This window comes from Neopsephotus bourkii, unplaced genomic scaffold, assembly GCF_033783945.1.
Source record: "Neopsephotus bourkii isolate Nb327-2 ecotype Australia unplaced genomic scaffold, CSIRO-AGI_Nbou_v1 NB_1707, whole genome shotgun sequence".
In the NCBI taxonomy this organism is placed as follows: Eukaryota; Metazoa; Chordata; class Aves; order Psittaciformes; family Psittacidae; genus Neopsephotus; species Neopsephotus bourkii.
In genome coordinates this window covers 1154523-1298701 of record NW_026902181.1, presented here as the reverse complement: position 1 = coordinate 1298701, position 144179 = coordinate 1154523, and the positions used below count along the sequence as shown (strand labels likewise).

Genomic DNA, 144179 nt, shown 5'->3' with positions numbered 1-144179 from the left:
GCCTTAATGCCCTTCTTCATGTCCTTATACTTCACAGGCACGGCATGGAGTGGAAAGAACTTCTCTCCTGAAGAAGCCTTGAAGCTTTTCCAGGTGCTAGATAATAGACCTGGCCTTCAGAGGCATACCAGCCATTTTTTTCATGATCTTCCTGCCCTATACAATGCATTTGTCCTGCAAGGCCAACAGGTACAGCAGTAGGGTCATAGGTTTTATCATAGTTGTTATGTGTAACACGAGCAACAGCCCCATGTGAAGTAGACCTTGTGTCCAGAAACTGGACAATGTTGGACAAGAGACCAAGGCATTTGCTTAGAGCTACCTCTGTCTGTCATCTTCTCCTGGTGTCCATGCTATCTCCTTCTCTCCAACCAGCTACTTTCTCTTCTCCTGTTCGTGCCTGGGGATCAGTGTCTGCAAAGGACTCATTCAGCTTTGCAGTGGCAGATTCTGGCAACAGCTGCATCTGCAACAAGGAGTATATTAAAAACTGAAAAAGCTAAGAGGGAGCTTGGATGCCAAGGACGTGGGGGAGGAAAGGTGTCAGATGGGAATGGAGGTGGTCTGTCCTACCCTTTCTTGCTGGAGAGCCTGTTTTCCTGCAGTAATGCTCTTCTGCAGGAGGTGTTGAAGGCAAACATCAGTGGGTTGTGTGATGCTGCAGTGGCTTTCCCTGGGGCTAGAGCTTGCACTCAGGAAAATTACAGCCTTTTAGTTACTTAGTAGGAAGATCCCACTATCATCTACTTTGCCATAACACTTGCGTGTCCGTCACCCTTGTGAGTTAAGGAGGGAAAGACAAGAACTTGCTTCTGTGCCTAGAGCACGAGCCCAAGGCTGGGGCACTGTCATGAACTTGACCCTGTCACTAACAGCATATAATTTAATGATCAGGTTTTCAATTTCAGTTGATGATTATGAAGATTACAATTCAAACTAACTACTGCAACCATTACTGAATTCCTAGCCAAGTTGTAGCATGAAACCAACTCACTTTCTCCAGATGCCTTCATTATTTACCTGAGTAAGGGAAGCAGGACTGGATCCTCAACATCACACAGAAGGATCAGTGTTTGCTCTACTTGGCCAAAATTCACTGCAAAATGCATCAGCACAAATGTGTGTGGACGTACGACTGTGAAGAAATGAGGACATGCCAAACATCACTGTAACAAAATCATGTTACCACAATGTGCTGTGTATGACAGCCTGTCCTTCAGACCATGCAGCCCACCCCAGCCTGCCCCAGATTTGTATGCCTGTCCCGGCACACTTGAACCTTGTACAAAGACTGAAGAGCAAACTCGGCTTTCAGAGCAGTCAGAACAGCATAAGGCAAAACTGCTTCATTCAACACTGGTGCTGACTTCCTTGTGCAGAAAAAAGGATGAAATTACTGCAGTTCAGTTGCAGACTTCTGCCTTGAGTGATAAGGTGTTTATCTCCTTTTTCCATCTCCTAGGAAGATGGTAAGAATGCAACTGGATTTGTACCTTGTTTGGGTTGGAAAACAACAGAATAGGTTAATCATTTATGGGTGCTTGGTGCTTCTTGATCAGCCCTTGTGGTTCTCCCATACCCTGTATTCAAGACTTGGTGGACACAGTTCCATGCTGGTGTCTTTTCACTGCTCACAGTCTCCTGGCCCTCCCTATGACTGCGTGTGCTGCTCCTCTATACACTGAATTTTTCCTCTCCTCTGTAGTGAAGTTGGATTTCCCAAAGCATGATTTTGCCCTTGGCTAATGGAAGGGAGAAACACCATCACAGTTAGGGGTGAAAGTCCCTTTACTCACATCCCCCAGCTACAAACTTCAAGTCGAAGATCATGGACATCAATAAGATAGTGCTCATTATGATCCCTGCTCTCCATTGACCGAATCTGCCCTCAGTGGACCTGTTTCACAGAAGCTGATAGAGAGTGATACAATTTACAGCTGCTGGTATCAGTAAAGCCTTTTGCACTGGTGAGGAAAGAGTTTCTGTTTAGAAACAGCTACTTCACAGCCTTTGGGATTTTTTTTTTACTTTAAATTACCCAAGTTGCTCTACTGAGCAAAGAGGGGACAGTTCCCCAGAAGCAGTGACTGCCACCTATTTTCACCAGCAGCACTTCTCACATCTAGTTGGTTATTCTTCTTAAATTGCTCTCTAATTTTCAGGATAAAGAGTGTCTAAGGTACATGCTTTCCATGATTGCAGCTTTATTACAAACCTGCAAGAAAAAGAAGAGCTTTCATTGTTGTTTTAATTCCTTTGAACTTCTGACTGCAGCTGCCCCAGAACACATGCACTTACAATGCAGGAAAAAAGGCACTATTTTAAAGAGCACTGAGAAAAAAGGTTGACATATATTTTCTTGTCATTTTCTGGCAAAAACTAAGCAACTAATCACATTCCTGCAATGAGGATATTCACTAAATACCATATATTTTGGATCATCTGTTGGAATAAAAACAAAAATGAGAATGAATACATTTCCAGAGCGACTGATGGGTGTAAGCCAGGGATGTAGTTCTTGAATGCACCCTCCGAACAACAGAGAGCTTCACAAATGTGCCTAATGGTTGATCCGCACATGAAAAATAAGAGTAAAAATAAGCATGGTAAACACTGTTGTTTAGCTGACTTCTGCCACTACAAATCCAGGCCAGATGCAGCCCTGGATTTCCATCCATTGAAGAAAGAGCCTCATATAAAGAAAATCTATTTTGCAAAATACACAAGTGAAAGAGCTTGGAAGGTCACCAAACCTAAACAGTTAAAAGCAGTCGTGTTTCAATTAAGTTGAATTGAAACAAACAGGCTTTAGAAAGAACAGTAAACACAGAAATGTTTCAGTGAGCATTAAGATGAACAAAGAACATATATCTTCTGAAATGCCTTTTAAGAGCCATCTCATCCCGGTGCAGACACGAGACATTGCGCTGCACAAACCTCCCAACTTCTCCCCGCCAAGTGAAGCACAAAAATTAAATAGTTTTTTCCTCTCTGTTCAAAATGAAATAATGGCCATCTGAAGCAAAAGGGAAAGAAATGGCTGCACGGTATTAGGAGAGTTAATTATAGATGCAGATTAAAAGGCAAGACTGAGTGGTGGAAGAAAAGGGAAGAGTAACCTCCGGCACAGAGATACTGACATGCAGCAGTTGTCAGTCACCTAGCAACAAGTTTCCTATCCCTGCTGTGCTCTTTAATTCAGCAAATCTGCTCAGGATGTTGGGCTGTTCTCCTGACAAAACGCATTATGTAGTAGACTAAAGGATACAAAAATCCACTGTACACAACACTCTGCTCCCTATTGACCACTGATCCTTTCTCTCAACCCACAAAAGAGGCTTGCATAATGCTCTGAAAAGAGAAAAGTCTCAACAGAGAAAACATTTGCTTGTAATTGAGATTGACTACATAATGAAAATGATGTTCTTTTTTAAATTCAGCTTGTTGAGGCCATGCTTTTTGTCTCCTGGCTCTCAAAACCCATCCCTGCTGGGAAAAGGGGCAAACATTGTACAAACTCAAACCTGTGGGTTTTTTCCCTTCTTTTCACTGGAAGCACACACACGCACGCATGCATTTTGTGGCTAAATGGGCAAGACCAGTTCCTAAAGTCTTAAACAAGTTTGAAAAAGGAGAAGACAAATAAGAAAATTATGGTGTGTTTATGTGCTGGAGGAGCTGCCTTCCTTCTGGAGGGAAGCTGGGGTATGGAAGGCAGAATATATTTTATGATTGTTTTGGCTGACTAAGAAGTACCACTGTCTGGCAGGAAGAGTCATTTTATTCCTAAATCCATGCAATAAGTTATAAGCATACCCACGTATGACCTGTGCACCCAGACACACACATCCCTATTTCTGCACTGAAGTCAGAACTCTACTTTGAGATAATTATCATCTAATCATGAATAATAAAGAGGGGAGTAAGTCTAAAAGCCCCACGTGTTGACACAGTGAACTCCAATGTAGTCCATGGCAGAAATTTGAGTACTCTTCACAGAGCACTGTTACTGCTGCCACCACCAGGGCAGCAGAGGGTGCTGGACCAGGAGTGGAGGGTGTTTCCTGAGACTTATTTGTAGGTCTTGTCTTGGGTCCAGAAGCTAGTGGAAAACGAGAAGAAGGTGATGGGAGAGAAACTATAATCCGTCCAGCTCACATGGATGCCGACAGCAAACTCTGAAGAGGGGTTCAAGCCTAATTGACACACTCAGCTCTTTGGAATTGAAGAGGTTAATTTTTCCTGTTTGTACGGCAGTTCAGTGGAGCATCAGAATCCTGATGGCTCCACAAGTGCAGATAATGGCAATAACACATGACAAGGTTTTCTCTTGACATCAACCCTGTGGCTCTGCAACTGTGCAACTCCAGATAAAGCAGTGGTAAAGTCCAAAATTGTCTGGAGTTCTTTGTGGAGTAAAACTAATCTGGCATATCAGCATGGAGCACATTGTTACATCCAAAACTGAGACTGTAAAGGAGAGGGACTGGTCCCAGTGAGTCTCACAGCACAGCGCAGGTACGGAACATCATGAAAATCCAGCTTCTGCCTGCACTGGCAGAAGATCCATCACTTCTCTGTCTAAAGCCGTGGTGGTGCAGGTGGATCAGCACTTTTCTCCCTGGACGTCAGAACTGCCTTTTCTTCATCCTCTACAGTATATTACAGAAAAAAAACCCTGTAATGTGCCTGTTCACAAAGAAGTGCAGCAGTGAGTTTTATCCCCCAAAAAGCTGTTCAGAAAACTGAAAAAACACCTTGGGTCCCCAACTAAGAGAAGGTTGAAAAGGTGACACTACAGTTTATAATCTGATGCTCACAGAATGCCGTCACTTGGAGGCTGTAACAGGCCAGGATAAGGCTGATGGGTATGACACTTCATGTCGTCAAACCAGACACACTTGGATTTCACTCAAGCTCAGTTGTTGCCAACCATTTGCTCTCCTAGAGGGAAGGGATGAAAGGCAAAGGCCATTGTTTACCCAGTATTTCCAGAGGTGATAAAACACATTCCCTGCTTGTACCTGTAACTCCCAGCTGCCAATTTCTGCCCAAATACCCACTTCCCTTTGTGGGGCTGAGAACCACCAGGCACTCAGTGGGTGTATTGCCACCACTCTTGCCCACAAGAAGGGAGAGATTTGGCCACAGCTTGCCTGCTCCTCAACTTTGCTCTGCTTACCCAACCATCCATTCCCCTGCTGACTTCATCTCTAGAGCCCAGCTTGTCCTATAGGGCTGCTCTGAGCCACAGAAAAATGAGGTGGAAGGGAAAAGCCAATGGATGTACCTCAGTTGGTAACTTACACCCAGATCTTGTTTATTCGGGGCTCAGCATGGCAGAGCCAGGGGCAGTTGGTGAGATCTTTCCTTTGGGACCATCTCACAGGATAAGGATAATAGTGGAATAATGCTTTGCTAGTAAGTGTTGGGTAATGCTGAGTTAATTCTCTATTGAAATGTTTAACAATTTCTCTCCCATATCAGTGATTTTGCCAGTCTTTTGCATTGCTTTGTGTATTAAATAACAAGTTGCCTTCTTTGTTTCCTTTATTTAAAAAACCGTGGCTCCGAAGATAAGGAGAGTTAATGCAATCAGTGTTCACTCCAATGTGATCTAATACAGCCTGTTAAAAAATACAGGATTGGGAAAATGCAAACTTTTAAAGGTTTCTGTCTTTAAAAAAAGGAATTGTCCTTTTGGAAACAGCCAATTAATTTTAAAAATCTTTCTTCTCCTTCTTAAACAAAGCCAAAAATTATTTTCAATCATAAAATAAATATTGTAAAAAATTTGTGAAGATCATTTCAGCTGAAAAATGTGAACCTAAGGGAGAGCTTCGTGAAGCTGGGGACTGTTGGAAGGTAATGTGCAACAGTAAAAAGTGGGTTATGTGAACTCCCCAAAGAGAAGCTAAAAACCTGAAATTCTAGAAGGTTTAGGTGAATGCAATGGAAAAAAGAAGAAAAAAAGAAAAGGGAGAAGATGTGAATAACTGTGGTGCTGGTGAAACACCTCTTGCTATATCCAGAAACAGCATCGTGGTGTTTACTGTAGAATTTAAGACCCTCTGTCACCCAGAGAGTGCCGACGGTTTTCATAGGAGTTACTAAGAAAATTCCCCGTGAAGGAGTTGGATCAATCATAAAATATGCAAGAGTCCAAATTGCCAAAAAAATGAAAAAAGGAAAAAAGAAAGTGAAGCAGTGACTTCCAGTGCTATAGAATGAAAAGAAAACATCAAAGTATTTACACCCATTTCTGGAGCATTGTAAATATTGTCAAAAGGGATATTTGTTTAAATCTACCTACTATAACAACCTGTGTAAATCCTGCCTAGCTGAATTCTGTGTAGCTCCTCTCCTGCTGAGCCAGCTGTGAAGGGACCTTGTCTTCTAAAAGCAGAATTTCTGCTAACCCAAATTTGCTAAGGATTTTAATTTTCAGGTATCAATTTTAGAAAAGTTGTTTCTCAGTAAAGATAAAATTAAATTGGACACTGGGGTCAATGTGGAATATTTGGATCACGTCCCACCAAAAAAAGGAATCGTGGGGGATGCTCCTGTTGATATTTTCAACTTTTGTTCATGCAAGTTTTAATCAATTAAAATACATTATCTACCTCTTAACTTTCTCAGAGAGGATTATCTGACATTTGCTATTCACCAGTTTTGCTGAAAAGGTTAATAGTTCACAGGCTGAAGTTAGAAGTAAACAGAATTGATCATTCCTAATGCTTTGGCTGAAATGGAAGGGCTTTGTGTTGACAGGCTAGGAGATGTAATGAGCCTCTAGTACATTCTTAAAGCTTGTTTCATTTGCTCTATGAATGGGGAAAGTAAAATTATAGTCTATAGGTGTTTTCCATGGTTCTTTCATAAGCAGGCCTCCTGACACCAATTAAAGAGATTATGTCATCAACTGAAAAGAAAGCTATAACCTTGTATGTTAATGCCGTGATTACTTAAGACAGGGTCACTGGACCCAATAGAACAGTGAATGACCTTGGTGAAATTAACTTCGGAGCTCAATTCCTAATTAACTGTTTTCAATGAAAGAATGTGTGATTTCAGACTATTGGTCAAAATATTCACTTTTTTCTGTACAAGTACTTTGCCACCAGAAGTTAGTCTCCAGCAGCATAAAAAACAGGAATAAGATTAGGAAATGGCAAACAACATGTCCAGAGTTTTATGAAAGCAGATATTGTCCTCTGGCTATTTTGCCTGAAGAACCTTATTCTTTTGAGGCTTCTTTCCCCAGAGTGTGAAAATTACAATCCTCAGGAGGAAAAAGCATATTTGAACACACATCCAGGACAGATGAAATTAAAAAAGAAAGCACTAAAATACTAAAAAGTAGCTATGTATAAAATATAAGCGTATTTTTATAAATACTATAAAGTTTCAATTTTTTAAATGTTACTGCAGCACATACAAAAGTCTTGTCAGGGAAGTTGTATTTTGTAACATTGGAAGAATGTGAAAAGAAGACAGGAAAACATTTTTAAGCAGCTCTCTCCATTCTTTCTCAGGTAAGGGCGGTGATGCTCCAAAAGGAGGGCAGATTGCCAGAGTGCCCCTTGGCTTTGCCTGCCATGTGTCACAGGCTGGTCGCTATCAGAGATGTCCTAGTGATATAGTATCGGTATGGGCTTTGTAGTCCCCTTGAAGCCATTGCTTGGCACTAAACCAATCTTGGGTCTTTGATCAATTATGCTAAAGTCACACTTGTACGTGTTTCACTTTACCAGGAAGAAATACGTATCTGAAAACATTTTCAATACTAATAACGTCTGTTCTGACTGTAGAAGTCAGTTTCACCTGCCAATCTTTTTCTGCTTTCTTATGAGGTGTTGTCCAAGTCATATTCACACTGGGAGTGCAGGTCCTATGTATGTTCCTAATTCAATACTATGGCAAACAGGACATTACCCTTCAAAATCCTTACAAAATTAATGGTAATTTGCTTTAAGCGTAGAAAGACTTCAGCCCTGAGTGAACACATTCTAATTTCATGGAGCTGAATTTATAGGGTCAAATATTATGCCTGGCCAGCTCTGAGTATGGCAGAGGTTTCTTCTCATGAAGGCTATGAGCAGGGTAAGCATGATGGCAATCCAGAATGTTATACTTCCCCAATCCAGGACAAGCGTGGGCTTAGGACCTGCTTGTGCTACTGTATAGTGAGATGGAGCCAGTTCCGTTCTGTGGCTGCTGTGATGGGATGAACACTGAAGTAGGTCAACAAACGGAAGCAGGAACCTTTTCCATCTGCCAGCATCTAATTCTGTAAGACTTGATCAGACAAAATGTCCCAGAGAAAGCCCAGAGTACCTGATGCTCAGAGACAGTGGAGGTATCTGTGTGCCACGGGCAAAACCCCAAAGGGAGCCTGTAGCAAAGCCAAAGAGAGAGCCAGCTTCCTGGAATTCCATCTCTGTTCACAAACCACATCTCTGCCAACCATAGAGCCTTGCTGGTTGACCTCTGGGCCAGCTGCTCCGCTCCTCACGTAGAACAAAAATCTGCCTGGGCTTGGGCACAGACTTTCACTGTTCATGGGAACATTGTGACACATCAGAGCGCTAAAGAAGTCTTTTCCCACGGTCACCAGGTTATAAAGCAGTGTGATTGAATGGGATCCAGCTCTAGGGGACAGCTAAAGAAACTGCACTGGAAAGTAAACTGGTGTGACCTGGATAATGTTGCTGATACCTGCCTGGAGATACGGCATGCACATGGGCAGGCATTAAGGAAACAGAAAGATCTGTGAAACGTGTTATCATGTCATACAGGCAATACAAAACGTGCAGTTCTCTTCAAATCCAACCAAATGTGGGCAGCGGCTTTCTCTCAGAAACAAGAAAATTAAATCTCATTTAACTTCCTGGCTTTAATTTTATTGCAGAGCAAAAATACGCCTCTTCGACTGGGCACAAGTGTAGTCAAACAAGCCTCAGGTTTGGATATCGCCAACCTCACAGTAAGTTCAGCCTCCCAAAGCACACTCCAGATAACCACCTTTCACACTCTGGCCCCTGGCTAATAAATGGCAAAGGAGCAGCTAGTAAATTCACTGACAGGTGCAATTAAAAGTGATAGGGACATTCTGCCTACTGAAAGTAATGTATTCTTTACTGCTTGTTTGTGGAAGAGGGAAAAGAAAAGGGAAGGAAAAGATTTCTCTCTTCACTGGGGACCACCCATGAAATTTTTTGTCTCCTAATTCTAATGCCAGAAAGAAAAAAGATACTTGTTGCTTACAACAATGCCTTGAGCTCTCATGTGCATTTCTTCCCATACAGTAAAGCTTTGGGAAGCCAATTGCATTAACATGCTGTCCAAGTAAAAGCAGGTGTTGCAACACCTGCATTTCCTAAAGCTGAATTTCCTTAAGAATCTGGATTTTCTGAGGGCCAGAGCATGTAGTTTAGACAGGGGTGATATTTAAGGGACCAGACTGCACAGAACCCCATTAGAAAGGTTAATAACTAGTGCCATGAAACACTGCAAATTGTTGACTACCAGAGCTAAACCCTGGATAGTGCCAAGCTGTGTGCAGGAATTCAGCATGGGAGCGGTTTTCAGAGAGTGGCAGTGCAGTCAGTGTGTGTGATTAACCTTTTGGTCCATGGTTTATCCTTTGCCTGGACCCGATGACAGTGCTCAGCGCTTTGCAGGATGCAGGTCCTTGACAATGCAGAACAAAAGCCAGCAGGTTGTTTGCCACCATCTTCATTCAAGAGACAGGTCAGAGAGAAAGAGGTAGTTTTCGGTGAATAAGTATTACAGTTGCAAAGAACATGACAGCAACAATAATGATGGCACTGGCACTGAGGATTTTCTAGAAATGGGGAGCATCTAAGGGGCTACAAGGGCTGAAGTGGCGGTCCTGCTTACTTGCATGAGTAAGGGCTACTAGTAGTAGGAAGGATTGCAAGATGAAGCTCTTAGGGAATGAAGTGCTACCGGGTCTGACAGTGAAATGGCTCTGCAGTTGCTTACACAGTTGAGGATATGGCCTGTGACATAACACACTCAGCCATGCAAGCTTCGTGTGCACATGTTCATGTCATAATACCAGCAACTTGTTAAGTGCCCATAATCCCTCCATTCAGAGATGCAAGAGTTGCCTCCTTGTAAAAAGCATATTAAAATCCTGAGCACATACACTGCCTTGTGCCAACACTCATTCGTTCATACATCGAATCATATAAGGAGGGGATACATCTTGGGTGAGATACCTGTACTTCAGCAAGAGCCCTCTCCACCACTTGTTTGTTAGTGTACTAAAGGGTCAGAGCAGCAGGAAGAAGTTTAAGAGGTCTGAAAAGCTCCTTTACATGCAGAAAGGTGATTTCTGCAGTGGAGACAGTAGAAGGTGGCAGAGCATTCACCTTTCAGGGACTGGTGCTGGGGGTGTGCACAACACAGACCTTAATGAGGCAAACCACTGACCAGAGCTGCATGACAATGAAGGTAATTTAGAAAGCTCCTTCAAGTACAATTGGAAATGGGCTTTCCTCCTCATGCTACTGGTCCACTGTTGCAAACACTCAGAAAGTATTTAAAACTGGTGTTGCTATGAATGCACTGTGAGCTTTGGCAAGGTCCAGCTATGAGTCCTTTTGAATACATGGCCATACTTGAATGCAGTGCTTCAAATTAATAATCAATACATAGCTCTATTGGATGTTATTGTTATTATTATCCTAATTATTCACATCATGCCTGGTCATGCTCTCATGGTCAATACAAAGAGTGCCGTATGGTTTCATTCTGGCTCACTGAAGCTTTCAGCCCAACCAACCCTTTTGCTGAAACTTGCCAGCTGCCAGTGACCAGAGAGAGAAGTGCCTCCCCTCACCTCCCCACCCCCTCTGGGTGCATTGAGTTGCCTGTCTGGAAGGCAGTACTTCCTTGGGATGCCTCTTGCCCTGGACATACGGTCTAGAAACCCACCACAAGGGAAATAATTTAATTATTAGTATCAATTAAAAAATGTTGTTCAAATGCTTTATAGCTCAGAAAAGCAGTGGCAGCTCTAAACATGTTCCCCAGAAAGCGGATTTGCCTTGTAATGATTTTGGAATAAACTTTTCCAGGAGGAAATGTGAGATGAGTGGCAGAAATGACCGATATCCATTTCCTTCCTTCCCCTGTGGGCTATTTTCGGAGCTGACTGACAATGTCTTTCATGCTTGCTTCCTTGAAGTCTACTTATTTTCTCATAAATATGCAGTTCCATCCTCCTTTATCACTACTGGCAAGCGCACAGATCCTGGAGAGCCGCTACTTTCTGTATGTACAAAGATGGCAGTGATTTTGAACAACTGTTTTACACCAAAAATCCTTCCCAAAAAAAGCCTGAGAAAAAGGACCAGGCACGCACAGCCCCAGAGAGTCTGCTGGGGCAAAGCAGGCTCCAGCATGGTCAGGTCTTCCCAGAAGATGCTCTATCAGCAATTTCCACATGTGCTAACAATAGTAAAACACTGCTCAATTATAGCATTCTCCTCACCAGCAGATCTCAAAGCACCTTAAAATGGCAGCACTGCTACCTTCTTTTCATAGGCAGAAATTATCAGTCCTCTGGTAATTTGGGAGGTCATTGTACAACCCAGAACAGAAGAAAAGACACAAGAGTTCCCAGCCATGTTTCTAGCCCTTAGATCACATTACTCCTCCCCAGTAAGAATCAGGGAGGATGCTAAAGGAAGTTTTATATTGTTTGCTAATAGAAACTCAAGCCTGTATCATAGCAACCTTGGTGTTCAGATTTGGAATGCCCCTGATTTAATTTTTTCTGACTGGTCTCCTTCGCCTTGTGAAGCACATCCAGGGCAGGAGCTAGCTTGTGAAACACAGGAGGCAGTAGGTACACAGCTGCAGCATTGCTTAAGGAAAACACTGGTGGCACAACTTGTTGAGACAGCCTTCTTCAGATCAGGTGGCATGCTGTGCCTTCTTGGAGCTTAGAGCTTGGTGCTGGGGACCCTCAAAGCCACAGGCAAGGGCCGATGGCAACGCATGCTGATGGCCTGCCTGGTTCAAAGGTGTCTGAAGGGGAGGTAAAGGCTGAGTCAGGCTGCAGGTTGCAAGACCTGGAGCAATCAAGGTAAACTCATCTTGATCTTTTCCTAAGTTGTCAGTGTTTGAGCACAAAACATTTTCATTCACACACGTTATCATTCATTTTCACAGATATATCATGATTTGATTATTCCAGGTTTTTCTTTTTCCATCCTCTGGTGAACGGCGAGCCATGCACAGACAAGACATCTTCTGCCAGCTCTTTGTCACCGAGCCCCAACACCATATCGTGAGGGAGCTGCACTTCTCAGCCTTGCTGTGCTCTTTTCATCAGCTGGCATGTTTCCCCTGACAAAAGGAACTGGAGCCCTCTTGTGTTGAGTTTTGAAGCTTGCAACAATCGCTTTAGAAATCCCTTTAGATTAAGCTACTCCAGCTTCACTGAGATGCTGCGGATGAGCTTCCCTGTCTGCACTGCTTGACTTTGCTTTAGTACCAACATTACATACAATGATACTCCAAAAACGATTTCAGCTTCAAAAGCCACAGACTTCATTACAAAAATATAAATAAAAAGAGTCTTATGATAGAAACCCAGCTGACTCTAATCTCAGCTACTGCAAAAGAAGGCTTTTTAATCGCTGGAGTTTAATGAACAGGCTACAATATATTCCAATTACATAGGAAGTGTATATTAGAAAGAGCAGTGGTGACTATAGGATTTGCAATTTCACTTGAATTTCGAAGCTGTGTGGAATAAATCAATCTCTCCACACCTACTACAGAGCTGTGCAAAATGACTGATTTCCACTGAAGGAAAACTCCAGGTGTTTCTCTAAACCCAAGTTCTTTCATTATGTGGCTATGGCAGAACAGTGCACATGCTTTGGAGAAGGCAGCATTTTAATTACTGAGAATTCCAGGGATTATTTAGAATTTATGTGAGTTTGGTGTTATTTTTCATTAATTTTATTCATAAATGATGCTTTTCTGCACATTTTCACTGCATCTCGGTGATATCAGTTTGATGATAAAAGCGGATGTTGAAACCACTTTAAATACAGGTATCAGTATTTCATTTTGAGAAACAATTACTTATGCAATCACAATCATGTCACTTTGTCAAAGTTGGGGAAAACCTAGGTTTGTATACGGGAGGTACTTTTATTTGTGATTATACCTTTCTGATGAAAGATGCTAAAAACCAATCTATTCAAAGATACTTTAAATTGTTTCTATTGCAGACTTCTTTAAGGCATCCTAAAAAAATTGCTCTTAAGTCTAGGTATAGGCTTCCAGTAGTCTCTAGACCAGGATCTCAGTTCTGTATTTGCCTTTTAGGGCCATTTCATTAAAAGTCATTAGTGCTATTATTAGTTTTCTTTGTTGTTGTTTCTGTTGCTGTTATTTGCTGTAAATTGCAATGGTATTTTGAAGAGCTGTGGGATGACAAGGTCCTTGCCCTGCAACACGCACACTTTAGCTCAGGGACATACAGTCTTTGGAATAACATCACCTAGTGTGTGGCCTTGTAGAGACACACTCGCTAGGAAAGTCTGCCTTAAAAGGTTCCATGAAGGAAGCAGATTCTAAAGAGGGTTTTGATGGCAGGGAAGAAGAGAGGTCATGTTATTAGCCTGAGTTGAGCCCCCTCTGCCACCAGTTCAACACTTGGAAGACCGAGACCCAAGACTTTCCTAGACAATGTACTCACTAGCAAAGAAGTGGGTGCAAATGTTATGCCTTTCACTGCTTTCATTGCACACTGTCATCTCTAAATGCAGGCAAAGACCATGTGTTTCCTGCATGAGGGACCCAAAGCCATGGACCAAAATTCTGTGCAGCAACTGGAGCTTTCCAAGGTCCTAGCTTGTAAGAGAACAGGATGACATGGCTTTTTATGGACTGCTGAGGCATCTGCTCAAAATTCAAGCCTTTTAAAGTGGCTTCCAGTTGTTTTTTTGGAAAAAGAAAAAAAAAAAAGTATTAATAAAAATGCTCCAAAGCATTAATCACTTGAAAAAGTCTGTCTACATTTGTTTGGTAGTGTAGATATATTCAATAGAGGTCAAGGTCATGTTTGATCTTTCTCCACTTTGCTTCCTGGTTCTCACCATATGTCAAAGATCATTATTATAATCTGACACAAAAGCGTCTTCAGCAAGTGATGCATTTCCTCTGCTTGTGGTTAAAAACAACACCTACAGTCAAAAAGATATTTTATGGTTCAAGATTGAGGTAACAACAACTGGAAGAGATAAGTTATAGTTATTTCAGTGTTTACTGTCTGGATTGCAGAGAGCAGCAGGGATTGAACAGCAGTGTGCAGCTGCTGACTTTCACCACGGCACAGCTGAAACGGAAATAATTGATGCCGATAGTACCTTTCACTGAGAGAGAGCTGCTAATACCTCGTGCAAACAGCAGCTGTGTGTCTGAGAGACACAGCGGTCTAACGAAGCAAAGAAGGATGGCTCTGACAGAAGACATTACAGTAATGTATTGTAATGGGACTTGCTGATTTGAATAAAGTAGCATGTTAAACACTCTACAGTCTCTTTACTGTGTGCCATGGCCCTATTTACAAATCTATAGTTAAGATATTTGCACTTGCCTCTATTTGAGACAAGCAAACAAGCCCAGATTACAGTACTTTTCCATTTATTTTATTTTTAAAAATTTAAAAGGGATACATAGAAACTCTGGCCCTCAGGAACCTGACAGCTATGAACAAGCTTTATGGCAGCATTCCCATCGTTTACCTCTTGGATGCATCTTTTGGAATGAAATGTTTGTCCCAAGCCCAAGGTCAGAACAAAGTCATCTGTCACTTGTAGAAATACTAGTGGTCTCAGAAAATAGCTAACACTTGTTTTTGTAGTCATTAGAGCAATAAATATGCTTTATTACACATTCATAATGAAAAAAAAAAAACAACAAACATGAATAAATTTACCTATTAATAGCTGCACAGCACCATAACCCATGTTGTATGCATGGCATTGTGCCGCAGCCCAGGCCCTGGTTGAACACGCGTGGTTTTCCCCACTAGGTCAAGCACACGCTAATAAAAATGTATGATGGATGTGATGATAAAGTATACCATTAAACAATTACCATCCCTTAACTCTCTTGACCTCTGCAGCACTTTGTACTTCAACCATCTTTTGCAATCCAGCCTTTCCTTCTGCATCCAGACTAGAGCATCCATTCTTCCTTCTGCTGCTGCACAACCCATGACCCCAAATACCTCCTTCTACCACCTTCATCTTCTCAAACACAGTTGGCTTTGTCATTCAAATGGGATTGCTCATGGGCAAGTGCTATCTGGATGGGCTGGACTCCTTAGATAGCTGCCCCATGGGAAGCTGAGGGAGCTATATCTGCTCAGCCCCCTGCGTCACTGGTCCTGGTTGAGGGGAGAAATTGACCCAAAGGGCCTGATCCTCGTCCCATCTCCTCTGTTCATTGGACAGCAGCTTGCATTTATAAAAAGAGTCATGGCTTCTTTAAGCTACAAATTTAATTTGTGTTTTAAATTAAATCTAATATTTAATTTGAAATGCAAATCTGTCTTTTCTTCAAAGTTCCTTGGCATAATTTTCCTCAAACTAAGGAAACTAAAAATAAAATTTTCATAGAAATGCAAATGTTTATTTTTATTAATCACAAAACAGCTTTCTATGAACAGCTTCATAAAATCTGCAAGATTAACAACATTCTGAAATAGCTGAACCAGTGACTGTTTATTTATTTGATATTTGTCTTGGCCAAGAGATTTTGCAGCTAAATCTTTCTCCCTGTTCTACCCAGGGACCCTGCTGAGCTCTGGGTCTCAAAGCTGTGTGTCCTGTGTGTTAGTCTTAAAGCATCTCTTGTACCATTTTCCTGTTCCTCAGGCACTGGTTTGCATATGAAGGTGTCACCTGTGCCTTCCTTGTTTGTCTTTGTTTTGCTTGGTACTTTCCTTTTAATACATCAGGAGCTCAAGAGTGCTGTTGCTGGTGGAGTGCTTCTGCATGCATATTTAACATCTTCCCTGTAAGTCCAGAGATTTCCTAAAATTCTCCAGTGGAGGTGTGGTTTTGGTTGGTTCACAGTGTGATGGAGGGTTATCTCTGCTCGCAAATCAGGAACTCTTGGCTTAAGACTGTGCTGAAGATCACGGTGCTGAAACCTGCTGATCATGGCAAACTAAGAGGAGCTCTGTGCAGTTTTCCTGCTCCTTTTGAGGGGTGAAGATAATCACAAGCCGATGCCATCCATCAGAGCATACCACATTGTGCGATATGAAGCTGAAGAGGAGGACCAACAGCTTGTTGTGCCCCGCACTGCCAGGAGTTGGGCAGAACCACACAAGAACCTGTGTTGTGGCAGTCCCCAGCTGCTCTAGCTTTTCTGCTGCGCAAGGAGACTTCTGCAGTTGCATCATGGAAAAGGATGGCCAGCAGCATCTGGCATGGGGGCAGAGGGCAGCATGAAGTCAGGGAGAGCTGTGACACTGCGCTGCAATGTCACAAGCTGCTACTGCTTGTAGGACTGTGGAGAATACATAAGAGTTGACAGTGAGGTCAGGGAGATAATATGAAGGAGCTAAGGCAGCTGGAAACCTGGAGAGAAAATGACAAGTTCTTTTGCACTTTTTGAAGCTAAACCTTCTTTACTTCTGGGGACAGATGATCTGAAGAACTGATATGAACTAGTGGGCAAGTTAGAAATTCCAAGGAACTAAGACAGCATCCCCTTAGGAACATGTGGTTAATGAGTAGCAAAGGAAAAAGAGGCAAGTATAATTTTGGATTTAAAATCAACCCTACTAGAATTTTTCATTTGATTTAAGTAAATATGCAGAAGATACCTCATTGGTAAAAAAAACAAGCCAATAAGAATACAGCCAAATGTATCCCTGTGTGACTAGACCTGTAGTGTAATTCTCTCAATGACACAATGGTCACCTTGGGGTTTTTTTAGTACAAATGGGAGAGGAGGGAGACAGCAGTCATCCAGTAGCTCCCCTAACAAGGCAAATATTTCATCTTGCGTCAACCTAACGTAATTCCTTTTTTTTGCCACAGGAACCATGCTGTGGACACTGAATTCCTGGTTTGTAGCACTCTGTGAGCAGGAAGTGCTTGGCATAAGTTAGGTTCAATGAAAAGACAATTTTCCAAGTGCCCCAAGTATAAATGCATCACATTTTAAGTGCTGCAAATGCAGGAATGCAAACTGGCCACAAACTTCTGTGAACTGGACCACGAGTCATGACTAATTTATCAAACTGTTCTAAATACATCAACTAAAATAACGGAAATGTAAACAAAAGTTATGTAATTCCTCCTTGCTGCTTGGGCCCTGTTTGTGATGGTGGGAATATAAACTGAACTAGAGCGTATAAAAAGATTTCCAAGAAAAAGCCTTTGTTTGCCTTTGTTTAATGCTTCCTATGCATCAGATACTCCACTTACTTCCCAGACGCATATATTCCAAATCACGCTTTTGCTGTCCACAGAAAATTCCTCTGTCTATTTATACTTTCAAATCTATGATCTTATACACTAATAAATAATAATGAAGTCCTGAAGTAAATACCAATGTTACGGTTTCACTGGAGATCTCGCTGACATTTATAAATATCTGCAGCTTTCATGGTTCAGGACACTGGCAGGGCTCACAGATCCTGTTAAACTTTATAATGTAATTGTACATATGCTCTCTCTTTTAAAATTATAATGCACGGGGTTTATGGAATATTTCTGTTAGGCAGCACTGCAAATTTTTGCTTCCTTTATCAAAAGCCGTGTTCCTGTGTGGGTGTATCTTAGCTGACCAATAAAACCCACCATTTTTCATCTCAGCTGACACCAAACAGCACATAGTCTGAACTTTCCCAAACTATGGAAACATTGCTATCTTGTGATTGCTCACTTCTCTGAATTAGTCATCCATTTATATGCCTTTCCATTTATACGTTAGGAGACAATCCAAGAGTAATAGCCATTTCCTTCCTTGTGTGTACCTTTGTCTATCAACAGGATTGCAGGACTTGATTCCCTGTGATGGAAAAATTAGCTCTGTGACTGTCATAGTTCAAGCTTAGCTGGCAACCCAGAACCACGCAGCCACTTGCTCACTCCCCCTTCCTTACTTCCACCGCTCCCGGAGGGATGGGGAGTAGAATCAAAAGAATCTAACTCCCATGGGTGGAAATAAGAACAGCCCAGTAACTAAGGTGTAACACAAACCACTGCTGCTACCACCAGTAATAATGATAAGGGAAATAACAAGGGAAGAGAATACAACACCTCACCACCACCTCACCTCACTGATACCCAGCCCGACCCCAGCAGTGCTCTAGCCCTTCCAGGTAACTGCCCCCAGTTTATATAGTGGGCACAATGTGCTGTGGTATGGAATACCTCTTTGGCTAGTTTGGGTCAGGTGTCCTGTCTCTCCTTCCTCCCGGCTTCCCCTCCTCCCTGGCAGAGCATGAGACTCAGAAAGTCCTTGGTCAGAGTAAAAATTACTGAGCAACAACTAAAAACATCGGTGTTATCAGCGCTGTTCCCAGGCTGAAAGTCAAAAACACAGCACTGCACTGGCTACCAAGAAGGAGAAAAATGACTGCTACTGCCGAACCCGGGACAGCAACCCAAGAAATACTTTCCAATTGAACACTGTCATTGCCCTGCTCCAGAAGTTGAGAGGAGTTTCACAATACAGCCTGGAGCTGAACCTGGCATGGGACAACCCTGGGCCAGGGATTTTGCTAGGATAAGTCAAAGTTGAAGTGCTGAAGAGTATCAGTACAATTAGAGTCCAGCTTCTCCCAGAGACATTTAAGTGACCAAGAACAAAGGACTTGGGATGGAAATTCATTTCAGCCTCAGATTCAGGGTGCTACTGTGATCTCTGAGCCAGTTTCTTGCAGAAAGCTCCTAATCATGCAATACTGCCTAACTGTGAAAAAGACAAATGCTGTAACAGTCATTCCTCCAGTAGAGAGAGTTCTAAGTATGCAGTATCACATTTATACCAAAAGATGGGGAGGTAGGAGGAAATTCTCCACTCCAGAGAACTCTGTCAAAGTACAACTTTGTTCCTTGTACAACAGGGAAGATCCCAGCTGTCTTTGGTCTTCCCATCTGAGCAGAAATCACACAGCTGCAGTCCCTGATCTCTGCTAGAACTGGTAGGAAACCAGAAACTTCCAGGTAAAATAGTGGTTAAAGCTCCCTTTTTACACGGCCAAACTTTCACAGCCCAAGAGAGTCCCGTGCTCAGTCATCGCCTTCAAACATTAGGTAGATGATCTTAAGGTCCTATCCAACCCTAACTATTCTATGATTCTATGATTTTATGATTCTATGATTCTGTGATTTCATGGAGGCCTCATGACAGTCAGAGAGGAACTGTTCGGACAAAACTTGTGTGCTGATGTCATGCAGATACAGATGCACCCAGTAACTGCATTGCCTACCTGTGATGATGAAGGGAACTTGTCACCTGCCATATGGATTCTGCCATCACTCCTGTACCCTACACTACTCACATCTAAAGGAAGTTAAAAGTATTATGTGTTATCTCTTTGGGAAACTTTGGCTGGAAACAGCCACCTTAATCCTCTGCCCAGTCACTAGAGACACGAGACCTGTGATTGCCACTGCTGCTGCTGCTGCTGAGGCATGGACGGGAATGGCTGAGGCAAGCAGGGTGGTCTGCTATTGAGGTAGGAACTAGGTATCAGAAGCATGTGGGATTTTGCTTGCAGGCTGCAGGATGACAGCCCTGAGCACATTGTGTAAACCCAGCTTTTTAAGAGATTGCACAAAGGACTTTTAGACTGTCTTCTCTGCAGGTTTCTGGAAATGCATTTATACTGGCCTAAAACAAATGTAACAGAGGAAAGGGAGAACGGCTTGCTGCATATGCCACAGTACAGATCAAGTCAAGCGAGAAAGCCAGTGTTGGTGGCACATGAAAAATTAGCTCCCTGAAGCAAAGTAGGCAACGACTTATTTATGCTGGCTGGAAAAAATGCTCATTCTATTCATTTGTTCTTCTCCCACCTATAGCTCTTCCCAAGTGAGGCTAACTAGCCTGGTGATTTTGCATATCAGGTCTTTTATTAGACACAAAAATGTCTGTAGATTTTGCCTAATGTAACATGTATGAGCTAAAGCACTTGGCAGTGAGTCATTGGTTAAGACATGTGACTCCATCCCCAATTATCCTCATTCTGACAAAGGGAAGAAAAGCAGTGGTGAAATAATTGTGTACCTAAAAAAAGGTTGCAAGCTCATATTCTGCTCCATATATAGCAGTGTTAAATTGCAATGAAGTCTGCTCACATCCAACAGAAAACTGGAGAAAAGTGTTTACCCTCATGTCCAACCTCATGGACCTGAGAAGTGCTGTGTAGAAGATAAAGAAGTCAGTTCTTGTGTCTGCACCATGGAACTGGCCTAGCCTGAGATTAATACCTGAACTGTCTTCATCATACACAGTGAGTCTGGTAGGACCCCAGCCACTGCCTCTGCTTTGCCTCCATATCTGAAGACTGTTCAACATACAGACACATGCGTGATCCCCACCAAATGCTTCATTGCTCCATGGGGAGCAAAGACCCCTCTCAGGACCCAAGAACTGTGTATGGGCAGCCATTGTCCTTGCTGTGCAGATAAACTGGATGGCTTTGGGACAAACTGGGAGTGTTGGGTTACACCAGCCCAGTTGGATGTGCTATCTGTGTGTCCCTCTAAGTAAAATCTAGCTGAATACTGCTAAAAATCACAGATGGCAAAATGATTTTTTAACACCATTAACTGAACTCAACAAATTAGTGCACTGTTTGCCTTATTGCTTGGAACACCTTGCTACTAACCAAATAATTTCATGACCTGTTTTCTTGCTAAACGCATATAATTACTCCCAGTTCATATAAGCCCAAAGGTAACAAAATAACATCATTCCACAGGTTTTTCTTACTTTGATTCTCCAGAGACGAGGTCTTTTAAAGGTCATATCTTGACAGAGTTCCTTTTTTACCCTCCCTGTTGTGCTAAAATAGATCAGTATTATTGACCTCGACAACAATGCCTGAAAGGTTTAGTGACAATTTATTCTGTATCAGTGAGCACAGAAAATGGCTTTTACGGGCTGGGGCGCTCTCTGTGCATTTGATAGCAGGCGGATCAGCTCTTCTTGACAAGACACTGAGTAAAAAGATTTCATGTATCCATCTCAATGTGAATTGGATCGTACCCTCCTGACATGAGATCCCCAGCCCCAGGGAGAGCCACGCTCAGCGCTGTGTTGCTGCATTAGTCACTCGTAATGGCTACATGAAGAAACAGAGCATGACAAGAGCTAAATAACCTTGTGAGTGTGGAAACATCTGGTTTCCCCAGCCCCTCTGCTTCCCCAGACTTTTTAAATGTAAAAAGCAATAAAAAGCGTTTAAAGGGGGCTTATTTTTCTTTCAAAACCACTCTTTCTTGAAGCATGCTTTGTAGAGGTAGATGTTGCACAATGAATGGGTGACATGGTTTAGTGTGAGGTGTCCCTGCCCATGGCAGGGGGGTGGAACCAGTTGATCTTAGGGTCCTTTCCAACCCTAACTATTCTATGATTCTATCCACTGCTTTACCACCTATGGCTGCCTTATTCATAGAATCATAGAATAGTTAGGGTTGGAAAGGACCCTAAGATCAACTGGTTCCACCCCCCTGCCATGGGCAGGGACACCTCACACTAAACCATGTCACCCAAGGCAGTGTCCAGCCTGGCCTTGAACACCAGCAGGGATGGAGCATTCACAGATTCCCTGAGCAACCCATTCCAGTGCCTCACCACCCTTACAGTAAAGAACTTCCTCCTTATATCCAATCTAAACTTCCCCTGTTTAGGCTTGAACCCGTTACCCCTTGTTCTATCACTACAGTCCCTAATGAAGAGTCCCTCCTCAGCATCCCTATAGCCCCCTTCAGATACTGGAACGCTGCTATGAGGTGTCCATGCAGCCTTCTCTTCTCCAGGCTGAACAGCTTCAAATTCCTCAGCCTGTCTTCATACAGGAGGTGCTCCAGTCCCCTGATCATCCTCATGGCCCTCCTCTGGACTTGTTCCAACAGTTCCATGTCCTTTTTATGTTGAGGACACCAGAACTGCACACAATACTCCAAGTGAGGTCTCACGAGAGCAGAGTAGAGGGGCAGGATCACCTCCTTCGACCTGCTGGTCACGCTCCTTTTGATGCAGCCCAGGATATGGTTGGCTTTCTGGGCTGCAAGCGCACACTGAAGCTGGCTCATGTTCATTTTCTCATCGACCAACACCCCCAAGTCCTTCTCCGCAGGGCTGCTCTGAATCTCTTCTCTGCCCAGCCTGTAGCTGTGCCTGGGATTGCTCCGACCCAGGTGTAGGACCTTGCACTTGGCATGGTTAAACTTCATGAGGTTGGCATCAGCCCATCTCACAAGCGTGTCAAGGTCCCTCTGGATGGCATTCCTTCCCTCCAGCGTATCAACCGAACCACACAGCTTGGTGTCATTGGCAAACTTGCTGAGGGCGCACTCAATCCCACTGTCCATGTCAGAGACAAAGATGTTGAACAAGACCGGTCCCAACACTGATCCCTGAGGGACACCACTCATTACTGGTCTCCAGCCGGACATTGAGCCATTGACCACAACTCTGTGTGCAGCCATCCAGCCAGTTCTTTATCCACCGAGTGGTCCACCTATCAAATTGATGTCTCTCCAATTTAGAGACAAGGATGTCGTGTGGGACAGTGTCAAATGCTTTACACAAGTCCAGGTAGATGACATCAACTGCTCTACCCCTGTCCATCAGTTCTGTAGCCCCATCATAGAAGGCCACCAAATTGGTCAGGCAGGATTTCCCCTCAGTGAAGCCATGCTGGCTGTCACCAAGCACCTTGTTGTTTTTCCTGTGCCTTAGCATGCCTTCCAGGAGAATCTGCTCCAAGATTTTGCCAGGCACAGAGGTGAGACTGACTGGTCTGTAATTCCCCAGGGTCATCCATTTTTCCCTTCTTGAAAATGGGGGTTATATTTCCCTTTTTCCAGTCATCAGAAACTTCACCTGACTGCCATGATTTTTCAAATATGATGGACAGTGGCTTAGCAACTTCATTCGCCAGCTCCTTCAGGACCCATGGATGGATTTCATCAGGTCCCCTGGACTTGTGTACATTCAGGTTCTTAAGATGGTCTCGAACCAGATCCTCTCCTACAATTGGCCTAAGGTCTTCATTCTCACAGTCCCTGCATCTGCCTTCCAAGACCTGGGTGGTGCAGTCAGAGCATTTGCCAGTGAAGACTGAGGCAAAGAAGTCATTCAGAACTTCAGCCTTCTCTGAATCCTGTGTAGCCAGTTCTCCTGATAGCTTCTGGAGAGGGCTTACATTGTCCCTAATCTGTATTTGCAATGTACCTATAGAATCCCTTCCTGTTACCTTTCACGTCCCTAGCCAAGTTTAATTCTAACTGGGCCTTAGCTTTCCTAACCTGGTCCCTAGCTTCCCGGACAACATCCCTGTACTCTTCCCAGGATGCCTGTCCTTGCTTCCACCTTTTATAAGCCTCTTTTTTCCCTCGAAGATTCCTCAGCAGCTCCTTATCCATCCAAGGAGGTCTCCTGGCCCTCCTGCTGCACTTCCTTCTAGTCGGGATGCAACACTCCTGAGCTTGCAGTAAGTGATCCTTGAATATCAACCAACGGTCTTGGGCCCCCCTGCCCTCTAGGGCTATATGGCATGGAACCTTACTAAGCAGGTTCCTGAAGAGGTCAAAGTCTGTTGTCTTGAAGTCCAGAGCAGTGAGCTTGCTGCACGCTCTTCTCACTGAGGACAGTGAGAGTGATCCCCTAACATTTACCTGCTCTCCTGTTTGCTGACTCTGGTTTCAGAGGGGCCAGCCCTCAGGCTCTCTATGCTCTTACACCTTCTCTGGAGCAATAGGTTCCTCCTAACTGCAATTTTTCTTTTCCTTCAAATTCTTTTCTTCAGTGATGCCCAGTCCAAACTAATCAACAAAAACTGGAGTTTAAACTCTGTATTTGGTGAAACTCTGTCCCAAACGGAGGAAATGCAGACATGCCAGTGGTGTCAGTGAGGGCAGCATGTCACTTGTTTAGTTAGAAACAGGTTTTGCCAGAATCCTGACTCTTTCCCCTTGAGTTATGGTGATTACTGGGGGAGAGGAGAAGGGAGAGGGAAGAACCGTAATAGATAAAGAGATGAATAAAAAAATCACACAGTGGGAAAATGTTCAATGACTGTTATTTTTCTGGTGTTTTATATTAAAATTTAAAAAACCAAGTCCACCAAGGAATGATGACAAGATGGAAATTAAGGGTTTTGTTTCAGAATTCCCATTTTTCTGGTTTAAAGGGTTATAAATAATTCTTCCTAATGGGCTGAGTTACCTCCCATTATTAGTTTTATCTCCACGATGCCTGTTCTATCATGTTCATCTCAGGGTCAAAAAATTCACCTGGAAAAGCAGCACCACACAGCAGATTTGCCTGAACATGAGCAGGGAGCTTTGTTAGCCAGCCTTTTTGCTACTCCACCACTGGGAAGTCAACCAAAGTTTTGTGTATTTGGCCTCAGGGTGTCCTCCCCTGTGTTACTGTGTCTAGAAGTGGCATGGAAGCATCATAACAACTCTTCATGATCTTTCCTGGAGATGCAGGATTGTTGTTCAAGGATCACCAGCTTCTGTATCAGTCCATATATAATTGAAATGGTATAATTGGACTGATGTAATCGAAACACCATTTGAAAAAAAGGTGTGGCTCACTGCAACTCAACCCCTGGGACTGGAGAACACTGAGTACAGGTACATCATTCTTCCCATGTGTGTGCGGATGAGGGATGGAACAGGGATGAATGCCTGTGTGCACACACATTACTGAGCACCAGGCCCAGAGACCCCTAAAAATCCCATATTCCTTTCTTTCTCAAAAGAAAGAGTTCAACATCACTCTCCCAAGACAGGATGCTTCTATACTTCTTGTTTCACCCATAGGAGTTTGATTCCTGCAGGGGCAGAAGGCACAGAAAATAGCAAGAAAAAGAGCCTTGCTATGGTAAGCTTGGCTGCATACACATCTCTGTGCAAGTTAGGGACCACCACCATGGCTTACAACATCAGCTTAGCACAGCGCGATTGCTGCAGGTCTAAGAAATCCAGCTCAGGTGGCTGGTAAAGTAAATCCACTGGCGTTCAGGTTCCTGCTTCAATCATTTTAAGGGCAGCTTGCAGATCAAAAGGGCCTTGAAAAAGTGAAGACACAGGTTATTTGAAATACAATGTTGGTTGGAATAAGCCACTGCGGGGTTCCTTTCCTAAGGCAGGGCCTGCGTCCAGGTGTTCCTCTGGAAAAGAGAACAAAAGAGGGAGGTAGCAGAGGATGAACAAAACCCCTCAAAGTCAAGGAAAGAATGAGGAGGAAAAGAGAAAAGGTTAATCGTTCTATCACCAGCCTGAGCAGGGCATTTGTTCTTCCTGTATGAAAAGTCCTTCCTTTGCCACCCGAAACAATTACCTGGCATTTAGCTTGCCTTCAGCCCTTTCTCCCCGTTTCAAGCATGTAATTATTTACACCAGGTGCATTGCTTCAACCCATCTCTTACGACGTCCCCATTCACAAGTAAAGGATTGTAATTTGCCAGCCTTCACTGAAGCTTCTTTGTACAAGTCTCCTACCCTGGGTGTAACGTTACATTGACAAGAGGCATGGCACAATAGAAAGGGAAATAGAATTTACCCGTTGAACAAAGGGTATTAGTGCTCCCTGCCTCTAACCCCAGGTGACCGTACAGAGCTGCCTGCAGGGTCTCTGGTGACAGAAGGCTTGGGTCATATAAAACCCGTGAGCATGGCAGCAGCGCTGGCAGCTACATCTGCAGCAGCCCACAGCTGCGTGCAGCCACGCTGCTTTGTGCTGTTACTTTGGGTAGATGCTGATGGTATTACTTGAAGTTGAAATTAATGAAAGATTTTAGCTGGCAGGGTCCTCAGCATCCTGCTGATGGGGGGTATAAGTGAAGCAGCACTTACCCCCTCCTTCCCCAGCCACTAACAGAAGATTGCCCCATCGCTGCCTGATTTACACTGCGTGGTCTGGCCTTTAGTGCATGGAGCTGCCCCAGACTCTGCTGATGGCTGTGTTCAGGATCAGGTGCAGTAATAGAAATGCTGTGAAAACTCAGGTCTCGTGGCACCATCTCATGATGCTGCCTCTTTGTTTCACTGAAGCTCCTGGAATTTGCCTGTTGCACCCACAACGGGCAGGACCTGTCCCTTTGTGTGCAGTCAGGAACCATCCCCGGCTAGGGCTGATCCATGACAGATGCCCTTGAGCTCTGTAAAACAAACAAACAGTGACAACAATAGTGAGAGGAAGGTGAGAAGAGGGATTATTTCAGTTTGCAGCTCTGTCCTTTGATTTGGTTTAATGTAGCAGGTCCAGGCAGAGATGAACCAGAAGATGAAGGGAACCTGTGTGCTCCCCCCTTAGCCCTGGCTATGCAGCATACGTGCCGCTGCATGCAAAGGTGCTTGCAAGTGCAATCCCTTTTCATGATCTAAATCAAAGGTGTCTCCTGTCTTTCCCTCACAGAAAAAATCCCAAGGTCATGGACCACACAGAGATGCAAATAAAAATACTGAGACGATGATGCCAGATAAACACTGACTCTCCTATCACTTCTCATTGCTTCTCTTCCCTGGAAAGCATGTGTGATAAGCTAAATAATAAAACGTGTGTGGTAAGAGTCCTGGATGCTACAGGGGAGAAATACCTGCCTGTTCAACTTCAGCCTACATTCCCCAGCCCCTGCTGTCTCATCTAGGCTTTGAGTGGAGGCAGGGGGAGCCCCACTCGCAATCTCAGTTCCCAATTCATATGCTGCATACTCTGGCCATACTTTGTGATCCTGCCCCAGATTTGCCCTTTTAAAAATGGCAGTCCACTGCTTTCAGTCTGACCACCAACCAGGAGGCCAGAGGAAGGTGCAGCAGGGAAGGGCCGCCACACAGGAACTCACATGCCACACCTGGAAAAGTGGTGTACCCCAAGAGTCAATGTAGGGGCCAATACTGTTTAACCTCTTCATTTCTGACCTCGGTGACAGGAAGGAGTGCCTCCTCATCAGGTTTGAAAATGGCATGAAGTTTGGAGGAATGGTTGACACCCCAGGGGGCTGTGCTGCCATTCGGATGCTTGAAGATTTCCCACCACAAAACCTCACCCCCACTGACACCTGCATGGCCATGAAACCAGAAGCTACAGGCAATGCTGTAGGAGAGATTCCCAGGGGTGGAGGGAAGGTTCGGATGTGCTCCTGCACATACACAATTTGATTTTTTGTATTTTCTCCATTTATTTGGGTTTCTAATCTATTGCAAAATGAAAATTCAGGGGAGGGCAGCAGTACTGAAGTTGCTTCCTCTGCACACCCCTAAAGCAGCAGCTTACAACAGACTTGGAGAACAGTATGCTGCTGGCTGCACCGGCAGGAGGAACGCCCTAAAGCCTTTTTTTCCTGGCTTCCTCTGACCCGCAGACTGGAGGACGAAGTGGGCAGATGTGTCAGATGGAGACATGACATCACTGGGTTTTTATACCCTCCATCTGTATGAACTGTAAGACGTAAGTGGCGCCAACCATAATTATTCCTGAAGAAATTAAGGCATGAGCAAGGCATGTGCACAGCGCCAAGGTTTAGCTTTCAGTATGGGAGAAGTTTAGCTTCCTTCTGAGGCATATAAGGATCTGTCCCTCCTTCCTATCACCTCCCCCTTCTCCCTATAAACCTGCAGTTACCTGGAGAGCTCCCAGTACACCTGGCTATGCCCAGGACCATCTGTGCACTCCCTGTTACCGAGTTAAAATGAGGAGCACTGGAAAATAACTTTCTTGAGGAACATTTCTAGGGCATTTGAAATAACAGCCTCCACCTGGCTGTTTGATGTAGCAGGTACTTCTCCCATGGACAAGTGATTTAAAACTAGAAAGGAATAGCATAAAAAAAGTAATAAAATCTGCTCATCTCCAAATTGGACTTGATCCCAAGCACTGCAGGGAATGGGCCCACCATTCAATACGCAAGCCTGTACCAGGCTTTTGCTTACGTGTTTCTCCATGGTTTCCCCAGGTCACCCCACAACTACTCTTAGAGGTTTTTCTCAGCTGCTGAAGAGCACAGAAATGGGTAAAAGGTTGCACGGCAGCATTCTTGGAGCCTTCGGGTTCACTTGGGTCCCAGGCATGACAACAACACATCTGTCTGTCCCACCCTATCACCTCTCACTGCCTGACTCTCCCAGAAGAAGTCTTGTTTTACAGCTGAAGAGCAAAATTAGTGTCATCGCCCCTTGCAAAGGCTTTGACATCTCTAGCTGAAAGCTTTTGCACAATAATAAGCATTGCAGACTGAAGGTGTAGGTTTACCATATTGCAACACCCTGGTTTTTGGAGGATACTTCAAATGCAAGTTTTTTATCAGAGACTACAGATTTAGCTTGCAGATAAATAGGAGATCCCCAGATTTTGATTTTCTATTAATTTTCTATTAGTTCTATTTGGTTTTCTACTAATTTTTTATTAATTTTTCCATTTTTTATTCCATTTCCTCTGCTATTTTTTCATCATTCTGCATTATAATCAGTTGAGATGAATAGCCAGTTCTGGCCTCTTCCCATTCATTACATGGGATTGTTTTGTTTTTCATTAACTTGTTTCTCTCTTTGGTGCTTTTTGTTCTGGAAACCATCCACTGTCTGCTAAGAGAAAGAGAACACAACTGCCGCATTTTTACCCTCAAATTTTTGTCCAGATTTCTACTGCTGAAATGTCTGGACCTTATCTTCATACCAGCTGCATTCTCTGTTGCTCAGTTCTGCAGCAGCCAGACTTAGTGGCAACAGCCCAGATCCAGCACTCACCACTAACCCGGAGAGGCTGTCCTATTCTAGGACATCTCCCCGAGAACAGGCAGACAATTATGTGAAGTACAGGAGGAAAGAGGGTGAAAAAACTTCAGTAGTGACAATCTCTTTTACCAGCATTTACCAGTTTCATTTATAAAAAGGAAATTACTGCAGGAAAATCCTGTGCTCACATCAGGCTGGAAAAATCCCTCAAATATAGTTTCCTTTGATTCTCCCTTCTGCAACAGTTGGGACTCGGTCTGAAATTCAAATTAACTTTCATACCCAGCCTACAATTCCATTTTGTGCCCTGAAGCAAAATTTCCTGCATAATTGTGCGTATTTAGGTCACTTCTCCATTGTTCGCTTCTGCAAAGAAAATAGCTGATTTGCTAGTGGAGAAAATTCCTAATATGGTTTTCAAAAGCACTTTTGCAATTAGAGATTGTGCTGCTAAATGAGACTGGAACGTAGGCATGCATTTGCTTGGGTAATGTCTTGAGACTTTTTATGTCTGTTTTTGACAGCAGGGTGACTCCATTTAAACACAGACCATATTAAATATTTATACAGTTTGCCAAACTATATTTAAAATAGTCTCACACTTCTACCAAGTATTAACCATAAGTATGCAGCACGTGCAAATGTTAATCTAATTAACATTTAATCAAGAGAAATAACAATTACCATCTTTTCCTGTTCAAAGGTTCTTTTCACTGCAATTTTCCCTACAGTTAAGTTGTGTGAACTGGTTTTGTTTCTAAATTGCTGCTGTGAGAAGTATTCCATTAGTACCTTCTGTTTATGCTTGACTGTAAAGCACCAGCCACATGCACGGACAGATCCATATAAACATTTTAACTCATGCAGGTATCAAATGAAAACAAAACATTTTGAGCTGAGTGTAATGTATAAGAAAGCTCTAGAATGCTCAGTTAATTGGCTTAGACCAGGGATCTATGCAAAGTGATGCCTTTATGTGTGCATCTTTCAATGAAGCAAGGAGCACGACTCAGAATGTGTATTTTCTTAGAGACGTTAGAGACCATCTTAGAGACCCATGGTATGGTCTTCTGGCTTCCTAAATATTTTTGCAAACATGCTGCCAGAACAGGTCCAGACAGTTTGAACACATCATGCAAAGGCCCCATCAGGGTTGCAGTTCAGGGCAATGGCACCAAGGTTGGGCGGTGGAAAGCCAAAAGCTGCATGTAGATTTCTATCTAGGCATTAATTAAAAAGTCAAATCAAATCTCTACCACCGCCGGGGGGCCCCCCCCCCCCGACACTTGCAAGGGACAACAAAGCGTGGCAGATCTACCTCGGGATGCTGGGAGAGAGGGGAAAAAAGAATCAGGTCAAAGCACACAATATACAAATCCTTGGGATGCCGTAGGGCACAGTATGCAACGACCTCAGACTGGTTTGAAAATCGATTAGAGGCAGCCTTCAGCTGTATGGAGTCAATGACCCTATCTATGCATGGCAAAAGGAAAACAGCTACATCTTCCCTGAGCCAATACGCACAAGGGTTCCTGGCCCAAGATCCTCACCATGGCTTGCAAAAGGGGCCCAGCTATTCTTCTTCAGACCAGGAGAGGAAAACATTGGCTTTCTTTTCATAAAGGATCGATTTCCATGAGATCAAAATAGATGAACCCCAGTTCTCCTCCTCCCCTTCGAAGAAAATATCACCATCTGTGCTAGGGGTCACAATGTAATAGACAAAGAACGTGCGTAATTCTGGAACTACAACTGCCTAATGGAATATATGTCAAAAGAGACAGCTGGCCTGAAGGCCTGGGCTGCCCACTGTCTTTGTCTTAAGGACTGGTGGCATGGGGTGAGTTTTATCTGGTCTATTCTATTGCCAATGCCTCCTTTTTTTGCTCTTTAACTTGCATCCTTCAGGATTTGTAACTGTTGTCCAGTTAAAGCTGTTCTGCTTTGACAGGGTAAGCCATGACCAGCGCATGAAGAAGAAGGGTTTTGCTCCTGGTGAGCAGAGGATTCAAACTCCATTGAATGTGATTTGGGTAGCAGAGAAGTGGCAACATTAAGACTCATGATGCTCCAACAGAAAAAATGAGTCTTCTTGTGTTACTACTTGGGAAAGAGTGCTTCCAGTAGCTGTGCTTGTTATCCTTGTCAGAGCAGAAGAATTAGTAAAGATCTCGGTTCAGTGACGTGCATTGAGTCTGCTCTCTCCACCATTGCTTATGCATATGCTAACCATATAAACACATTTTTAAGCTGATAACGACAAAGAAATAGCACCAGAGTGTGGTCAGCTGGACTAGAGAAGTGATAATCCCCCTGTACTAGGCACTGGCGAGAGTGCACCTTGAATCCTGGGCCCCTCACTACAAGAAACACATTGACGTGCTGGAGCGGGTCCAGAAAATGGCAACAAAGCTGGTGAAGGGTCTAGAGCACAAGTCTGATGAGGAATGGCTCAGGGAACTGGGGCTGTTTAGTCTGGAGAAGAGAAGGCTCGGGGGAACCTTACTGTTCTCTACAACTGCCTGACAGGAGGTTGTAGTGAGATGGGGTCTGGTCTCCCAAGTTAACAAATGATAGGACAAGAGGTAATGGCCTAAGCTGCTCCAGGGGAGGTTTAGATCGGATATTAGGAAAAACTTCTTCACCAACAGAGTTGCCAAGCACTGGAACAGGCTGCCCAGGGAAGTGGTGGAGTCACCATCCCTGGAGGTGTTTAAGAAAGACACGTAAATGTGGCACTTAAGGACGTTGTTTAGCTAGGAACTTGGCAGTGCTGGATTAATGGTTAGACTTGATGATCTTAAAGGTCTTTTCCAACCTAAACAATGATTTTATAATTCTATGAATTGGGAATAAGGTTGGATACCACTACTTCCATAAAACTGTAAATTGGAGCACAGGGATTACCTTGCTTAAAAGCACACACTCTTCAAATGTGAAAAACATGACGGACCAGCACCAGATCACCAGATTAAACACATTTTCCAGGCATTAGTGCAAAAAAAATAAATCTTTTGAAGTCAAGCAATACTGAAGTAATAAAGATAAAAAAGAGTCAAAAGCAGCTCTATTAATTTTCTTTGCCTTAACTAATGTAGACTGTGCAATTGTCTTCCTTTGTTTCTCTTTTTTTTTCTCAGAAAAGCCCATAGCAATGATAGAGGAAATGAATTGTGGGTTCAGTGCCATAAACATATGAATGGGCTTACTTTTAAGCATGCAAGAAGCTCACTGGCTTCAGCTGGGACGGAATGTTCAGCGTATGCTGCAGGGCTCTGCCAACGCAGAACCTACTTGAGTGGAAATGGACAAAATGGATATCCATAAATCCATGGGTCCAGATGGGATGCACCCGCGGGTGCTGAGGGAACTGGCTGAGGTCATTGCTAGACCGCTCTCCATCATCTTTACCAAGTCTTGGGAAACGGGAGAGGTGCCTGAGGACTGGAGGAAAGCAAATGTCACTCCTGTCTTCAAAAAGGGCAAGAAGGAGGACCCGGGTAACTATAGACCGGTTAGCCTCACCTCCGTTCCTGGGAAAGTGATGGAACACCTTATCCTTGGTGCCATCTTAAGGCATATCAAGGATAAGAGGGTTATGAGGGGCAGTCAACATGGCTTCACCAAGGGGAAGTCGTGCTTGACCAATCTCGTAGCCTTTTATGAGGAAATAACACGGTGGATGGATGATGGTAGAGCGGTGGATGTGGTCTACCTTGACTTCAGCAAAGCGTTTGACACGGTCTCCCACAGCATCCTTGCGGCTAAATTGAGGAAGTGTGGTCTGGATGATAGGGTAGTGAGGTGGACTGTGAACTGGCTGAAGGAGAGAAGCCAGAGAGTTGTAGTCTATGGGGCGGAGTCTAGTTGGAGGCCTGTATCTAGTGGAGTGCCTCAAGGGTCGGTACTGGGACCAGTATTATTTAATATATTCATCAACGATTTAGATGAGGGAATTGAGTGTACTATCAGCAAGTTTGCTGATGACACTAAGCTGGGAGGGGTGGCCGACACGCCAGAAGGCTGTGCTGCCATCCAGAGGGACCTGGACAGGCTGGAGAGCTGGGCGGGGAATAACTTGATGAAATATAACAAGGGAAAGTGTAGAGTCCTGCATCTGGGCAGGAACAACCCCAGGTTCCAGTATAGGCTGGGGAACGACCTGTTAGAGAGCAGTGTAGGGGAGAGGGACCTGGGGGTCCTGGTGGACGACAGGGTGACCATGAGCCGACACTGTGCCCTTGTGGCCAAGAAGGCCAATGGCATCCTGGGGTGTATTAGAAGGGGGGTGGTTAGTAGGTCGAGAGAGGTCCTCCTTCCCCTCTACTCTGCCCTGGTGAGACCTCATCTGGAATATTGTGTCCAGTTCTGGGCCCCTCAGTTTAAAAAGGACAGGGACCTGCTGGAGAGAGTCCAGCGCAGGGCAACTAAGATGATTAAGGGAGTGGAGCATCTCCCTTATGAGGAAAGACTGAGGGAGCTGGGTCTCTATAGTTTGGAGAAGAGGAGATTGAGGGGTGACCTTATTAGTGTATATAAATATATAAAGGGGGAGTGTCACGAGGATGGAGCCAGGCTCTTCTCAGTGGCAAACAATGAAAGGACAAGGGGTAATGGATACAAATTGGAGCACAAGAGGTTCCACTTAAACCTGAGAAGAAACTTCTTCTCAGTGAGGGTGACGGAACACTGGAACAGGCTGCCCAGGGAGGTTGTGGAATCTCCTTCTTTGGAGACATTCAAAACCCGCCTGGACACGTTCCTGTGTAACCTTATCTAGGTGTTCCTGCTCCGGCAGGGGGATTGGACTAGATGATCTTTTGAGGTCCCTTCCAATCTCTAACATACTGTGATACTGTGAAATGTCTATGCATGGTCAGATAAGCTGAGACAAGGTATTCACACTACAGCAAGAATTAGCTGCCTGTAGACACAGTAAAAAGCATTTACGTTTTTAGCAGTGCACCTAAGAGCCTCAAATCCTATTAGACCAGGTGGTATAGAAAGAAAGCTTTCACTATTCCTAATACAAGATGTAGAAAATGCACAGAAGATATGAGAGGGAATATTACAACACCCAGAGAAGTTGAAGACTTTTACAGAATAATCCAGCAGCTTCAGGCTGAAAGAGATGATTAAGGAAAAGAAATCAAAGGGATCAGGGGTATGTGAGAGGTGGCAGAAGGAATGTGCTTCTCTGCATGCAAAGCAAGAAGCAACCACAGAACAAGACCCAACTGATTTGTGCACACGGGGAATATAAAAATTAGGCTAAAAGTTCCAGTCTACCTGGGTGATAAAGTGAGTATAGCCCCTTATCAAATTTTAATATGAAACCTTTGATTAGCTATCAAAAGCCAGGCTGTGGCCTGGAGCAGCTTCTAGTATTGTACTCATGCCCATGCCAAGGTTTTCAAACACAGGCAAACTGAGACTCTCACCCTCAGCTTAGCATCTGAAATCAGGGTGAGGTTCAGCCTATTAGGCTGGCCACCTATTAATGTCTCCTAACAGAACACAATGAAGTTTTCATACTGAAACTCATGGAAGTTTTAAGTCTCAAGGCAATACACTAATATATTTCTGTAATTAAATATTTACATGATTTCAATTCATGCTGTCCATTTCACCATTACTATTTTCAGTAAAGGCCTTCTGAAGTCAGCCTTCTGTTTTGTTGGGTTTTGTTTGTTTCCCCGCCCTGAAACTGATTCCTTATACCCTGCCAGTCTCCAGCTCATTACTGGGAGTCAACAGTAACCAAGTAGAAGGTAACTTCACTTACTCCTATACCAGTTGTAGTCTTTTAGGAGAGCCGAATGTGAGCATTAAAACCTCCCAAATAAACAAAACAATGCAACAACAGCAAAAAAATCCAAGACAGTTCCAAAGCGCACACTCAGGGTACTTAGTATGAAACATATTGTGACTAAGACTGATTTAAGTAGGCCATGTAACTTCATATTCTTCAGGCGAGACTCCCACTATATCTGTGACAGAAGCGAGCACTACAAAACCAGGAGACGAATCCTGTAAAGCCACACTTTGAAAGGCTTCTGGCCTTTTGGAAAAACTAATTTGCCTAAGTAGGAAATGCAGGTAAAAAAAAATAAAGCAGTTACAAAAGACCTGGAGGACAGCCATGTCCAAGTGCCCTATTCCTACTGTCTAGATTTTAGTCTAGGGCCTCCACAGGTTATTTGAAAAACAGAGCAGAAAAGCTTTTGTTTCAGTAAATGTTTCTGGTTGTGGTTTTTTGCCTTTTTTTTTTTTTTTTAAATGTTTGTAACTTACAACTGTAACAATTATTTTGCTGAAGTACATTACACACAGCTGTTTTATCCTGTACCTTCTTATAATTTCTGGGACAGGATTCAGGAAGGTGACTGTTCTTACCGAGCTATACTTGGTATTCATGAGCCAGCCGCAAACTCTACAATTTTAAAGTAGAGGGGATGAGCCATGGTGCAGCTTTGGCAAGATGATACTTCCTAAAGAGGATCGTCAGGACTAGACAGTGTCATAGCCATGTCTACTACTAAGGAGCAGAGATGAAGACAAGAAAACACATATAGGTTATGTTTATAGTTACTTCACAACTGCTCTACTTTACAAATAGAATCATAGAATCATAGAATAGTTAGGTTTGGAAAGGACCTTAAGATCATCAAGTTCCAACCCCTCTGCCATGGGCAGGGACACCTCGCTCTAAACCATATCACCCAAGGCCTCGTCCAACCTGGCCTTGAACACTGACAGGGATGGAGCATTCACAACCTCCTTGGGCAACCTATTCCAGTGCCTCACCACCTAATAAACTGGTTTAAATGTCTATTCAGCAAACTTTCAATTCAAGACACATCTAAGCGTTAGGTCTCAGCAAAGCTTTCAGTCCTGTTTAATAGAAGGAAAAAGCTGGCTAGCAAATACTTTCTTGAAGTAGAAGGTAAAAACCAGAAAAAGTTGCTAATTGGGAAATTTCTTAGTTGTGGCTTGTAAATATAATATTTGAAGGGTTGCAGATAATCATAAGCTCTCCCACTTTCAGTAAAAACATTGGAAAATTAGCACTGAAATTGGTAAGTAGAAGTTAACTGTGTCAATATATGAATTCTCATTATATTGAACTTGCAGTCCTGCAAGCTCACAAATGACAGCCACAGACCAAGTTCACTCAACTCCCAGAGCCTCCCTCATGTACGCGTATTTGCAGAGGTAATTATCTTAGTTTTTTCTATCAGTAACTGTAAGCAATTTTTCTTGCTACTTTGCCAAATTTACCTTCATTCCTTCAGAAATTCGCATCATAGGAAAATCTCATATTCTTAAAAATTGCTGAAATTAAAATTGAAGTCAATTAAATGGTTTAAACTGTGCTTCAGGGTTCTACCTCTTTGAATTTAGCCCATGCAAAAGCAGTATGATTAAATTCAGCCACAATGAATTGTGTCTTAAATCAGCTAAATATTTTTACCTAAACAGCTCCAATGATATTAAAATTGTTACATGTCAAGAAAAAAAACGTTTAATTTCAAACCACTAACGGTATTCAGAGGTATGCTATTATTCGGCTTTGAGGAAAAACACCCTAAATTGTAGATTTTCCATTAGAAAGGATAAAACATTTATTTTAGAAACTTTGAGCTAGAAAACAAAGCAATACACTTTGTCTCTCATGTTTGTTCCATTAATGTGAACAAAGATAACAATCACTCATACCATAGCAAATTAAGTTTTCTGATCTACAGAAAATATTCCTTAAATTTGCAAGACAACTCAGCAGTTCTGATTTTTAATCCTTAAAGGGATGGGGCTGAATCCTTAGAAAAGACAAGTTTGCTCCAGGTCACAGGTGACAGCAGAACACCCTCCTGTCCCCTCCCCTGGTTTAATTTGTACAGTCCATGTCAGCATCTGTCTATAAAGATTTCCAGGGAAGACAAATGTGAACGGATAATACATAGGCTCATTTTCCCTCAAAATCCTCTAGAAGACTATCCTGTATTTCCTGGTCCTGAATAAGACCAAAAGATACAAACATATTTTGCCTCTCTGTGACATGGTTCTTCCAGAAGTTGGGCACCCTGAGCAATCCCTAGCTTTCCCAAAAGCCCCAGACCAGGCAGCCTCTGCGGAATGCCATGGCTGCAGCCAAGTGCATGCTGCATTATCTTGAAATTTCAACATTTAAGGGGAAAAACAGTGAAAAGGGGAATTTTGATCACTGTAATTAAAAATGATCAAAATAAGCTCTCAATATTTCATTTTAATATAACTAACTTGAATCAGAAAACTGAAGGAGGCCTGACTGAGCTTGGAAATCAGTGATGGTAAAACAGGTGTGATAACGGTTTATAGCATACCAGTCAAATACACACACATGATATAACTGCCTGTTTTATTTAGTGGAATCAATTTTGTAGATTAGAAATATTTCCAATTCCCATTTTCTCCAATGCAAGCCTCCACCACTGACAGGCATAATGCAGTTTGTTCAACTGATTCCAAACAAAAACAAAAAACAAAAAAAAAAGAAGAAAAAGGTACAATCTCAAAAGTTAAGTTAGAAACTAAGTTCACACATTTTCTTTGGGACCAGGAATCTGTACATAGTACAAAATATACATTTATTGAACTTTCTGTAAACACACAGTTTGAATTGTGTAAAACTGTAAATAGTGGGTGAACTATGTGGAGAATAATTTATTATATAATGTTATACATTCTACTTAAGGAAAATAGTTATGCTCTTGTATATTACTCTGTTAAATTTATAAATTCCACAACGAAGCCGTGTAATCTGCAAACATGCTTTTCAAGCTTAAACCTCTCAGTTTGTAACACATTTATACAGGTCATCAATGAAAAAAGTCACACTTTCCACAAAATAGATATAAAGGTCATGGATTTTCTAAAAAGACAGGCACAGCATGTCACTACAAACGAGACTCTAATGATATGATGTGGAGTCAATTCTGTGAGAAGACAGGTGAACACTCTCTAATTCAGCATGTTCGTACATGGTCTTTAGTAACAAGACAGATGCTAGAAACCAGAATCTCTGCTTTGAAAGATTTATAAAGCAGCCGCCCAGGAAATCAAACCTCGCACTTTTCAAATATCCAGTATTCCCTGCCTAGGAAAATTGAGGCTTTCATCTTGTATTAACCCTTCGCTGCTAGTAATTTAGTTTTCCGAGTAGTGACCTACCCAGCACAATTTGCCAAGGACATTTGCATAATTCAGCACCTACTCCAAAAACTAGATTCCTGGCACCAAAGAGATCCAGTTAATAAATACAACTTAACTCTTGTACTCAAAGTCATTGCAAATCACGCCATCAGCAACAGACACAGGATAGGAAATCCCATCTTCCAGCACCAAACTGTTACACAGTATTAACCTGCAGAACACATGCTAACAGGTACTGCAACATCTTGTGTACTGGGGACTCTGTTGAATAATGCCCAGTTTTCCAAGAGTCCGGAAATCATGAAATGCAGTAGACATGTCAGTCTAGCATCAGACATCCAGCAAGAATAAAAAGTCCCCCTAAAAATATCAACAAAGATCCCTTCAGTAGGTACATCACTGCACATGGAAATAATGCTATGTAAATTCAGCACCTTTATTCCTAGATTTTTAGGGTCTCATTGGTTTTCTACCTTGGATAACTCAATTTGTATTTCATCCTTTTATTTATTCTTTACAGCTAAAAGCACTACATCAAAGACCAAACCTCTTAAACTGTGTCCTTCTGACCTTTTAAAAGAAAAAAATGCAGACTTAATAATTTCATAATTCTTTAAAATGTATCTCCAACCAACCTAACATTCTGCTTTAACACTACCACCTTCTTTACTTTAGCTTTGAAAAGCTTTTCCAAAACCTAAACCGAATAAAGATTACATTTGTTTTCATTCTGAAGCGGGCCAGTTAAGGCTCCAACAATACATGTGCAAACTATATACTGTGAGCGAGGCTCTATCAGTGTCAGTGGGATGCAAAGTTAAGTACGTGCCCAATTTTTCCCAATTAAGATATTTTCTGTGGAAAATATCTTGATTTTTTCAATGTTTGGACAAAAATACTATGCTTCAGCTTGAAAATGAAATTGGCTACTTGGTACTTCCATTGCTCATACTGGGTTGAATTCAGTAATGCACGTGAAATTAAGCTGTGGGCCTTAGTCTTACAGTCATACATACACTGCACTGACAGAAGTATAGAATGTTTTGTGACCAGCCAGTTTGTTTTCTCTTTTTCTTCTCAACGATACTTCTCAGAAGAAACAACAATGGCACCTCCTTCAACTCTAGGACCTTACTCACAGTGTATATGGAAAGTCCTGTCTACTTTAGCTGTAAAAACACCACACTCCTCCCCAGCTCTTCAGAGCTATCCAGTTAATGGAAGCAAAAATGAATTTCAGCTTTGGCTCTATGTCACAGTGAGCTGTGAAGTGCCAACATAGTGCTCTTAGAGGAAAACGTTACTGACACATTCTGACACAGCACTCACCCTTGCAAATGGCTGGTTACACAGCAGTAAGGGCCATTAGTTTTGATTCTTTTTTTTGGGGGGGGGGATAGGGGGAAAGTAGATAGTGATATTTTAAAAAGGATTTGGGCAGGAATCAGTACAAGTTAAGCACGAAAATCTGGCCAGGCATAAGCCAATATATACTCTAGGAATCAGACCTGTCATTCCACCTCTGCTGAAGTTCTGACACTTTCAGAATAGAACTATTAATTTTCTAAAAGGCATTTTTAATGTTAAGCCCACCTCACCAAATTTTGGGGTTACAATGATTAGGGGTTTTGTCGCTGCTGCTTTTAAAGCAAGCCTCCCCAAAATCCTTTCCTAAGACACGATATAACTCCTGTTCTCTTAGCTTGAAAACAAAGATTATAGAAGGGTGTCTACATGAGGGGAAGAGGAAAAAAAAAAATCTGTTTTAATGCTGCTCAGAGGCAAGTCAAATAAACAGATAAAGCAAGGAATATGCATACAGCCTAGGTCACTGTAGGTCAACAGCTCTGGCACAATCAGGAGATTGAAGCTCCAGACAGTTTTCCACATATTAAGTAAACAGCAGATTATTTGCACATTTTTCTGGAAATAAACCGTCAGTGGAAAATAATGTAAACTCAACTTTTAGCATATTGTATATTCCTTCAAAGGATTTAGTGGTCCATGAGAATAAAGACAAGCTGTAAGTTTTCCTACAGCTTCCCGAACTTCTGTGAACAAATGCCACTGCCCATGTGACTGCTACGTCATTTATGAAGTAGCATTACTAAGCAAAATAAGGCTCAGAGTACTTCAGAAGGTGCATGCCTGTGTCCACGGATACCTGCAGACTGCAAGCACTCCACAGAGATAGCTCAGAAAGAGCTCACCAACAGATCGGATTCTCTGATCAGTATTTCAGACAGGTCAGTCAAAAGTACGTTGTGCCTCAGACTGTTACTTTTAACTTTTGCTCCATTTTTACAGCTTACAGCAGCAATCACTTTCATTTTATGCACTGCAGCATCCTAGAAATTCATGTGTGGAGCCTCTTTTTACTATTTAAAGAGCATCCAGCCAAGCAGACTCTACACCCTGTATTGGTATTATATACTGGCTCAGTATATTATTGTATAATTTGTATATATACATTATACAGTATATACTGGCTCAGTATATTACATATTGGCTCAGGATATGATGATCTCACACTGTAGTGGTAGGAACAACGAGCTACACTAGTTACCCAGGAGATGTTATTTCCACACCTCATGAAGCTTGGCACAGAGTAACAGTTCTTTTTTCTACAGGAAAAAATACCAGGTACAGCTCTGTAGCTCTAACAAAGTTTTGTCATTTCTGAACCTATACAAGGTACATCAGGTTTATATTAAAATACATATTTGCCAAACGATGAAGAAAAGGGTAACATCTTACTAACAGTTAGTCCATTTCAGACACGGCCAAGGTTAAATAGACCAAGTAATTTGTGTATAAAAGCAATTCAAGAAGGGGCAGGTAGAGCTGAAGGTGAACATCTTGGAATGATGAAATCCTGATGTACACTGAACCAAGGTAAACTGTAAGAACCATATCATTAACCTTGTGGCAGCCATGCTGTCTATCCCCCAGAACAGAAGTACTTATGTCTAGAGAAAGCAAACAGAAAATAAGTTTGTCAGCATGGAACTCATACACAAGATGACATTAAAACCAGTTTCATGATTTCAATTTTACAAAAAAAATGCTTATCAATGCAAAAATATTTGTCTTGAGTATAGGGAGAAAAAAGGTCTGCAAAGGCTTTTGACACCCCCTATGCAGGTCAATCACTTATCTGCTTTTAGGGTGTGGATTCCCAAACTGTGGCAGAAGGGCCGGTGCAACCTTTCCTTTGCTCTCAGTCCTGTCTCCCCAGCTCCGCATCTTGCCCTCAGACCACAATCCAGTGCCTGGATTATCAACTTACCCAGCTGAAGAGTACAGATTTTTGCCTTTCTCCCAGCTGCATGGCCACATAAGCAGGAGTAGTGGCACAAAAACGCCAGAAGGGGAAAACTTTGAGCAATAGTTTAGTCTTGATTATAAGCTGGTAACGAAACCATATCCTTAGTTCATGAATTACTAAAAAATGAAATGCAATAGGAAGTCTATCCTATCCCACTGTATCAAATTAAGATGGGATTCTTATCAGAGAATCAACTGAAATGAAAACTGTTACCCAATTTTGTTAAATCACCATTTCTAGTATCCAATTCTCGAACTGAGCAAAATGGCTCTGATTCGAACCTACAGTTAAAATAGTACCAGCTTTGCAATGAAAAACTTAATGGACATTAAAGTCAGTTTATCATAAGTACACATTGAAATTATTTGCTGTAGCATCTGCATGAACTATTAAGGTAAGTGCTAGCGTTACTCATCTGCTACTTAATACTCATTAGGCACCTTGCTAGTATGACACAACCTAGGACTACCACAGTTCAGTGTAGTTTAACAACAAGCACATGAAATCCCTTTCTCCAATTTTGACTTCTGCTGGAAGATTAAAAGGAGTGATGACCATGCATCGAGGTCTTTGTGGTGCCAGCTGAAAGGCCCTGGCTTCATAGCTTGCACTGGACCTGCACATTTATGCCCCACCCCATCACACGTGAAAGGGACTCTACTGACACAAGCAATTTACAAAGCCTTGCAAATCTAGGATTCTACTTAATGTAATTACGTTTAGTTAATCCAACATTGGTTTTAAAACACATTTTAGAAGCTTCTGTCTTGAACATATTTCAATGCTGAATTAGTGAGAATTATTTAAAACAGTTGTCTATAAAGCAGTACAGGTATTCTCCCAGAATGATCAGTGAAACATTTAATCTGACTATAACAAAACACACAGAAACTGAAGCCAGTGAAGCTGTCATATGTAGAACAAAAACAAAGTTGCATGGCATACGAAGCAGAGTAGCTTTACAAATGTAATTTCCTTTTAAAAACAAGCAAATTGGGACCATCCTATTTGAACATGTATTTAAAAATACATCTTTTAACATCACACAATTTTCATTTTTGTCACACGGGAATCTTTTTCCAAGAGGGAAATAAATAGCACACAATACTTCAAAAACATCGCTGCCTTGCCCCTGAGGTGCTAATGTTTTCAGTATTTAAAAAAAGTTTCTGGTGCAAGAACAAGATGCACAAAGGTGCAAAAGTGCCTTTTCCTTTTCCGAGCAGTGAAACGTACAGCTTGCCTCTTTTCTAGGATACTTGATATACTTAATCCGTACATTTTTAATCAAAATCTGTATCTAAAATGGCAGTGTTTATGCATACATAGTAGATTCAGTGCTCTGTCCTCATCAAAACGCTGAACATAGGCGGGAGAGAGAAAGGCCTGAAACGGGCTTTCTTCTGCTACCCTCAAACCTAGTTACATCGCCTGTAGCAATAGCAGAATTATTTTCTTTCTAACCCTTAGGAGACCTCCAAGAAGAGGCTTCAAATACAACATTTGTCACTGAGACAGTTTAAGTGATTATTGTTTGAAGTATGGCTTTTCACACCACAGTTTTCCTTCAGATTTCAGTTTAAAACTCAAAGGTTCCACAGTCCAGTTCAAAGTTTTGCAGTTTCCAAAACTAAACTTTAGTCTCTACGTAAAAAAGACAGAACTTTATCTGCCTAGTCCTAAATTAAGTGTAGCGTTTTGCACTAATATGCCATTTATTATTAAATATGCTTGTCAATTAGGTGCCTGTGAAGCTATAAGTTAACATTATTATAGTTTTGCACTCTACAACAAAATTAGACATTTTAAGCATTTATTCATAGGTAGGTAAGGAACTGGTTCTTTAAGCAAAAAATTGCTATAAATTTATAAATACAAATAGTGCTCATGTTTTCTTCATTCATGCTTGAACAGATTACAAACTGAATACAATGAAGTTACGTTTAAGCACCCCACATAGACAAGAGGGATAAAAGAAAAGTTTGCTGGTATATACTATACTTAGTTCCAAGACACTATAAGTTACTTTTCCACTGTTCAGTGTTCCCTAACTCTGCATTAGTTTTAAGGCTATATATACAAATATGTATATTTCAAAGTTAGGGAAAGACAAATATAGCAAAATGCATTGTACTACATTTTCCTATCAAAAAGTAATTATACACCAAGTTCTGATTCTGTTTAACTGCAGTAAATGTTACAATCTACTTGTTTTACTGATTTTCCTTTTTGGGAATCTGCCTACTAAATGAGTAAACTACATATTAAATACAATATTCTCAACCAAAAAGACAATACAAGGTGCACAAAACAGCAGTTTTGCAAACACGACTGACTCAAAAACTTAGTTTTTGTATGCTTCATGGGAAAAAGCTAAGCTTAAATCAAATTAGTTTATTATCTTATAAAATTTTAAATCAGAATTTTAAACAACGAACAGTTAAATATTGTCAACATGCTACATCTCAAATCACAAGTACTGTTTAACCACTAGTCTCTCATTCTAAGTGGGTCAATTAAAAACACACACCATAAAATGTTAAAGATTGTCAGGCTTTGACAAATGTATTTTTATCAAACAGTAGGCAAATTCAAACCAAATGCACACCTTCAGGTGGGGAGAAAAAACCAAAACAAACCACCAAAACGCCTGAAAACCCCCACACTTTTAAAAATAGGGCAATGGATTAATCCCACATCATCCTTTAGCATATGGCTATGTCTTGGGCAATAATCAAAATCCTTCCCATTTAAAAAATGGGCTACCAATTAATAAAAATATTCTTCCACAAGTAAAATATCATCTAAAATGGCACTGACATTTTAAAAGGCAGGAAAAAAGGAATTACACATTTATGGATAAATTTTTTGTTTGTTAAATCAAGCTTTATTGATAAAATGGAATTCAAAGTTATTTTACCTGGAACAGCAGCAGACCCAGCCAATCAGGATTGTAAAAATGCTGCAGACTCCTACTGTGTGTAGAAAGCTGCCTGTTCGTGCTCAGTGATTAGTAGTTTCAGGTAAGGGTTAATGAAAAAAGAGGTGCAAAGAATCAAGGCATTCTAATCCCAAGGTTTGTATGCGTATGAACATGATACTATTAATAGGGCATGATTTAACTCCCACTGAAGTAAAAAATCAGAACTCCCTTTAACTCAGTGTGAGAGCAGGAATCACCCAAGAAACCGATTCACGTTTGCTAAAGAACGTTCACTACTCTTAGTTACATTTCCATTGCCAATCAAATTCACACACTGCAGTTTCTCGTAAGTTGCCCACAAGACAGCTTTCATTTAAAACAAAAAGTTGTCTTTATAGTTTTGTGCACCTCTTGAACACCTAGCTGGCTAGGCTGCTGCTCCTTGCAATCCAAAGCCACAACATGAATTAAAGGGATATATACTGTTGCATCACACAAGCCAAACATTTCTTCTAACCTTTATAGTGATTTAAAGCAGTTCATAATTAAATATGAGCATTTTATACAAGACAATTGCACTTTACAAAAAACAAAATCATACAACATAAATTGCTGGAGTCTGATTTACAACATTAATTACGGTTTGAAATCACGTTTACAGAAGTCTGTTTTACAAAAATGATCAGTTCCTGGGCTAGATGTCGCACTGCTGTAGTCACTCTCGCCAACACATCATATTCCCTTCTTTAATTAAGGTTGAGGATGGATGTTAAGAAGGGTCACTGAGGCTGGGCTGCACTTTCATTTGAAGGATGAAACGTGATCTCCACAGCTAGATGAGCAGTTTTACCACATATCATCAGTTGAGGCAGAATCCTTAAAGAAAAAAGAAGGAACCCTTTAAAGTCTGGAGTGCCCATATTTACAGAAATTTCTGCATAATCCAGACTGAAAAGGGTAAAGACTTAAATCACTTTAGGAGTCTCTTTTCTCCCCTTCAGAAATAGCATTTAAGTATCTAAAGCCCACATATGCTTAATTTATGAAGCATTAGTACCAACACATTTTAAAATCTTACCAAGTGGTTCAGGATAGCCTTATTAAGCCTCAAAATAATACCCCAGAACATCATTCGAAAACATCCCCAGAGTATTCAGAAGTAATAAAAAAATAGACACCCTAACTACACAGGAGTATTAAGAGCACGATGTGCCTCATGCCGTTTGTTATTATCAATACCATCTTCTGTGTTTTCAGCACTCCCTCCCTGCACAGGAAGATACAGTCATCAACTGACACCCTGTTGTAACTCAGATCAATTTTAACACTTATAATTTCAAGTTAGAAAAGTGCATTTAAGGCAACTGCAGGAAAACCTAATTCTGGATGCTAACAGAACTGCAAAGATATGTATGTAACATAAGAATATTTGAAGTGAAGACATGACATGCTCTAAATCGTGACTGGATGAACGCACTACGTGGCATAACAGACATGCAACCAATACCTGATTACCTCTAAAATTTGGTCCATTTGAGCTCACTGGGCAATTGTAGATTTTGTGTTAACTACCACACCCCTGAAAAAATGTTTAACAGATTCTAGTGCAACTAGAAGCAAACTGCTTCTGTACAACAATCCTGGTTGTTTTAGCATTACCTGCTACCACCCCTAAGTAATTAAAGGCCAAAATAGGGTTTAACAACAGCATATGCTGGTGCTTCCACAGTTACACTTCCCTATCATTAGTAAGATTGAAGGTGGTAGAAATATTACTCCTCTTTAAAAGCACTGCCTGATTTCTCTGAGAGAAAAAAATTCTCTAGCAATGCCACATATGACAATTCCTTAGCACTAAAGTTATGCACCCTTCATTCAAACTTGCACACACAATTCACTACAAATCAGAAAGAACAGCTGGCACAGAGGTACAGTAAAAAACCCCAAATCACTAAAATTACCCTTTGCAAAACTATGACCTCCAGCTTTTTCTTCTGGACCAGAATCAGCAAAGGAGAGCAATTATATGAAAGACCAAAATGGTTATGTTTGCTTCAAGTGTAAGATGAAGAATAAAAGCAGTAGCAAGTAAAAACTCAGGAGCTGCATGCCAACTATTCAGTATGCAAATTTCTGTATTCAAGTTGCCAATATAATCACAAAACTAGTAGTTTGTGTACTGTACATTTACAGAACAGTAACACACTACAGAATGTATTTTGAAGGTAAAGCATCTTTCAGCCACTATTTAGGATTACTTATGCTAAAGAGATAATGAGAACTGACAAATAAACCAGCACCCTGTTGTAAAGCCAGCACACAATTCTTTATGTCTGGATGCATTTCACTTACTTCACATCTAAGCATGTAATAATTTTTGCTGGTAGGTAAGAGAACTATTTAATTGTTTTATGAAAAACAGCACTTTTTGTGACAGAACATTGTTTTCAGTGATCTAACAGCAACTGGGATCACTGTTCATATTCTAGTTTGTCGATATATGTCACTTCGGCCACTGACAGGAAAGAACCTAAACTGTATGCTTGTTGCAAGTTGTTCTATGCTTAAGAATAAAAGCACTTATGCAGTCCATTTGGAAAATTAGTATATCCTTAAAGCTGATAGTTACAAATCCGCTTAACCTACAAGTACAGCCATTTTATTACTGGTATTTGGGGGAAAATGTCTCCCTTAAGAAGGAATAAAACCCCATACATGACTGCACCATTTGACAGGAAAGCATTTGGAAACCCAAACAGAAGGCAGATAATGAAATTCCATAGAACAAATGAATCAACCATACTGGGGGTTTGAGACTATAATCAGCAGAAAAAAACTAAAAAATATAGCCCAAAAAGTACAACACTGCTACTGCTTCTTTGGGGGAATGAGGCTTTTAACAATAACTAGCAATATGTTTATTTACAAAACAGCTAAAATAATTGTGTGTGTGGTGAAGGTAATGTAAGAGAAAGGATACTTACAGTATCATCATTCCTGTAGGGGTTCAGTCTATTATAAACGGCTTCAATCACACTCCGTCTAGAGCAAAAAACAAACCCACAAGATTTTAAGGTAGTGCCATTGTTTTACATCAAATTCCCTAAGTACAATTTTTGCTTAAAATGTAAACTTTAAAATGTTTTAAATTCACATAACCAAGTTCACTGCAAGTTAGCACTTAGTGTCATTAAACACTGGAGACAGTTATGGCATCCTTTAAAAGCTTCAGGTTCAAGAAAAATAAGGCTGAATACCACTCAGAGCTCAGCAGGAGAAGAGTGCAATCTGACAATGCAGGTTGAGGCTGCAGTGCTGCCCGATGCTACACTTCCTGACTTTTGAGAAAGGGCATCACAAAACTTGATGGACATTGAATACCCTCATCATTTGTGTGTCTGATGAACGCTGCAGTAGTACTTAATACATTATGGCACTTTAATAAATAGTAGTTTATTTTCTGGACGCACAAAAATTGCATTTTGAACTACATTTTTGTTCATATTACATTCCAAAATGTACTTTCCATGAAGCAGTATGTCCACTAATCTGCCACATTTCTCAAAAAACGTAAAATGCAAACAGCAGTTCTATGTATTGTATCTTCAGAAGGAAGGGGGAGCCTTTGCCTTACCCAGGTAATAAGGAAACAACCTTGGTGGGGGAGCAGGAAATAAAAAGGGGAGTAGGAAGGAAAGAGGGGAGTAAAACACAGGAATTACAGATTGGAATGTAAAAGCAACTGTCTTCCAAATCCCTTTCTGCAGAACCAAGTATGAGGCAGTATCAGACTACAACTGCGATACAAAACCAACTTCGAAGAACAACCTTTTAACTGCTCATGAATGCATGCAGTGCAATCACAAAGGAGTGCAGCAGAAGAAAAAAAGCAGATGATAGGCTTTATAATAATCTCATAATACTGAAATGTCAGGAAGTACCATGCAGCAATAGAAACATCACAGTGCATCTAGTGAATGATTATATGGCATGGAAGAAGAGACTGAATTTAAAGCAATAAAACCAAGCAATTACACACACAGTATATTGCACATAAAACTTGAAAGTTTCCCTTATTTTTCAAGCAATATGTATCTTTGATTAAAAATAAAAGGTTTCTTGAAAAGCATTTTTTCTTCCAAATTGACAGTAGTGCTTTGAGCTACACTAACATCCAATTAAATCTGTATGTCTATCAATCCCTGTTGAAACTAGCATTGCTAAGACACAAAATCCAATGGAAGCCAGTCACTTCAGCATCACCTCACAACCATGATACTACTGCTAGCCAGAGGAGACTGAGAAAAAAAAAATCAATTTGTATGCCATACTTCATGAGTAAATGACTCACCAATAGCTCAAGACTATAGCAACACACCCTAAATAGATGCTATTATACACAAAATCGACATCTCTTCCTGGTCAGTCAATTCATACATGAACAATTTTATTTTGTAGAGTCATTTTACAGTTATTTATTCAATTACATACCTAGAGACTTCATGGTTTTTGTGTAACAATTCAAAAATCATATTCTGAAGGATTAAAAATAGTCTGTAACATATGTGCCCAATCCATTTTAACACAGCACAGGTTCACAAAAATCTTTTGAACCAAAAAGCACCTGGCCTGGGTGTGCAAATGAGCTAAGCACATTGTTTCCTTAAAGACTGAACATCTATTTGAGAAGCCACAAAGCATCAATGCTGAACTCCTTAAGGACAAAGCCAGCCCATATAAGGGTGTAAATTTAACATCCAACTTTTTCATAGACTTCTATCTAGTTTTCAGATTTGTCACAGCAGAGATACAAAAGCAAACTTTAAGCAAGTACAACACCGCTTTCGTTACAGACAAGAAAAGAAAGCTGCCAAGCAAAACATTATATGCATGTCACTTCTTGTCAAAGTGTGGAACTACATACCGAAGGAGCTATTATATGTCAGTGCATTATATCTGCATCCTCAAATGTAACCTCCCACCCAGAAAACCCGTTAATTACAGAAAACAGACACACTCAGGCCACCCTTAAAAAAACCCTCGGTCCTTCCCAAAGCGACAGTCTGACATTTACTTTTAGTAGTGATTCACAGTTAACTCTGTTCTTATGCTTGTCCTGTCCATTCAGAAAAACTGAGTAACACAAATTGAAGAACAGATTTTGTCCTCTACCCTTTTTGCCTCCCCCCACTTTTAAGAGTGGCCTTATAGTTAAGTTTTGATTTAAATGAAAAACCACATTTACACCGATGTGAACTCACTTGCTCGCCAATTCACCCCCTGGCGGGAGGTTTGGGATGCTCTCAGTGGCTAATGTACGCATCACGTGGACTAAGTCTGGGACTCCTTCACCCTGCTTCTTTATGATCTCTGGGAATCAGAAGTACTTTTTTTGTAAGTGCAGTCCAAATTTAACTTAAAAAGATTGAAACACTCAGTTTTATAAAAAGGCAGCTTCAGTAAACATACATACATATATTAAAAATATATGACAGACTATATTCAACATGGTAATTGTTAACTTTGGTTTGGTAAGAAAAAGAACCTATAACAGATTTGACATACATTCCTAACTGTTAACATGCACACTGGTTTTAGAAGTACATGGCTACCTAATAAAAGCAGGGAAAAAAATCTTTCATGGCTTTTCTGCTATACATTAGATACAACAGAAGATGCAGTATCTTCCCAGCAAAATGTGCTTTATCGCTGCAACAGAAGGTAAAAGACTATTGCCATCTTAACAAAGCATAGCATTTTCAAAAACCAAAAAGTTAAGACAAAAATAACTCCCATGGCCGTATGTGTGTTAGCCAATACTTGTACCTCACTGCATTACAGCAACAAGCTAATTTAAGAACTATTACATACAAATTAAAAGCTGGGACATCATATCTAAGAGACAATTCTGTCCTCCACTCACTTCAGGGATATGTGAACATTGGGCAGTTACTAAAACCTGATCCACTCCAACTTCTGGGTGAAGAAAATCTGTATTGTACCCACAGTCACATTTGCTAAGAAATTCAGTCCTTATTTTAGGCTTTTTTTTTGGTAAGCACACAATTTTATTTGAACTCAAGAGACCATACCACTTCTGAGGACTCACTCTTTAAACAGGGATTTTATGAAATTTAAAGAACACTGGTTTCTCTGCAAACATGAGCTCTTAGAAACTGCAAGACAGATGAATTTTTAAGATTTGGCACTGTTATCTTCAAGGGAATACTGCAGAACACACCATAATGTGCATATACATGCACACATACATACACATTTGTAGATGCACACTATTCTTCATGTAACAAAGTATTTATGCAGCTTGAAGAGTAGCTGGAATTCATCAGCACCACTTTTGAAAAACATTCTAGCATTTGGGTTTTTTCCCTAAATGATAATTCCAGAAAAGCATACAGAGTTTCTATTTTAATAACTTGATTTGTGAGATGAGGCACATTAAAAGCTTTAAAAACCAACATGTACCCAGTCCTTTTTTGTTAAAAAGAAAAAACAAAAAACAAAAGAAAACAAAGAAAGAAAAAAAAACCAAACTACAAAACAACCCACAACAATTGTGACTTACTTTCTGTACATGTAAGTTTTTCAGGGCTGTCTGTGTTTATAAAAAGCATCAGCTCTGTTTTGCAGTCAGGCTGTGTAAATTATTTGCCAGGTACAGTGGAAGCACTGTCTAGGCCTCAACCAGTGTCAAACTCTGCAAACAAAAAGCTTTAAGATATTTACTTCCAAACCTAGTTTTTAATGCAAATGACATCACACACAATAGACACCTCAAAAAATTGCCATTTCCTCAACATCTATAGCCAAAATTTGTTTTACCATCTAGTATTCAGCAAACAATCTAACACTCTTAAATCTCAATAAAAAGCAAAGATCTCAGATTTGGTTTGCCAAGTTCCTTTATTGTGCAATTTTGAACATCTAATATATTCTACATTGTACTAGTGCTAAAGTTCTGCTGTACAAAAATAAGGAATTTATAGTTCACCTATACTACACAGTTTCGCAACCTGTAACTGCAGTACATTTAACACACAGTCTCCACTAAATGAATACATTTATATTTTGATAAAACTACAGATACAGACTGAATGAACACTGAAGACACAACAAATGGAGCCGGTCTGCTAGCTGTGTTGAATTTATTAGAATTATCTTCTTTTAATACACCTTGTAACCCTCCCCCCAACCTTTAATTTACTTTTATATCTTCTACACATTTTCATGGCATCAAGTACTGGAGAAATGTACTTGCAACCCTAAAATAAAAGATTCAAAACATATCTGCTTTTTGATATTCTATATGGGAATCCTACACAAAGTTTAAGGAAAAGCCAGAGCTTTGATTCTGTGAAAAATATGAGAAGGAATATATAATGGCTTACTTAAAATTATTTCTCTCTCTACAGATATAAATACTGCAAGGATTATCTATTATGGAATGTTTTTATGTAAAAAAATAGAAAAAAAAAGCTTAGACAACTTTCTTTTTAGAGTCAACACATCAATAACACATATTAGTGCAAGTAATAGCAACACATTCTGGAATGACTGATTACTTCTACCATGAAATTCACACAATACTTTAGGAGTAACACTGATTTATTGCAAGTAATGGTACAAAGATGCTTCTCCACACTTGCTGCTTCTTCCATTATTATTTATTGCAGCTATGAATCTGGACCACAAACACATCAGAATTAGTAAAAGGAGAATCTTAGGTGTGATGGTACGTAGAAAACTTTCTGTATTTCTAAGCCTGAATCACCTTTCCTTACTCAAGATGACCACCAGTACTAATCCCATTCAGGCTTAAAATTTGCACTGCTTCTTAAAAGTATTAAGTTTTATTCTAGGTTGAGGGAATAGAAGTACAGCCAGAAAAAAAAAAAAAAAGCACATTAGTAAGCATCAAATCTCATCACTTGTTGGACTACATTGAGTAGTGAAATGCATAAAAATACATGATATGCATTTTCACCAAGTTTCTGTTTTAACTTTAAACTGAAGTTACAGATTAGTGAGATTTTTATAAAAGTACTTTATATTTTCTAGTTCCTTCAGCTGTAGATTACACTTTTAAAGTTAAGCACTGCCATTCTTAAAGTATCCTAGGATAACAGCAAGATTATTCATTGTAGTGTTGAAAGCTTCAGATGCTGTAGCAGCCCTACCTCACTAGCCATACTACACTACACCAGGAAACAATTAACTACTAAGAATTACTAAGTTCAATGTACCAAGGTTAATCAATTCCTGGTCTTGAAGTTCTACCTTATTTCAGCCTCTCAACTTCCCTCATAAGCAAAACCTAAAAGGCCAAATTCTCCACTCAGCTGATATAAATCACTGAAGGACTGAATAGTGTTTAATACATATTCATTAATTTAAATAATATCTTTGTGCAAGAATAGGTAAGAGGTTGAGGATAACTCTAAAAACCCTTTTGGGGAAGTACAGCATATTTCCTCAAACTCTTCAGACATCCCTATAAATTAGTATTAAAGTGCTTTATAACTACATACAGAATCCTTCTGCCTCTACACAGATATCAAACTTTGCTCATTCTTGAAATTTGGTTTTGTATAAATGCTAAGTACCGGCAGCCAAATTCATTGTACAGTTCCAGTGTTTAGGTTCTTCATTTACAAAATGAAGCGTGCGTACAAAAATGTCAGCTTTCCTCATCATATATTCCTGGGGTTCAATGAGGCCAGCTGAAGATGCAGCCTTGAATGTGTTTTCATATTGTAGGTCATGGGTTTATCTGAATTCAGGCAAAATATCTAAGATACAAAGGTAATACTTGCCCAAATGAGGAGAGTTAGCACGCTGTAAATTAATGTGTGACTTTACAGCACACCTGCTCTTCACTAATTCTGTGGGTGGGCATACATAGTAAGCTCTTCAAATGCCTGGTACAAAACTGCTCACTGCTTTGAAATGGAGAAAGCCATCTGACACTGAACTCAAGCAGTGTTACCATGCGCTTGGATATTCCTGCTACACTGTCAGAAAGATTCACACTATTGCTTACTGTGCACCAACTCTCCTATTAGGGAAGCGTTAGCTTAAAACACAAAAATGTCTTTCTGGACATTTGTTCAGAGGCAGAACAGATTTAGTTTGCCAAGACATGGCAAATGAGGCCTTTGAAAAAAAGGTGATACTTTCTGAAGGAACACCTACACAGGTAGAAAGTGCTTTAAAATTGCACACTGATTTATCTGAACCCAGAACTCCCATGCAGGCAAGTTCTCTGTGAAATTTCTGAAGCTGCACTGTCATCTTCATGCAAGTTAAGGAGGGGAAAAAAAGTGCACAATATATTCCTCTAACTTACTAATCACCAATAACATAGTTGTGAAGAACTCTCTGTATTGTGCCCTGTGTGTTGTTAAGGACTTGTGGAGTAAATACACATAACTAGACTTGTAACATATGGGTCTACAGGAGTCCACATCAAAAATAGACTTAACCTATGTAAATAATGCATAGAGCTTGTCTTATGTTTCAGAAACAAACTCCAAGCTGTGGTTGGTTTTAGATATCAAAAGGCACTATAAATACAGATATAATGAGAAATCTTTTAAATCAAATTGATTTCAAATATCATTTTCAGTTAGGTCACCCAAAATTTAAGACTTGCAGTTTCAGATTAAAGCTTAAGAACGCCTGCAATACAAATCTGAAGCAAAATTCTGCAGTTATTGGCAGCATAAGAAGAGCTCCCAGCTTTTGTTCCATCATGAATGCTTAAAGATTAGCTTTGACAAATTTCTGACGTACTTTCAAATAAATGAATATGTTAGCAGGAGCCTTAAAGATGACAGCAATCAAGATGTAACCCTACCATAACTGGATAATATTATGACTAACTGATTTGTTCATAACTACCCAGAAAAATAGCACTGAAATTACCATCTTCACACTTTGCAAGATATTCTGATTATTTAATTTAACTCATCTAAAAGGAACCAGGATTTACTGGTCAGAAGTTAGTGCTGTCAATTGCATTATTTCTCTGCTGTTCTGAGTAACTTTCAGGACCACAGGCTGCTGCACTTTCATAGCAGATTTTTTCAGGACATGCAGCAGGACTGAGTGCCTTTTTCAGGGATGCACACTAGATGGCCAATGGCACTTGAAGGCCTATTAAAAAGCCTGAACGTGTTAAAAGCCTAGTTGTTGGAAGGGGAAAGGGGCCAGGGGGTCTGTTTAGAAACAAAGTTACTTATTTTTTTTTTAATGATCCACCTTCTACTCTGCTTTCCAGGTACTTGTCCAACTCTGCCTCTCTTTTCACCGCCTCTGGCGATACCTTTGGTGCATTCGGAAAACAGATCAATATCACACTCATGTTGTCTCGACTTCCCTGGTGGAAAAGAAAAAATTATTTGAGAACGTATACACACCAGGCTAAATACATATCAAAGCATTTTACACACAAAAATTCATAAGTCATAAGGTATTAGGATACAATTTGTACTACTATGGATTAATATTATCATTCTCCTTAATTTCCTCCTACCGCCTCAAAAAATTCCAGAAGTCTGCCCACTTCTTCAGCACAATTTAAGTCACTTTGTGCTTCGCTCTTTTATGGTCTGAATACTACATGAGGCCAGTGACACACAGCCCCATTGTCTTTGAAAAACAGACATTACTAAGGAGTGCTGTGTAATTACAAAGTTGTGTTCCATCTTATTGTAAGTACTATCCAATCATTTTGGGAAAATAGCTGAATATCAGATGGGTAAACAAAAACATTATCACTTAAAAGCTCTAAATACAGAAGTGCTGAATTCAGACAGTGCTTCCACTTAAAACCACAGGTATTAGCTTGTTTGGGGGTTCTTCCCCTCTTTTTTCATCCCTTCTCATTTAAAACAAAAAAGTTACAAGGGAGAGAATCAGTTAAAAGACTAGCTGGAAGGGGCCCAAGCCTTTACAAAACCATTCTTTGAAACGAAAACATTTAAAACTCCAAGTAAACAGAACCCTAAGAGTTGAATATGTTAAAATACAAGCACATTTTGCTTATGAAAAGTAACAGTTTGTTTTCAATATCCCTGTGCTCTCGTCTACACGCATGCATCCATATGCTTAACTTTTAACACCAATTAAATCTGCTGAAGTAAGCAAGAACAAGCCAGTGTTCAAGTGTATATGAGCGCATGGAGAGGTACTGACAACTGGCTACTGCAAAGCTTACAGCATCCACAAGCCACTGCTCCTTCCCAGGTTATTTGTTTTGAGGATTACCAGATGAAAATTGTAAACAAAAATATATGTATTATCAACCTGCCAAAGTGCTGGAAAACAATAACGTTTTTCCAAAAGGGAAGCAATAACCCTCTTAGCCATGTGGCAAGAACGGAGATGCTGTCTTGTCTCTCTAGTATAAAAAATGTTGGCTTTTTTCATAGAGCACAGACTGGCTTGGGTTGGAAGGGACCTTAAAGATCAGGTAGTTCCAACGCCCTGCCATGGGCAGGGATACCTTCCACTAGATCAGATTGCTCCAAGCCCAGTCCAACCTGGCCTCAAACACTGCCAGGAATGTGGCAGCCACAGCTACCCTGGGCAACCTGTGCTGAGTGCCTCACCACCCTTACAGGGAAAAATTTCTTCCTAATATCTAAATCTATTCTCTTTCAGTTTAAAGCTATTATCCTTTTTCCTTTACTACTTGCTCTTATAGAAAGCTTTCCTTTGGAAAATCAGGTGTCAAGGTATGAAACTGTAACTGCACCATCCTGCAACTTACTAATACAAAATATAAGTTAGACAAAATTACACAGATGTGTTAAATAAAACCTTTCCAACATCTTCTACCTGAGCTAGTTTCAGAGTTGTACCAAATGAAGCTGAATAAAAAAATACAGTCATTAAACCAGAATAAAAACTAACTTAGGAAGTCAGATCTTCATATAGTCAAGAAAAAATTTTAAACTGCAAAATATGAAGTCAAGGTTCATTCATTCTGCATTTATATTGCTGTAGTTATGCCAGTAATGTTACTACTATATGCCCAAGAAAGGAAGGGAAGATTAGGAAGGGAAAGAATATTCTCTAGCCTGCTTAAGTCTTAAGAATTAAGCTTAAAGTATGCTGTGAAACAGAAAAGGGCACTTATTGTCCTTGGCTTGCCCATAAATTCTTATCAGCTTTTAGCTTCCCAGCAATCACAACATAACTGCATGTGAGTTTAAACTCATTATGCAAAACCACCCAGAAAGCTGTACTGTTTCTGTTCTTCTCTACCACCATTTTTGTGGGAATCATGGTAATTACTGTCAAAGCCATGTCAACATAAACCATAAAGAGTGGACTCAACACTTGTTCATAAACTTCTAATAGTGAAAACACAGTAAAATTCTTCTCTCAAGTCTGGCTACCTTGTACAAGCAGGTGTCAACTATCTCATTGCAAACTTTCTCAAGGTCATCAGTGACTTCAAGTCTGGATCTTACAAAGTCACACAGCTCTTCATTTCCCATAACATCCCAGATACCGTCACAAGCAAGTATGATGAACTGATCATCTTCTTCTGATCTCTCAATTTCATAAACTTCAGGCTCAGGTGAGACTAGCTGTTCTGTAGGACCTTTCCCATGGACACACTTGTAATCAAAGTCCCCAAGTGCTCTTGAAACTGCAAGAGAGCCGTTCACACGCTGAATCATTACAGAGCCACCTGCATTCTGTATACGCTCTTTCTCCAGTGGATTACTTGGTTTGTGATCCTGCGTGAAGAAGTGAACCTTCCTGTTTCTACAAAGTAAGCCTCTCGAGTCTCCACAGTTGATGAAGTATGTATGTTGGGGAGAAATCATGACACCCACAGCTGTTGACCCACTTCTGTCTGCACCATGTTTCTTCTCAGAGATGACTCTCATGTGTTCATCAATTTGCAGAAAACCTGTTCTGATGCCACTCTTTACACTTTCCACAGATGGAGGCCCATCTGGCCCTTTAAAATCCTGGTTGCTTGTGATGTGATCTAATAAATGCTCACAGCAGTATTTGGCAACCTGTGATCCAGCGTGCCCATCATATACAGCAAAAAATGACCATCCATCAAGTCCATTTGGCAAACCAATCACAGCTGTATGTGCATCCTCCATTTCAACTCGCCAGCCTTGCATACTACTTAGACCGTAACGAAGCCCATTCCCTTGCCCCTGGGCATTATGTTTCTCCATCTTTGGCTTGTCTAAAAATGCTCCCATGATGGCCTTCCTTCAGTTCTAAAAAGAAGAAAAAAATAAAATCTTGTTTAAACATTCTACTGGAAACTATTAAATAATAGCCCAAATAATGCTAAGATGCCAAAAATACACATATAGAAGGTGACCTGTCTGTGTCTCAAGTAAAATTTGCATTGTTTTCATCCAGTTTAAACAAGGACACTACTACTAGCCGAACTGCGCTTTTGATAGTTTAAAAGTATTTTCAGGTGTTTTACTTGAAAAACTCACATTCCACTGTCATTCATGGTTCTGACAAACGCCTCTTGTCTAAGTATATATGAAATCAATTTGAAAGAGGACTTCTTAACTGGAACACATCTGAACAGCTGTGATTACCGAACCAATGAAAAGTTCAATGAGTCCAGGACAGTGGCACTCCCTAGATCCCTACCTGCTGCCATAACGTCCTGGCTGACACTCCACTTCTTCAATGGAGATGTAGAAACAAAAGCAAATTGATTAGGTTTGGGGGTTTCTTGGTTGGTGGTTTGTTTTCTTTTTTTCTTTAGCACATAAAATAATCTAAATCATCAAAATGATGCCAGAGTCTACATAAAGAAAAAGGCAACACTGGATAACTAGAAGGACTCAGAACACAGCAGCTGTGCCTTTAGGCATCAGCAAGCCATTAGTTTGGCTCAGCCATCTTGTGAAAGCTCATCCTTAGATTTTCAGTTAAATTACACAGCAAGCTTCTCAGATGTCTGTGCTGCAGATTTACTTAAACCCTTAATGTATTCATACTTCACTGCCCCTGACAAGTCCATGGAAATCTGTCTGGAAATAAAATCACATGTGTTGTAAATTCATACTTCTTTATTCAAGTCAGACCAAAATGTTGCACACCCCATCCTCCTCCACCTCCCTTCACTGGGATATGATGCAGCAAATATTCATGCTTAAGAGAATAAGAATTATTATTTGCGGGCAGTGTAAACTGACTGGTTTATCTTCATGGCTTTCACACCCTAATCATCCAACCCACCCTTCTAATCCACATCAGTTTATTTGTGCATTCATTATTAAAAAATCATACTAACTAGGTCACACATTTTACATACTTGCAAATTCGGCCCTGGGAAGCATCAAAGAGTGTGCAAATCACTGTTATACAATACAAGGGAATAGAACAAGATTGTGAGCTTCTCTATTTGAAGACAGTGGACAAAAATGTGAGAAGAGTCTCTGAAAGAGATTTTACCTGAGGCCCCAAAACTAAGCAGCTGCTCTAGCACAAAAATTAATACTAGGAGTTTTAGAAGGTTTTAACTTCAATGTGAGACACATTTATCAGTTTTCTAAGTGATAACACTGCTTTTTGAGAACATGCTTTTACTGCAATACAGCTCCAGCTATGACACTGTATATCCAAAAAAGCATTTACATCTTCCAGCCACCATCAACCTTTCAAAAAAAATCTGTGTTAGAATAAACAGTCAAGAAATGTTTATATTTGATCTCACCACAACAATGATTCAAGTGTGAGGCATAGGGACTGGATATACACTCTTTGGCTCACATGCTTTGTTAGCAAAAACAAAGCCACACATACTTCAGCTGTACAGAGATATGTCAGCAGCAGTACACCTCTGCTACCTCTCACCCCCAACCCCTGCTCTTAAGTTCTGTCTTCTCAAGCAAACACATAACACTGATGCCCACACAAACTGTAACTAGCCAACAAAATATAGTGTTCACTGCTTGTGTATATCCTAAGCACATGCACAAGGTTCACATTACTGCAGTTGCTAGGAAAAAAATATGACTTAAGACTTTTTTATCTTCACATGCAACTCTAGTGAAGTCAGAGTGATCAAAATAATTACAGAATGCTGCCATAAATCAAATGGGAAATTATTCTGCAGAATAATAGACTTCTTATTCATTCCACGATAGCAGCAGAATTTAAACTAACACCTAACACTTTCTTATTGTCAAAGAGACCATAAAATAGAATGCAGATAGTCAATTTGTTCTCCTTAATTTAGAGCTCAAAAAGCAGGACCTGCCCTGGCCATCACCACATTTTTGTGAAGCATTTTACATTATGCTGTGTTTTAAAACAAAATAGAACAGCATTAATAATGAGATAGTTAAACTGGCCACAAGCACTGACAAATTTGAACTAAAAAAGGCAGTTTTCTTTCTAATTTATCGCATCACTAAATACGTAACATTCAGAGTTGTGCTTTTGAAGCTATTTGTCCCTCAGTAGTTTGTCATGTAAACCACAATTAAAAACACAGTCGGGTCATAAGCAGTTGCAGCAACTCATACAGAACTGCTAGCACAGTTCAAAAGTTAAGAAATCCACTCTCCATCTAAAATCAAGTTGCTTTATCCCTCCCCAGAAGGTAAACTGAAAGTGGCTGCTATTCTAAATTAAGCCTTGTTGCTGAGATGTTGACACCCTTCCAGGGTGCAAGTGACCCACCAGAGATGCACATACAACCAGACAGAAGGATAACCACAATGTTGTCATGTAACTTCTACTTAGGAAATTCACAGCTCATACCATAAAGTATTCAACTTCTGAAAAAAGCAATAACAGACTGCAGCTGCCTTCTCTGCAAACACTCTAGCTGACCACACTTCCACCAGAACACAGGTCTAAACCTATAGGAGAGTAAGGCCAGGTTTTCAAAACCCTCATACATACCTGAAGAGAAAGTATAGCTTACTCTGGGACATGATGAACATGTCAAGCCTTTAGTTTTACCAGAACTTCAATTCTTGTTCAGAAAAATGTGAGTTTAATATGACCAATCTGCTAATTCTTATTAATTGGAAGGCTACCTACTACTTCTCCCCCCACACCTTTATGTGTGGCTAAAGCCTGAGGAATTTAAAGAGTCTTGGTTAAAACAACCAACCAAAAAAGCACCACAACAAACAACCCAAACGCACCCCACCCCCACCGCCCCCCCCCAAAAAAAACCAAAAAACAACCCACACCCCAAAACCAAAACATGCCACCTTAAGACATTAGAAAGTGCTGCCTCCTTCCTGATAAAGATACCTTTTAGGCTGTTTCGGAGTACATAGCTACAGAAATATCATTCACCCATCAGTGTCTACCTAAATCGCTGGTGTGTTTCTTTCAGGAGGTGATTTGTGCACTGTACTGATTTAGTTGAAACACCACCTCTAGTTAAGCATATAACTGTATGCAAATCAGACTAACAGCAGTGCCAGCACCTAAGTTAAAGCATGACTTTATGTATTAACACTAAAGAGAGAAGTCAGACCCAGAACAGTCTGCCTGCACAATGTGCAGTAAAGCAACAGATTCCCCTCTCCTGTATTTCTTTAGTCATCTTCCTAAACAGGAGTCCTCATCTTATGACCCTGTTTCTCAAATAATTTTACTACCCCTCCCATTGCACTGCTTAACCCAGCCACACATTTGTGCAGTCATGTTAGAAAATTGCAGTCTCATAGAGGGAGACAGAACCAGTCCTCCACTCTGAAATGCTCAGCTTTCACGCTGTTCGAAAAACGCACATACATACTAAAGAAGACATTCTTCCTACACTTATTAAAGCCAAAGTAAGAGAAAATGCACTTAAACACAAAGTTTAGTGGCAAATGTACACCACACACTCCTAAAAGAGAAGAGCTTTCAGCAGTCAGTTCCTGTATTTTGGCTCTGAAGAAGAGAGGCTTCTGAACAAAACTTAAAAGTGAAAACAGACCCCTACATGTAAAACCTACAAGTAAACATATATGCAGAGGACCCATCTATTATGCATCTATGAGTGCATCTAAACCATGACCTCTGACATGGTGATTTTGTGGAGGTCAAACTGAAGACAGTCTCTACAGCAAGCGCACAAAAAAATTCAAGCAGCAATTTGCAGACAGAAAAGTAATACTGTACAGGGCCTAGAAAAATCAACACAAGTAACAAGATCTTGGATGAAACACAAGAGTGCCAAAATTCAAAGGACTGCAGCATTAGAAACAAAACTGAAATAATGAATGGACCATGCCAAAGAGTCAGCAGCTAAACTCCTTGAAAATAGATGCCACTGGAGAACAGAGTGGCAAAGAAAAGGAGGGTAATTAGTATACCGGACCATGGACAACCATGGACAACCACAGATACATCACTGGAATGCATGAAACCTCTTTGCCCCTTTCATTTGTTCCTCAAATCGTGCTATCCAGACAGCACAAGTATAAGGCCCCTGATACACACAAAAATAATTTTGGCTGCTTTGCTATTTGCTTATTCATTTACTTGAATGTTCAAATGAAGATAAATCTTAAATTGTTCACAAATGACAGTTATTGTAACTCCATATACCACTGTAAAAAGACAATTTATTTTTCCAAGGAATTCAGACAAGGAGCTGATCACACTGTAAAAGAAAACCAAGCACCCCATTTGAAACTTGTACTTCAACATTTAATAATCCTTTTAAAACGATGTTTGAGTTATACTCCTTCCACTAGCATAAGCTGTTTATATAAACCACGCTTAAGTCATGGGTGCTTGTTCAAACTAAGCTGAGAAATGTCCCCACACTCCTATGTCCTAGAACAATTCGCCAACTGCCATTATGCCCTGTGTGTTGTAATGAGCAACATAAAGATCACAACTTTTACTTGAACTACAGGATACAGATCAAGTCACCAATATACATAGTGCTATTGAAGGGGGGGGCAGGGAAGATAAAAAAAGAGCATTTGATCCCTTTAACTTCCATCTGATTGTGATACTTCCCCCCCCTTAAGCAAACTGGATGCACTAACCAGTCAGCACCTAACTGTGCAAATTACGTGGAACCACGTTCAGAAGTTAGTGCCTGTCGGATGAAAAACTGAGTACTTAGTGGATGCCCCTCATCAATTAATGTTAACAAACAACATGTCAGAGATCATCCAGGGATCACAAGAATGACCAAAATAAAACAGAACACACAGATGAGGAGACATAATTGCACCACAGTCATGGGCTGAATGAAGTCATGAAAAAGCTTCTTGCCAATGAAACTATTTAAAAACTATTGGAGGCTATATGACTGAGTTCTGGCATTTCTGGGTCAACAACATCAAAGTACTCAAAACTACAGTTGATGTTTCTGAATGCATACTTTCAGACACAGAAATACATGGCCAACTAGAAAATGTGAATTGTCTAGGAAAAGAAGTAGAAGAAAATACATCAATTAAGCTATTTTAGTAAACATGGACTAACACACAATTTCCCCATCAGAATTCTTGCTTCTTGGAGCTGCAAGTGTAGTCTGCAGTATAATTCAGTAACACAACTGTGAATAGAAGAACATAGGAAGAAACTACATATATCGGTAAGAAAGTTTGTAATAAAAATTCTTCTGCTTTAGGACAGATGTAGGAGCTATGGCATGTGGTAGATGAAGGGAACAGGAAAAGGTAGATAGCTAGAAACATTAAAGAAAGTAAAGAGAAATATCCAAGCTCTCAGAAACAGGCCTTCAGACAGGCAAGAACATCTGTACACGGACACAAGTGATACCAGCCAAAAAACCCCACAGGTTTTGAAAAGAAAGTTAATGACTCTGTGTGTACAAGGGAAAGTATGAATTGTTTCAAACTTTACCCGCTTACCCTCCCTCTCTCCCTGTAATTAATATGCAACAGTGATTATACATACAACTTCATACCAGAGCAGAAAACACTAAATCACTGTACCTCTGACACAAACAACTGAGCTCTGACCTCTTGATAGCTGCTCCACAGGCACTGCCATTTCACTGAGACAACTTGTTTTGTTTTGTTTTTTTTCAACATAACTTACACTTAAAATCCTTTCTCCTTGCTAAGAGCTGACAGATTCATTAATGCTTCCCAGTAGTAAGCAGCAAAATACTTTATCCCATATGTTTTCCTATAATTATAATTTATTTTTCATCTGACTGTGTGGTAGGGTAGATAGGACTTAGAAGAGCATTGCTGAAGTCTCCAAAAGTCTTCTGGAACACAGAAGGTAACCATTTCTAAGTTAACATCCTAACTCCAACAACATGTTTCAGCTTTCTTAAAACACCTTCTTCTGCTCCTATGTACCTTTCCTGCAGACACCTAAACCTGCTTCAAGGTCAAACTAGGAGCTGCTATTCTCAATACGAATGTACACTGGCTGAGTTTCAAACTCTCTCTGACGGAGATGTATGTAATCTGAGTTTTGAAAAAGAAAGTCCTGGACACTGAAACAGGTAATCCATCTAACAAGCTATTCCTGAGGAAATCTAAAACACTGTGATGTAGTTTCAAGATTTCTTTATGGAGTTGTTTTCACTTACATTAAGAAGGACATGGAGTTGTCGGAGCAAGTCCACAGGAGGGCCACAAGGGTGATCAGGGGGCTGGAGCACCTCCCATATGAAAACAGGCTGAGAAAGTTGGAGCTGTTCAGCCCGGAGTAAAGAAGGCTGCATGGAGACCTCATAGCAGCCTTCCAATACCTGAAGGGGGCCTACAAGGATGCTGGAGAGGGAAACTTCATTAGGGATTGTAGTGATAGGACAAGGGGTAATGGGATTAAACTTAAATAGAAGTTCAGGTAGAATATAAGGAAGAAGTTCTTTGTGAGGGTAGCGAGGCACTGGAACAGGCTGCCCAAGGAATTTGTGAATGCTCCACCCTGGTAGTGTTCAAGGCCAGTTTGGACGGACTTTTGGGTGACATGGTTTAGTGTGTGGTGTCCCTGCCTATGGCAGGGGGGCTGGAACTAGATGATCTTAAAGTCCTTTCCAACCCTAACTATTCTGTGATTCTCTGATTTTGAAATATAGTCAGTTACTGAAGAAAATAACTTCCTTCCAAAATCACCAGGAACTGCTGGGAACAAAAATCACTACATTGATTTTGAGGAGATACTTGTGGATGCAAGTTGTATCAATTACTCATCAGGATCAAGAAGACAAATTAGTATTTCTTAGCCCAGACAGAATTCTTGCTTCTTTCTAAATATTTGCACTACAAATTAGAGGTGGGAAAGCATAAGGAAAAAAAATTAAAACAAAAAAACCCAACTAGGCAGCAGCATCAAAGTACAAGAAGCCAAATCACTATGAAAAACTGTGGAGACAACCCAAATGGCATTAACAAGTACTATGAAAATCAATGAGGTAGCTCTGCATAAATTCATATGCTGCTGTCTGAACAGCATGAGAATGAAAAAGCCAAGGTCCTTGTCTGAAAGCATTAAAAAGCAGAAAACATGCCCATGCTGGTGTTCAGCTCAGCACCTTTCTGGTTATACTTAACTTTCAAAAAATTTCTTACTTAAAAGTGTTGACAGATAAATAAAAGATACACATTTTAGACAAAGAAATTAGAAAAACTTGTGCTAATAGCACACAAGCTCCTGCAGACTCCAGCCAAAATTCAAAGCCCCATTGAAGCAAGTACTGTTAAAAGGAACTAGACGATTCAAAGAAGCTGCAGTCTATGTAGACAGAAGACAGGAGAAAGGCCTTTCTTCTTTTTGTGTATCAATGAGATGCTGTAAGATCCAAATTTAAAAAAACAAAACACAATACAAACAAGTGAAAATAAGAATTCCAACCGAACTGCTCATGTCAGAAAGAATATACAGTGCTATGCAGCTATTCCAACAGAATATGCACAGCAACAGTTTCAGTAGAAAAACACATGGGTGAAAATGAAACAAGAAATGACAGCACAGAAGAATGGAGTTATAGTAAGTCATTAGAGTTTAATTACATTTTTTTCCAGTACTTGTAATACAGAGAGTACTCTGCCACTGTCATCTACCATTGTAACAGAATAGTAGCCCACTCCTAGACATCATGGGCCTAATGGACAATTCTTCAGTACAAGCTACTGTAAATCCAGGAACTGAACAGATCTGAATATATCAAATGCTTAAACAGCTAAGTCCCCCTTGTTTTATTTCTGTTCTTCTGATCTCCCATTTACAGCTCAAAGCCTCAGCATCTTTGTTCACTGCCACTATTATCAACCAAACAATACCATTAAAAATAAAGTTAAAGATTCATAGAGTAATGCTTTATTTTGTAGAAGAACCGCACAGAGAAAAGTTGAAAGTTATTGGGCAAAACACATTTAGACCAGAATGACTGATTACAATGACCACGACTGTTCAGGTTGTTCAAAAGCCACTGGAATGAAGTCAAGCTACTGCAAATCTTTGTCAGTTTTTTTTATCTGAAGTGCTACAACTAGGAAGAATATGCTATATGGAAAAAGGCTCCAATGGGACTATTCACTGAGACTCCAAAAAACAAATGGAGGCTTAAATAACAGTTATTTAAAAAACCAAGAGAACACCAAGTGCACTAATCAAACCATTTCTGAAATACAGCAAAAAAATTATTCACTCTCTCATCTGTGGTGATGAAGTTCAGCAAACTGCCACTTTTTTACAGCTGGCATAATTCGGTATTGCCACCTTTGGTAACGTGTAACAAACTCTTACAGAATCCCACCATCCTTCTGTCATACTGTTTTACTAATAACCTTCCCACAAACATTTTAAAATCTAAGTTAATATAATTCCATATACCTTAAAGAAAATTGAACGCATGGAATCATCATACCATCTCCTCTTCAGTTTTTAGTCTTTGCAGCTCCAGCTGTTCACCAAGGTCAGTGTTCATTAAAAATAATTATTTAAAGCTTTCAAACTTCAGATCTTCCTAGCTTCAACAGTAAGCATCAGCCACCTATTTCTGACATGTCTTACTAGTAATTTATTTGTCAGTATGGAGGAACAAAACCTAAATGAAAATGTTAATACAGAGAGTGCTTGGGAGTAAAACTATTCAGAGAAAACACAACCAGTATGCATGTGCCCAGTGACTAGATGTTTGCATGAAGGCTCCAAAATTTCCTGTTTAGCCAAGTACTCAGTACCAGAAAAATAATTCAAAGACAGAAACGTAAGCAATTTCCCATACCCTTCATTTTACACAAAAATATTTGTGGGGTTCTAGTTCTAATCTCAGCAACATTACCACTATTCTAGTGAGAATATTAGAAAAACAGCATACAGAACACAAAAGGCCTGATGACTACACAGGGGAATAAAACAGGAATAAAATAGGAAATGTTCTGAAGTGTACAGCTGTAACCTGGCTTTGCTTGCAAGGAAATGACATCAGAACTATGCCAGAATCATGTTAAGACCTGGAAGTCAAATCCTGAAAGCTTAGGAAAAGCCAGAGTTTGTTCATTCGTACACACACAGAGCTTTTATTTACAAATCTATTTTGCCCTCATGTACCCAGCATTCCTATCTCATTAAAAGAACAAGGAGAGAGGATGACTGCTGCAATAAATTTGATTTCCCCCTCCTCCCACAAGACTACATAAAAGTATGAAAACAGAAACCAAAGGAAAAATCCTATTGCTTTAACCTTTTACGCATACACTAACTTTCAGGACAGACATTCTTCTGAGGGTCACACCAATTTCCAAATTCACTTCTATCACTACCAGTGCAGAGTTGACTGATTTGCCCATGATGAACAAGGCAGTAAGGTGCCCTCCTGAGTGCAAGGTTAAGACCATTGCAGCTCGAAATATTCTGGTCACCAAATGAGGACATTGACAAATTTATCTGTTCTTCAAAATACAAGCAGTACTAATGAAAGCATTTCCTAAGCAAACAGGGCCTCATTCTGCAGCCTCAGAATGGTTTTTTACAGACAGAAGAAATACTGTATTTTTAAGAAGGGTCTGTCCAAACACTTACTATAATTAGACTAGGGGAACCAGGAAATTATTTACTCATAGAAACTGATTCTTTCTTTACAAAATGTTCCTACAGTACTAAACACATGCCCACATTTTTCTGCATTGTGGACCCCTTACTGAAGACTGGGATTTACTTAATTTAGCAGACAGCTGGACAATTCCTTAAAGTCATTTCCAAACAGAAAGAGCTTAAGCACAGTTTACAGTTCTCATGGCTACTGCATTTAATGGTATTTTATAAGTAAAAACATCAACATAATTTTATGCACAAATAGCTATGATATACGGTTAAGAATAATACAGACTACCATTCAAATTCCAGATGAAATGTACAGTTGGCAGTTAAAATGAACTGTATACACAAGTACAGAAAATCTATCAAGTTACATCTGAGACCCAAACACAAAAGCACATTTCATCCTCTAGGTCACAATCCAGCGAGGCATTTAAGCCTGAGAGCAACATCATACATCTGAGTAGTCCCACATAATTGAGTTGCATGTGGTGTATCAGTATAAGCACATTCAAGTGCTTTATTTAAACTGCAGCTATCAGAATACAAGTCATGTTACACTTGAATTCCTTGCGTTTGTAAACTATTATCTTAAAGTCTTTAGAGATCTTTTTATCTATTAAAATATTTTTACCTGAAATGAGAACTAAGATGTTAGCAATAAAGAAGCTAGCATACTTTTTCCTCTATGTGTAAACTGCTAGGATTACTCTACATTTCACTACTGAAACCTGATTAGCCAGGGGTTTTTTTGCTTTGTATCACTCTTAGATGTTCTTCTGCTAGCACGCTGTTGTAAAGTTTACATTCTAAACAGTGTTAAGTGTACTGCATCAGAACTATGTGTAGATGAAGGCAGTTTTTACTCTGTTATTTTAGTCATGTATAAACATCTTTTCAGAAGAGCTGTTTAAAAAAACTAAGCAATTGTTTCATGTATTTATAAGCACTGTGTTTTGTAGACTTCAGTTAGTAAGCTGAACTAGCCATTAATTTCACCAGCACATGAAAACAAAAAAAGAAAAAAATCATAAAATGAACATTCAGTAAAACAAAGGCTTACTCACTTCAAACACAAACAGAAAAAAATAACACTGACTTGACAGACATCTGTAACTTAGTATGCAGTTTACCATACAGGAGTTTAGCATACAGAAATACAGCAAAGCAGACCTTTCACAGCAGACAGAAATATAGAAAAGCAGGCGCTATAGCAGATAGAAATATAGAAACACAGATCTTACAGCACTGGTTTAACACCAGTAACAGTCAGATATTAGCTCTAGCCAGAAACAAAACTCAGGCTACTCACGCTCATGGTATCATGCTTGCTTTCTTCTCCTGTCCCAGTTACAACTTCCTTGGTTGAAACATTCCTCCTAGTCTTAAGATTTAAATGATTTACTCTAGCAGTGCTGCATCTTCATAAACCCTAATTTGTTCCAGCACAGATAGCAACAGAGGCAACCTAAAGAAGCTACAGGGAGATAATGCCATCTCCACTGTGATCCACACCACATCATGGCTCAAATACATGAATCCTTCTTATGCAAGGCCTAATGGCATGTGCACAAAATGCCATTAAAAAACAAAAACAAACAAACAAACAAAACCACAACACATTTTAGGTACATTCCCTGGATCTTCTAAATATCCCAAGAACACTGGTGTTTTTTCCAGGATTACATACTGTTAACACAGACATTATAGTTTGCAATTTTCCATTCTTTCAGCGAGGAGCACTGTAGTTAAACATGCTTAAATTTTATAGTTTCTTTCTTATCCTAGTATTTTTACTGAAATTTGGATCATGTGACTAAAACTAGAGAGATCACTAAGAATTCAGCAACAAAGCAGCACACAGAAAGAGCTTTCTTTTCCAAAGAACAAGTAAGACTACAGGTTGCATCATCTAAAAAAGTTATAGATGATACACAAAAGTGAGGCACAATTTATGAGAAAAGATGAGCAAAAATTACAAAAGGCCACATTGCAATAGCAAGAATGCTGCTTGGCTCAGGTGTAGCTATAAGTCACAACTGTCTTGACTTCAAACATTGTTACTATTCAAGACTTTGAAGTGAGCTGGTTTGCAGAGACAATGAATACAATTATTTTACAGTACATCTCACTCCAAAATTTGATTATTAATACCACAACCTGCATTATTCAATCACTTAATTGGAATGTAGTTCTGCTAAGCCAATTAAATTGGAAAAAGAAAAAAGTATTTTTACATCAAAATAGTCTTGAACATGTAAAAATTAAGTCAATAGTAATGACAATATTTCAGTAATAAATACGTTATTGTAAAATGACTTATATTTGGGTCATCTGGTAAAAGCAGCTGTTTTATATTCCCTAGTTCCACTAAAAAGGAAAAGTGCAATAAGATCCCCTATTGACAGCTGCATTCAAAAACATACCAGTTACATAAGTTTGCAAATTATTCTGTGCCAGAGTTAAATATCTAAGCATTTTAACGACAGTTCTTAAAATGCTACCTCAGCAAGAATGACTCAACTTCGCTGCATAAGCTGTGCTCCAGATAAGCAACCAGGTTGATTTTATAGAAAAAAACTTTTTTTTTATTCTGCTTTAACTCAAATTGCTCTAAGTGAGTTCTGCTTGTTTAGACCTGCAAGTTTTACCAGTCATTTGGCTTTTCCATCTCTCAGTTTCAAAAGTATCTCAAGTTCACCTATAGCCAGTTAAGTAAATACTTGGAAAACAGGTATAGTTTCCTATTGTACATCATGGGGAGATTTACCAGAAAACCACCAACCAAAGCACTAAACCCATAAACCAGAGCTAGGACTTGCCTGTATCTGAGGAAAAACACTTCTGTGCCAGACTGTGAGAGGACAGACCAACTCTCTCCAGACAAGCTACATTTATCTGAGGGTTTTATCAGGAATCTGTCCATGAGGAAAACATTAATAACTGGCATGATGGATCAACAAGCCTTAGCCCAGTCTCATATACAAAAGGTCCAGAAAGGCCTGAAGAGAAACTTTTAGGAGTTGTCCCTATCCCAAGGAAAAATGCTGGTATACCTATCAGAACTGTTTTCCTTTCCTTCAATTGCTACTTTGATTTAATAGGTAAAATGTAAAACATCCCTGACCCATGTTTCCCTCCCCCTACCCTGTGTCTCTGATGTTATTCATAGAGAAACTATGAATAGTAACAGGAGGAAAACTATCAGAGAAGAAATGCGGCTAGAACTTGCATGATTTTTTGTCATTTGTCAATTCACAGAGGGTCCTGAGTATCAGCAGCTGTCATTAATTTCACTAGTGCTTCACAAATCCTGTTTCAGCCACCTAACCACTGAAACAGTATATATATAGGCTCAGGAAAGGGCTACCTAGGCTCCTATTTGGAAAGTAATTTCGTAGAATCACAAGAGTTAGAACTTCTACGTTAGAATGTTTCTACTTGCTCTGATGTTAAACATCACAACCTAAGGAAAACATCAGCTACTGTTCTCATGATCTAGAATTGCCTTCTGCTTAAAAACAATTAAAAAATTCCTTCGTATGACACACAGGACCTTAAACCTTAAGGTTACCAAGCTGGCCAGCTGACTGACCAGCACCTTCTCATTGAGAAAAGGTACTACTAAAAAGAATAAATTAATTCCTCACAAGTACTATAGTAAACCCTAGTTTTGCAACAGCAAAATTTTGCCATACACAGTAGTGAAATATTGTAATGGTACTAAATAAATATAAGCACCTTACCGAACAGATGTCTACAAAATCAATTCTGAAAACATTAACCTGCAGCTCATCTTAAAGCTGTATCGTATCTACTATGACATAAGCTAATATAATAAAAAGGTTAGACATATGCTCAGAACCTCTGGCATTTAACATGCAAGCCCAATTATCCAGTACATCACTGGAGAACTTTTTATTCGAGGAAAGTGTTTTACTTCTATCTACTTTGAACATGAACTGTGGTAGACCATAGCTCATCAGTGTAACCTTTGCTCACGACATTGTTTTCAAAGACAGAGAAATCTCTCTCAAAACTTTAACCGCGTGAGAGGCGTTGGCAAGGGAAAACCGCCCGGTGCATAGTAATGTCACTGTCTGGGGAGTGCTTGATGCTCCGACCCTCGCTAGGGTGGGGTGCTTTATAAATAGATGCGTGTTGGTTGTTGGTTTTTTTTGTTTCCCCAGTGGCGTGCCCCAAGCGTTTGCGTGGTGATGGGAGAGAAGACTGTTTATAGCCATTATTAATTAAACTCTGAATCGGCCAAGGAAATGGGGGAGGGAGTAGCTGCTGCTACCTCAGCCAGGCCCAAAATCCTCTGTTCACCCTTCCCCCCTGCTCAGCCCCGAGGGGCTGCCTTGCCACCCCCCACCCTTCGGTCAAGCCGCCTGCAATGCAGGGGCTGCGCAGCGTGGCCAGACCACCTTCGGCCCTGGGGGAGGTGGGGGGGGTAACAGCTCCTAGCAGCAGCATCCCACATCAGGTTCGAACCCGCTCCGCCCCCCTTCCTATTTCCCTCCTTTTCTCAGCCCCGACCCGGTACCGGCTGCTGCCGCCGGGGATGGCGCCTGCCTCCTCACCAGGGCTACCGAGGAGCCCTCACCCCCTCTGGGACTGCCCCCTCCCGCCGCGTCCGCCCCCACATGTTTACAGGCCCCATGGCCCAGGCGGCGGTGGACGCGGCCCCCTCCAGCCCCGCCGCCACCCCCCACCCGCCTCATCCCGGCCCGCCGGAGACCCCGCACTGCGCAGTGGTACTTACCCCCCGGCCGCGGTGGACGGCGCAGGCTGTGGCGGGCAGGGCCGCGCTCCCGAAGGTGCGTGGGGGCAGGGAAGCCGGGGGCAGGCGGGGACGGCCGCGGTGGAGCGCCGGCGGGCGGGCAGGCCGGGGGAGAAGGGGAAGGAGGGGAAGAAGGGGAGGGGGGCACCCGGCGGGCGGCCTTGCCTCAGTTCATTCACAAGCGTCGGCTGTCGAGGGCGGCTCTGTGCCCAGGGGGAGCCTAGCGCTCATCTCGCCTTCGCTCCTCTCCCCCCCCTCACTCGCCGCCGCTCAGCCGCCGCCGCCCCCCCCCCCTCCGCCGCCCGAGTTCCGCGTCCACTCGCGCCCCACCGCGGAGCGTTCTCCGCCCCCCGCGGACGGACACACACATACGCTCGCGCACTGCGCCGCCGCCTCTGCCTCCTCCCTCCGCGCAGGCGCGCCAGGAGCCTCCGCGCGCGCGCGCGCCGCAGAGGGAGGGGAGGCGGGAGTGGGGGCTCGCGCACGCGCGCTTCTTCGCCCATTCCCTCCTCTTGGTGGGGGTTTGTACGCAGGCGCCGGCTTCCTCGCTCATTATCCCCCCCTCTCTCCTCCGTTAGCAAAACCTAAACCAATACCAAAGCGCGTCAAACACCGTTTTTCACGGCAAAAACCCGCTTCTGGCGCAGCGGGCGGGATACCCGGATGGGGCTGGGAGGGCTGCAAATGCACGAGGGATAGCGGTGGGGCCGTTACAGGTATTACATCACACTGCCCCATGGCCCCTCCGTGCTGCGCCGCACCGAGCATGCGCGGAGGAGAGGCCCGAGCTTGGGAGGGGTTAAAGGGTGGAAGACGTTAGCGGCACCGTTCTCTTCCCCAAGGTGGGCGGCTGAGGCGAGTTCTGGAGGCGTGTGTGGTCGGTCCCGGTTCCGTGGCGGCAGCGGAAGCAGTAGCATCAGCATTATTATTTCATTGCCGCTGCTCGCCTGAGGTTGAGGAAGCAGGCAGGCAGGCAGGCAGGCAGCGGTGCCCAGGTGGTATCGCCCGCAGTGGTGTGTCTCGTTTCCTTGAGGAAGCAGCGGGCGCGGGTAGCAGCGCTTCTTGCTTCTCGGTGGGAGTGGGATGTGGAGAAGCCGGCCTGCTCGTGTTCCGTTCCCGAAGCCGCGGTCGGGCGCAGCGCCGCAGGGATGCACTGGGATATCCTCTTAGCTGCCTAAACCAGATCCCTGGAGGCTGCCCCGCTGGAAGCAGAACCGCTGGCAAAATCAGCAGCGGATTACCACTAATGAAAGCATAATGGGTTTAATAATCTATTAATCCCGCGATTTTCAGTGACCCTTTGATGAAGGCTGGCATGTTGACAAAAGGGACGGGAGTGTATTTCAGGGAGCGGCTTCCCCCGCCAGCCTGCAGAGAACAAATTTAGAGAAGAAGCTGTTACACAAGCCTCTGTTTTGTCTGGGGGAGGACGACGAATGTTGGGCTGTGGGAGAGGATACTCAAGGAGGCTGCGAGAGGGGTGGCGGGGGGGGGGGGACGGAGGATGATGGACGACGATGTCCTCCGTGCGGCTAATTCCAGCATGCTAGGGTTAAATCATGGGTCTGGGTTTTTTTGAGGTGCAGTGAATGCGAGGAGGAGTACTTTTAAAGAGGATTAGGAATGCATGGTAGTTTTTGAGGGTGTGAAGAAAGAATTGCCCACACAGGAAGAGATAGTGAAGAGGACTCCGGAGGTGAAGTGGGTACTTAGTTAAAGAATCAGAAAGGTTGTCTGCCTTAGATAGTTTCCATCGTTAACGGCAGTCAGAGTAAACAGCCCTGTGATAAGGTTTCCCTAAACGGAATGTCTGGAAAGCCCCAAATTGCTGGTTATGTTCCCTTAGCCTTTGGAGAAAACAATCGGTGCAGCTTCATCCCGAGTGTGCCGCCGGCTGCAGGCAGTTAATCAAGGGCTCTTGTGCAGGTAGGGCTCCAAAAACTTCAAAGCCCTTCCCGGAGATAGATAAAAAAACCTAACAAATACAAGAAAACCTCATCCTTGTAGGGTCTTCCTGTAACAGATAAATCAACTGTGTTTTGGTGTGATTACAAAATCGCCAGTTTCCATTGCTGACTGTGACGGAACGGTATGTTGATATCCCAATGGCGTTTGTTAGCGTGGCACTGAACGCCACTCAGTAGTGCCCGATGTTGTGTCGTTTGTTCCAGACCTTTGAATTCTAGTTAAATGCAGCAAAGTTTGTTAGCGGAAACAAACCTTTAGGGAGGTTAAAATGTAAAATATTCTGAAATACATTGTAGGAGAGCAGAATGTATACAGTGTATTCCACAAGAAAAAAGAGACTTTGGAATGTCATGAGTAGGTAATTCTCATAATCTTAATCAATGCAATTTTGAACCTCTCTTGGTATCCAAAGATAATTGGTTACAATTTTAATGTAGTTCAGATTTAAAAAACTGCATTTCCCCTCCTACCCCCCACAAAAGAACCCCAACCTTCTACAACATACAGACAAGGCAGAGGTTATGCAGGATTGTTCCTGCAGGCACGTGCCATTCGTCTTTAACGTCTGCACTTACATTTAATTTTTCGCCCTCTTTTTCCACTTTAATAAATCTCTCCTAAAACTTTGAGTTATATTGTGGATTTCATTTAGATTCTGTTACCGTCAACTGTGTTTTTGTGTGGTTTGTTGGGTTTTTTAAAGTAAAAGTGAACGAAAACATGGCCCAAGTTTGGTTGTGGGTTTTTTTTTTGTTGTTGTTGGTTGGTTGGTTGGTTGGTTGGTTGGTTTGGTGTTTTGTTGTTTTTTTTGTTTTTTTTTTTTTTTTTTGTGATGCCTTAGTTTAATGCTGCTGGAATGTAATGACAGCAAAGAGTTTGCTGCTGTCATTTTCTATTTAATTTTTTTCTTGGGAAATTGGATGGAGTCAAATTACCACAGTATTTTCTTAAAGTGTAGCTTTTATTTTAGTTTGTTGGTTTTGCTTGGCCTGTTGTACTGACAATGAGAATAAATATTTGCAAGAAATTCAAACATCACCTTTGATTAGGATACAGCAGCTGTGCATAATGTATGTCTCTAGTATGCATCTTTGTAGCTAATAAGACTACATATCCCAGCATGCAGCTATACTTTCTCCTTAGCTGTAGATCAAAACTGGATACAGTTGACCGGGACCTGTGCTCACTAGGGTCATTACAGTCAAGGAGGCTGTTAACAAGAACCACTGTTTCAACCAGTGTTGAAACTTTCAACACTGCATCATCAACCATAACTGAATTATTGAGAAGATTCATACTTCACTGTTTGGAACAAGAAAATCCTATTAGCACAATAAGGCATATTTAAAATGACCTGCTCTTTTGTGATACATTTTTAGAGAATATTATTTTTAGAGATTATTTTTTTCCACTTCCTGTTACAGCTTTAAAAAAGTATTTAAATGAATGGTATTTGCCAAGAGTATTTCTAAATAAAATCTATCTATCTAAATAAATGGGTATTTACCACCTATGCACGCTTGGTTATTGCAGGGAGGAGGATGATTTTGTCCAATGCATTCATTAAAACAGTCAATTTAGAAAATTTCGCACTTTTCCTGATAAAGTTGTTCCCAATAGCATCACTTCCCATCAAAAAAGAATATGGGACTGCGGTTGCTACTGGGATCGAATGGCAATTTAATTCCAGTGTGGAATCAGTTTCCACTGCAAGGGCCATATTCTGTCTGAGTCTGCTGTAATCTCTTGTGTGTTGGTATTGCCCAAAGCTCCTTTTAACTCTTCAAGTTTTAATACCAGTTGGTTAAACTTCTTTTATTACAAGGCATATCACGAGGTAGGGGAATTTTGACTGTACGTTCTTTAAACAGGGGACATTTAGTACAAATATTAACTGTCATAGAATCATGGAATAGGTTGGGTTGGAAGGGACCTTTGAAGGTAATTTTTCAACTCCTCCTGCAATGAGCAGTGATATCCTCAACTACATCAAGTTGCCTAAAACTACATCCAGCCTGTGCTTGAATGTTTGCAGGGATGGTTGCATTCCACAACCTCTCTGCGTAGCCTGTTTCAATATTTTACCACCCTCATTGTAAAAAAATTTCTTCCTCACATCCACCCTGAATCTCCCTTCTTTCAGTTAAAAACCATCACCCCTAATCCTGTTGCAACAGGCCTTGCTAAAAAGTCTCTCCCCATCTTATAGGTCCCTTTTAAGAACTGAAAGGCTGCAGTAAGGTCTCCCCAGAGTGTTTTCTTTTTCATTTTCAACAACCCCAACTCTTTCAGCCTTTCATCATAGATGTGTTCCATTCCTCTTTCATTTTTGTGGCCCTCCCCTGGACCTTTTCCAACAGATCCATATCTTTCCTGTACTGAGAATTCCAAAGCTGGATGCAGTACTCCACGTGAAGTTGCAGGATTTAGATTTCTTGATTTCTAATTGAAAAAGCTGTACTTCGTTCAGTGTTTCACATGTAGTTCATTCAAAAGGTCAGAAAAAGCAGAACCTTTAGGTTTCAGCTTCCCTTTCTTATCATCCCAGTTTCCCCTCTCTATGTTGTCTGATGTAGGCAGGAAGTAATATATTTGAAGTTACTCTGCACTCTAAGAGCTAGTAGACTGTGGGATTTTGTTTTGCTTGGAATAGGAGTTGTATCACCTAACAATACTTACCTAAATACTAGATACATAATTAAGCTGTTGTACAGGCTGTCGTGGTCCAGTGGAAGGAGACAGGCAGCTTCATGTGGTTGTTACTGCAGTGCTTACACTGGTGTCTGAAGTATCACAGTATCACAGTATGTTAGAGATTGGAAGGGACCTCAAAAGATCATCTAGTCCAATCCCCCTGCTGGAGCAGGAATACCTAGATAAGGTTACACAGGAACGTGTCCAGGCGGGTTTTGAATGTCTCCAAAGAAGGAGATTCCACAATCCCCCTGGGCAGCCTATTCCAGTGTTCTGTCACCCTCACTGAGAAGAAGTTTCTTCTCAAGTAGGTTGGATGTGTTGCCTTCTGAAGGTGAATTTTCTCTCCTATAGTTTTTATGACTACAGAAGATTCTGAAATGACCACCTAGACTAGACCGTTAATTTTTAGGTGGCTAAAATTAATTATCTGTGGTGCTTAGAGGTTATTTAAGAAATCTCAATGATATGCATGGCTTGCCATAGTGTGATCGTGAACTTACCAGAACTTTATACTTGACTTGTGAAATACTGATGCCCTGCCCTGTCTTTTCTCCAGTGTGCTGTTCCTACTTTTGGACTCTAAATGCCAAATTGATAACTTGCTGCAGGCTTTACATCTTCTTGTTACTATTCCCACAACACATTTATGTGATGACGTGTAGGTACCTGGCAAGGCAGCATGCCGTTGGAAACTCCATAAAATGTGAATACTGTAGCTATGATTAATAATCATATGATGTTTAAATCATCAAAAGTACACACCTAGGGTGTATCCTGTAACCAAACTGAGTTTACCTGAGAGAGGCACAAAGACTTTGGTCTTTTGAAGAACATCATATGCAGACATCGCAAATTCTTGAAGTGCAGCAGTTCCGATACAATTCGCTTTCTGCTGAAGTCTTGTGAAGTGCTGTGCAAACAGCCACACTTTGGCCCTTCCGAGATGAAATTTATGCTCTCCTAGTAGCTTTTTAAAACAAGTTTCAAACCATTAGCACATTTGTCAAAAGACACATGCTAGTAATTTTCAATCTACAAAATTAGGTACAAAATTATTAGGGCATCGCAACATGGTATTCTTATTCTAGCAGTGAGAGAAAGCAAGCAATTCTTGGTCATGAGTTTTATTTTTCCAGTGAGAATTTGCTGAAGCAATGCAGGAAAATCACCAGGAGCAAAGTACAGTAAAGATCAAACTATCACTAGAGTGGAAATCCTTTTATGCTGAAAATTAATATAAAGCTTTATTCTAGATTGTGGCTATTACTTTTGTCCCACTATTTTTATCTTCCATTTTTATGTGAAATACAGGAAAAACATGGGACTCCCAATTTCTTCAAAATTTTCTGCAAAGATGTCCAAAGTAAGATAACAAAAATTCAGGCAGCTCAGGAAGATAACTGCAGTTTGTCTAGGTTCTCAGAGCTGATAAAATCACCTGCATTTCACATGCTTCTTTCTATGTGTAGCAAAATGTCACTGAAGACCTGGGAGCCAGGAAGCTTTGTTTTTCATGTGGAATGGCAAAATTAAAAAAGAATGTCAATATAGTCTACAAGCATTTTAAAGAAAATAAAAAATGAGGGGAATACACCTTATTACCTCTTCATCTATCAGTGGTCAATGCTTACTTCTTCGTGGTCAGTTGCTGAAAGTTTAATTTTCTTGACAAGATCTTTTGCTGTAAGACGAGCTGTGAAGTAGAAAACAATGAGAATATTTTATCAGCTAGGCTTTAGCCCATTCTGTTCACTAGATGGTTCTTGTGTTTTAAAAATGTGAGGGTAAATGTAAGTTGCTGTCTTCATGTGCTATTAGTAGTCTGTGCATGAAGGCCTGTATCCTCACTGAAACTGGAGACAAAGCTTCCATTGATCTCAGTTTGCAGGATCAAACCCTTAGTCATTAGCATGTTGTAAAAACAGCTGTTATCCCAGCCAATTTTAATGGACCTGCCTACAACTGTCAATTGTTTAATCTAAAAATTAGCTTAGAAATCACAGATAGAATTTCATATCAGACTGTTGATGCATAAGAATACTTCATACTGAGTCATCGAGAGTCTTGTGATGTTCTTAGAGTCTTATAATTATTAACATTCGAGCAAGAGATTCTGAAATTCATAACAGACTGTAATTTCCAGATGTGAAGGAGATTAGCTCTGATGAGAGGATAAAATTTATATTCTGTAAACTCAATTTTTTGGTATTACTAGTCTTTTTTGTTAAAATAGCTGGATCTAGTTGCCTTCTTTGTACAGCCAAACACAACTTACTTTTTGCTATGTTCATTGATACAAATCTGCTGAATCAGTTGTCTCTTAACAAACCTGTTAGTTGGGACACAACTGAGGAGACAATTCTCTGTGTGTGTTAATTAAACAGTTAAATTACACTAAAAGCAACATGTCAGAATTGAACAGCCAATGTGTGGAGGTATTTGAAATCTGAACCTTGCTTAGTATTTTTCAAAATAGGTTTTCCACAGTGCCAAGGATTCTGGAGAGTCCAGGATTTAGAGGTTAACCTTATTCTGGAGCTGGATTTTACCACTTACACCTTTTTTTTAGTTGACAACATAACTGAAGTTTAAATTCAGTTTCATTATGTAGGTGCTGATGTGGTATGACTGTCAAAAGTAAAGACATTGTTTCATGTTTGCTGGCGTAAGGGACACGATAAAAATGGATATGAGATCACAAGCTATATTTGATGGTTTTCTTAGAAAAGCAAAACAAGTATAATTTGCATTTTTAGCATTTTTGTGATAACCCATGATGGTGTGTTTCTTTATGGATGGCGCAGAACAAAATACTAGCAAAGCATTACCACTGTGAAAAGAATATGCTTGTTGTACAGGTCAAGGTCAGAGTTTCAGGAGGAGGAACCTATCAGGAAAAGATGAATTGCAGGTCGCTTTAGCATATGTTTCTTTGTAGAACATTTAAGTGCAAGTTATGTGATACAGATTTGTCTCAGAGTATTACTCAAACCATGGATGCTACTTAGAGATGATCCAAGTCTCCACCCTAAACAGAAAGATATCCTTCCATTTTGGGAAATTTCAGTTAATCCACTGGATTAGGAGGCCAGCTACTTTTTGAGAGGTTTGGGAATGTGTTTTCTTTTAAAGACTCAAAATATGTTTTTTTGATTGTTTCAGTTTATTGTATATCACTCATGTATTTATTAAGATAAATCTGTGTTTCCATTATATTTGTGTGCGTGAAGGCATACATTATATTTTTACAAACACATTTCTTTTTTTCATTTTTTAACCTTTATAGGAATAATCAAAATATTTGTCTAGTGCTTGACATTTATTGTGTTGCATTCTCATTACTCCCCTGTGATGTTTCTGTGGTGGGCATACAGAGCTGATGGACAGGGGTAGAGCAGATGATGTCATCTACCTGGACTTGTGCAAAGCGTTCGACACTGTCCCACACGACATCCTTGTCTCTAAATTGGAGAGACATCAATTTGATGGATGGACCACTCAGTGGATAAAGAACTGGCTGGATGGCAGCACACAAAGAGTTGTGGTCAATGGCTCAATGTCCGGCTGGAGACCAATAACAAGTGGTGTCCCTTAGGGATCGGTGTTGGGACCGGTCTTGTTCAACATCTTTGTCGCTGACATGGACAGTGGGATTGAGTGCGCCCTCAGCAAGTTTGCCGATGACACCAAGCTGTGTGGTTCGGTTTATACGCAGGAGGGAAGGAATGCCATCCAGAGGGACCTTGACACGCTTGTGAGGTGGGCTGATGCCAACCTCATGAAGTTTAACTGTGACAAGTGCAAGGTCCTACACCTGGGTCTGAGCAATCCCAGGCACATCTACAGGCTGGGCAGAGAAGAGATTCAGAGCAGTCCTGTGGAGAAGGACTTGGGAGTGTTGGTTGATGAGAAAATGAACATGAGCCAGCTTCAGTGTGCACTCGCAGACCAGAAAGCCAACCGTATCCTGGGCTGCGTCAAGAGGAGCGTGACCAGCCGGTCGAAGGAGGTGATCCTGCTCCTCTACTCTGACCTTGTGAGACCTAACCTGGAGTATTGTGTACAGTTCTGGTGTCCTCAACATAAAAAGGACATGGAACTGTTGGAACAAGTCCAGAGGAGGCCCACGAGGATGATCAGGGGACTGGAGCATGTCCTGTATGAAGATAGGCTGAGAAAGTTGGGGCTGTTCAGCCTGGAGAAGAGAAGGCTGCATGGACACCTCGTAGCAGCCTTCCAGTATCTGAAGGGGGCCTATAGGGATGCTGGGGAGGGACTCTTCATTAGGGACTGTAGTGATAGAACAAGGGTAACCGGTTCAAACTTAAACAGGGGAAGTTTAGATTGGATATAAGGAGGAAATTCTTTCCTGTTAGGGTGGTGAGGCACTGGAATGGGTTGCCCAGGGAAGTTGTGAATGCTGCATCCCTGGCAGTGTTCAAGGCCAGATTGAACAGAGCCTTGGGTGACATGGTTTAGTGTGAGGTGTCCCTGCCCATGGCATGGGGGTTCAACTAGATGATCTTAAGGTCCTTTCCAACCCTAACTATTCTATGATTCTATAATTTTAGGTTTTACTTTATTTTATACCCAAAATAAACAATATAATACCTTGTTAGAGCCAAGATGAGGAAGAGGAAAAAAGCTTGTCTTACAACCATGAGAAAAATGATGAGGTGAAAAGGGAAAATGGTGGCAATGTTAATTCACAGCAGTCTGCTGAAAACAGGATTGAATCATTAGCTCACTCTACAGTGGTCACAAAATTGCCATTCTATGACATAAATTTCAATTAATATAGACAGTGTCTCAACACAAAAGTAGCAGTCGACCTGAGCTGAACCCATGTTACATGAGAAGCTCATGACCAGGAACAGTTAGCAAACACGAATTTTCCTGCAAGTGCAAACTGAAAAGCAAAGTTACGTACCTGCAAAGCACTAAGCAAACATTTCATTCTGCTGCTCTCTAGGCAGAAATTGTGAATCCTCAAAAATAGCTGATGTGGAATGCTGCTTTTTCATCTTGCTGTGAAAGCAACCTGCTGAGAAACCTACAGTAAAAACCACCACCACCCTAATGCAATTTCTAGTGTTGCTGACAAAAATGAAGTTTAGGATCTTTTCTTAACATGAATCCTAGAAGCACTGAAGTTTTTCCAATGCCTTTCAAGTTAAATTCAAGATTCCCACTGACATCAGTGAGTCTGGATTGGGTTTATGTTTCTTATTTGCTCGGGGAAGCATTAGTACTGTCAAAATAACTTCCATCAGTTTAAGATGGATTAATGATACAGCAGTCACTTTTCATAAAATCATAGAATAATTTTGGTTGGAAGGGACTTCTGGGGGGTCATCTAGTTCAAGCCCTGGCACTAGACATGTGAGGTGAGATGGACTTAGCTCTTTGTCCAGCTGAGTTTTTAATATATTTGAGAATGGAAATTCCACCTCTCTGGGCACCTGTTTCTGTTTCCAGTCAGAACTTTCTGCATTGCCATTTTTGTTTGTTGTCTCTTTTCTTACCACTACACACCTTGAAGAGTCTGCAGTTGAAGACAGCAATTAAAATCCTCCCTTATCCTTCTTTTCTTACAGCTCAACAAAGATGGTTTTCCAAGTCTCTCTTCATCTTGGGGCTCCTCCAATGCACTGTCTCCAGTATGTTGAAGAATCTACTTACCCAGAAAAGGTACCAGGAGAATTGCTTAAATAACTTTGATTTACATACTTGTAGCTAGTATTTTGCCAGTTGCTGTGACATATAACATGATTTTTAACCTCATTAGAAAACTCAGCTATGCAAAATAAAACATTACTATGTTTTGCAACTCTCCTGAACCTCTTTGTGTTGACACCTGTGCTACCATACACAGAAAACCGTATGGATCCTCAACAAAGGCTGCTTTCACTGAGGCTTAATGTCAAGTAAAAGTTGGCTTCAGAAAGCGGAATAGGTGAAATGCTTCTCAAAACACATACACATCTTGGGTTTGTGTTCCTGTAGATTTTAAACAAAACTTCTTGCAGCATACCATCCTACACACCTTGAAGAAGAATAGGGCTTTCCTGACAGACCTATATCTCCTGTCCTGGGCAGTGCAGGAGACTTGCTTAGATGCTGGTAGTATTGAGAACGGTCTTAGAGCTGCCTTTTGTTGGTTTTAGTATCAGAAAGAGACTGTTAGGGTACCAGGTGCACCAAACTTTCCCTCTCCCAATATCAGCATGTCCTACCCTTCAGCCAATTAAGAAAGCACTAGGCTCTAATTTACCTTTCTGACACTTGGGATTTTCTGAGATGAATAATTAGATCAGCTTTCTGTTTTATTGTGTTGCTGGAATGGAAGCTAATATTAGCCACGGTATTTCCTTATCCCTGACTCCTTAAAATATGTATTATCTAAGCAGGACTACTGCTCATGACTTTTGCTAACTAAGATACTCAGGGAAAAAAACCATCCACAGTAGCATATGCCTCTAGAACTCCCTGCAGAACATCATCATTAAGCTGCCAATCACAGGGTTCTGCTAAGAGCCAGGTCAGGCTGTGATTAGATTTTTAGGCCATGTTCATTTTTGGACTTTTTGCCTGAGAAATTCCACAGGTTCACATGCTTGATTATACAATTACTTTCTTGAATTCATTAAAAATCTCTCCCCATGCTCAGTTTATAGGCCCAAAGTTGATCTTTTTCATCATTTATGTTCTGATAGTAAAAGGTTAAGAAACTGAAATCCAGATTTTCGTCTTTAAAATGTTAGCAATGATCATTCTCTGTTATTTTGTGTTCTACTTTGGTAGAACCAGCAGAGGGTGCCTGAACTAGAGAGCAAGTCCGAGATTTGTGCTGGAATTGATGATGTAAGTGTAAAAAAAAAGGAAACAAACTTTAATTTCCTTCTCTATTAAAACCAAAGAGGTGTATGTTAATGAAAATGAAGATTGAAACTAACTGTGTTAGGGAAACTGAACTGTTAAAAACCTGTCAAAAAAGTAGTGCTAATAATGAAGAGAAAAAATATTTGGGGACTAGGAAAGGATTTTTCATTATCCGATTCTGTCATTGGCTAGCAGCTACTAAAGGACTGGTTCCCTGTGTTTACTGAACACATAAGCTACTTCATGAGATACCTCTGTGTAAGAGGACGGAGCAAGAGAAAATCTTCCAGTGCAGGATTCAGAGCATGTTTCTAATTTATGTTCCCTGGCCACCCCACAATGGAGTTAGTTTCTGCTGAGTACAGTGGGTGCTCAGGGAGACAAAGTTCCGCAGAATCAGACTTTTGGACACCACCTTCTCCTCCTCCTGTCCCTCACTTAATATTAAATGTTGCAAGAGAGAAAGTTTCTGGTAGTTCCTTTCATGAATAGTCTTTTCAGTACCAGTACAGAGAGCCCATGCAAAAAGAAACATACATAGATTCATCACAATATATTTAAATTGAATAAATATTGTTTTACATATCTGAATAAGTAACTGGAAAGTTCCAGATGTGGAAAGGGGATTGACTTCGGTGACCTTGGAATCCTTAGCTCAGGAGGATAGATCTAAGAATCAGAATGTACATATCAGTGACAAAGTCTGCCTTTTCTTCACCATCAGAAGAGGTTTGTTCTATATGAAGAAAGCAATAAAGCTTTTTTTTTTCTTTTCAAAGAAAAACAAATATTTCCCTCAGTTATCCATTTATGATAAGATTCAACTAACATGGTTGGTTCAGCTATGTTCTATCCTTACCTATAGCTATTCCTCTGAGGAAAAGTCCTTATATATTTGTATCTTGATGACTTCTAATATTTCACTTGTTTGAATAATCATGAAGCATTATGTAGAAGTAATGTCACACAATGGCATTATCAGCAAATGGAATTTTGGTCAACCTGCCTGAACATGTTGTGTATTTCTGTTATTTATATAAACACAGGTGAGGTACTCACACCCCTTAATGTAAACTAGCAAAACTATGTTATGAAAAGGAAATGGGTAATACTAGTCAAGGAATCTGGGTTCCATCACTGTCCCATTGTGCTAAACAAATCTTATCTTCATATAAATGGCCCATCTCCTGCAGCAAAGACTGGAGTATTTCTCTGAGTAAAATTGCTTTTAATGTCAATAAATAGAAGGATAAGTCAAAGTACTGTGGTCTAGAGGAATGAGCAGAGCTCAAGCAGGCAGACCTGAATAAAATTCACCCTTCTGTGAAGGAGAAATCTAGAACACTTAAGTCACATTGAAATACCCGGTTAGGTCAGTGTGGGAGACCTGATGCCCAGGAGCTCTTTTTCTGCAGGTAAACATCCTTTAAAAAGTAACATGCCACTTCTAAGCAGATACAATTAATGCAGTGTCAGTAAAAGCTTGTGGAGCACTTTGCAAATGAAAAGGGAAGTTAAGCAGTTTGTAATCTAATTGAAAAGTCATGGATTTGCAATTTAGAAGAAGGGCAGGGCCAAGTGTCACTGCAGGTGACTGGGATCACTGTGGAGTTCTGCCGCTTTAAACACAAGTGTCACACTGTGTAGAGGGTAGGAAATTGCTCTTGCCTCTTATATTGAGGAAATCCTTTCCAGGGGATGCCACAAAGTCACTGACTAACAATTAGGAATCATCTACTTCTGTGTCTGATAATGTTTCCTGTATTTGTCCTGGCTGTCTGAATAAGAATTGTCTTGCCTCTGCGTGGTTTTATATTACTATTTTGGGGGGGTTTGTGATTCTCTGTTGTTAGAAGATGTTCTCCTATGGTTTTCTGAGGGAGGAAACAGTGAGGTGTAGGGTGAACAGGGGACAGGAGGGAAGAGGAGGAAAGAATCATTTAGTCACAGTTACACCACTTTAACTTGGTGTTTACGTAACAGTTGCAAAGACTTGTGTAACCATCTTTGCTATGTCTTTGCTAGTAAGTAAAATAATCTTCGGACTTTCTGTTCCTGAGACCAACTGGCCTACTCTGGCTTGTGTCTGCCGCTGATGCCACTCAGACATACACCACCCTTGCTGGGACAGTGTTTATGGGCAAAGCCATACCATGAACCACAATAACTGTTTAAAAGTATGGATGATCGGCTGCCACTGTGTGACTCCTTGCCTTAGCCCTGTTTCATTTACTGGTAGAGATGGAGCTTACTCTGGAAAAAAAGTGTTTTTTCTGGTTTACTGTCTATTGCTTGGGAAAAGGTTGTACTGCACTGTAATGCAATGGCCAGGATGGCAGCACCAACAGCTTTATTTACTGTTTTAAAAATGGATAGCAGACATGGTTGCTCAACTTGCCCTAATTAGAACTAGACTTCAGGTTTTAAATTTATGGGAGCTCACACACAAGACCTTAACTAAACAAGACTGAAATGAAAAGGATGCAATAAATAAGTAAGATTAAGGAGAGATTTGAATATTGGAAAGATGGAAGTTATTTCCTTTAAGTCTCTGTAAGCAGCCTGAGTAAGGAGGGGGGGGGGGATGGGGGACTGTGTGTGAAAAACGATGAAGATAGAGCAACATGCTAAAAGCTGAAATGAGAATGCAGAGACTTAAGCACACAAAAACTCAAGGACTTGAACTCAAGAAGGTAATACTGAAAGCAGACACCTTGAGCTCTGTCCTGGGTTCAGCAGTAGCAGTCATTTTTCTCCTTCTTAGTAGCTGGTGCAGTGCTCTGTTTTTGACTCTCAGCCTGAGAACAACGCTGATAACACCAGTGTTTTTAGTTGTTGCTCAGTAACGTTTACTCTGACCAAGGACTTTCTGAGTCTCATGCTCTGCCAGGGAGGAGGGGAAGCCAGGAGGAAGCAGAGACAGGACACCTGATGCAAACTGACCAAAGAGGTATTCCATACCACAGCACATCATGTGCAGTATATAAACTGGGGGCAGTTACCCAGAAGGGCTAGATCACTGCCAGGGTTGGTCTGGGTATAGGCTGGCGGGTGGTGAGCAGTTGTATTCTCTTCCCTTGTTATTTCCCTTATCATTATTATTATTGGTGGTAGCAGCAGTGGTTTGTGTCATACCTTAGTTACTGGGCTGTTCTTATCTCAACCCGTGGAAGTTACATTCTTTCGATTCTCCTCCCCATCTCTCCAGGAACAGGGGGGAGGAAGGGATGGGGGGGCAGAGTGAGCGAGCGGCTGTTTCTGTGTTGCCAGCTGGGCTCTAAACCATGACAGTTCTTTTTGGTGCTGAGCGTGGGGCATGAAGGGTCGAGATAACGACAGATCTGACTGGAGTGTGTCTAATCGTATTTGTGATAAGCATTTACTGTTTTGGATTAAGTCACTCATCAAAATGCTGATTTATTGGCTCTCAAAGCTGTTGCTCTTGATCTCACAGTTCCAGCATGTCGTACCTTACTTACAGCTGGTATTTGCTGTATTAGTGTTTATCGGCTGGGGGCCTTAGCTAAGGTTCTCATTTCATTGTACTTTATGGTAATGACTTGTAATACAGTAGACTCATTGATCATGAAACTGATCTGGCTTGCGTTCCCAGTATGGTCACCACCTCTATACTTTGGGAGGTATATAACAGAAGTGTTTAGCAATTACACATCTTTTTCCCCCTCCTAGGGTGGTCAACCTGTGAAGGAGACTTTCCCTTACCTTCCCAGCCTCCCCATCAGACCGTTTAGAGTATCATTTGAGAGTTCTGAAGATTTAGAATGGCCTTTGGGTACCCTTGAGACCTGCCTGCTTATTGTAATGGGGATCACCATGTTGGCACACATATATAGAATCATAGAATAGTTAGGGTTGGAAAGGACCTTCAGATCATCTAGTTCCAACCCCCCTGCCATGGGCAGGGACACCTCACACTAAACGTCAACCAGGGGAGCACATCATCACCTGGTTGCTCCAATGCTGGGACAATGGAGCCAACGGTCATGAACTAGAAGGTAGGGAAGCCAAGCAGCTGGAATCACTTGCTAGGGAAAGGGGAATTGAGAAAGCAATTGCAAGAGAGAAACAGTCCCTAAGCCTTTGGAAGCGGCCAGTCGTGACCACAACAGTGCACTGGCAGCAATATTGCACCAGTCGAGACTCCCTGATTCCCATCCATAAGCTGATCCGTAGACTGGAGAGCCAAGGAGTGAATCCATAGGACCCGCTCACCCTTTAACAGCCCCATATGGCCAGTGCGAAAGTCTAATGGAGAGTGGAGATTAACGGTAGACTATCATGGCTTGAGTGAAGTCGCGACCACTGGGTGCTGCCGTACCGGACATGGTAGAACTTCAATATGAACTGAAGTAAAAGGCAGCACAATTGATATTGCCAATGTCATGGTTTAAGTCCAGCTGGCAACCCAGAACCACACAGCCACTCACTCACTTTGCCCCCTCCCCTTCCTCCCCCCGCTCCTGGAGGGATGGGGAGGAGAGTCAAAAGAATGTAACTTCCACGGGTTGAGATAAGAACAGTCCAATAACTAAGGTATAACACAAACCACTGCTGCTACCACCAATAATAATAATGATAAAGGAAATAGCAAAGGAAGAGAATACAACACCTCACCACCTGCAGACCGATACCCAGCCCAACCCCAGCACTGATCTAGCCCTTCTGGGTAACTGTCCCCAGTTTATATACTGGCCATGACGTGCTGTGGTATGGAATACCTCTTTGGGTAGTTTGGATCAGGTGTCCTGTCTTTGCTTCTTCCCGTCTTCCTCTCCTCCCTGGCAGAGCATGAGACTCAGAAAGTCCTTGGTCAGAGTAAACATTACTGAGCAGCAACTAAAAACATCGGTGTTATCAGTGCTGTTCCCAGGCTGAAAGTCAAAAACAGCACTGCACCAGCTACCAAGGAGAAAAATGACTGCTACTGCTGAATCCAGGACATGCTCTTTGTAAGAAACATGGAAACATGTCACTGACCTAGTGGCAGAAGAAATGTACCTCAAACCAGCATTGATCAAAATTATTCTTGCATTTAAAGGCTCAAATGGCTGTCCCTTACCTCAGATTATTTTTTCAGTTTTCAATAAACATTACAACAAAAGAGACATTTTCTTAAGTAATCTGTGGCAGTTAAACGGATATGAAATAAAAACTATAGAAAGAAGGTACTTACCTGCTGTCTAATCAGATAGATGCATGTAGGAAGGATTTTTGGCACTCCATTACATTTATGTGGGACTGTCTTTGCCTGGATGTGTGTTTGTGTGTCTCCTCTTCTAGCAACACTAAACCATTTGGCATAGGTAGCATTCTGAAGCAGATAACCTTATTTCACTTGCACTCATTTTATGATGGGTTCTCCCTAAGGTTTTATTTTCCTAAATAAAGCAAAGAGCTTTTCTCCTTAGAAGCTGTTCTATTTTCCTCACAATGGACGAGGAAATACAGGAAAAGGGAATATAGTGCTGCTGTACTTACTGCTATTCATGTTAATGTTATTGTACCCACATAAATAATTTAGTGAAGAGATTTTTCAAGTCTATTTTACACAGACACTGAAATATCTCAGGTAATTGCTCTGGAGCTTTATTTACTCTATCATAGATCAAAGAAATCACATGGTGGTACTGTGAAAAATATTCATACTCATGCCCCTGCAGTATTATTACCACAGCTGGCATCAAGTCATCTGAGGCCCCCTTGTGAACAAAGAGGAAGCACTTCACACTTCCATCTCTGAAAATGTACTCATTTGGTAGAACTATAGAATGGTTTGGGTTGGAAGGGACCTTAAAGCTCATCCAGTTCCAACCCCCTGCCATGGGCAGGGACACCTTCCACTAGACCAGGTTGCTACAAGCCTCGTCCAACCTGGCCCTGAACACTGCCAGGGATGGGGCAGCCACAGCTTCTCTGGGCAACCTGTGCCAGTGTCTCATCACCCTTACAGGGAAGAACTTTTTCTAGTATCTAATATAAGTGTATTCTACATAAGGTCTGCATGCACTTCTGTCGAGTGCCTGGCAAAGAGGCAGGAATTATTATGGGCTCCCTTTTATATTTGTACCCTTTGATGTGAAAGACAGGTAATAGGAATTCAGGTAATAGGAAGAGTTTTTCTTGTCTGCACATAAACACTAGCAATGCAGTGGTGAAGAGCTGTAGGTGAGAGTGATGTGATGCCCATAAACGCCGCAGTCCCTGGAGTTTTTTTTAGCACTTGTGGGTTTCCAGCACCACGAATTTTGGAGCCCAGGGTTTAAAGTCAGTGTCTGAAACGCTGGCCAGAGCGGGTGTGAGAACCGGGTGTGCGAACCGGGTGTGCCTCTGCAGGCGGTGCCATGGGAGGCATGTCCAAGGGCAGGACTGCTGCAGGAACACGGGCTGGGAAGAGCTCCACGCTGCAGAAGAGATGCACATGGCCTGTGCCCGGGGCCGGGGGTGCTGCAGCTATGCTGGGTGCCGCCGCGGAGCTCCGGGGTGACCAAAATCCGTGCAGTACCCAAGGGTCAGCCGTGAAGCTTTCCTCAGTAAGGCCGGCACTGGCTTTTGATCTCTTAACATGAGCCATGCAGCGGCCAGCGTTGTTTACAAGCAGAGAAAGGCCGCGCAACCCTCCCCTCCCCTCGGGTCCACGTCCAGGGAATATCAGAGCGCCCTAACTCCGAAAACGACCTTCACCCCTGTCACATGCGTGGCCTCTCCCCTGCAGCCTTGACTGCTCCAGCCCCGCCAGAACTGGCCGCCTCGGCCTGGACACCGCACGGTCAGCGGGGCTGTCTTCCCTGCCAGGCGGGGAAAGGGGGTGGAAGGGGAACGGAGAGGCGGGGAAGGGGCCGGCGCTGCCGTGGGGCAGGCGCTGGCTCCAGGCAGCGGGGCGGCTCCCTCCGCGCCGCGGCCCTGATAAAGGAGCCCCGCGGGCAGGTCGGGGGTGTCGGCCATGGCGTGGGGCTGCGCTTTGTGCCTGGCGCTCGCGGGCGGCGCGCTCCTGGTCCTGCTTGTGCAGGTGCTACGCTGGCTGCGGGCCGATGGCGACCTCACGTTGCTGTGGGCCGAGTGGCGGGGCAAGAAGCCAGGTAAAGCCGCCCGCCCGCAGCCGCCGGGAGCGTGGCGGTGGCCCTGGGTGGGGTGCGGTGGTGGGTCTGTGGTGACCCGTGAGGGGAGAGGGGATGGCGGCGTGCGGGGAGGGGAGAAGAGGGGACCTCAGCGGTGGCGATGGAGTCGCCTCAGGCTCAGTAGAACCAATTCTCAGCAGCTGGCCGAAGGCTCGTCTGTAGAAATAACCCCAAAGCATAGTTTTCCTGTCCTTACCCAGCAAGGTGTGTGGTGCTTATCATGCCAGTAAAGCAGTTCTAAAAGCAGCTTGAGAGAGTAGTGAGCTCCAGCAGCTTTATGGGGAGGGCTCGTTTGTTTTGCCCAAAAAGGCTTGTTTTGTACTGTTCCTGGGCAGATATCCAGCTCTGGCGTGAGCCTGCGGAGGAACGGAGGCTGTTTGGTTGGGCACGTGACTGAGGGACAGTGTTGAAGGAAGGGCTGATAAGGGCCTGTAGTGATAGTAGTAAGGTATATTGCTTGCACTATTGTGCACCTGCTGTTGGTGCCTACAACCAAGTGACCCTCTTAAAACAATAAGGAATTTACGGGCCTCTCCAGATTCTCTTTATGTTTGAGGGATCAAAGGATAACATCCAAAGTGACCATTCAATTAACTAATTTGACAAGAGAACTAACATTTTGAATTGTCCAACAGTGACCTGTCTTCATTATAATACTAAAAATCATGGCCACAGCTCAAAAAACTCCTGGCCCAGGTGGAGACCCTTCCCTGAGCATGTGTAGGAACTAGAAATATCACAGCAAATACTAAGATTATATGTGGATTAGAAACAGTCACTGTAACTGGGAATGTACTACCTTTTGTTGTATCTTTTGTGTATAAATATACAGAAGAAAGCCAGCGCTGGTGTGCTTGATCTGTGGAACAGTCCACACTCAGGCATGGATAAACAGTATCTCTCCTGAGCGTGTGGAATTGGTTTACTGCATGCTGGGCATAAATCTGTTTTTTGGACAACAGGGTGAGGGGTAATGGCTTTAAATTGAAAGAGGATAGATTTAGATTACATGTAAGAAAGAAGCTTTTTACTGTGAGGGTGGTGAGACACTGGCAGAGGTTGCCCATAGAAGCTGTGGCTGCCCCATCCCTGGCAGTGTTCAAGGCCAGGTCGGATGGGGCTTTGAGCAACCTGGTCTAGTGGAAGGTGTCCCTGCCCATGGCAGGGGCATTGGAACTGGATGAGCTTTAAGGTCCCTCCCAACCCAAACCATTCTGTGGTTCTGTGATTCTGTCTCTTGTGCTGTAAACTGTAATTATGGAGAAAGGTCTTAATACAGGTTAGACTAGTTTTATTTCAATCCTTCATTTCTAGAAGGAGAATTCAGTTCTGGATTTTATCACTGGCAGGTGCTGTATTGCTTCCCATCTTCTAAATACTTGTGTGGACAGGAGGCAAGGGTTTCTGGGTGCTGGGTAACTTTCCTGGTGGGTTGTGTATTTCATTACCTGAACAGCAGTCACTCTAAACGGTGTGTTTTTCACAAGCAGAGTAATAGTATCAGGACAAGGAGGATCCTTTTATCTGTGAAAGCCTACATATCTGAAAGGCAGCTCCTAAAGCTGGGAATAATGGTATGATTCTTTAGGCCTGCAGGGAGGATGTTCTCCTTTAAACCTCCCCACCCCAAGTTTTTTCATAACTGAAAAGGACATGGCAACCTTGTGCTACAGGAGCTATAAAATGTTGGGAAAGAACCCTAAATAGAGCTACAAAAGCATTTCCTGGATTACTTGCGGTACTACTCTGTTCAGCCTCTCGTGTGCTATACCTTGTAACCCAGTAGTTGATGGTTAATATAATATGTTTTTATTCTTTAATTTGTCAAGGTTAATTTTAAAACTTATTTCCAGTAGCAACAGGACCTTAATTGTGGAGCAAGCTGGTGGTTTGATACTTGTTCTACATTGGCATTTGAGCTAGTTTTTCCGTTATGTTAACTCCCAGTAACTCAGTGCTTAGTAAGTGTCAGCGCTGGGGAATCAGTGGAAAACTTTCCTTATCTCAGTTAATTATTCTGCCCATAGAACAAGATCCTGAATAACTGCAATGAAGCTGCCCAAGACAGGTTGGGAACAGTGAAAGTGAAACTAAGTGGTAGAGGGAAGCAGATTTGTTTTCAGTAGCAAGAGGAGATAGATGAGTGTGGTGAGAAGGGTTCAAAGTATGTCATGTGTTGTTTTGTTCATGTAGTGTTTTGTCTACATGGGTTTTCTGCCAAAAAAGTAACAGGAGAGATGAGCCCTCATGTTTCTTGTGGTTAATTTGATGAATTTGTAATGTATTGGAATAAAGCTGTAGGAATGAGTGTGAATAGGATTTACAGACAGCAGCTGCTTGGTATAATGAATAATACTTTGATCATTCCTACTTCAGCAACACCCCTTTCCACTTCGCAAGTTCATAACCTTAGAATACATCTCTCGCTTAGAAAGTGATTGTTGTTTTTGTTACTGTTTTTGGGAAAAAAAAAAAAAAAGAAAAGAAAAAAAAAAAGAACCCCAAACCATCAAAGCTTGGTTTTAGGAGGGGTTTTTCTTTGGCTAAAATACAGTCAGCTTAAAAAAAGGTGAACGGTACTCACTGTCAGTCCCACAAACTCCAGCAGAGATCTGATAGTCTTAAATGCTCTCTGCTCTTGTCAGAAGGGTCGAACATTTTGGTGCTGGTCTCTTCATGGGATTTGTGTCATTAAGACTCTGAAAGTAGAAATTTGAAACACGCTGTAGTGTAGAGAGAACCAGGAACTGATTACTGAAGTAAGCAGGAAGTAAAAGCACTTCCAGCCTGTGGTTGCAGTGAAAAAGAAGTACTTCTGCTAACTTAAAAGAGTGGGTAAATTTCAGTGAGCTGAGAAGCGCTGTTCTGGCCTTTTTTTAGAATAGAGCTGGCTTTAATTCTCAGAAACTGTATTTGGCTCTGCTGTTTGAATTACACCATGAAAACTTTCTTGGTATAATATTGTTGGAATGCTCTTCTCTACAAACTTGAAAAATAGAAGGAAGAGCTCCTGTCAGTGCTCTGAGTATTTGAGTCAGATTTTCAGTAAAACTAGCATTCACTAATCTTGAACACATACAGGTGTTAGGCAATGATGTGTTCTGGAAAGTGCTCTGATATTAGTGATCATTCATCATAGAATCATCAAATGGTTTGGGTTGGAAGGGACATTAAGGATCATATAGTTCCAACTCTCCTGCCACAGACAGGAACACCTTCCACTAGACCAGGTTATCAAAAGCCCTGTTTTGGCCACTTCCAGGAATGGGGCATCCACAAATCCTTAAATCACTTTCTAGAATTAAATGGGTGTTTTTCAGGCATCTGTTGTATTTGATTATTTTGGATGTGTGTCTGGAAAGCTAAGCCTCTTCACAGTCCCCAGGTGTATCAGTAAGTGGGGAAGACTGCAAACAAGGGGAACAGGCATTTAAGCAGAGGAGTAGAAGGAGTAATTTTTACTACGAGTTGAAAAAGCATGCCTGAGCAGAGACTATGAGTACATGGAAAATTCACACAAGAGTTTACACCTTGGGAACTCAGCGTACTGTATTCTGTCCAATGTGAGAACTAACCTGCATCAGATACAAACCAAAGTGGATGAACACCCTTTTGGTTTGTTATGGTTAATTGTCTTTGTTCAGAGAGTTCTATTCTGTTGGCAATTACTTGGGAACATTTTTGAGGTAGCACATTGTTGGGAAAATTTTTTTGTCCCTTTTCCTCTGAAGCTCTTCTTGATGAGGTTAGTGAAAATGCTGTGTATGGATGGCTTGCAAAAATGCCGTGCTACTATCAGGTCAGTAAGCAGTGTTTATTCAGGTTAACCTTGGAACAAAGTTCAAATGACAACAGAACAGCTCTGAACAATTTCACAACTACGTGTGACCAAAACATGAAGAAGCCAGGATTTTGTAATAGGCCCTCCAGAAAAACATATTTCTTAAAAACATTAGATTATACCCCTGCAATGACTTTGTGTTTCTTCTAGCATTGGCAGTGTGTGAAGTGTTGTCTTGATTCTTTTGATAGAAAATGAGCTGCGTGGAAAGGTTGTCTGGGTGACAGGAGCTTCGAGTGGAATAGGAGAAGAACTGGCTTACCAGCTATCAAAGATAGGAGCCTTGCTTGCCATCTCAGCAAGAAGAGAGGATGAGCTGGAAAGAGTGAAGAAGAAATGCCTTCGTAAGTACAGCTTGCTACTTCATGTGAGCAGTTTTTTTCTTGCTGTGATGAAGTAGCTGCAGAGATACTAACCCACATATTGCAGGAATGAATTTCATGGTGAAAGTAAACTTTAGACATAGCTTCACTGTACATGCACTGTACATCTTTTTGTAAGTGAGAAGCCCTTGTATAGCCTTGCATTATGAGTTCCTTCATAAGCCAGTGTTACCTAAATATCTCATGATCATTTGCAAATGGTCTTGTAAGATACTAGATTAAGAGAAGGAATAAATACTATGGGGAATGGAGGAAAGTCTCATGGGTATCATCCTATTAAGAACCAAGCCATATGGCTGCATGCTGCTAAGAAGTCTTCTTTCTTCATGTTTGTGTCTGTTACAGGCAGACTGGCAACTGACTTTCCTTTTTGGAGAAGGAATTCATAAAAATGGTCAGAAATAGTTGCTCTGAGCAAGTACAAGAAAAGATCTCCTGTAGATCAAGAGGAACAAATGTAAAGCAGAATGTTAAACTATTCCAGTTATCTTTCATGTGCCTACGGAGTCAGTAGGCTTTCATTTCTCCTATCTCTCTTTTTCCTTTCTGTTTTTTTTTGCTCAACAGTGAAGGAGATAGTTAATTCATGCTGATAAGCAGAGGTTTTGAACATGATTAACATACCTTTCTCAATTTATCCTCCATAGTTCAGTATGCAGTGTTTTATACTGTATTATCACAGTTCATTCCTGGTAATGTTAATAGAATGTCCACAGTCTGCTTGGAATGTATGCTAGTGAATAATGAAGTGTTTGTCTTGGGTTAGTATCTCAGCATTTCTAGAAATCTAAAAGTTGGCATACTTCAAAAATCTGTCAGGGAGCTTTCAAAACCATACAGTACCTTAGTTCTATTTCCTGATGCTTAAAAAGCTCACTCAAGTAGTTCTCTATCATGTGGTTAAGTGGTAGCTTGTCAGAGCAAAATTCCAATGTTATATGGTGCAATGTTGAGTGGTCAGTAGAAGTACACAACTACTTCTGTGCCTGTGGCTGGTTTTGACATAGCAAAAAAAACACTAGATAGGCTGGCAGGAGTCATAATTCTGGCTATGCATTTTTAGACAACACTTGTATGAGAGTGCAATGTGCTAAGGAATACTCAGAAATAGTATCTAAATACATGTGAACCAGTTTATCGAAGATGATTTCTGCCTCCGCCGACTTTTAAGTGACCCTGTGAAATGTGTTAGCTGTGGTATATACTGTCTTTAAAGTCTTATGTAGCCATGTGTTTTGCAAGTATATGCTACTGGACTGTAACTATAGGTCAGATTAGCTATATTGAAACTCTTCAGTGACATAGAAGCATGAACATTTTCTGTAGCCAGCCTTTAAGTAGTGGAAGGGAGTAATTGAGGCCACTTCCCCTCTTACCCTTCTCAAGACTGTGTAAACCCAGTTTCAACCCCTCTTTCTTTGATTATTGTGTGCAGTAGCCCCCCCAAGCCATTTTGGTGGCCCCCTATGCTATCTCCAGTTTATCAGTATTTGTCTTGAGCTAGTGGTGTCCAAAATTCCATGCAATACTCTAGATGCAGTCTTAGAACACTATGTAGAGGCACTTAAAAATCACCTCCCTCAATCTGCTCTCGCTTGTGCAGCTCACTAACATCTATAATTGCCAGAGCTAATTGCTGAATTACACTCAACTTGCTGTTGTCCTTCTATCTGGACATTAGGTCTTGTTTGGAGAGTTGGTAGGTAGCCATTTGTGCATTGGCCTGAAGTACTGCATAGCATTACTCTGTCCCAGGTGTGAAATTTGGATTTGACTTACTGAGCTTAATGAGGTTTGTCAGACCATTCTTGCAGCTTGTTAAAACACCCCTGAAATGACGGTCGTACCTTCTAGCACAGCAACTGCTCCTTTGAACTTGATATTAACTGAAAGTTTGAAAACCTATGTTTTGTTCCATCTTCTGGGTCGTTAATCAAGACGTTAAGATACTGGTCATGGAGGGATAACACTGGCCACTAGTTAGACTTTGAATGGTTGGTTACTATTTTTTTTCTCTGGTGATCCAGCCTTTTTTTCACTGGCATTGTAATCCACTCACCTAGAACTCTGATATTTCCCCAGTATAGCTTCCAGGATGTTGTGGAAGACAACGTAGAAAGCTACTTAGTCAAGGTGAAGAACCTCCACTGCTCTCCTATTGTCCTCAGAGCCAGTCATCACATAAAGCAGTTAAGTTGGTCAGGCATTATATATTCATGCTAAATCTATGCTGGCTTTTCCCATTCACCTTCTTGTCCTTCATGTACTTGGAAATTGCTTTCAGGAGGAATTGTCACATAATTTTGCCAAGGATTGAGGTTAGGCTGTGTAATGGCTGTGTGACACTTGGCTATCTCCAGTTAATGGGGAGCTACTTGACTTACCAAATACCTTCCAAAGATGAGTGATGTTGGTCAGCTCTTTTGAATCTTGGATGTGTATGTGCTGTTTGTCCCTAACTTGGTCTTCCTCTGACATTGGTAGTATTTCTTTCCCCCAGAGTCTTAGCCTCAGGAGTGCAGGAGACCTGAGAGATTTTGCCAGTGAAAACTAAGGCAAAGAAGAGAATGAGTACCTCATGTTTTTCTGTGCCCCTTGTCACTTCCTCACCATCCCTATTCAGTAATGACCTCCCTCTCCTGTCTTCCTTTTGTTGGTGCTGTACCTACAAGTCCTTGTTGCCTTTCACATTCCTCACCAGTTTCAGCTCTGAAAATTGATCTTCCTGATCCCATCCCTGCATGTTTGGGCAGTGGGTCCATGTGCTTCCTGGGTGGCTTGTGTCTGCTTCCACCTGCATGTTTTCTTTTTGCAACCGAGTTCAGGAGTATTCTGTAAGGTTTAAGTAGTGCAGGATGGATTAAGATTGAGTTGCAGCATGTAACATCAATTTGAATTTGGCTGAATTATAAGGCATAATTTGAGCTAATGGGCTTTAACATGCCTGCTGTATACGCTGTACACAGCAGCAATGTAACTAGGGGATTTTTGTATTAATGTCAGAAACCAGCACATATATCTTGGTCAAAATTTAGAGACACCACCCTGTGATACATGTTTATGCATTCTGCACTGCTTAAAAGCTGAATGAGAGAGAAGGAACGTATCGTAAAAGCTATGGTAATACCTGTTGAGTCATGCGTATGCCAACTTAACACTTAATTGCACTTCTGCAGGAGGGAGAGGAAACAGCTTGTGTAGTTTGCATGGTTCCTGCAGGTGGCTTCTCTGTTTCCCCCAGTGCCTGTCTGCAGCATGAGTTGAATTTCACCAGTAATGGTGGAGGCTGTTTTCTTTCAAAAGCCCTAAAAAGTAAAAAAAGTAGGTGGGAGAGATGTTTCTTGGTTTGACAAAGCTCAAATAGGATTTAAATATGGATAGGCCCAATTAATGACAGTCTGTAGATTGTGGAATTACGTAGTAATTGAGGTTGGAATGGACCTCAGCAGGTTATGTTGTTCAGCCTCTGCTGAAAGCTCATGATCTATTAAAGGGCACTATATGAGATAGAAATAAAAGAAGTGCTGAAGAGCTGGAAAATAAAGGCCCTATGCTAAGAAATACATGTTACAAGAAACTGCTAACTTCAATTAACATGCAGGTTGCTAATCTGTAAACCTCTAGGGGATCCTGGGGGAAGGAGGTGTACACGATGTTGTAACAAAATACTATTCTAAGTCAACATTACTTACACAGCCTTTGAAAAACAAGTTGGCTTTGGGTGATTATAATCATGTTTTAGTTAAAAAGTAACCAGAACTTAATGGACTGTAAGCAGGGAAGAGGCAGCCCTTAATTGCTTTAATAGAATATCAGAAGACCTGCTGCTTGGTGGCTGGGCAGTTTGATCCCAACCAGAAGCCATGTAGTGTAGAACTGCTATGTAAGGAGACTTTAAAGGACCTCCAGAAAACATAAAGCTGTTACACAGCTGAGTGAAAGTGGCCATTGTTCTGGGTAGATGAGCTTTGAGAGCTCAGTTTCAAGTATGTTGCACCTGAGAGCTGGTGGCTGTGTGCAACTGACACTGCAGCTGAAACACATCACTAAAGGGTGTTTGCTGAAGTATGTTAGCATTTGTGTGAAATGATGAACTATAAATTAAGGTCTGGAAGCAAGTGTTTTTCTGGGTTATTGTAATTGGTCCCTTAAAAACATTGGTTTGATAACAGGCAGAAAAGGAAGTGGAATACTAGGGGTAAAAGGAAAGGAGAAGATTTCCAGACCAGGTTGGACCAGGTTGGATGAGGCCTTGGGTGATATGGTTAATGTGAGGTGTCCCTGCCCATGGCAGGGGGGTTGGAACTTGATGATCTTAAGGTCCTTTCCAACCCTAACTATACTATTCTATGATTCTAAGATAATTTTGACAGTGTATAAATTGGAACATGCATGTGCCTTCAACACTGGACAGTTCAGGTCATCTGCCAGATTAAAAACAGGATGAGTGCAAGTATAGAAAAAGGATAACAAGAATGTCAGAATTTTTGTAAAAGCTGCCTGTGAGGAATGACTAGAGCAAAGATTCCTCACCCTAGACAAGAACTAGGGGGAAGTGATAGAGATGTACAAGTCTGAGTGTGTTTGGGATGGAAGTCATTGGACTGGAGACTGCTCCAAAAGAACTGTTCTGGTTTGATATTTCTGGAAGTTTCTTACATCATGTAAAAGAGCATTTCATTCCTTATCAGCCATCTCTGTCTCTTCCTTTGCTCTTTTCTCCCCTGCCTGTATAACTTTCTTGGCAGAGTTATGTGGTCTTGTTAATCCACAGCAGAAACATGCCTTAGAATCATAGAATAGTTAGGGTTGGAAAGGACCTTAAGATCATCAAGTTCCAACCCCCCTGCCATGGGCAGGGACACCTCGCTCTAAACCATATCACCCAAGGCCTTATTTCAGTAGGTTTTAACTGTGCAAATCTGCTTGAGGGAGCATGAGGTAGAGTTGTGTCTCCCAGAGACAGGGTTAAACTACATGGATTTTAGTGGTGTATTTCTAGAAGAAATCAAGGGGAAGATGAACATGGAATGGTTGGAGGGAGCAGTAAGTGGAAATACTGGCCGCTTTAAGCCAGACAGATGGTTTTATTTTAACTAATAGCCTAAATACTAATGACCTTTGAACAGAAGCAACTAACAGATTTAACTAATCTTCGTATTTGTACATCACTGTAAAGTTCAACCTTACCTGTGTATGTGAGAAGTAGTAATCAAAAAGTCAGAGCCCTTGGCTCACTAAGGAGAGCAGCTGGTTAAAGGGGAGTAGGTACACTTTAGTTGTGGATAGGAATCAATTTAGAAACAAAAGCAGCACTATCAAGCTAACATTAAAAATGTAGAAAAAAAGAATCCTGTTAAACGTGGTTAAAAAAGCCCTGCAAAGATAAACCTTAAAGATTTTATTTTTGTGAGTCATCTCCCCAAAACCCCAGGGTCACACATCATCGCTCAGGAAATATTTTCTGTGGAAAAGGTCAGTTGTTCTGAAGGGACAGTGGTTAAAACTCTTAACGTGGAGGCTTGCTGACAGCTGACTTTTATTTCAGGAGATGGGCATATTGAAAGCTGTCAGTTAAACAAAACCCTTCTCCTTCTACCTCCTCCAGTAACTCTTCAACGGTCTAACTTCTCTGGACTCTGCCTCGTAGCTACTCATACACACTTGACCAGCTAACATACAGGCTAAGTGCCAAGGCTGCCAATACATCATGCTTCTGAATGTCTCAGTGAAAAATTTCAGTTACATGTTGCTCCCAAAAATTGTAATTTATTTGGAGAATTGAGTGAAAAGCTGCACAAGGTCAAGCTTTTCGGAAGCAAAAACATAATGGTGAGAAACAAAAGACTTGGTAGGAACAGATTAAAAATGAATTCTATGTGGAGATCAAAATGAAAACAAAGCAGGCATTTTATTTCCAACTCAATGTTATAGTTTCTTGGGTTCTTTTTAGGGAAAATTTAGTGTTTAAAAGCACACTGCATTTTCCACAGTTGTTACATTAGTAGTCTTACTGGTTCCCATTTACTTTGTTTGTTTTTAGAGATTAGCAGCTTGGATGAAAAAGATATCCTTGTTCTGCGTCTTGACTTGACTGATAGAAGCTCTCATGAAGCTGCAACCAACAGTGTTCTTAAGCATTTTGGCAAGGTAAGGTGTGCTTTTGGGGTTAAACTTCTTTTTTTCCCCTATGCTTTCATTTATGATCATGTTTCACTTCTGTCATATGGTAAATTCACTTGCCAAAAAGTACCTGAATTTTCATCCCTTCTGTTGCTCATTTATGGGTTTCAACAGACTTTGCAGAGGTGCAGCAATGAACAAATAAACACTGCGTCATTGCCAAGAACTAAAAACTCGCTTGATGTCACTGAATCTCTGGAGCAATTTAGAGCTTAAAATTGTGTTGGGAAGTCAGAACATTTATTTTGTAATTTCAGTAAGGCATGTAATTTGGGCTTGGAACCATGGGGAACAAAACTGGTTGTCAGGCACAGCTGTTTGCCTTCTTTGCTGCAGAGTTTTCTTGACTGCTTAGTTCAGAGTGCAGAGTTAAGGCAGTAGCAGTCAGATCTAGCCAGTATTAAAAAAAAATAAATGTACAAAACGTCAAGCTAAGCCTTTAGATCACTTGATTCCACTGTGAAATTAGTGGCACCAGATTTGTTTCTTCTGTTCTTTACTTTAGTTGGTTTCTGCTTTTGGACGAAACTTTTCAGAGGTCACCTTGCAGGACCCAAATATTAAGTGTTATTTGCTGCAGTGCAGTAAGGTTAAAAAAATGTTGTATGGAAAACAAGTTTTCAGCTGCCAGTACTAGGAATTAGCCTTGTTTGGCATCAAACACTGTATTCCTGGTGTGTTGACTCAGCCCAAAATGAGCCAGGCTTCAATTCAAAGGGGACATCTAGTTGGGGGGGGGAGCAACTGCTGAAACTTCTTCAGCAGCTGATACCTCATACTGGCATATGGTAGAGGTGACACCAGAGGGAAGGGAACAGCCACTTAACAATCGCTTGAGAAAGCACAGGTATTAAAGGAGATGTGTTGTATTAATTTATCATTGTATCTTTCCTGAGATTGATGTTTTGGTCAACAACGGTGGACGTTCCCAGCGCTCCTTGTTTGTTGATACAAACCTGGATGTCTACAGTGCCATAATAGAGCTCAACTACCTGGGTACAATCTCCTTAACAAAACATGTCCTGAATCACATGATCCAAAGGAAAAAAGGAAAGATTGTTACTGTGAGCAGTGTGATGGGTATCATGGGAGCTCCCCTTGCCTCTGGGTACTGTGCCAGCAAGCATGCTCTGCAGGTAAGTTAAATTTCTGAGGTTAACTAAATCTTGTGTAACAGACCCAGCACAGGTCAGTGCCATAGCAAAGGACTTCATTCTGCAGAGAGAACAGAAGTGTCACGTGTAATTGCACACAGCATTATGTGATTTCTTCAGGTTTTGAAAGTTGTTTGGGATTTATTTGCTCTGAAATGTGAAATATGTCTGCTCCCAGTGTAAATTTATTTTACTAACTAAAATTCAAATGTCATCTTGGTTCTTAACCACTACATAGTTAAATCCCAATGAGAAAGTCAAGACCTTAGCCTCTGGCTTTCAGATGAAGGAATACCCGTATCTGTGGATTAAACTGTTGCATCTAGAAACCCTAATGTTCTCATCTTAATTCAGTTAGGGAGAAGGAAATCTCACTGGTGAGAGTTTTAAGACTACTGTCAGTCTTTAGGACAGTAAAGCGAGAACGGTGAGTGGTAAAGCAGACTATTCAGAGATTAGAATTCTTGATCTGGTGGGGAACATCTGAACGAGTCTTCCCAACAGTTCTGAATCTTGCTGTGGTGTGAAGAACCAGCAGCTCATTGCCTCTTAGGGAGTTATCCTGTGCATAACACTTAACTTTCAGTACTGCTTGGAGAGAGTTTTTGACAGGAGTCTCACTTGTGCAGAGAAACATTGAAGAGCTCAAAAAAGTATCTGAGGGAAAAAGACTGCCTGCGTCACAGAGGAATGGCTTATTTAAACAGCAGATTTGTTCAGATGTGTCTTTCATCACTGTTTGATTTCTGGCTTATGTACGTTTTGATCTCAGTAAAATAAACTTTCGCTGTGCTCAGGTTTGAAAAAACAGCACCTTTTTACTTCCTGCTGGGTTTGAGCACGTAATCTGAGTAAATAACATTGCTTAAGCTACGGGATCAATGGTCTTTGATGGTTTGTCTAACAGCAATAAAAATGTAACAAGTGGCTGACACTGCAAAGCCACCAGTCACTTGGAAGAATGAAGATGTACAAGACAGTGACAGGTGTCTGGTAATAAACAGTTTTCAGTTAGTGATGGGGAGAGAGATCTACTGCGCTACACTTGAGTGCCTGTGGTGAAATTGCCCATTAGAGGCCAACTTTTGGGTTAAGTCTCGTAGATTTAAATTAGAAGAAAGCAAGGAGCAGAAGCATGAATTCCCCTTATGCTCCTTCCGGTTGAATTATCTTTTGGGTGTGGTGGGGCTGGTTTAAGCATGGCTCATTAGTTGCAGAGCACAAGGAATTCACGTTGCTTTAAAAAAACCCAAAACAACTCAGAACTCTGAATCTCTTGTTAAGGTGGAAAATATGGGCAAAGCTTTAAAGAGAGAGTTTCTGGCTTAATTAAAATAAGCTAACTGAACTGCTTGTCTCGTTGGTAGTTTCTAGCCCTGCTCAGTAACCAGGCCAGACCCCAAGCTTCCTTTCTTGTTTTTCTTTCAGAGCAGTTCTGCTGTACAGAGTTGCAGGTGTTAAAACATGTGATTTGCAAAGTAGATTTTGGAGAGGCTCTGTCTGAGAGTCTCTGGTCAGTCTGGAGTCATGGCTGGATGTGGGCATGGAAGCCCAAAAAACTAGGAGAGCTTTTTTTAAATATCAAACTTCACCAGTAAATTCAGGGAAGGGAAATCTGTCGAAATGGGAGGTCTCTCCAGAAGCCCATTGCCCAGCTCTGATGATGACCAAGAAGAAATGAGAGAGAGGGTAGGGGAAACGTGACAAAAGCATAAAGTGATGCTTTTCCTGTTGCGTTTTCCCAGAATGGATCAGTCCATCTTCTAAGATCGTACTGAAATGAAGATTGCATTTTGGCCACCAGTTATTAAATACACAAGCCTATCTGACATGAATTCATCTGTTATGTTTTTGGGGTTTTTTTTAATTCTTGCTTTGGAGTTCACCACAGCTGACACAGTTACTGCTGCAATCTTATACAATCTTAATCATGCCTTTTATGAAAAAAGTCCCTTCTTTCTTCCTTTTGTTTGGCTTTGGTTGTGGTTTTTGGGTGTTGTTTAATTTCTTTTAAAGGGCAGTTGGAGGAAGAAGGAAGGAATTCTGCTAAGAATTAAAGTTTGTTCTTGATACAGTCGTGCTTTGATTCATGCCAACTGGAATTCTTGATGAAAGTTCTATTGATGAAATTACCCTTTATTTCAGTTCTGGAAGTGCTGTAAGAACATGAGTTGAGACCTTGGGAGTCTGCATGTGACTGGTGCGGCTTCTCTCCTGGTGTGATGATGCTCATGGAGATCATGTGCCATTCATCTAGTTGCAATTCATGTAATTGGAGGCATGTGGGGTGGATCAGAAATGGTGGCCTTCAAAATACTCCTTAATCACGATCTTGTCTAATAAGCACATGGACTGCACTGAGCAGCAGCCACTACTCTCTTTGTTTTCTGGTCATTAGGGAATTGTTTCTGAATGTTTCTGGCACGGTAGAAGTTTGGCTCAGCCTTGCTGCCTTCAGCATCTCCTAGCATTTGGTCACAAAGCTGGAAAGGCCCAGGGGAAGGAGGGGCATGCAAACCTCTTGAAATGGTGGGGGGGGGAAGATATCAGAATGACCACAGAGCAGAAACAGGAGCTAGCTGTGATTTCTAGCTACATGCGTTGCATGTTTGCTGGCTTTGCACCCCTTTAATAAAATTGCACTGACTTTTGACAGCGCAACTCAAAACAGCACTCTGAAAAAAGCCTCGGCAGCCCTGTGTGCTCCAGCTGCTGTGAAGGTCATTTCCAGAGATAACATAAGCTCACTGAACCAGTGCTCAGTTTTTGGTACCTTGCAACTTGCTCAGGTGAGCAGGGCTCCCCTTGGACTACTGGGAGAGTGTGTGTGCTGCAGCCAGTGCCTTCTGCAGGAGGGTGTCTGAGGTTGCCTGCATCAGTGTGTGCCTCTAGTGGCTACTCAGGGCTGCAGGCAGGTGTCTGTTCTTAGGTAGAACATGGATCCCAGAAGCCTGCCAGTATGTGAGCTGATGTAGTGCTTTGTCACAAGTGACCAAGTGATGTTTCTGTCTTCCTTTTCTACCACAGCATTCCCAGACATAAAACCTTTCAGCTCCTGGAAGCAGAATCATAGAGTAGTTAGGGTTGGAAAGGACCTTAAAATCATCTGGTTCCAATCCCCCTGCCGTTGGCATGGACACTTCATGGTAAACCATGTCACCCAAGGTCTATCCAGCCTGGCCTTGAACACCGCCAGGGATGGAGCATTCATAACCTCTCTGAGTAACACATTCCAGTGCCTCAGCACCCTTACAGTAAAGAATTTCTTGCTTATATCCAATCTAAACTTCCCCTGTTTCAGTTTTAACCTGTTGCCCCTTGTCCTGTCACTACAGTCCCTAATGAAGAGTCCCTCTCCAGCATCCTTGTAAGCCCCCTTCAGGTACTGGAACAAGTACATCTTGTGTTTGTGTTCTTCAGGTAAAATGGGACACAGTTCTGTTCCTCATCACCCCAAATCCACAGGGTGTGACAAGGGATTGTGGGCTGGGAGAGCCTCTCACTCAGTCCTGCTCATTAACTAAGGATTGCCTAAAGGAGGGAGGACAGCTGCATAGGCCACTGTTCAGGCTGTGCTTCTAGGAGAGCCTGGGCTTCCCATCAGTGCTGGGTGAGGAGGATATAAAGCACTTGTGAACAAGGAGCACCACCACCACCACATCCTCCCCTTGCCCATGTGGCCATGCTCGTGATACAAGCTGCCTCCTTCTCCCCTTTGGGATCTGGTGTCTTTACACTTGTCATGTTCTCCTCAGCAGGACTGGCGCAGTCCTGTCACAGAAGTTGTGCCGTGACTTGGGAGCTAAGGGGGCTTCCCTGAGATAAGTGAGCTGAGGACCCCTCAGGGAATGAAGGGGATGTGGGTAGTGCAGGTCAGGGCTGTAGTGTTAGCCTGGAGACAGGAATAGAGCCCAGCGTATTGGTGCCATGTCTGAAGGTGTGCACCAGGACTGGAGGAAGCTCCTTTCTTTCAGTGCAGGAGGCAATCTATGGGAAGGCCTGGGTTTTTAATTCAGAACAGCTGGGTGGCTGGCAGATCTCCCATGCTTTCCCATGTGTCCAGAAGCAGACTCCTGGTCATACGTATCTTAATGTTAGCATTTAATCCTCTGGAATTTGCACATATCTAGGCTTTGATAACATGCTGTGAAGGTCTGATACCATAGAGTCAGGGCCTGCAGGTACTTTAAGCTTTAAATTAAATACACACTGTAAATAAGCTGACATGTATGCAGTCTATAAGCTAGAATTAGTCACCAGCAACTGGGAAATTAGAACTTGTGTTCTTGGTTATATGTGTGCACCAAGTGTGCAACTTGGGGCCTGGCTTTAGTGTATAGCCCCAGATGATGACTTGTGTGTCAGCACAGGAGTGTTTCTGGCTGATGTTAGCCCTGTGCTGCAATTTCTGAAGGGCTCTGGGTCAGCCAGGCCTCTTCCTGAGCTCTATGGGAGTACAGATTACACATTTTTGGCACAGTGGGAGAGGTTCATCAGCCTGTGCTCACTCTCTTATGATAAAAAACTGTGTTAGAATAAACAGGGAAGTGTTATTACACAGGTCAAGGATAAGACACAGTGTGGTATTTGCTGAATCGTATCTCTGCAGTGCTTGACCAGCAACTTTGGTAGGAAGCACCTTCCTGAACTGGTCACGTTCCCTGTAATAGTTGCTGTCTAAATGTGAACTTCTACAGAGATTAAAAAACTTTTATCCTGTTAGCTTAAAGGAAAGAAATACTTGCAGCTTTTGTAATTATAGTTTAACCTAGATATACTGGCAGCATATTCCAATAAGATTTATAACTGTGTGAATGCAAATTTCAAACTGCAGTGTATTCAGCAGTATAGAGTTACCTCCTAAAAATATCAGGATGCATCTCTGACTTAATATGCTGAAAAGTTTTCCTCCAATTACATGGAACCAGTGCCACTTACTCAATAGAAACAATTGAAAATAGAAACACCACAAAGAGCAGAACTGCAAAAGGTAATTTTCACAATATTGTAGTTCTTGAAGTTGGTGGCACTTCCACTGCCAAGGCTGCCAGGGTTGGGCTCGGTACAGGGACAGCAGCATCTGGTTGTAGTTCAGAGAAACTGCTGTGTATTTGAGAGGTCAGTGACACATATCAGTGTCTGTAATTGCAGATATTAGCCACTGAATGTGAAAGGCCAAAGAAAGTAGTAGGAATTGCTTTTAATGGAATACCGTTACCTTTACAGCATAGAGTCACTGTGTAAATATATAGTCAGTTAAGCCTTCCTACATGTGGCAATATGGCAAAGCTGGATTACATCCTGGTCTTTTCTCCTAGGGCTTCTTTAATTCTCTTCGGACTGAGCTGACTGACTACCCAGAGATCAGTATTATCAACATATGTCCAGGGCCTGTACAGTCCAAGATTATACAAAATGTCTTTACAGAGAATCTTGCAAAGGTAAGGACTCAGTTCTGTTCAAGATAAACATGACTTTTGCTGCAGGATCAGTGATCCTTTGTGGTGGTTTAAGCCCAGCCAGCAACACAGAACCACGCAGCCGCTTGCTCACTCCCCCCGCTTCCTCTCCCCACTCCTGGAGGGATGGGGAGGAGAATTGAAAGAATGTAACTCTTGTGGGTTGAGATAAGAACAGCCCAGTAACTAAGGTATAACACAAACCACTGCTGCTACCACCAATAATAATGATAAGGGAAGTTACAAGGGAAGAGAATACAACCGCTCACCACCCACTGACTGATACCCAGCCCAACCTGAGCAGTGCTCTAGCCCTTCCGGGTAATGGTCCCCAGTTTGTATAGCGGGCATGACATCCTGTGGTATGGAATACCTCTTTGGCTAGTTTGGGTCAGGTGTCCTGTCTCTGCTTCCTCCCGGCTTCCCCTCCTCCCTGGCAGAGGATGAGGATCATAAAGTCCTTGGCCAGGCTAAACATTACTGAGCACCAACTAAAAACATCGGTGTTATCAGTGCTGTTCCCAGGCTGAAAGTAAAAAACACAGCACTGCCCCAGCTACTAAGAAGGAGAGAAATGACTGCTACTGCTGAACCCAGGACATCCTTCCATGGTTTTCTTTATCTCCTCCTAGCATACACTGACCTCACCTTCTTACCAAGAAATGCTTTGGTCAGTGCAGAACTATGTATGGTTTTGTAATTGTTCATGGTATCAAGTCCGTATAAATGAAAATAAAGTTGGAGAACTGTTCTGCCTTCTCTCTTCCAACACACACAACCCCAGTCTGGTAAAAATTGCCATACTGCTGCTGTTCAGGGGAAAAAGCCAGGATTTTCTAGACACAGTTCTGTACGCAGAATACTGCCCTTCCTGCCCAGGTGGCTTTTTGTTTGCCCTATTCCTGACATGCCCTGCTCGGTTGACGCTGCTGTTGGCAAAGCCACTGCAGTCAGCTGGGCAGGGCGTGCATTCCTTTCCTTTTAGTTATTGTTTAGGGAGAAAAAGCAAAACCTTCCAACTGCACAGTTGCTTTTAATAAGCAATTTAATTTTTTTGCCTAACAAAATAGCTGGCAAAATGGCTACTACGATACATAAAAATGTAATCTGTCTTAAGTGCAGTCAGTTTAAAACTTGGGATAACCCACCAGTGAGGGGAGTAGGGGTGGGGGAAATCCATGGTTGAATTGAGTTCTGAAAGGATTTTTTGGCTTGCAAAACTTGTACATCTGTGAAAGACAAGATGTACTTTGTGAGCAGTCTGGAAAGCTTGCAAAACAAATTCCTCAGATTTCAGCATGGCAAAAGCCCTAGGAAGAAGACCAAATCTAGATCAGAATTGCTTTTGCTCTGAGAAACAGAAGAACAGATTGCTAGAGCAGTCTGTTATTACTAGAGTGACACATACATGAATTCGCATGGCTAGGGCTTAAGTCCACTAAGTGATGTGCATGCACAGGACTTCAAGACACTCCTGTCACTGAATAAGCCTGTTGCTTTGCTTTTGTTTGAGGTGGCTGCTTGCACAGCAGAGCTGGCAGGAATATTTAAAATAATGGGGAACATGGTCTGATTTGCTAACCCAGTTACTGAGCAACTTGTAGCATATAATGAAAACGAGAGGATAATGAGGGCTGGGTTTCCCAGAGCCAGTCTCTGCTGTACTGGCTGGATTATTCTACTTGTGCCAAGTGAAGAAGCTGGGAGGAGTGTGACTGTGGCACTGAGCTCAGCCCTTCCTTTCCCCCTGTTGCTCACAGAGATCCAGGTCTAATCCCTCCATGCTCTCTCCCCTCCAGTCCATAGAGAACAGTGGTGATCAGTCCCACAAGATGCCAACCGACCGCTGTGTCCGGCTCACCCTGGTGAGCACAGCCAATGACCTAAAGGAGGCTTGGATCAGCGACCACCCCTACCTGGCTGTTTGCTACCTCTGGCAGTATGCACCCACTTGGGCCTGGTGGCTGATGAACAGAATGGGCAAGAGGAGGATACAGAACTTCAAGAGCGGAATAGTAGGTTTATTCCTCTCTTCTCCTTGCTTATTTGCCTTTTTTACTCTGCTGTTAGACTCTTTAGCCATGGGAATGTTGGGATTGCATTTTGGATCAGTTTCCCTTTTCATTCCTCACTTCCCCAGCAGCTGGTGCCAGGCCAGACTCCATTGCCACATGCCTGCTTGTCTTAGAGTTACTGCAGCATGGGCAGCGCACAGCCAAGTCAGAACGTCTTGCTCTGATCTTCCTCACGTGGGCTGCACGTTCAGAGCTCACCATTAATGCAGAGCTGAGGGATAAGGCACTAGGATAAATTATTGAATGCAACTTGGATTTAAGACCGTTGAAAACACCTCCCTGGTTGTGGCTATTTTTTATATCAGGCATGTAATCTGAGCACCTCCCAGGAGTATGTTAAGTGATACCCCTGCCTGTTGGGGCTCTTCACTCACATTTTCGTCCCTGAAGAAAGTGCGGTGCAGGGCTCTGTTCTTTCAGAACAGAACCAGTATTTATTCCTACTGTGGTTTAGTTGAACTTGGTACAAAGCCCCATGTTCAAGTACTTCAGAAGCAGGAAATACAAAAATAAAGGTGGCACATGCATCTTAAGACTTCCTGCTTCCACACTGTAACTGCCCACTGTCACAAGCCATTTCAAGCAAAATAACATTCTGGGTGAGGGACTTAAATGCTGAAGCAAGCAGGGTGGGAAATACTGACTGGATGTACTCTCACTCTAGGATGCTGATGCCTCTTACTCAAGAAAGAAGAAGTAAGGAGAAGCTTGTACAAAACCCTGCTGCTTTTCTGCTAAGGTGAATAAACTGTTTTCATGTTGTGTGACTGCAAACAGCAGCTTTTTTTATCTGTTGTACCTTTGTCATCGTGTAAGCTGACAAATCTATCAAGCTGTATACACACTTGGCTAAATAAAAGTCTTTTCAAAAGTACCTGTTTCGTGTTAAACTACCACAGGGTGCACAGGGTGAAGTTCTAAGCTTATGGGAACAGAGGCAGAAGAGGCAGTTTTTCTGCTGCTATGACACTGTCAAACATTTACTGTGCAGGCTAAAAATTCTGTGCCCACAGGATCCCATTTCTGTCACTTCCGTTTCTAGTGGACACAGAGGAAATTAAAAACAGCTCACAGGTAGAACAACAGGTGAAGATGTGCAATGTGTGTCTCAAGTGTTCCTTTGGGAAAGGCAGATTGTGTTTTCTCTTTGCTGAGAGCAAAATGCTTATTTAGGGCTAAATCCCGTAACTTCTGCCACAACATTCAGATGTATTTAACCTCTGGGTATCAGCACCACTGCAGTGTCCACATGTATGCTGGACATGCGTGTTGGACAGCAACAGCCAGGAGGAACTGAGGACTCCGCTTTTAAAAGATTTACCATCCCACTGCCACCCAGTTCAGCTGTCAGCAGGGAATACCTCTTGTAATGGTAACTCACCTGTAGCTACAAGCTTGGTGATCTTGCTGCTGACAGCGTCCTCTGAGGTATGTTTGGACATACCTCAGGCCACACACTGTCCAGGTAGGAAAAATTCTTACTTCTATCACTGATAATAAAACAACAGCCTGTTTAGAAGTTGTTGACACTTTCCAACTACAGTAAAGAGTAAGCCAAAAGTGGTGTTTTCAGTGTGACACTCGACAAAGACGGAAACAACTGTCTAGGGACAAAACTAAAGACTAATGAAGTGACAAGGATCTGGTCCCACCTCCTTCTGGGAGAGGAGGGTTCAATTCACATGCTGTTGTCTGTGGAACATGCTGAAGAGGCAGCAGTAAGTCTGCATGACAAAACGCAGTGACTTTAAATACAACACACATGCTTTTGTCTCCACACCCTAATCCACAGAAGATGTGGCAGCACTGCACCCTACAGATGGCTTGTTTGCAGTTTACATCCAGGTTATTCTGCTTTTCCTTTCCCAAACAGCATGAGCCTTTGTGCCCAGCCTTCTCGTGCCTGAGCTGAAGCTAGGTGCTGCTGGACACATTAAATGCAGACCTGCTGTCATGGACCATGTCGTGGCCACCACCAGCCTGAGAACAGAGAGGACAGGAAGCAGGGGATGACAAAATTACCTGTTAGAGAGGAAGCTGATGTTCAAGGAAAATGCCAAAAGCAGAAACTTCCCAAAAAGAACAGAAATATTTGCAATTTGCAAATGCCACCTCCCTGACACTTCATGCCATTAAACTGATTCCTGTTGCTTTATGGTACAGAACTGGGACAAAGGCAGTCTCCAGTACTTCATGTTTTTGGTAATGGCATAAAAAAAAGGGGTGAAAACCCTCCAGTCAGGATTTAAAGCTCTTTAAAACTGGTTCTCCAAAGCCATGATGAAGTTATCTCCTCCTTACCTTTGTGTGATGAACACTGCAACCTGAGAGTTAAGTAAAGCTGATGCACATACCTCATTAGAAAACAGCAGTTCTCAGTGGTTACATGGGAGAAGGGTGGAGTGGGCTGTTGTCAGCTTGGTCCTAGACACCGAGTCCAGCACTAGTACTGCACTGGTAATCCAAAGTGCAGCACATATGAGAGACAAGGCCAGGTTTGAAGACGCTCTAAATTCCTGATAAATAAATGTTCCAGAACAAGGCAGAAACAGTTCAAGAGCACACAAACAAAACAGCATGTTTAACAGGGGCACCTGGCTGCACATCTGTGATACAGAATAAGAGGCTGTAACTTGCGCTTCTGCCAAAATAAAGAATCTGAAGAGGGTTCCAGAAAATTATGTCAGTCAGGATCATACTATTGCAAAACACACTGGAACATGCAAACCGGACATGCTGCCTGCGACAGCAGGGGCCAGGATGTTACACTGCACTGGAACCTGATGCCACATTCCTGTGCACAGACAGGAATTCTGCACATTGCCAAGTCTGTTCCTCCATCTGGTACCAACCAGGATCTCTGCTGGAACACCAGGGCCGGTTACCAGCAACACTCTTCAAGTAGTTTGGGTACCAGATGGAGAGAACCAGAGGAAAACAAGAGGAAAGGATCACAGCACACTCCATTTTTTTCTCAATTAGTTTATTCAGTTTACAGAAGAGAAAGAATGAGGGTTGGAATACAGCTACCTTCAAATGAAAGGCTGCTGCTGCAAAGAAAAAAAGGTAGTAAAATTTTCAGTGATCATACAGAAGACAAGTAGTAAGAGGCTTACAAAGAGGCAGGGAGGTTAAATTAGATTTAGGAAAAACCCAACTGCTGCAAGAACAGCAGCAAAGAAGTGGAGTGAACTACTTGACAAGTTTATGATACTCCTGGTATTGGAAGTTCTAAATCCGATTATACATTTCCCAGGAGTATCTCCTTTTGAGGGGTAGCTGAAATGAGAGCTTTCTAAAAGCCCTTCCAGATCAGTTTCCATGAGTTTCTATTTCTAGATAGAGCTCACGGCCAAGCAAGGTGATTTTAGGTTACCTGTGCTTTGTTATTTCCACTCCTGTATTCCAGACAATCACATTCTAAAAGCTGCTTACACTAATGTTTGGTGTGGATTTAATCCTGTACCTCGGAGTGCTATACCATGGAGTTTGACATGGGTTTCTTTACCACCTCTGAAGTCCACTGCACCATCTGCATGTTTTAAAAAAATCATTTATGGTTACTGATCTAAAGAGCAGCAAACAGCTGAGTACACAGCCCTGTGACAAATGTTACCTGATACAAAAACATCTTAAAGGTGAGGAGTAGAAGTCATAAACATGCTCCAGATAATACAACGCTGCGTGTTCTAAACCAGTACTAGTTCAGTTACAGAGCAGATCTGATTTATATTGATTCTACAGGTTAAAGACAGAGAACAATCCACATCCCAGGCAGCACATGCAGCAGTAATTATGCTGTAACTACCAATCTGTGGAGAAAACACTTATGTGCTAATGACTCATAGTAACAAACAGGATAAATGAGCCACTGTAGAGATGACCCAGACCTGTTTTCAAGGAGCCCTGTAATGTTACAAACCAACTGCCAAATGATGTTTTAACCTGTGGTAAGGTTAAAAAAACTAAATTACTTCTGGCACGGACAGCTGCATTTCCATATTTCCATCCTGCCTCCATTATCAAATTCTCTCAGTGTTTGTGGAAGACAGGTTAGTGCTGTGGACACAGGCTAGAAACAACATATACACCCACCCACCCACCACACACATACACATAAAATACACGGATATTGGAAGAAGAGATAATGCATTTGGCCTTAAATTCCTTCCCTTCCCTAATTACATGTTTACTTCATCAGTAGGTCACACAGGTTAACACAGTGTGCATTCTGACACATTAATATATAAATTCTCTTTGCCCCCAAAACAAGTACTTTGGTACAAATCGTCCTTCACAACTCACTTTGTTAAAGCACAGAGATAACTTACTGCAGCCAAGGAAGATCAGCTGAAGTCATATATAACAAATGCTAAAACTAACTCAGTACAAAATGGCAAGAATAAAAAACCAATCATATAAATAGTTGTATGTACACCTTGGTTACCAACTCTGCGGTTGATGGTACTACAATGAGCTATAACCTGACTGTCAGTGCAAGTCACCTGTCTTGAGAAGAAGAAATAAAAATACACCAGAATGCACCAAAAATAGTTAATGATCAGAATCATGCTGCTCTTCTCTAAACTGGAGAAGAAAATTTCAGCATCTCCTGGCTCATCAGCCACACAGGCAATGGTGTCTCACATGTTCCAGCAGCCAGAAAACTATTCATAATTCCCTGCCTGCCGAAGGTCCTGGCTAGCACCACTTCTGTGCAAATCATGTACACTGGCTTGGCACTGCCACCCAGTGCCACTGCGAGAGCAGTGTATAGATGTTACACAAACACTGGATTCCCAACATGCACATGGCAAATACAAAACAGCCATTAAAAAAGAAAGTGCTACTGACATTCTAGAACAAAGGTAGATGCAGAAGTTCAGAGGAATACACAGGGTAGCCAAGAGGTGGGTCTGCAGCTTGCACAGTCAGGTTTCGAAGGAGGACAGGGTGTGCTTGGATGCTGTAACGTTCTTCATCATCGTTTGTAGCATACAGCAGCTCCCAGGACAGATTTGCCCACTGACCTCGGACAGCTTCATCATTAAGTTTTCCCACTTGTACTAACAGCTCCTGAAGCGTGAGGACTCGCCCAGTGTAAATTCCCTGTAAGAACAAACAGATCAAAACATTCAGCACTCAGTACATTCTCCAAGCATTTTGGTTCCAAAGCACAAAATGAAGCTTTAGGGCTACATACTATGAATATCATCCCTTCAAATATGGTAAAGTGTGTAAACCAGTCTCCTCGCTTCAGTTCTTCCGCCTAGAAAGATAATCAGGAAATATAGCTGCATCTGAAGAACAAAGTGGTGTGAACTTTCAACAGCAGTGATATGAACTCCTCTCCAGTATGAACTTGAACTTTTTTGCCCAGCCTTCATGTTTTGGAACACACAAGAAAAAAAACAGAAAAGCAGTGGAAAAAATACCCAAACTCTGACCTTGCTTACTAGTAATTTTTCTGCTTACCATGTTTGGGTCATGCCCCAGTGAAAAAAGGTATGGCTTTTCCTGAAGAACTGCTTGCTGCCACTCCAGATCTGATACCAGTCCAATGTACCAATCGTTCTCATATTCTTCCAGATAGTTAACCAGCTCTTTGAAGTTCTCAATCGGACCCAGGCTTGCTTTGTCAACCATCAGCTTAAAAGTGTATCTGGAAGGTACCGGAAGTCATATAGTAAGTAGCACAGCAAAAGACAGGAGGAAGAAAGCCTCTTCAGGCTACAGTGGTTGGAGAGGGACCATCGAATGTTACCAAGCACTAGCAACTTTGTCAGTTACTGCTTGTCAGCTGAGTCACGGGAACTTGGTACAGGTATGCTTTTAGCTGACCCAGATGTAGAACACATTAAGCTTAAACATCTTTCATTCACCTCAAATGCTGTTCCTGCTGCCTGATAATGGAAAGTGCTAAACGTCTGACTCCATCACAATTTTCTTAGATTATGGGGAGAATGAAAATGGGTTGATTTTTCCCCACTTAACACAGCGGATTTACAGTGCTGGAGGCAGCTTCTGCAGTGAAGGGAGGAAGGGAAAGAATCTCCATATCCCTTTCTCCACTAGCTGGGGCTACAGGCAGTATTTATGTAGGAAGAAGCTACAAATGTGTTTAAATAATAGGGTTTTAATATGAACTACTCTTACTGAAGTGTTATTTACTTTCACAGCACAGGACTCTCTATAATAATTTTTATAATCTGAGGGAATGTTTTCTTTTACCTGAATGCTTTTAACGCAAGTTGAAAGAGCTCTGGTTTGCCAGTTAGCCAGTCCAAACCAACAGACCATGGAATACCACCAGTATATGCTCTGAACACATGGCTTGGGGCAGGCACGGTGTTATCCAGTCCAAACAGACCAAAACAACACGACAATACTCCATGAATGTATAAGTCTTTCAAAGCTTTATCTTTCATAAGGGCTTCAGGTAAATTGTAAGGCTTTTCTTTCAGATGAAAGAAGTCCAGCTGACTCAAAATGAAGTGGTACCATTCTTCTGGAAACCTCTGCCTCATTTCATTTACTTTGGAAGGTGGAACCGGAGCTGTTCTCCATTCTTCAGGGATGCTCAGTAGCTCTGAGTAAGAGCAACTAAATTCAACCCGAGGTAAAACTTCTTGCTGTTTCCCTTTGTCTACAGCAGGAAGCCCGAGCACAACAGTCCTGTATAGTTTATCTTCTGGTGACATTTCTTGTGGGACACCTTGGCCCTGTGTTTCTACAGATCCTGGAATAGACAGATGTACTTTTGGTACATCTTCCAACGGCCCAGGTTCTTTTCTGTCCTTCATTCTGCCGCTGGGTTCAAGATCAAAAATGTCACTATCATCAGTCCAGTCCTCAATTGTGTCAACACTAAAGCTATCTTCTTCCCTCAGAGGCCTGGATCTTTCTACTGCACCTTTACACTGGTTTTCTGAAAATGATCCTTTTTTGCTCTTGTTGGCACTGCCTGGGCTTTCCCATGATTTTGATTTTTTATAACAATACTGGACAAGCATCCATACAAGCACCTTAATGAAATCATCTTTCAGATGCTTTAAATTCTCATGAGAGTCAATTATTCCAGACAACACATTTCTGGCATCAGAATACAGCCGAACGGGTAGAACAGTACAAGGAGTCAAAATGTGTCCAAAATGATGATTAGGAGAAAGAATCTTTGTGTGCTCCTGATGTTCAAAGGCCATTTCAAAAATTTCATCGACTCTGTGAGCTTCAGCTGCATGACAGGATGTTTCCTGCAATTCTAACCCCTAAAGCATAAAGAAAAACAATTTGGTTTTAGCCTTCACCAGTTCATATCCTTGAATGCTAGCAAGCTGGTTTCTTGCAGTGATTTTTTTTCTGAAGAAGATAAATTCCATTGTCAGTATTTCCACAATTGAACCTACAAATCTAACTAGAGATAACAGTAATAGCAAAGCATTCATTACAATAACAGACACAGCTCAATATCTAAAAATAAAGAAATCTTTGCCTCAAACAGATCTTATTAGCCAGCTTATTAAAGATAATGTGTCACAAACTAGATAGATAATAACAAAATTCACATCTGCTAAGCGCATGTCAGTTGCAAGACTAGTTAGTATAGCAATAACCCACTTCTTAAACAATCAACTTTAACATCAGGTTAATTAGTTACACTGCTGACATATTATATAGCAAAACATCTGTATGATTCAGAAACGTTAATGTCAGTCCTCAGCATGCAGTTACCTTAATGTTAACACCACAGTAAGTGAAGCCTTTTTCTAGCACCAATATCCACATCAGTCTATCTTGAAAGCGGCACAAGTAATGTGATCCAGGTAGAGAGAGACCTAGACACGGAAAGAAAACAAACAAAACAACTCAAAACCTATGGTATTATTTTGGTATTATACTAATGAAAACTTCTCTACAGGCCAACTGAAGAATTCAATTGCAAACACAAAATATTTCTGCATCAACACCAAAATAAGTTCAAACCAGCTAACTAGTACCCTGGAATCTTAAAGAGTAGCTGCAAAGCTCAATCTTGCAATTACAGTGCTATGTTTGAAGAAGTCATGGAAAACTGGGAACCCCTCCGAACTGGAGGACTAGAGGATTCACACTGCACTGGGGTTAAGTCACCCCACCCTCAGTTCCCTTTGCTGAGATGACTTTAATGATTAAAGATCATCTTTGGTTGCATTTCCAACCGCACAGTTCCCACTGATGTCACCTAGAGACCTAAAATTCTTATGACCACCAAACACATTAAAGAATCATCATGGCACATGAGTATCTTAACAGTCCTATCTGCTGTGGAGCATGAAGATTATTTGTTATGGAAGAAATAAAACTGCAACTCAAAGGGACTGTTACCTACACTACCAGTTCCTAAACTGGCTTGTCCGTATTCCAGAATGATCAGAAAATATCCCTTAGGATGTGAAATCCAGAGTGTAAATCATTCTTTTGAAGTGTCAGCTTAACAGCGACACAATGTAACACCCATTTTATGGATACATAAATAGAGGCAAAGCAAGAGCACCTGATAATCTTTAAAGATGTGTGAATTAGCAGCATACACACTGAACACTAACAGTAGATACAGTAGAAATCATCTGTAGTCTTTCTGAAATACCTCTGTGGGGGGGAATAAATCTGATGCCACTGTATTGTTTGACATCACCAAAAGTACAGCCACACAAAATAAACTGGAGTTTGACATCAAGTCCTGAACAATTTCAGATCACACAAAGTAATTAGTACTCAAAACCCCCACAACCTGACTCCCACTGTAAAAATCAGATCTTCTATTTCAGATCTTCTATCTACCTATTTCAGTAGAAGTGCAATGACAAATGAACTTAGAATCACAGAATAGTTAGGGTTCGAAAGGACCATAAGATCATCAAGCTCCAACCCCCCTGCCATGGGCAGGGACACCTCGCTCTAAACCATATTATCCAAGGCTTCATCCAACCTGGCCTTGAACACTGCCAGGGATAAAGCATTCACAACCTCCCTGGACAACCTATTCCAGTGCCTCACCACCCTTACAGTAAAGCACTTCTTCCTTATATCCAACCTAAACTTCCCCTGTTTAAGTTTCAACCCATTACCCCTCGTCCTATCACTACAGTCCCTAATGAAGAGTCCATCCCCAGCATCGCTATATGCCCCCTTCAGATACTGGAAGGCTGCTATGAGGTCTCCACGCAGCCTTCTCTTCTCCAGGCTGAACAGCCCCAACTTTCTCAGCCAATCTTCCTAGCAACTGGTGTATTTCTTAAGTTATCCCTACTGTCAGCTTCTGCAGAACAATGGTGCTGTTTTTAAGCACTCCATTTGCTGCCAGTTTATGACCTATTTCTGCTGTCTCTCTTATCCAAGTGACCACTCAATTGCACAGAGAATTTTAGATTTAGAATGTTGTAAGATGAAATCAGTGAAACCAACCATTAAGCTGTAGTTAAAATTTAAGTAACCTTTTCTGTCCCACTGAGCTAATGAAGTGCATTTTCTTGCTAAGATTTTGCAAAGATTTTAATTATTTTCTTGCTAGCTGTTAGAACTACTAAAACCCTTTACACAGAAAATAGGGTGGTTTTAGACAGACGCAAGGTGGTACCTCTTCATTTTGAGCTCATCTGAGAACACCACATTTTTTCTTGCTTGAAGACATTAATTCACAGATTTTCCCATTAAAGAGAAGCCTCTCACCCCCTCAAGACTAGTGGTTTAAATTATTTATTCTGGGGCATACATGCTGCCACACTCACGACAGCTGTGGTGTCATGATGGGGATATTAAAAATATGTATATATTGAAAAAATGTATAGATGTAACAGATATATAACATATATATATATATATAAGAACCATACCTAGGTTTCTATATGCAGTAGACAAACTGAAGTGTCTCCCTTCTTTAAGAGAAGAACTTCTTAGCTTTATTTTTTAATACCTTTTGCTATACCAGTAGTCGTCAGAAAAATGTCATTAAGGTTTATTTCCACTCCCTTCAAGTATTAGTCCATTTTTCTAGTCATAGGCCATTTTCTAAGAGACTTATGTAGATATTTACCCCTTGTCTAAGAATCAGAATCCCAGAATACCAGGTTGGAATGGATCTCAAAAGATCATCTGGTCCAACCTTTCTGGGCAAAGCACGATCCAGACTAGATGGTCCAGCCACCTGCTCAGCCAAATCTTAAAATGTCCAGTGCTGGCGAATCCACCACTTCCCTGAGGAGATTACTCCAATGGCTGATTGTTCTCATAGTGAAAATTTTCCCTCTAATGTCACATCAAATCTCTCTGGGAGTAACTTTACACCTGGGAATGTCCATTACACCTTGCCTTTTCCATGTGACTCCTCGTAAAAAGGGAGTCTTCATCTTCTTTGTAGCCACCCTTTAAAAAGTGGAACATGGTGATAACATCTCCCCTGAGCCTTCTTTTAGGCTGAAAATCTTGGTTCTTTGGTCAAGAGAATTTGACTTGTTCCCTCCAATTAGGTGGGATGAATGCATACTATTGTTTTTATTCTGTATAAAATAATTAGGACTGATACTGTTTCATCACCATTTAATTTCTCCTTAATGATAAACTAGAGGTTGTTTTTTTTTTAAAGAATGTAACAAATGGAGATACGAGAATGATGAAAGTACTCACTTTCTCCTCAACTGAACAATCTCTGAACATCAGCTTTAACCTATGCTGTGAAACATGGTTTAAAAAAGATGCTATGAATCTCCTGGTCTCCAGTAAAATTGTTTCCTAAAACATTTAGCTCCATTCCTTCACAGTGTTGCTAGTGTACCTACCTAGGCTACCAGCTGCTAGTGCAGACTGCAGAGCAACTGCCAGACTTGGAACCATCTGCTGGTAGTACACGGTATCGGAGCAAACACACGCTGTAGTGCCCACAGGTCCCGGCCAGCTTCGGACAGGCCTGGGAAATCCGATCAAAAACACCGGTAGTGTGAAGAGCGGCAGCAGGGGAGAAGAAAGGAGCGCGGAGATGGCAATGAAGGTCAGCAGGATTGGGAAGAAAATGACATTGAGTGTGATTAAGGTGGCAGTAGATTTACGGCGTTGTTTTTTCTCTGTCCACGATGTCAAAAGAATAGCAATTGCAAACTGCAACTTTGAGACAAACTGGAGCAGTCGATCCCGTAGGATGCCAACCTGCAAGACAGATACAACAAGAACGTTTATTTGTATCCTGTATCATAATGTATTCAGCACTGTCAAAGCTGCCTTATCAACACTAATTTAAAAAAAACGAAGCATGATTATCACTGACCGGTGTTAAGAGTTTATGGTGCACAGTTTTTTAGCTTCTATTTGCTAGGTTCTGGACTCTAATTCTCTTATAGGGGAGCACAAGGAAACAAAGGCTGTAAGTGACAACTATCAGCTCAAATTTACATTATGACAATTACCAGCAAGAGTCTGATTCCTGTATCAAGGCTCCTGTTCCACCAGAGGTCTGGATTAAACACCAACATTTGTGCTACTGACACAACCACTATGTCCATTAGGGCATTTTCTGTATTCTGCCAGACCTAAATAGAGATACATTAGACATACATTTAAAAATGTATTTATCTATCTCTGCTTTCATGACCTGGAATATTCCTTCCAAGTCACCTTAATACTTAAATCACATACAAGAGAATTTCTTAAGCTAGCATATTTAAAATTCAAATTACCATCCTAAATATTCTTGTGAATCCAATGCAAACAGACACAGAATGAAGATTTTGTAGGGAGTGGTCAAGTGCCAGGAATGCTATCATAGCAAATGGAGACACTGTAATTAAAATAAAACAATCATTGATTTCCTTTCAAATCCATAATTAAAGAATACAGAGGTAAGCAGTCTTATTTCAGAATGGAAATCTTAGCATAAAAAGAGGACTCTTCCCTCCATTATTACAAACTCCTCTTTGTATTACACTTTGAGGCTATTAAACAGTGTATTTGTGCTAATGGCCTGAGATAGCAAACATTTATATTAGTGCTTAGTTGTTACTTGCTATTACTTTGTTGTTGTTTCTCCAAGAGAATGGGAAGACTTGAACAAGTAAAAAACAACAAATATGGGAACAGCACTCATCAGTACACTTCCCCAAACTGGTCCTTCTTTATGAAATTAAATAATTCAGATAAAAACTTGATTCCCTCAAAGTCCCTAACCTACCAGAAAGAAGACTGTTCTTTTTACTAGTAAGTTGTAAGAACCAAGTCTTCAGTCACCTTGAGGATTCTCAACTGTTTCCAAGTGGCTTTTAAAAAGATCTACAAGAGCCATTTTTTCAAAAGTGAGTGCTGATGTTATTTATAACTAAAACTCTTTACAAGGCCTTGGTTTCCGAGCTGGACTTTTTAAAAGCTCAACCTTTTCGGCTTACCCTTAAATAAAGGAATAAATAACATCACTGACCACTTTTAAATATTCTGATCCAGTAATTTCGACCTCAGCGCACAATTGAGCAAGACATCAATAAATATTTCCATCTACTTGTTTTTTTCTCAGGTCATTCATTGCACATACAGCAATTCTAGTGTTGTTTCAATCTTCCTACAAGCATTATCTAACAAACAACAGACAGTGCGTATTCCTACCTAGTGTTAGCAAAATCCTCCTGACAACACCAACTTTCATTAGCCTTCTTTGCTTCTCCATGAACACAGTCACAGTCCTGACATCCTTTGGATAATAGGGGTTTCGGAAGACTCCAAACAAGTACACTCTCTGAATCTCTCTAAGAATCCACATAATTATAAGTAATATGATCAAAATGTAACTTGCTATCGCCTGAGGACTGCCTTTGGAAAATGACGAAAAGCCTGCAAACTGATGCAGCAGGCTAGCTTCTATGAGAGCAAAAGTCAACACAGTCAAATAAAAAATAAATTCCCTCCACCCAAATTGTATTCTAAGACCTCTGTGCATATTTTTAGATTTGCTGGAGGCTAAATGGCTGACCATGGTGTATTTGAAGGCAAAACCAATCTCACTTAGGTTAAGACTCAGTATGAACCCAAATCCAGTCATGAAGAGGATCACACCGAGAGTGCTGGGAATGAAATACGATGCTATTGCTGTTCCAGCAGAAATGAGAAACATTACTAATAACCTGTGAAGGAGAAAATAAAAAAGATTTGCTTGAAAAGAAAAAGGTTATAAACAATATTGATATATTTTACAATTATATAAACAACATTTACTTTGTATTACTTGACATAGGTGAACCTCCCAGTCCAAACGCCAACAGTTGTTCCATTCCCCATAGAAAAAGTGCATCAAGTGGGGGCAGAATTCCCATTGCCCATAAGAATGGCAGAAAGAGAAATACAATGTGTAAAATCTGGTTTGTCTGTTCTAGAATGGGTGCGTTGACAGCAAACCTGGATAAAAGAAGAAATGTATTTGACTTCTGTGAAAGAAATATAACCAACGTGTGGGAAGACTTTTTAAGTACTACAGCAAATCCAGAAGTATAAACACTGCATATTCAATCTACAAAACCTCAATTATTATCTTTTACAAGCAAAAATAAGGACATACATTTATGCTTGGGGCAATAATATGCCAATTAGAACACCAGAACACAGGCTAATTTTTCATTCAAAAGATCTGAAGCCTTCCCTTAACTCCTGCATAACCTGATATAAGTATCATAATTATTTTGATGCTGTTGTGATAATACACTCAAGAAATATTTGTGCAAAAAGGCTTTCAGAATTACAAAATTTCAGAATTACTAAAGTGAAACTTTATGCAAGTCCAAGACCCAAGAGGTAAGCCTTAACTCTGAAAAAAACTGGCATATTGCCTGTACATCAAGGGATGAACTCTCTTCAGGAATAGAAAACATTATTTTCTGCATAAAAGTATTAAAATATTCCTGTAAAAATACAAAGATCAGTATTAGGAATCTGCATAAATTCTAGGTCATACAAAGTTTACCAGCTAGCTAATTAAGTTAAAGGTAAGATATTTGGTTTCTGTCTACTTCTTAATAAATGAAAAAGCAAGCTTCAAAGGAATTTTGTCATGAATTTAAATAATGTCTGAATTTTCTCCCCAGGAAATTAAAAGAATTTGGGGTCCAAGGCCACAGGTATACTGCTCAGACTATGGTCTGAGGCAACTAGGATAAAACCATTAACAAAGACATCTCCAAATGCAAGACAAGTAAAATCAAACATGCTTTTTTTTTTTTTTACATGCATTTGAAGTACCTCAACCATAAAGTATGCATATGACAAAGTGATATAAATATCACCTGACAGGGAGAAGGAATGCATAGAGTAAATCTAAAAGCATTTTGCTTTAAGAGATTCTACAAAAACTTCATCTAAGACACTCATCTGAGAAGTGGAAATATGAAAGTCTCCTATTTGAAGAGTGACATAGTTCTTGTGTATTACAAAAGCATTTAAAAATCCAAGTTCAAAATCCATATAACAAGACATAGCAATATTCACATTTGCTTATCCATTCATTGCAACCAAATTCACACTCCTTTTTGTCTGTAGTTTAAAGGCCTCTGCAATTACTTTGCAGAGATTAAATCAGAAAATATTCCAGGATGAAATCTGGATAAAAACCCAGTAGTCCTGAAGTTTGTGGTGTTTAGATCTATGATTCCAGGTCAGCAACATGTTTTTTCAAAACACATGCTTTAAAAGGATGCTGATGCAAGTGCTCTGGTACAAAAATACTGAAACTGACATAGTAGATTATTTTAGTTGTCCCCTACTTAGAAACTGCTCTAAACACTCTTCTTAATTTACATGGAATGCTATAAAAATTTAAGAACCACTTTTCATGCACAGTGTGATGTCTCAATTTTTACCATATACTCTCCTTGCTTCTTCTCTGGAGTTAGTTCCTACAGTTGATGAAAATACCAAAATAAATTTTCCTAAGAAGAATAATTTTTCTCACCAAAAATACACGGAATACCCATTACTTTAATTAGCAAAATGCTGCATTAGGTTTACCTGTGTGCAAGGTCCACTGCAATAAAGACAAAAATGTAGAAAGGTCTCATCAAAGCAGTGATTTCATAAGTGTCCAGTGCTTGGAAAGTAGCTGTTTCAGTAGCTGTATTTATGATTAATGAATACTCTCCTATACATATAGTGAGCCATCCAAATACAAAGATCATAACAGTTCCTCCAATGTTGCTATACAGCAAGGTTATTCTGTTTGGCAGCAAATACCAAGTTCCCAACCCACACAATACCCCTGCCAGAAGAGAATGAAATACGGTGTTGATTATATACTTCTTGCCAGGAATAATAAATTTTACTGTCTCTGAACCTATACAGCTGGAAAATTCAAACTCATCTTCATCTGTTAGGGTATTCTGAATTTGCATTCTTTCTACTGTCACTGTTTTCTGCTTTGCATATAGATTTGTCATCTGAAGAATAAGTGCAGTAACAAACATCAGTCCTCCTGAGAGTGCTGCAGTATAGTAGTCCTTCATAATGCCCAATTGGTACAAAAGTGTTCCTACTCCTCCCAAAACCCATGGTATCAAAAAAAGAATAATCTGATTCACATATATGTAAGGAGGGGCACAATAGCCTAATTTAAACCGGGGACCTCCCAGCACGGTCTGTGGAAAGCGCTTCAAGAAGAACTCCTGTTTGTAATCATTCAGCAGAGGTACATCTGGACCCATTCTTATTACTCAGGAATGCTGGATAAATACCATTTTTCCTGTAAGAGAACAGAAGGCAAAAGAAGGAAACATTACTGAATCTGGAACTCAGAACTTACCCAGGGAATTATTTTGTGCTATCTTCATTTACCAAGTTATAGCGGAATTCTGACATGTTAGTGTTAGACATCATCCTAAAGCACCCATAGAATCTGCTACAATACAACTACAAAGCAAACACTGAAACTGGAAAAAGACTATTTTGAAATGTGAACATATGCTTTAATCTGAAGTTTCAGGCAACAAATAAAGCATATAATCTGTTCTTGGGAGATGATAAAACAAACTCATTTCCACACCACAAGACCTTCCTAAAATTGAAATTTTCTTCCATTTAGTCTGGTTCTAACCATACCTTGCCATAGACCTTTAGTTCCAATCAATCCTGGTAAGGACCACGATATACAAACAGAAGAATCAGTGATTTCAGTAAACAGCCATGTGAGTGTGTCCTGGGTTCAGTCATGAGTGGCAGGGTGTGTGGGACTGTATGGACAAATACCTAGTTCACTGGGCCTCTCGAGTGCTTTGGAAGTGTCGGAGATGGAAGGCAGCTGTACTGAGTCCCTGACAACAAGCTGCAGAAACTGCTGAAGGAGAGGGTGAATTGAGTCAGTTTGCTGAGGTGAAAGCCATCCAGCTGGCCTTGGACATTGCTGAACGAGAAGAGTGGCCAGTATTTTATCTCTCTACTGACTCATGGATGGTAGCAAATGCCCTGTGTAGGTGGTTGCAGCAATGGAAGCAGAGCAAGTGGCAAAGAAGAGGTAAACCCATCTGGGCTGCTGCACTGTGGCAAGGTATTGCTGCCCAGGTGCAGAATCTGGTGGTGAAGGTACACCACACAGATGCTCATGTACCCAAGAGTGGGCTACTGAGGAACACCAGAACAACTAACAAGTGGATAAAGCTGCTAAGATTGAAGTGGCTCAGATGGGCTTAGACTGGCAACATAAGGGTGAATTATTTTTGGCCCGGTGGGCCCATTACACTTCAGGCCAATAGGGCAGAGATGCAACATAGAAATGGGCTCGTGATTGAGGGGTGGATTTAACAATGGACACTATTGCCCAGATTATTCACGAGTGTGAAACGTGCTGCAATTAATCAAGCTAAACACTTAAAGCCTCTTTGGCATGAAGGATGATGGCTGAAGTACAAATATGGGGAGGCCTGGCAGACTGATTATACCATGCTCCCACCAACCCGCCAAGGAAGCAACCACTGGATGGCTGGAAACATACGCTGTGCCCCACACCACCGCCCGGAACACTATCCTGGGCCTTGAGAAACAGATTTTGTGGTGACACAGCACCCCAGAGAGAACTGAGTCAGACAATGGAACTCATTTCCAGAACAGCCTTACAGACATTTAGGCCAAAGAGCATGGCATTGAGTGGGTATATCACATCCCTTACCATGCACCACCCTCTGAGAAAATCGAATGGTACAATGGGCTGTTAAAAACTACACTGAGAGCAATGGGTGGGGGAACTTTCAAACATTGGGATACACATTTACCAAAAGTCACCTGGTTGGTCAACACCAGAGGATCTGCCAACAGGGCTGGTCCAGCGCAGTCTGAACTTTTACATACTGTAGAGGAGGACAAAGTTCCTGTGGTGAACATAAAGAATTTGCTGGAGAAGACAGTCTCCTGCTTCAGGTAACAGCAAACCCACTTGTGGGATTGCTTTTGCTCAGGGACCCAAATATACTTGGTGGGTAATGCGGGAAGATGGGGAAGTCCAGTGTGTACCTCAAGGGGATTTGATTGTGGGGGAAAACAGCCAATGAATTCAATTGTACGCTATTGCCTGTTATGTAGCACTTTTATAGCCCACCAACTAGATGTCTTCAGGTCACCAGCGGCTGGCCCTGACTTCCCTCCAACCATCATCCCAACAAAGAATGAACTTTGATGAAACCAGACAAGTTCTGCAGTATCATCAGCAGGCAACAATCCAACACTGCACACAGCCTCTCCTGATCTGAAAGACTCTTACAAGAGATGGAGCCCGACATCATGGACCGGATGAACTCAGCAGCTTTATAGGGATTGGTCCATTCACTAAGGAATGATCTCTCTGTGTGTGCAGATGTATATATACATATATGAGACAAGAGTGATGGTATATTGAAAAATGTGAGATCTAAGCATGACGGAAATGGTATGGAATAATGGGTGGATACTGTGCTGGGTTCAGCAGTAGCAGTCATTTCTCGCCTTCTTAGTAGCTGGTGCAGTGCTGTGTTTTTGACTTTCAGCCTGGGAACAGCACTGATAACACCGATGTTTTTAGTTGCTGCTCAGTAATGTTTACTCTGACCAAGGACTTTCTGAGTTTCATGCTTTTCCAGGGAGGAGGGGAAGCCAGGAGGAAGCAGAGACAGGACACCTGACCCAAACTAGCCAAAGATGTATTCCATATCACATCATGTTATGCCTGCTATATAACCTGTGGGCAGTTATCCAGAAGGATTACAACACTGCTGGGGTCAGGCTGGGTATCGGCTGGCAGGTGGTGAGCGGCTGTATTCTCTTCCCTTGTTACTTCCCTTATCATTATTACTAATGGTGGTAGCAGCAGTGGTTTGTGTTATACCTTAGTTACTGGACTGTTCTTATTTCAACCCGTGGGAGTTACATTCTTTCAATTCTCCTCCCCATCCCTCCAGGAGTGGGGAGAGGAAATGGGGGGAGTGAGCAAGCGGCTGCGTGGTTCTGTGTTGCTGGCTGGGCTTAAACCATGACAAAGTGCAAGAATACAGCCACACTGAGGTCCCTCTAAAAAGCAAAACCTTATGAAATAAACTAAAAACAAAACAAAATAAAAAAACCAAAATATTTGTAGAAACATTAAAAACCATTTTCCACATCAGCATTTTTACTGTCCTTACACAGCCTAGCTGCAGAACAGGATCTCACTGTACTAAGTATTACACAAAACATAAACAGTTTACTTTCCACTTCCTAAAACATATCAAATAAAAAAATAAACACAATACTGTGAGTTTTGGCAGAATTGGCATATATTCTTCTATATGTCAATGGACAAAGCTAAAAAAAGGGAAAAAAAAGATATGTGTAGCCATTTACAATGAATTATCAAATAGAAAGCAGATATGAATACTCATTTAGAGGATCAGGCAATGTAGAAATAATGAATATAAATGGCAACTATGATATTCAAATATAATTTTATTCTTCTAGTCACAAAAGTAAGAATCCATGAATGACAGGTAGAAACACTCAAGCTAAGAAACAGGGTGAAAAAACAGCAAAGAAATGCAGTGCTAAAGCACTCCAATAATAATTCTTAAAGAAAGGATTGGTTGGGATGCAGTAGATGTGCAAGTACTGAAATTCTGACTTTCTTCTACTGCTCCTGTATAATCTCATGAAGACATAATAGACGTAATTGCTGAGGTATTAAAAATGAAACATATGGCTGCCATGGAGCTTTGAAACTACTGTAATCCCTTCTTTCTAAAATACCAATTGCATTTAGGTGCTCCCAAGAACAACTTGGTCCTTACATTTAAGCAGGTATCAGTCACTTGACTAAAGGTAGACAGTGGTCATCACGGGACTAAATTAAAAACCAGCACAAGTATGAGATTAAGGGCCATTCATATGCTTTATCACAACTGGAAATTTGCATTCAGGGTCCACTAAGTCAATCCACCCCACCATGAAAGCAGGGCCCCACAGCCTTTGTAACGTCTCTCCTTGCAGGCTGTGAGTTTTCTATTTTCATTTTGGAATTCCATTCCATTTTGGAATTTTTACACACAGAATAATCAACATGCAATATTGAAAATACTGAAAGTTTTTGGTCATACTATTAAAAGCCACTGAAAGTTTCCTAAGAGAAAGAGAAGGCAGCTCAGTCTTAATGGAAAAGACACATGTTGACAATGGAGAGAGGAATTCATCACAGTCATCTCAGGAATCTGAAAATGTAACAGGGACACACCCAACTAAAACCAAATTTCAACTGCAATCAAAAAGAACAAACCCAGAACAATTCAGCCAATCTTGTTTAGAAAAAGAAACACTATTTAGACGGGTACATTAGGCATGAAAATAAGTTGCTGAGAAAGTTACATGAAGTAGAATATCTGTATGTGCGCAAATGCTCAAAGTCAAGTTTTAAAAGAAACAGACCCAATAGGTGCATAGCTTTTCTTGAAAAACAGTTTTCTGGCAGCTTTGTTTTTCTGATCTAGGAAGGACTATTTTGGTTTCAAGTTCTAGTCTGCATTTGTGTTTGTCAATTTATATTGCTAACAAAAAGTTAACAAAACATTCCCCTTACAGTTTCTGTGTAAACAATAGGCATTTTTGTGTGAGACACAAAAAGCTATGCATGTAAACAATACAGTTCTTCTTGGCTATGTTCCAAAGCAAGCCATAAAAAGAACTGTATGCATTTATAAATGAAAATCCCAAGACTGAAGTTCACAAACTATGGAAACAATATCCTCGACTATCCTGGCTTCCAAATAGCCAGGTAGCACATAAGGATGTCAGAGTGTCTCACTGTTCCTATGCAAAGCCCTAGCAACAAGACTGTACTTGGTGAGCATTTACAGGACCTGGCTTCAATACACATTCCTAACATACAGGCCTAGCCTGACTTTGACAACTTGCCTGGTTACCCAAACAATCCGCACAACAGTTTGTCAGCCCCAGCAGGGATCTGTGTGAGATACTATTGTAACAATGATGGCAAAAGGACTTAATACCATAACGTAATTTAGTAAGTTCCCCCTTGCAATATCCTCTATATGTCCTCATCACAAAAGGGAACAAAGCTAATCTTCCTCAAACTCATGCAGAAATTCACAGGAGGGCATGAATTTTTGTCCAAACAAACATCATCCCTCACATCCACTGCTGATGGATCAGCTCAGTGCAGTTTGGTTTTATTTCAAGGTGATTAGAAAACACATGTACAGCTCTCAGCCATCTAAGCTGCTGAAGCACATAAGGCTTAAAAATACTTACCTTGGTGGTCTTCAGGTCTTTTCATGCAACACTAAGCAACGGTTATAAACCACCTGCTAGCATAGGAGGGAGGAATGAACACTGTCCAGACAAACGCTGGTGCACTCCACTCCCACCTGCATGCCAGACATGCACCTCTACTCCACGGTTAAAGTTCAGAGGTGCTGCAGTTTGGCTCCCAACCCAGCAGCCAGATGGAGCAGGCTGAGGCCCCTCATGGCACAGATGCCATCCTCCAGGGATGCAAAGTTTTAGGCCAACACGCTCCACCCAGTTCTCGGAAGAGCATCCCACAACCACCTCTGGGAAGGGCAGCAGATCATCTCCTTCCCGAGACACCTTTGCACCTTGCCAGAGGGACTCCCACCGGAGCTACTGCGCTTCCCACCCAGGAAATCGAAGTAATCAACCAAGCACAGCCTCTGCAACTGTCAACCCCGCAAGGGAAGGCAGGCCACCGGCGGGCAACCCCGGGAGCGGGCAATGGCCAGACGGGACAGGCTGCCTCCCCCGACCGGCCCCCGGCTGTCCCCTCACCACCACCTCCCCACTTCGGGGAGGCCCTGCCGCCTCTGCCTGCTCCAGCGAAGGGCCCTGCGGCGCCCCGGCTCCTGCCGTCCCGGGCAGAAGCGAGTGCCTGCCCATTACGGCCACCGGCCGGGGCCAGCGAAAGGCAGCCGCAGTAGAGCCTCTGTGAGGCGGGCACCTACCTCTGGCCTGGGCTCGGAGCAGGTCAGGGGCTTTGCGGGGCTGGGGGCGATGAGAAACAGGGCTGGGCCTGCGGCGGGAGGAAGGACAACAGAACACTCCCCCTCCCGCCCCGGCTGTCCTGAGGGAGTATGAATGGCACAGGCCACAGCCGGACGCTCCTCCTCCACGGCCGTGCCCGTCCGCCGCGGCGCTGCTGTTGCGCTGGGGACTGCAGTGTGTGCGAAAAGGGAGGAGGCGGTGGCTAACGGCGGCAGTGAGGCCCGGTATTGCCGCGGTAGCCCTCTCCCCCGGCACCGCCCCCTCTTCTCTCGTCTCAGCCAGTGCCGCCATTTTGCCCGCCTGCGGCAGCCGGTGGCCAAGAGACTCGAGAAGAGTCCGCGCTGCCTGCGGGAAATGGCCCCGGCCCGCGGGGTGCTGGGCGCCCTCCGGGCGTCTCCTCGGCGGAGTCGGTGCAGGAGCTGCGAGCGGCCACAGGTCGAGGGCTGGCCGCTTTCTCGCTTCACTCACCCTCACGGCAGCCTGGTGCCCGAACCCGGCGGCCCCCCGCCGCCCTGCCCGCGCTTCCCTCAGCAGTGCGGGTTTTCACAGCTCGCCTTTCCACACGTAACCGTCGTCCTTCGGTTGTAAAATGAGGTGTGAGGCATTTCTCTCGCTGTGGCCAGCCAGCAGGTTCCCGAAGTGAAGAAAAGGGACGGGTGAATAAAATGGCTGTCAGCAGAGGCGCCAGCCGGACCTTGTGACTCCTGGGCCTCCTCCGTCCATTGGTCCGTGTTCCCCTTCCAGCAGGGCTGTTCTTGGGGTTTGATCCCTCTTCAGCTGACAAATTCCTCACCCAGCCGTCTTTGGTTTCTTCAAGGTTCCCAGTGTTCCTCGGAGAGGTGGAATGGATGTGTCAGTGGCTGGTTTCTTTCATCACTTCTTAGATCATTTTCGTAGGCTTCCCACGTTAGTGAAAGTGCAAAACCAACCAAATCTGTCTCTTTAATTATTACAACATTCAACATTAATATGCAGCATTCTAATATATTAAAACTTTTAGCACAAATACTCAACCCACAGCATTCTGATATGATACTAAAATACTCCTTGAATGTTAATGGTCTTTCCGTGTTTATATGTAGCTAATCCAACATGAGAACAATGGTTCTAGCCACAGGTATGGGAAAATGCATTCTCAGTTTTCTTGTAGGTTAAATAAACAAGCATTCGCTGGCAAATAGGGATGTAAATCCAAATACTGCAATACTGCTTACCCCTTCAGATTGCTCCCATTAAACATTGAGAATATTTAACAGTGAGCATGCTTAATATAATTCATGTCTAATAATACTAAAAGGTATAACTCACTGTATTCATTAGAATACCAGGGTGTGTATGTCTACCTTAATATCTGTGTTCCATCAATCGCCATATAAATTCTTACAAACAGTTATATTCATTTTAATGTGAATCCCTAATTTAACACACAGGCATATGCTTAGAATTGATGTAACACAGATAATAACCCTAATGAATACAACTGTAAAAATTTATATAGTGATTCACTGTAATCAGTTCGTACCAGAAGCAGCATAGCCTTTTTATAAGTCTGTTAATGTTTATTCTTCAGAAATAATAAAAAGGCAGTTAGATTGAGGTATCCAGTGGAAACACTACCAAAGAAAAATGCTGATTTACTGTTTTTTTTTTTAATGAAGCTCATTGGGGCAGCCTCCTGGAAGACAAATAATAAATATCTTAAAAAAACTCAAGCATGCGTTTCTTTTTTTTTTTTTTTTTAGGAACCTTGAGTTAAAATTTACTCACCTTGTCCTTTGAATGTATCTGTTGCAATCCCATTAAATTTAAAAGTTTATATGTCTCAGATATTGCAAGGTAAATAGTGTATCCTTACAATTCAGTAAAGGTCAGTAGCAGGTGTGTACTTTTTGATTGACAAGTTTGATCCTGTCCAAATTTACCAAGTCAGTTACAGTTTTGTAAAGATGATGATTCTTTTCTGGAATAGGTAAATCCTAAATGACAATGCTGGGGGGGGTGGGGGTGGAGGGGGGGGAAAGCATGCAGGAGATTTATTTCATTGCAAGCTCTGGCACTTGTATTTCAAAACTCAGAGGAGGCTTCTTACCTGTCCTCGTTTCCTGTGGTTCCGCTTTTGCTCAAAATAATAAATCTGAATTTCAGTCAGTGCAAACTCCGAGCTATTTACTGGAGAAGGGAGCATACTATTTTATTTCTCTTAAGAGTTCTGAGAATTTCCTTGGTTGCATAAAATAAGTTAAAACCTGCTAACGGAGTAAACTATTCTAGGTAAATTCTGCCAACCTCCAGGTCTCCTTGGCAGATGTATCGCACAGTGTGTGACTGCAAGTATGTGAAGTATCCCACTGAAATTAATAGAACTCCTCATGTCCTTAAAATTGTAATACACAAACTATTCGCACACCTGGGACTTGGCTTTTACCTTGCTTGGTTTTAGTCTGTGAAAGGGTTATTAGTCCACACTCTCCAAATAATAATTTGGCATGTCTCCACATTTTTAATGTTTACTTTGTTTAAAATGGTACATGCAGGAGCAAATATTTTTCTTACTGGCCTTTCTCATCTTAAAAGATAAACCAAAAAGTGATTTCTGTTATGGAATGCATCTTTGTGTACAGTTATAAGGATAGGAGAAATGGATTATTTTTCTTATTTGCTGATTATTAGTGAAGACAGAGCTTTTAGGAAATTATTCTTTTAAAGATAATTAGTGCTAGGTAAAAAAAAAGATTATTTCCAAATCAGATCATGGATGTTGGTTATTATCTTTTTTTTCTGGTGCCCAAAGTTATAATTATTGTCATATCAAGATCTATAGGCTTGCATTCCCAAAGCGATGTCAGAGTGAAATCTTGACTCCTCATTTTACTCAGTCTTTTTATTCTGCATCCTGTAGGGGACCCATCTGGTGTTTATCTGGGTAGCTGTCTGGAAAGCTGGGTACACTGGATGTGAGTTATCCATGACTACTTTCCTGTGGCTCCCTTGGAAGTAATGCCTTTCAACAATATGGCCTTAGGCTGGCAGGAAAACAGACTAAGGAGCTTGCTTCTTTCTGGATGACTTTATCCTTTTAGAATAAACTTCATGAAAAAGTACTCCTTTCCTACCTCTAAGTATACCTTGCTGAGGGCAAAGGCTTTTGATGTAATTTCTGAGCTACCATTCAGAGCTTAAGGGTAACAGTCATCCATGTAATGGGTTTTATCAACTGAAGTGTCAACCCCCATTCAGCTACCCTTCCTGTATGGGGGCTAAGCATATACTTCCAACTAATTTCAGAATTGATAACTTAGCCACTTACTATGACATTTAAAGCAATATTAAAGTATTTCTTATCAGTTTTGTGTATAATGTAGTTTTGATTTTAGGAGAACTGTATTCTTCCAATGTTGCTCCCAGTGGAGTATAAAGCAGTCTGAGTTTACAGGGTTCCTTTTAGTTTGCATAGGATATTCTTACAAAAAAGGAGCTGTGAGCTGAATTCTTTTTGTTGTTTTGTTTTTTTCTCCTTAAATTTAGTGCTGAAAAGGTCCTGATTAAGAAAGCAATCTAGTCAAAATTTTTGTTTTGGGAAAGAATCACTTGCCTTGGAAGTCTGTTTGAATTGCTGTGTCTTGGGAATTTATCACTGATCTGAGGAGAAAGGGACAGAGAAAGAATTACATACTGCAAATTTGTTTACTACTAGAATCAAAAGTGACAACCCAGAATTGACTATGGGATATTCTGCATCTTTAGTCTGACAGGGTGCAACAGTCCTGTGGCCATACAGACTTCACAGTTGTCATTCATACCACAGTCCGAGGCCTCATGGATGTTGTGGTTATAAATGGAGACAGATCGTGTTCAGGACACCCCACTCCAGCAACAACCTTTTACACAACTTTTTACTGCTGGAGCTGAAGGACCTTAGCAGTCCTTGAGCACTTCACCCAATTAAGAATGGTCATATGCTCTCCTGTTAGTTGTTAAAGAGTAGGTTTAGATCACCACTGTTCGGCATCCAACTTTGCAATGACTTAAAGTATTCTTGACCCTCAGAATTAATACAGAGATCTAAGTGAGACATCTGGGCTTTGTGCAGGTTTGGGAACAGAGTGAAATAGGTGTCTCTGTAAGACAGTTCGATGCTCTTTAAATAGCTGCTGTTAGCTGCTAGGAAACATTGCTCCAGGAGCTGATCTGAGCTGCTGTCTTAGTGCATCTGAATTGTGGTTGTGCATAAAATGCCTTGAATCCCTTGGGGAAGTGATACTCTGGACAGGGCTGGTACCTGCTTAAGAAGGACTAAAAGGCAGTGGTGTGGTGCCAGGGACTGCCTTTAGTGAAGTAGGCAGGTGGCTGCCCACCCCAAAAGGAAGGAGGCTAAGGATCTTCTAAGTCTGAAAGAGTCCAACTCAGTGTGCCATTCCGTAGATGTCATAACCATGAGCCTACAAACAAGGCTATGGAAGAACTTCTAGCTGCTATTATCTGCTATTCTAGTAAAATCAGACTAGAGAGTGAGCCTGATCCCATCACCCAAGGATGAGCATTTCCCTTGTGTGCCTGGCTGAAAGTATTAGTCATTACCTGTTGCTTCTAATTATGTCTTCAAAAAAGCAGAGCAGTGAGGGAAGATCTCAGCGTGCAGATACTCACGTGAAATTCCCACAATATTGTGGAGTTCAGCTATGGCGTCTTGGTATATACCAGAATTATCAGTTGCTTGTACAGCATTATAGGTTAGATCTGCTGATAAATCTCCCACACAGGGAAGAGATTCACTGCCAGCCATCAAAGTGCTTCCCCAGAGCAGAGCTGGCCTTTCAGCGCTCTTGGGTGGCAACACTGAAAAGTCAGCTTAGACAGGAGAGGTGCGTTTGGGGTGAACTGGTTGCTTTTGAGAAGAGCTTGAGAGCATGCTTCTGTTTAAGCCTGTCCAGCACTTTCCTAAGTAGTAAACCAGTAAGTATATATAGATGCAGATGGTAAAATACTGTTCTGTGCTGGTGCTCAGCACACTGCAGTACTGTTAATTAAGCTTTGTTAGTTTGATGTCCAGTTTTTCTGACATAGGTTTTTTGATTTGCAGAATTCTAAAAGCCTGCCTTTTTTATTTTTAAGTGCAAGTACATTTTAAAAAGATTTTCAAAATTTCTTTATGTCCAGCTTCTCTAATAAGATTGGACAGATTCTCACAGTTTCTGTTGCTAATATGATTCCTGGCAAATAGAGCAGAAGGTTCAGGAGAACAAAAGAAATGATCTAATTTTAGTAATGGTGCAGACTGAGTCTGTCATTTTTCTCACTGTTATCCGCCTACCCTTTCTGAATGTCAGAACCTCTCCCAGCACTGCCTCTTTTCAGTTTGAATTGAATTCTTGTTCTTCCTCAAGGACTGGGCATGATGAATTTTTAGATACTCCTCTGAACAGAAAATGGAGTATTTGAGCAGCTTATCAGTGAAATTCTGACTTGTCACAGGTAATTTGCTAAGAATGAACCACTTCTAGTGAAGTTGTTTTTGCAAATTAGAAGACCTTATACCTGAAACTTCACTTAATATGTATGTCCAATTTCTATTACCCATTTTAAATCTTAAACTGAAGCTTGAGTCTTTTACCATATAAAGACAGTAAAGAAATTTAGTTTCTGAAAGATAGAGGTTGCATTTAGTGTAGTAGGTCTGCTCAGCTAGGAAGGTGCTCAGACTTCTCTCCAGTGAAGTTCTTCAGCCTGTGCATAATTGAAGTATGAGAATTAATATAAAACGTATTCTTTCAAAGGCAATGGAAATACTAACATGTTTAAAATTGAATATATGCTTACAAACTTTGCTAGGTTTGGATCTCGGGGGGATTGTTCTATTGAGCAACAATTTAGTCAACCTTTATTCTTGTGCTCTTGTTTTGGATGTGAGAAATAAACAGGCTGTATTTGCAGCTTGGAGGAAGAAAATTACAGACATCTGATGTGCGGAACTGGATAAGAAAACAAAGTGTAAAGAATAACATGGTTTGAAGTGAAAATTGCTTGAGCAGTAACAAAATGCAGAGGACAGCCTTTCTTGGATGTTAATTTGTCGTGTGTACAGCAAAAATACTGTTGTGGTTAGAAATAAATTACAATTCAACATTGAGAGACATAATATATGTTGAGGAGTTGTATCTATGTTGTTTTTTTCTGAAGTCATTAGGCCTGAAAAAATGAAAGTTAAAATGTATTCCAGGAACTGAAGCTTACAAAAGCCCTCTGCCAAATAGGCAAGGTTTGTAATAAAATCTCCCTTATCTTGACCAAGCAGCTCATCATTTAACCAGGAAATGGAAGGGAAGGACCATTCTCTCTCCATTCCTGTTTCCCCTGCATGAAGAGGTTTGGATGCTTCCATGCTGAGGCTCAGCTGAACGCACTGTCCCGTACTAGCCTGAGGGGCTGGATGCAGCAAGTTGAGTGGTGGTGGGGAATGCATTGTACCATGCAGTGTGAACAAGAGTCAACTGCCCCCTTTCATCCTCTCCATCTCCCGCCACCGTAAATACATACATAGGTGCCAACCTACCCCTTCCCAGCAGTGCTCAGTCTTGCTTATGCCTTACCTTCTTGTTCTTGTTACCTGGCCATTGTTCTCCTTCCACCTGCAGCCATGGAATAGCAAAGTGATTAAATGAATGTTCATGAAATGCTGCTTTACAGGCGGAAGAATAGAAATGGACCAGAGGATCTGGGGGTATGGAGACTTTTCCCCAGAGTAGGGGAAAATCAGCTTTCCGAGGTCTCACTGTTGGATGTTCATAGCTCTTGTTTGTCACAGGATGATTTTCTGGCTGGTCTAAGGCATCCGCACCCCTTCTGGTGTGCCTGTGGCACAGGTTCAGTCACCATTTCAGCCAGCCTCTCCACTGCTAATAACAGCTCTTACTGGGGTGCTAATACTGTGGTAGTGTGGTAATGATGTCTGTGTTCTTGAGGCACTTTTAGAAGTCTGGCATATAGCCCACGGCTGGAGCTCAGATTCTGCAACAATAATGTTTATGTTGGCAGGCCTTCAAGCAGAAACTCACATTCACTCCAGCTGGCTGGTGTGATTCTAGCAATCAATTCAGCTTTTCCAGTGGCAAGAGTTTGTTGATACAGCTTGTTGCTCTTCCTGTGGCAAAACACATCAATAACTTGGGAAGAGAACTAGTTAGGCAGTCACAGAATCACAGAAGCTTTGAGGTTGGAAGGGACCTTTGGAGGCCATGTGGTCCACGCCCTGCTTAGAGCAGGGTCAGCTACAGCAGGTTGCTGAGGGCTATGTCCTGCCAGATTTTGAATATCTCCAAGGATGGAGACTGACATTCTGGGCAACCTGTTCCAGTGTTAGACCTTATACCCACTAAAAACTTCATACGTTTGAATGGAGTTTCCTGTTTCAATGCATATCCATTGCCTCTTGTTCTCTCACTGGGCTCTACTTAGAAGAGTCTGGCTCTATCTTCTTACTCATTCGCATCAGGTGTTTATATATATTGATAAGATTCTCCTGAGCTTCTTCACACTAAACAGTCCCAGCTCTTTCTCATACGAGAGATTATCCAGTCCCTTAACTCTCATCCTGGCCCTTTGCCAGATGCATTCCAGTGTGTCCATATCTCTTCTATACTGGAGAGCCCAGGACTGGATTGAACACTGCAGATGGGACCACACCAGTGCTAAAGAGTGGAGAAGGGTCACTTCCCTTGACCTGCTGAAGAACCATTGGCCTTCTTTGCTGCAAGGTCAGCTTGCTGGTTCATGGTCAGCTTGGGATCCCCTAAGACTCCCAGGGCTTTTCTTGCAAAGCTGTTTTCCAACTGGTCATTCTCAGCCTTTGCTGGTACTTGGAGTTATTCATCCCTCAGTGCAGGACTTGGCAATTGTCTTGGTTGAACTTGGTGAGATTTGTTGTGAGCTTTTATAAAGAACTACCCAGGGTAGAGCTGGAGTGATGGAGATTTAAATCCCTGAGGTTCTCACAAGATCCACATATTGTTAGTTGCCTTATTTTTTAACTTATGGTCCTCATATCTGTAAGAACCTGTCATCAGGATTTTACCATCATCAGGATATCATCATCGTGAGCTCTGGAGGCTGTCAGAAATCTGAGATGGGGACAAAAGCAATCCATACAATGGTGAGCTTTGTAAGCCTATGCAGAAGAAAGGCACTGCAGTTATTTAATTCTCCGTGTTGTAATCTGAGTCCTAAAATTTTGTTTAAATGATAGCAAGTTTGCCCCAAAATAAATGTGTGTAAGTGGAATCCTCTTGGTTATGAATGAACCACTTATTTTCTGTATATTTATATAACTGAAATTCATAGTTTCCTCTGTATACTGTGTTTTTTTCTGGAAGGTTGTTCTTTCCAACAACAAGGCCTTACCGCCTCTGCCCTCAGCTCACCCATGGTGAGGAATTAGTGTCCATGTGGTTTCCTGAGTGTACAAAATATGCTGGCTGTGAAATGTCACTGACTGGAATCACCAGAAGACTGAAAAATGGTCAGGATTTATAAATTTTTTTCTTTGCCTTTACATGTTGTCCGTTATTTTGGGGGCAGAGGGACCTAAAGCCTCACAGAGCAGTCTGGTAGAACTTCCAGTTTCTTCCTTTGCTTTTGCCATTCACATAGGACAGTTATAAATTCACGATGTGAATGTATGCCCAACTGTGAAGATTTGTTACTTCAGGCCCTACCTTGAATCTAGACTTTCAAGTCTACAATGGATGGCTCAGACAGTGCATTAAGGACATCAGGAGCATAATTCTGGTTTCTGGGGAGTCAGTAATGAATATGTTTTTATGCTTTTGTGTTGGAGGCAGCTTGTATTTTCAGCCTGTTTGGAAGTCAGAAGTACCCAGGTCTGTTCTTTTATCCACACTGAGGTATCTAAGCACATTGAAAACCCTCTACCTCCCTTTCTTTACCCAAATTCACTGACTAATTTTTAACAGATAAAGATAACCTACTTACTTTTAATTTACTACTTTGGTTTGAGATTGCTTTGGCTTCCTTCAGGTTTTATGCTGCAAATTCAACAATAGCACCAAAATTCGATTTCACAAGCAGATACGCAACTAGAATATCAACATTATTAAGACAATATAGCAAAGAAAGGAAGTAGAAATGTTGCTAAAGTTCATTTTGGATATTTATAGTTAATCTGCTCACTTCTGCAGGTCATGGGATAGGGTCTTCATAGCATTTTAGTATGAATCTATTTGGGTGCACAGAGGTCTGGACTGCAGATATTAACCCCTCAGCTCCATTCCTTGCATGACCGGCTGTAGCTGAGTGCCTTGCCTGGGACAGCCTCGCTGTCTGCATGTCCTGCAAGTGCAGTGCCCTGCACCTTTCCACTGGGATGCTTTGAATCAGAGGGTGAAATAATGGCCTTGTGTTTCAGTTACCAGACTGATATGCTTCCAGGAGAAAAAAGTGGACATTTCTTTAAACAAACGGGGTTTCATTAAACCTTCATTAAAACTGGTAACTTAAGCTTTCCCTGGAAATTAGGTACTGTCAGGGTAAGTTGGTTGGATACCAGGTGGTAGGAGGGAAAACATAATTATTAAAAAAAGCATAACCCAAATCCTGCTTTGTAAACAGTGTTCATTTCTTGTAAGTAGGTCAGAGTTGCTGCAGAAAATGTGGTAGTCATACTAAATGGGCTCTGGTTTGCTTAATAAATCCTGTTAACATTTTAGACCTTTTTTTCCCTTTTTAAAATTTCGATTTTGAAGTCAGATGATTCATGATAATATGTTTTTCCTTTTGCAGTTAAGATGCTGGGCAGCAGCTTTTGGAAGCCGTGGTAGTGAGTCCAGGTCTTCAGGTCTCTGAAGGAAGCACCCATGAACCAGTCCCTGGGATTAAGGAGGAAGCAGAGGTTTTAATGAAGCAGACTCCATTCTTTGGAGGGGTGACGGGAGGTAAGGGAAGCTCCTGTTGCTTATGTGATTATTGCTAATTACTGTAATTGAACATCCTCATGACCCAAAATATTTGGTGCCTGAGGTAAAGCTTGATTGCTTCTGTCCTTCTTTCAACTGTCTCTTGGTGCCCTCTCGAGGTAGGAGAGCAGCCAGTTTTATTTGCTATTTTACAGCAGCTGAAACACAAACTGGAAACACAGACCTTGGTGAAGAAGCTGAGAAATTGAAATTGCTGTTTGCTTTAAAAAAAAAAAAAAAAAAGGAAATTTGCTGTAAATCATGCAAAATCAGATTGAGATTTTTTTATTCCCATTTGAAAAAAGTACATGAATCTCTTTGTGTCCAGCTTTTCTCTGAGATCAAGCACTAGAGAAGACACAAAAAGTGTACTTCATAGTGCCTGAGGCCACAAAGGTGCATATCACTGCACTGTGAACAACAGATCATCACAAGGTCAAAGAAGGAAGGAAGCAGATTTCCCACAAAATGCTCTTATGGCTTTGACACTGAGCACAGAATGCATCAAGAAATGCTGACATGTTTGGAAAACTAAAATGGATTAGGAAACCATGACATATTAGAAAGGCAAACCTTTGGGCTCAGGTCACCTAGAGGATATTGTGCTTGTGGGGAAAGTCTGTGAGTGAAGTGCCTGTCCCTCCTGTTCGAGGAAGCCAGGTGCTTTGAATGTGATCACCACCTTAACTGTGAAAGACTGCAAACTGTAGGTTTCTCTTTAAAAGTGACTATGAAGTGTTTGGTCTTGAAATATCTCTTGCCAGGTGACAGCAGATTTTCCTTCCAAAATGCCTTACCTTAAATTCGTCAAGGAGCAAGGATTGGCAATACTGTGGGTACTCAAGAGTCAGTGGGATAGGGTTGATGCTGAGTGTTTGGGGCAAGAGCATCCTGTCTGAGAGATGAGCACGCCGTGGGTGCACAATTATTTATGAGTAGTTTCCCTTACTGCTGAGCAGGATATATTTAATCTCACCGTGCAGCCCCTGCGTTCACCTTTTCACAGGATCTTGAGTTGCTCCAGGCTCTTCCTGTCTGATCCCATTCAATGCTGGTATGGGGGTTTCAGGAGTATAGACACGGAGGAAATTACTGTCTGTATTTTGTTAAAGTATGTGTCCTTTAAGACCTCCTGCTCTTTCCAGGTTCCCAAACAGCAGCTATCACTGTGAAATCTGCTATGCCCCTTTGACCAAAAATTTTGTTTGTTTGTTTACAGTATAACCTTCAGACTAGATGAACACAGAGTGCTTGATCTGGACTTAGTCTGAGAATGAGCGGAGGCTGTGGCACCCTGTGGAGATACCACAGACTGCGCACATTCAAGGCCCACCAATGTGGTGGGGTAATGAATGCAACTCTGCTTGGCTAAGTGAGTGGTGTGACACCTTTTCTCCTCCTGATAGCACAACAGCTGTGATTTTCGGAGGCATCTGAACCAGTTGGCATCTGGGGAGCAAGATTTTCTCAATGGAAGGTTTTGTTCTGCTCTGATTTTCCTCTGCTGCTCTTACATACCATGGACTTTGTGAGCTAGTCACAACAGCCCCTCCTCCATCCCATCTTTTACATTCAGTTTTTAGAGTTTGGAAGGCTTTTAATGTGTTGATTTTGTGTCCAAATTGGATACATTGTAAAAGTTTTTTTTAAATATTTCTGCTTTTCATAGAAAACTTTTGATGGGGATAGTTGGAAATAAATGTAAACAAATGCTGAACAACATGCTGCATCTGCAGGCATAAATCCGCTCCACAGACCTGCAAATTGAAGTCTCAAAGCTCCTGTTCTGTTGAAAGGAGGAACACGGGCTTAACAAGGGGTAAGATGTTAATAAAATCTTTGTTCACTGTTACAATAAGGAATAGCTAAACGTGGTTTGGGGTTTCTGCCAAGTTAACCCTGACCTATGCCCATTCTCACAAGTACTGCTAAGAAAACCCTTAACCCTTATTAAAGATAAAGAATGAAAAACAGTTAATACTTTTAATTTTGAATGCTGTATTTAAAGCAGAAGTTTTTATTTTAAAAACATTCCTTATTCCCTTTGCCTGTTGCTAGACCAGGGGCTTTAAAGAAAAGACACATTTTATGTGGCATTAACTTTGTGAGTAAAACCCAATTGTCTTAGATGGTTTGAAACTAGCCCTGCCCTTAATATTATTGGAGTCCTATTTTTGTTAAGATGAAAGTGCAGATGTTCTGAGTCCCCCTAAACAATGCTTAACCCAGCTTATTTGACTGTTTCCTTCCCTGCAGTCTGTTAGACTCTGCCCATCTATGGTCTCTTCCTTGTTGTTGGTAGCTACTTGGGGCAGGAACAATGTGCATGGAAGATTTAGATCCATGACTGAGCAGAATTGCTGTGGTAATTGGAATAATAACAACAAAAATAATAACAACATGGAAAAGTAAGACAACATTCAGTCAACATTTCAACTTTTTATTTCTTCAATGAATAAAGGCAAAAGAGAGACAGCTTCTGTCTACAGTCTTGCCTTTCATTTGCAACTGTGCTGTTAGGGACAGAAAATCTACTCAATAAATGGTCTCGGAAACCCTTTTGATGAGTAGGAGGTTGTAGGAGGTGTTTTTTTAGGTGCATCTCCACAAGAAAGCTGGTAGTGGTACGATGGTAAGTAGTATTACCTTGACAACTAGAGAAGAAATGAAGGAGAGAGGTAGCAGGT

The 144179-nt window shown here is 41.5% G+C and overlaps 3 protein-coding genes and 3 long non-coding RNA genes across 13 annotated transcripts; 3 read left to right on the top strand and 3 right to left on the bottom strand.

Moving 5' to 3' along the window:
- Positions 1–40931: 40931 nt before the first annotated feature.
- On the bottom strand, positions 40932–72530 carry PPM1A (protein phosphatase, Mg2+/Mn2+ dependent 1A). Of its 3 annotated transcripts, none has more exons than XM_061376189.1 (6): positions 72231–72530; positions 56866–57717; positions 54722–54839; positions 49705–49813; positions 47428–47485; positions 40932–45391 (listed from the first exon to the last, which is right to left on the bottom strand). In XM_061376189.1, the coding sequence occupies exons 2-6, from the start codon at positions 57697–57699 to the stop codon at positions 45344–45346; spliced, it is 1167 nt and encodes a 388-aa protein (XP_061232173.1). In that variant the 5' UTR covers positions 57700–57717; positions 72231–72530; the 3' UTR covers positions 40932–45343. The 3 variants fall into 3 exon arrangements, with proteins under 3 accessions (XP_061232173.1, XP_061232174.1, XP_061232175.1); XM_061376190.1 differs by having other exon boundaries at positions 40932–45319; positions 72231–72529; XM_061376191.1 differs by lacking the exon at positions 49705–49813 and having other exon boundaries at positions 40932–45319.
- LOC133224618 (uncharacterized) lies at positions 71494–87702 on the top strand. Its single transcript, XR_009728903.1, has 3 exons — positions 71494–72285; positions 82511–83244; positions 87677–87702. It is a non-coding gene; the product is annotated as an uncharacterized LOC133224618 (long non-coding RNA).
- Positions 79707–89160, bottom strand: LOC133224615 (uncharacterized). 2 transcript variants are annotated; one of them, XR_009728900.1, is made up of 3 exons: positions 88990–89160; positions 81844–82458; positions 79707–79800 (listed from the first exon to the last, which is right to left on the bottom strand). It is a non-coding gene; the product is annotated as an uncharacterized LOC133224615 (long non-coding RNA). The 2 variants fall into 2 exon arrangements; XR_009728899.1 differs by lacking the exon at positions 88990–89160 and having other exon boundaries at positions 81844–81954; positions 82312–82511.
- A 1540-nt stretch (positions 89161–90700) lies between these two features.
- Positions 90701–110897, top strand: DHRS7 (dehydrogenase/reductase 7). The gene is made up of 7 exons (XM_061376195.1): positions 90701–90892; positions 94964–95116; positions 101199–101305; positions 102235–102474; positions 107811–107933; positions 109751–109966; positions 110691–110897. The coding sequence occupies exons 1-7, from the start codon at positions 90757–90759 to the stop codon at positions 110724–110726; spliced, it is 1011 nt and encodes a 336-aa protein (XP_061232179.1). The 5' UTR covers positions 90701–90756; the 3' UTR covers positions 110727–110897.
- Positions 110898–112531: 1634 nt separating this feature from the next.
- On the bottom strand, positions 112532–132192 carry PCNX4 (pecanex 4). Of its 5 annotated transcripts, none has more exons than XM_061376173.1 (11): positions 131996–132192; positions 125036–125762; positions 123254–123433; positions 122648–123162; positions 121732–121832; positions 121462–121584; positions 120841–121204; positions 117758–117861; positions 116258–117294; positions 115502–115688; positions 112532–115135 (listed from the first exon to the last, which is right to left on the bottom strand). In XM_061376173.1, the coding sequence occupies exons 2-11, from the start codon at positions 125722–125724 to the stop codon at positions 114884–114886; spliced, it is 3552 nt and encodes a 1183-aa protein (XP_061232157.1). In that variant the 5' UTR covers positions 125725–125762; positions 131996–132192; the 3' UTR covers positions 112532–114883. The 5 variants fall into 5 exon arrangements, with proteins under 5 accessions (XP_061232157.1, XP_061232156.1, XP_061232158.1 ...); XM_061376172.1 differs by lacking the exon at positions 131996–132192 and adding an exon at positions 131488–131835; XM_061376175.1 differs by lacking the exon at positions 131996–132192 and adding an exon at positions 131488–131835 and having other exon boundaries at positions 112534–115135; positions 122648–122787.
- On the top strand, positions 131462–143969 carry LOC133224616 (uncharacterized). The gene is made up of 3 exons (XR_009728901.1): positions 131462–131509; positions 141325–141471; positions 141821–143969. It is a non-coding gene; the product is annotated as an uncharacterized LOC133224616 (long non-coding RNA).
- Positions 143970–144179: the final 210 nt, after the last annotated feature.

Coding starts and splice junctions, on each gene's coding strand:
- PPM1A (XM_061376189.1), bottom strand. CDS start 57,699: ATGGGAGCATTTTTAGACAAGCCAAAGATGGAGAAACATAATGCCCAG. Junction 54,840..56,865: donor TTGACACCTGCTTGTACAAG/GTAGCCAGACTT, acceptor CTTTTCCACCAG/GGAAGTCGAGACAACATGAG. Junction 45,392..47,427: donor CCTACAGGAATGATGATACT/GTAAGTATCCTT, acceptor TACCCTTTTCAG/TCTGGATTATGCAGAAATTT.
- DHRS7 (XM_061376195.1), top strand. CDS start 90,757: ATGGCGTGGGGCTGCGCTTTGTGCCTGGCGCTCGCGGGCGGCGCGCTC. Junction 95,117..101,198: donor AGTGAAGAAGAAATGCCTTC/GTAAGTACAGCT, acceptor GTTTGTTTTTAG/AGATTAGCAGCTTGGATGAA. Junction 107,934..109,750: donor TTACAGAGAATCTTGCAAAG/GTAAGGACTCAG, acceptor TCTCCCCTCCAG/TCCATAGAGAACAGTGGTGA.
- PCNX4 (XM_061376173.1), bottom strand. CDS start 125,724: ATGGGTCCAGATGTACCTCTGCTGAATGATTACAAACAGGAGTTCTTC. Junction 121,585..121,731: donor TCACAAGAATATTTAGGATG/GTAATTTGAATT, acceptor ATCTCTATTTAG/GTCTGGCAGAATACAGAAAA. Junction 115,689..116,257: donor CTTGCGTTAAAAGCATTCAG/GTAAAAGAAAAC, acceptor GGTACCTTCCAG/ATACACTTTTAAGCTGATGG.